At 44.5% G+C, this 144,179-nt stretch overlaps 1 protein-coding gene across 4 annotated transcripts; it reads left to right on the forward strand.

Annotated features, from left to right (window-relative positions):
* The first annotated feature begins 30,825 nt into the window (after positions 1-30,825).
* ZFP64 (ZFP64 zinc finger protein) lies at positions 30,826-115,096 on the forward strand. Of its 4 annotated transcripts, XM_045808451.2 has the most exons (9): positions 30,826-31,385; positions 34,798-35,037; positions 47,113-47,274; positions 48,459-48,521; positions 50,805-51,056; positions 101,041-101,190; positions 101,432-101,494; positions 110,172-110,423; positions 113,200-115,096. In XM_045808451.2, exons 1-9 carry the CDS (start codon positions 31,340-31,342, stop codon positions 113,907-113,909), a joined length of 1,938 nt encoding a protein of 645 aa, XP_045664407.1. In that variant the 5' UTR covers positions 30,826-31,339; the 3' UTR covers positions 113,910-115,096. The 4 variants fall into 4 exon arrangements, with proteins under 4 accessions (XP_045664407.1, XP_045664406.2, XP_045664405.2 ...); XM_045808450.2 differs by lacking the exons at positions 101,041-101,190; positions 101,432-101,494; positions 110,172-110,423; positions 113,200-115,096 and adding an exon at positions 56,851-58,692 and having other exon boundaries at positions 30,834-31,385; positions 34,804-35,037; XM_045808449.2 differs by lacking the exons at positions 101,041-101,190; positions 101,432-101,494; positions 110,172-110,423; positions 113,200-115,096 and adding an exon at positions 56,851-58,692 and having other exon boundaries at positions 30,835-31,385.
* The last annotated feature ends 29,083 nt before the right edge of the window (positions 115,097-144,179 follow it).

Genomic DNA, 144,179 nt, shown 5'->3' on the forward strand with positions numbered 1-144,179 from the left:
TCGGATGGTTTTCATTTGTCTCCTCCTCCTCAAGGTTACCTAGTCCCAAGGTCTTAGGACTAACGGAGCTGCAGCTGTCTCTAAAAAGATGGTGGCTTGAAGTTATGAGTGTGCCAGCTAGAGGATGACCAGTCATTCTGGTTTGCCCAGGACTGAGGGGATTCCCAGGAGGTGGTACTTGCAGTGAAAAGTCTTGAGTAAAGGGGGACCGGTTGGCCATCCAAGCCAGCCACCATCTTTCCTCTGGGGAGGGGGCCACACAGCTCTGAGCACAGAGACCCCGACCTCCCATGTGTAAAAAGGTACACTCTACAAGACATCACTTCAATACTGAGGCATCTGGAGTTCCCCGAATGGTGCTACGTGGTCAAGGGGCGCAAAGGACGATTCTCTACTCCACTAGTTATACATTTACTCTACTGTGTATTAGGGAAAATTCAGCACAACAAACCTGTGCTTTTATAGACGTTCAAGTCCAAGAGGATGCCAGGACATTTCGGTTTATTTTCTTAAATGAGTTCATTTAATAAAAATAAATAAATAATAGTACACATTTTACCTATCCGTGGCAATGTCTCATAACTTCGGGGAAACCGAGCTAGACGGACAACACTGGAAATCATATATTTCTAGTTTTTTAGGTAAATTAATGCAATGATTTAATCTTTTAAATAGATCTCTTTTAAATAGATCTCTAACCAACTGTTCTTCAGTAACTATTCTTCTTAACCTATTAAAGAGACAAATTCTTATTTGTCGGGACAGCAGACAAGTAGATCCAAGAATCTCCGTTAGGTGGCATATAACAAAAAGCACATTGCAACTACCCTATTTGGGAGGCCCTTAGGGATGAAAATATTAAATTCCCGTGTAACTGCTGGATGCGAGCCACTGAACAATCAGAGAATTGTGCCAAGTGCACTACCCGGGGCTTAATCCAACAGTGAGAAACGCAAACACAACCCCTGCCCTTGGGGGACTTATAGTCAAGAAGGTAAGATAGACAGGAATTGAATAATTACACAGATAAATATGCCTGAGTCTCAAAAATGAGGTCATACCCATATGTTGCAGGGTCACTAATGCAAACTCTCCCACTCGAAGTCAGCAGAGCGTGCTTGTTTTCTATAACTGCCTCATTTTTCCTCCAGAGCTTAGCTTTCCAATACAATAGCCATGAGCCACATGTGACTAATTCAGTTCAATTGTACTTAATCGAATTTAAGTAAAATTACAAATTCAGTTTCTCAGTCACACTTACTCACATTTCAAGCACCCAACAGCCCATGTGGCTAGTGGCCACCATATTGGACCCTGTCCATCCTCACAGATGGTTCCACTGGACAGCCCAGGTCTGGAGCCCACAGCAGGGAAAAGCAAATAAACTCGTCCATTAAGGTATCTTAATCTCTTCTAGTTTAAGATAATCTCTTGCCATTCGAAAGAATCTCTTGAGTGAACTTCATTTTTCAAGACTTCTCCTCACTCCTCGTCCAGCAGATGGTGTGTGGATCAAAGTCTCCCAGAGATTCACAAAAGTATTGAAGGGGAAGCTGGACACCCACACACCCCGGCACTAGAGGAAATTGTTGCTCAGAAGTTGAAGCTGCCGGCCTAAAGTCACAGAGCCAGTGAGGGGTGGACTCAGGATTCAAATCTGAGACCTCTGTCCACCCCATTGCATTGCCTCGTGTGCTTGGCAGGGCAATAAATCTCCCGGCATGACTCAACAAAGTCTTGCAAAAATCTTCAGGGAGGAACAGCTGCACCAATTTGTCCTTGGTCCCCACAGTAAGGAGGGAGAGATGTGTACACCCAGTGGCTCCCGAAGGGGTCAGGAGAAGCGGGCACCTGATACAGGAAAGGCCCAGAAAGATTGGGCCATGCATCCCGGTTAAACCCAGCTAGCGCCATTGTTACTGAGGATTCTTCTCCATCATACAAGCTTTCCTACTACTAAGGAACTTTATTTCTACTAGACTTGCCCATACAACATCTAGAGAGCCTGAACCTTAACGTTGTAACTACTCACTTGGGAATTATGGTTAATGAGCGTCTATTGCACGCCAAGCCCTCCACTACATGTTTCCCGAGATCATTATCTTACATGGTCCTCCCAATAGTCCTTTGGAGTAGATATTATTGTCCCCCATTCATGGGTATTATTGTCTCCCATTCATAGATATTATCATCCCCCATTCATAAAGCACAGAGTTTCAGTCATTGGCCAGGATGCCCACATGAGGCTGTTCGGTAGTGAAGTCATGCTTTCCACTGAAAGAAATCGAAATTACCTTTGCAGGTATACCTCCAAAGCGGAGGTAGAAACTGTGAGACCAGATCACGGCTCTGTCACTGACTCGCTGTGAGATTTAGGGCAAGTCATTCAGCCCCTCTGAACCCACAGATCCCAGTATATAAAATGGGGCTGGTGACAGCTGCTCACCACTCCCGTCTGGTGAATGAGAGACCCATGCTCTATCTCTTGGAGTTCTTTGGTGGCAAGAAACAGAAACTGGCCACTCTAGTTTGGCTAGCAAAGGCAAAACATAAATTCAGCAGAAGGCTATTTAGAAGCCTCCAGAATTTATGGGAAAACTGCAAAATCAGGCATGAACAAAGATCAGGAACAAGGCAGACCTAACGCAGCACACCCATCGGGGCCATTGCCCTCCGACCATCTTTCCATCTGTGAGTCACACTCACAATTCAAAGTCCTGGGAGAGAGATGCCAATTGGCTGGCCTTGAGCCACCTGTCCACCCTTGGCCGCACTGGAATAAGAAATTCCAAGAAGGGACCTCCTTGGCCTCTATAGTGGGAAGTCAAAACACTCTGACCATGCTGGTGGAGGAAAGATCATTTCAAAAAAGAAATTAGGAAAGAGTGAGAGGAGGGGGAAGGCAAGTGTTGAGGGGTAGAGAAGGGAGACAAATGTTGACTACGATATAAAGGGTCACACGAATGTAAGGTGGTGGTAATATTATCATTTTTCTCATCCTTTAGCAAGAAGCCCAGCTCTACACATTTCAAGGGAGCAGCCTTTGCTTCCCTGAAGGGCCTTTCCACACTCTTTTGGTTTCCAGAATTACAGCGAAAAAACCTAGGCTTTAAGTTCATCCTAAATCCGAAGTCTTCTTCCCAAAAGTATCAAGCACATACAGCGAAAAGATAAATAAGTAAGTGTGTGCTGAGTGTGAGGAAATCCGTGGGCTTCGTGACCTGTGTATGAAATTACTGATGATAAAAACATGATCAGACAATCATGCCTTTTTAAGGCAAAAATCGTCAATCATGCGGCTGGGATACATGTGAGGCATGGCCGTGCCATTGGGAAGGAAATGTTCTTGCTTAGGTTCAAAATAGAATGAATCGCGGCCTGAAGTTCTAAGAACATAAATTTTGCCATCGTCATGTACAAAATATGACTATTGAAGCCGAGGCCAGTATGCAAAAAAACCAAAACCAAAACAAACAAACAAACAACCCACATAGGGAGTCCTTCAAGGGGAAAGACTTCGAACATTAATGTAAATAATAATGTCTTAAAGTTTAAAGAAATGTAGCCAAGAAAGCAAGAGTTATGTACATTATACTTGACTTTTTTTTTTTAATGCCATTCCAGGAAAAATGTCTTCTCTTGCGCACAGATATAAAGGGTAAGAAATATTAGCAGATTTTATTTGTTTATGTTTCTTTAGTTTTTCTACCATCAAACAAGAAAAAAGTAGAGGACTAGTTAAAATTGTTTCAGGCCTCATTCTAATTCTACGTGGAAAATGTGTCCCAAAGAAAAGTTTAAAAATAAGCAGATAATGTAACTAATACGGAAGGCCTCCTACTTCCATGAATTTGCTGGAGGAAGAGGGGGAGGGGGAAGGGAGCAGGAGAAGAAGAAAAAACATGAAGACAAAGGAAAAAGAGCCCAAATTTGTAGCGCTAACATAACACATTTACAACTCAAAAATTCTAATATGGTTATGCTGTCAGTGGTAAAACCAAACTGTAGTAAGTCACCTCTGAGAAAATGTTTCCACGTTCATTTGACAATGTTGGAAGAATCCATTTAAATGCCAGTTGAATTTCAAAATGATTCCGCATTGCATGAGGCAAGCCTGTTAAGATCGCCCTTCTGTTTCAGATCACACGATATGTTTCTATCAACACAAGTGTACCCAACACATGCCTCGTTTCACCTAGAAAGTAATAGGTCACAAAGCTTTTAGGAAATACACATTTTTAAAAATGTATTTGACAGAGAGAGAGAGCACAAGCAGGGGGAGCAGCAGGCAAAGGGAGAGGGAGAAGCAGGCTCCCCCCCTGCATAGGGAGCCCGATGCGGGACTCGATCCCAGGACCCTAGAATCACAACCTGAGCTGGAGGCAGACGCTTAACCGACTGAGCCACCCAGGCGCCCCAGAAATACACTATTATATAAGCTACGTTTTCTTTTCTCATTATCTATGGATTATCTCATGTTCTAATATAATGGTTGTTTCGATGACACACATAACACAGAAACTCACTCTTTCCCCCGAACCTGGCCCGTCATTCAAATTCCAAAGTAAAGGGAAAGTTCCTCTAAATGAATTTTAGAACCTCCTCCCCTTCTGTTAATTGAGAAATAAGCCTTAGGCACCTAACCAGAGAAAAATACATTCTATCTCTTCGCCAGTGATTTGCAAGCATTCTGTTCATGGAGAAAGCCATACAGTACTGTTCTTTAAGTCTAGACCCATAAGCGTCACCCAGTGTGAAAACCCTCGTGCTTCATCTATGAGACTTTGATGAGGAACGAGCATAAGATTTGTCAAATCTCTGCAGAGTATCACTCTGGGTAAGATTTGGTGTGTATGAGTTCATAAATTTTTTGTCAGGTTGGCCCTTAGGATTACTCTCCTGTCTGAATTTTGGTTTTGTTTTCTCTCTGTCCCTCCCTCATGGAGTTGAGCCTGAAATGGCATCACTCCCGAGCTCGTTAGTTTGATAAACTGGCCTAAGTGTGCGGCGACAATGGGTACTTCCAGCACAGAAGCATTTGCGGGTCTCCAGGGGATTCTGAAAAACACCAGGAAGTGTTTAGGTGCTGAATCACAGCCAAGTATTCTGAATCTTTAATTTTTTTTTCTATGAGGATGTCAGCATTAAAATATAAAACATGCTTTTCCCACTTGGTTCCTATTACTTGTAAAGCATTCAAGAGCTTCTAGGCTAGAATTACCTGCTTCCCAAGCAAAAAAAAAAAAAAACAAAAAAAACAACCCTCCACAAGGCACATTAACAGTTCCTTTGCTGGCCCTCTTTTACATTTTTGACCCAACAATATAATAAAAATGACGAAATAGCAAACCTGAGCGCCAGGCTTCTAAATCCATCATAGTTTTTATCATATTTATCCATGCAGGGTTCTCATCTTTGGTGGTTCCGATAATGCATGTTGAAATAAATTTCACAAGATAACTAGTTTGTTTTCAGATATGACAGATCCATCATCCAAATAACCAGGCAGTTATGACATCGCAAACCTTTGGGATAAATGATTTGTTTTAAAGGTGGTTTAGGTTACAGTTAAAAATTAAAGTTCACGGCAAAGGCAGGAAAAAAACAACATAATTAATGTTTGTAAATAGGAATTTAAAACTGAAATCCGGCTTCTTTTGTTTGGTTAATTTTCATTTTTAATTAAGCACATTTATTATTGATGCTGGTTTGCCTCACACAACCACTGGGGGAAGAAGGGAGATTACGACTGTATTGTCTCAAATCTTAAGTTTATCTGTCTTTGTTTACCGACTGCGTTAGTATTTTTAAAAGAATCACCCTACCAAGTGAAGGCTGAGATATTTACCCACGTACAAGTAAGCACACATACAGGTAAGGTGTCAAATAAACCAAATTATAGTATTAACAAAGTGGAGGCAGTCGTCTATCGATGGGAATGGCTGATCATTTTGATTAGAGTCAGAGAAGCAGAATATAGAACGCTCTGCAGATATTTTGAAAAATTGAGCAGACCACGTATACGCGTGTGGACATATCCAGGACATGGCGATAAACGCAGAAAGCGCTCTGCGTTCAGTAAGAATCCTAAGATGTCATCTAGAAATAAGTACTCATAGATATATTGGAACATTGTTTGCATTTTTACAACAAGAATATATGAGTCACTGTATTATTATGTTTTTAAGGATTTTATTTATTTATTTGAGAGAGAGAGAACAAGCACAAGCAGGGGGAGCCGCTGACAGAGGGAGAAGCAGACTCCCCGCCGAGCAGGGAGCCCGGCGCAGGGCTCTGATCCCAGGAACCCGGGATCATGACCTGAGCCAAAGGCAGACGCTTAACCAAATGAGCCACCCAGGCACCCGTGTCACTGTATTATTTTTAAATGATTATTTGAAGGGTCCAGAAGAATACCAAACAACCTGTTAATGGTTATTGTAATGAGCAGGAGATGAGGGAAGGAACACTTACTCTTACCCGTGTCTACTTAAACAAAAGACGCTATCACTTTTAGCAATACTCACTTAGTCTATACACTGTTCAGCAATGAGTGAAAAAATGTCATTTGCTTGAGGTATAGGAGGACAATTCTGAAACAGGTGTGCATATCAGGGACTAGGAAAGGAGAAAGACAAATTATCTAGTGAAAGAAATGTAAAATAATAATAATAATAATAATAATACCTAACTGGGCAAAAAGGGTATAGAAAATATTCCAGCTGGCGGCAGGAACAGATCACTCCAGGGGGCACTTCTGTATTATCTATCACGGGCTTACAAATATCTGTGCTCTGTAGTCCGGATTTCCACTTCTGAGAACTTAGCCTAAGAAAAAGATAATGCTCACAGCACTACCTTAAAAAACAAAGAGTGGGAAACAACCTAAACATCTAGTTAGAGAGGATTAGGTAATTAATTATTTTTAAACCCTCATTGTTTGATTACGTGCAACATGCTAGGCGTTGTTCCAAGGGCTTAATGGACATTGGTTCAAGTACTTTTCTCAACAACCCATGAGGTATGTACTTTCTACCTTTAAGGGTAAGGAGACAGAGAGACGAGTCATTCCAATAACTTGTCCCAGATCCACAGCCAGTAAGGAGAAGAACAGGCAACAGACCCAGACAGTCAAGAAGATAAAAGTCCACAGGACGCCTGGGTGTCTCAGTCGGTGAAGTGTCTGCCTTTGGCTCGGGTCATGATCCCAGGGTTCTGGGATCAAGTCCCACATCAGGCTCCCGGCTCAGCATGGAGTCTGCTTCTCCCTCTGCCTGCCGTTCTCTCTCTCTGACAAATAAATAAATAAAGCCTTAAAAAATATTTTTTAAAAAGGAAGATAAAGCCCACAATCTTAACCAACACACTAATCTATATTAGTATGATGGCATATAAGACAGCCGTTAAAGATCATGGAATATTACTGAAATGGAAAAATACTTGTGATTTCTTGTTGCATAAAAATACATAATGCCACATAGTATGTATAGTATAATGATACTTTGGCAGTGCACGTTCATATAAAAACAGAATTTTCTAAAATTAACATATATTCCTTTTGTAATCAGAATTAGACGTAAAATGGGGCACCTGGGTGGCTCAGTTGGTTGAGCACCTGCCTTCGGCTCAGGTCATGATCCTGGGGTCCTGGGATCGAGCCCCACATCAGGTTCCTTACTCAGTGGGGAGCCTGTTTCTCCCTCTGTCTGCCGCTCCCCCTGCTTGTGCTCTCTCTGCGTCTGTCAAATTAATAAAGAAGATCTTTAAAAAAAAAGAACTAATTTTTAATCCTCTTATGAATGGCTGATGACCTAATACAGTAAGCAAGAGTGAAAGATGACAATTGCATATATTATAAAATAGTGATCTCAAATTTTGGAGTCCTAAATCACCATGCTAAAGGGCCTTTCCAACTGATGTCCTCCCCGGGCCCCGATTGATGTTGTCTCACAGACAGACACAAAGACACACAAAAGCAAAAGGTAAGACAGGGGGGCGCCTGGGTGGCACAGCGGTTAAGCGTCTGCCTTCGGCTCAGGGCATGATCCCGGCGTTCTGGGATCGAGCCCCACATCAGGCTCCTCCGCTATGAGCCTGCTTCTTCCTCTCCCACTCCCTCTGCTTGTGTTCCCTCTCTCGCTGGCTGTCTCTGTCTCTGTCAAATAAATAAATAAAATCTTTAAAAAAAAAAAAAGGTAAGACAGAGATATATAAAAATATTATCAATAATCCTTTGAATGTGGGATTTAAGAGTGACTTTAATCTTTTTCATTATACCTGGAAAAATGTTTTCCAAATTTTTACAATGTAAATGTGAAACTTTCAATAGAAGAAAAAAATGTTATTATTAATACTTACATTTACGCATAATATATAGGTAATGCAATACAACAAAGCTTTCTCTACTATATATAAATATATATATGTATTTGTATTGTATATGTAAAGTTGTATTTTTTATTGGAAAAATACAAACATACACAGACAGTATGACACCCCAGATACTCATTACCCAGATTCAGTAATTATCAAGGATTTTCGGGTGGCAAGTACCTCAGTTTCTCAGGAGAGAGTTCAGAGGCAGGGCAGGGGATGAAGGGGAGGCAAGTGAGACCCTCCCCTCGGTGGAAAATTAAGGTGGCACCAAAAAGCTCCAGCATCAAGATAAGTTATATTTTAATGCAATATTTTTAAATCAAAATTAATGCAAAAAATTCATAATGAACACCTACCAAAAACTTAAGGAAGGACAGGATCCCTCCCCTCCCCACTTGCAGGACTCACCCTAGTCCCAAGCCTGCCTTCTAAAAGGGGAATTGTGTGCCGAAGAAAAGAAGGGAGAAGGGAGGGAGAGAGGGAGAGCTCATGGCTCAGAGGCAAGTCCTAGCCTAGGAGACAGAGGAGTGGTTCGCCCCAAACACACCCAGAAGATTGGAGGTGAGCTGGCCCCGCAGGAGAGAGGCAGGCTGCCAGCTATCCGGGGATTAGTGAGGGGCCCTGAAAGCAGGCTTGGGTCTCTAGGCTCTGCCGACAGCCACATTTAACAGCTCTAATGGTCTCTCGTGTTTCCCAGGCCTTTAGGAAAATCATGCGGAACGCTGCACCCTATCATTTCTAGTAAGAAATGTTGCACTATGACCATATTACAGTAGAGAGGTGTTTGGGAGCTAAACCTCAACCCGCCAGAGCCCCAATTTATGTCCACAAACCCCGCAATATCCACAGTGCTTTTCCCCAAATCCATTTGCCGAGTACTGTGAGAATGCACACATGAAACAGTATTTGGGTAAAAGGTACAAGCTGAGGATAATTACAAAAATAAAAAACAGAGGGTCAGTTCATCTCTTTATACCATCTGAGACGAAGACAGAGGACACTACCAAAAACGTTACGCCTAAATTGGGAAGGATTCTCTAAGGATGTATATTTAAGACAATATTTAAAGAACAAAAAGAGTACATGCTTTCTATTTTTAGCTGCCCAGATATTCTGGCAAACAAAACTGGAAGTTGGTACAATCCTTATCCTGACAAGAAAAATCTGCTCCCCCTGCCAAAGAAAATCCACAAACTTTTCATGAACAGAAAGTTCTGGTAATCTGGCCATTAACACCTCCTAGCCACTGGTTTGAAAAGTAAAGCATAGTGCGGAATTTCCCTAAAACTTACTGACCACCAAGTCACAGATTCTGACAAAAAGGAAACTCCCAAATAATACATTTCAGAAGAAAAAATAAACATCACTTCAGAGATTGAACCTCAGCTCTGATAATATACTTAACATTTTCTGCACACTTCCCTCAAGTTAATAATTATATATATTTGAAGGGAAGCAGACAAATTACTATTTTAACATAATTAATTTGACATTTATTCGTGTTGTAAAATTATTATTGTCACATAGTCATACTTTAATGTGCACATGTCAATAAGGCAGGCCAACGATGAGGATTTTAAATAGTTTCAAGAAGGAAGACAATTAATTTTTATGATTGTTGCATAAACATTGCATTTAGTGTCAAAGTAACACATTGGAGGAGTTCAAATGGCTTCATAAAATCGAAAAGAAGGAAAGTCATAATTACACATATCAGAGAATGATTGACTATTCTTTTGAGAGAATTCCTTTGCTGAAGATTAACAAACATTGATTGTTGCCAGAATGTTCCAAAATGTGCACTATAGGTGGGTTAGGAGACAAATATGATTCTATTTTAATGGTTTTGTGTTTATTTTAATGTGTCTTAGAAACAAATATTACTAGTGTTCCAAGCCTGAGATGCCACAATATTATTGCTTACAATGAACTTTCATTTTTAAAGAAGCTTATACAGAAGTGACTGGCGGGGGGGGGGGGGGGGGCTCTATCAGTTAAGCATCGGACTCTTGATTTTGGGTCATGAGTTCAAGCCCTGCATTGGGCTCCATGCTGGCCGTGGAGCCTACTTAATAAATAAATAAACAAGCAAATAAACAAATAAACAAAGTTTTCATAAATGAGAATATAACTAACTCATAGGACAAGTATTACACGGATTATAGCAGAAGACATCAGTATACTTCTGTACCTTTGTGGATAACTTTCCCATTACCCCGCACACAGACTCCCAGGACGCTCCTACTCCCGACAGCCAAGCCCTTGGGTTCTTTGTCCACCTCAAGCTTCTGATGCCAGTTTTGCCTGGGGTCACATCTAGAAATGCTTTAACCGATGTCCTTAACTCATGAGTGCAAGGGTATAAACCAGTTCTGTCCAATCGAAATGGAATGCCATCCCGCTGTGTCATTTGAAGTTTTCTAGTAGCTACATTTCTATAAAAGCAAAAATAAACACATGAAATAATTTTGATTTACATTTTATTTAACTGGTTACAGTCAAAATATACCATTTTGATATGTAATCCATATTAAAAATTACTAGTGAGATCTTTCACATTCTTTTGTTTTGTTTTGTTTTGTTTTGTTTTGTTTTGTTTGTACTGAGTTTTCAAAACGTGCTGTGTATTTCCCTCTTCCCAGAATATCTCAGTTTGGACTAGCCACATTTCAAGGACTCAGTGGCCACACATGGCTAGGGGCTGCCATCTTAAACACAGCAGTTCTAGACAGCTGCTACGGACTGAATGTTTGTGTCTCCCCGCCGCCACCACCACCACCACCAAAACGTACATGTTGAAATCCTATTTCCCAGTATGATAGTGTTTGAAGATGGGGTCTTCGGGAGGTCATTAGTTTATGAGGAGGCACTCTCATGAATGGGATTAGTGCCCTTACAGGAAAAGACACAGGAGAAATTCTCTTTCTCTCTCTTTCAATCTCTCTTTCTCTCTCCCTCTGTCCTCTCTGCCTCTCTGTCTCTGGATGTCTCTAGTCCTGGGGCATTTTCTCTCTGTCTCTGTCTCTGTCTCTCTCTCTCTTTGCACCATGTGAAAATACAGCAAGAGGCAGCTGTTTGCAAACCAGGAAGAGGGCTCTCACCTGACTGACAGGCTAGGTCACGGAAATGACTTGACAGACTGCTGAGAGTCCAGTCCCTGGACGGAAGGAATTCTATCCTTGGTCTCCACCAGGACAGGGAGGAAGTGGGCATCTGATCAGTCCCTCGGCATGCGAGGGAAGGGTATCTTTGTTGATGATCGTACCAAGACTTCCTGCAACATGGGAGATTCAATTTCTCCAAAAGAAAAAATGAATGTTTATACCATTAAAATGGGTATATATTCTGGGCAGCAAGAAAATCATAAATACTCTCCACCAATATATGCCTTCTTCTCCAATATATCGATAAACCTTTTCCAAAAGTGCATACACACACGCACACACACACACACACACACACACACACACACACACACACAGAGTTAAAAATCCCTTTTTAAAAGGGTCCCTAAGGGACGCCTCGGTGGCTGGGTCAGTTACGCAACTGACTCTTGATTGTAGCTCTGGTCATGATCTCAGAGTCGTGAGATCCAGCCCTGTATTGAGCCCAGCATGGGGCTCCAAGCTCAGTGCGGAGTCTGCCTGAGATTCTCTCTCCTGCTTCCTCTCCCCCTCCCCCCGACTCCTGCACGCGCTCTCTCTCTAAAATGGATAAATCTTTAAAAATAAATAAATACAAGAAAATAATAAAAGGAACCCTAAGGTTCCTTTAAGCGTTATAATTACTCAGTGGTTTTTATATTTATGTCCTTAGTTACTGTGGCATTTTTAGGGTATTAGTTGGTATTAGTTGGTGGATTTTGTTTTGTTTTGCCTTGTTTCCGTCAGGCCTCCGTTTCCATCCTGTTCCAGCTCAGAACACAATGTTAGACACTATTGGAAGATGGAAAATAAATAGTAGATAACTCTTCACGAGCATAAAATCTAGACTTGTCCACAAATTTTTTTACCAAGAAGTTCAAAATTATTTCTTTGCTCTTACATCTTTTTTATCATGTATTTCACCAGAAACACTCCACGCGGGATTGGCTAGAGGAGCAAGTACCTTGGTGCCCATCTGTAATGGGAGCCCAGGCGTCACGGGAAATGTGAGGAGAGGAGAAGCCATGTTGTCTCCCAGAAGGGATGCTGTGGTTAGTGACCAGGAGGGAAGCAGAGACCTATGGTAGACTCGTTGGGTCACCTCCTAGTCTGTACCTTCCCTCTCCTCCACTGATCACCTCCCACTAAAGAGACTGGGAAAGCAAATCCTTCCCCCCACCTTCCCTCCAGCTAGTAGGGGCCAGCGGGCCCCATGCAGTAATGTCAGGAGGGGTCAGCTGAGAACTTTCTAAGAAAGGGCACCCCTCTGCCACATCAGAGCAGAGAGCCCCATTAGGACATTTCTCTGCTTCTCATCTGTGGATACAGTCCTACCAGCAAGTGAAGAGGGGAGCTCAAGCCATTTGGAAAAGAATGACACGTCAAACCTACCAACAATAGCCATGTGCTGAGCGAGCTGGGGCCAAAGGATGGGCCCAGCCCGGTCTCCGGGGACACAGGAAGCAGCAGATGCCTAAAACAGGATCCCTGCACCCAGACTTGTTTGTAATCAGCCACAGCTACCTTCACACTTCCGTCCACCATGGCTCACGTAGCCTGTGCGATCCAAGGGAGCATGCGGCTTTGAATCCTTTCAGAGGGACCGACTGCTCTCCTCAGCATTCCTCCCCTCCAGCCCTGAGCCTCCCTCGACATAAATCCTGACCAAATGTTTACACACAGTCTGTTTGAAGGGACTTTACAGTATAATTAGGACCCAGAAGCTCCTCTCTAATGTACCTAAGGGGCAGAAACAAGCACATTACAATTCATGGTGTTTTCTGTTTCTTACACCAGTAGTTCACGAACTTAGTCTAGCTCCCAGGGCACTCACCTGAGGATGCTGGTGAAAATACCCGTTCTGGGGTCCCACCCTCATGTATCCAGAGTCAATATTCTCTGCCCAGAAATCTGCATTTGTACCAAACTGTGCCCTCTGAGAGGGTGTGAGCCTGGCCGTCTGCTACCACGAGGAGCTGGGTGTTATTCTCAGCATTCAAGCGTGGCCCAGGGAGGGAAACACAGAAAACCCAAGTCCACCAACTGCCCAGAGAGGAGAAACACGCCAGGAGCGAGTGCAGAACTTGAGGGTGCTGTTTGGGAAAGAACATTCCACCAACAGTAGCCAGCCACTGGAAGTGATTTATTGGTCAAAAGAATGAACAGGGTTCATTATGATCAATGCTTCTGGTTACACCCCTCTAGTTGCAATGGACAGAAGATTCCTAAACTATAAACCAGTGGCTCTCAACCACAATCACAGGGGCGATTTGGTCCCCGGGGGACATTTGACAGTATCTGCAGATACTTTGGGTTGTCACAAGTGGGCAGGTCCTATTGGCATCTAGTGCATGGAGGCCAGGGATTCCGTTAAACATCCTACAATACACAGGGCAGCCCCCGTGACAGAATTATCCAGCCCCAGTTGTCAGTAGTGCCGTGATTAATAAGCTATACTCATTTTCTGTGGCTACTGTAACAAAACCCCACCAACTGGGTGGCTTTAAACAACAAAAATGTATGTCTCATGACTCTGGAGGCCAGAAGTCCAAAATCAAGATGGCAGCATGGCCATGTTCCCTCTGAAGACTGTAGGGGGAGCATCTGTCCCATGTCTTTTTCTTGGCCGCTGGTGCTGCTGGCCATCCTTGGCATGCCTTGGCTTATAACTGCTTCTCTCCAATCTCTGCCTCTGTCCTCACGTGGCATTCTCTTGTTTTGTCTGTCTGTCTGTCTGTCTGTCTGTCTGTGTCTCTTCCCTTCTTATGAGGACGCCAGTCCTATTGGATTAAGGGCCCACCCTCCTCCCGCAGGATCTCACCCTTATTTATATCCTCAAGGACCCTGTTTCCAAATACAACGGTTAGACTCACAAGTACCAGGGGTAAGGTCTTCAACGTATTTGGGGGGAGGGAATTCAATTCAACCCACAACAGAAGCCAGGGCCTAAACTAAGTTATTCATGGGTCTTTTAAGCAGTTCCCAGGTAGGAGGCCACTAAGAAAAAAACCAAGGATTAAATATGTGGAACTTACGCCAAAAATGAGCCTCTATGAAACCTGCCTGAATTTTCTGAGTCGATTCTGTTCATTTTTTTTCCTTCTTCGTTCTAGGCCTGGTCAGCCAAGTGCACAGACCAAAGCCGACCTTTTTTTCTTTTTCTTTTTAACTTGAGCCAAATATGCTAGGACACAGGACTAAAGAGTAATGACACTTTGAAGTGCTGAGTAAGTTTTTTCAGAACAAAATATGTCACCCATCTGCCAACAAAAAAGAAAAAAAAGTGAAGGGAACGGGGAAAGCTCTGGTAAAAATCAAAAAGGAAGTCAGTTGTGATGTTTCGACCATGAAGTCATCTTGGCGATGTGGGCAAGGAGATTAAAGTCAGTGACTATCACTGCACACCCTCCCTCTACCGTTGACACCTCCCGGACGCGCCTGTTAACACCGACTTTCTGTCCTAGGACGACGGGACGTCTCGGGAACCTTTCGTGTCCTGCGGGCAGACATTCATGCTGACCCAACAGGATCTCTGTTTCTCACACTTTTAGTTCAATTTCTGCTACTAGAATAGGAGTTTGGGAACTGGCACGCCTTTCAAACACCATGTAAGTGATTCTGATGCCACAGCAGCCAACTTTATTTTAGGCTGCAGGCTTCCTTTTAAGTGATTTATTAAGTCAGCGAGCTATTCAGGCCCTTCCGCACACCAACATTTCCATCTCGGGCACCGCTTCCAAGCAGCCCTCTGGGTGCCAGAGCTGAGGGAAGTGTCTCAGGGTCCTCTCGTGGCTCTACCACATTGCCGCAAACTTAGTGGCTGGAAACAATACCGATTCGTTATCTTACAGCCCAGGTGCCCAGAAGTCCAAACTCAGCCTTACTGGGCTAAATTCGAGGGGTTAGCAGGGCTGGTTCCCTTTTGGGGGTGTTAGAACCCATTCAAAGGAGAATCCAAAGAACAAACACATTTCCAGAATATTGAAATGTTGAATAGCGAATATTGCATGACTATTGAAATGAATGCAAATAGAAGTGTAGCAGTTTCCTGCAGCTACCGTAACAAATTACTGCACGTGGAGTGGCTTCAAACACTAAGTGGCTTGCTGTCTTACAGTTCTGGAGGTCAGAAGTCTGAAAACCAAAGTGTTGGCAGGACTGGCTCCTTCTGGAGGCTCTAGGGGAGAACCCATTTCCTAGCTACCCCAGCTTCTAGAAGTTGCCGCCCATATTCCTTGGCTCGCAGCCCCTTCCTCCATCTTCAAAGCCAGCCGTTTAACACCTCCAAATCTCTCCTTCTCTGACCTCTTCTTCCACTACCACGTCTTCCGTGACTCTGACCCTCCTGCCTCCCCTTTGTGAGGACACTTGTCATTGCGTTGGGCTCACCCAGACAATCCAGGATCTTCTCCCCAGTTCAAGATCCTTCATTTAATCACAGCTGCAAAGTGCCTTTTGATATGTAAGGTCTCTGGACAGAGAGCTTCAGACGCAGGAACTAAACTGAAAACAGAAAGGACAAGAGAAGGGTGAAACCCCGTGATCTTCCTTCCCCGCTGCACCCCCCTTCCAAGACCACAGGCAAGAAGGCTGATACCCTCCAGGCAGCTGAGTGGCAGGTATTCTCTGGGAAACTTGCCAGGTGTAGAAAAAGGAAACCCGCAGGCGTGGGCAATGACACAGCCCAGTCAGGCCACCCCACACTGATGCTCAGGCTTGACAAGCAGCCCACCCTGCCCCCGCCCTCAGAGCTGCCAATCGGCACTTCAGTGCCTCTTTCTAGAGAATGAGATTGGATAGCCAAGGAGCATAAGACCTTGGGGGAAACCCAAAAGACAAAGGCAAAAACAAGGAAGCAGAGAAGCGTCAGGCCACTTGGAGGAAACCACAAGTGTGAGGGAGGAAAAAGCCCCTCCCCAAAATATCCACACTGTCAGAGAGACAAGAGAAAATACCACACCCACAAAACAAGAATCAGGTGCCATTTTTTTTTTAATTCAGATAACAAGAAAAGAGTTCTGGGAAATTAAAAACATGAGAGCAAGAACAGGAAACTACATAGAAAGCCAGAGACCTACAGTAGAGAAAACGCCCCAGAAGACAGAGCAAAAAGACCAAGACATGAAATTAGAGAGAAATAATATGCGATGATAGGACTAGGGCAGGAGCTCCAGTTCCAAATCCAGGAGTTCTAGCAAAAGGACAGAGAAAATAGGGGAAGAAAAAAAATACTCGATACGATGTCCCAGAACTTACGACAGAGGACACTAGATATTAGATGACAGGGCTCCTCTGAGTACCCCCGTGCCAAGGGCGGAAATCGGCCCCACCGGTAAACATCGTCATGAAATTCCAGGTTACGAAGGGACAAGGAAATGCAGCTAAAAGCAAGCAAAAAAACAAGTTTTCATCTAAAATCACAACGATCAGGATGGCATCTGACGTAGGTCATCCGGGACTCAGGAAACACAGAAATAATGGAACAAAGCCTTCAAATTTCTCAGCGACAATTCCAGTTGATCCTCATTGTGCCCCGATTCAGTATTTGGAATTTACCAACTGGCTCAAATTTCTTTTAACACTGAAATCAATCGTGGAGATGTTTTCCTGGTTGTTCAGGGACATGTGCAGAGAGGGGCAAAAGGGACACCCAGCTGAGGTCAACCCAGGTGACGTTCTGCCTCCGCATGTCAACTGAGCCAGTGTCCTGTTCAGTCTGCTTGGTGCCACATTTTACACATTTTTTGTGGTTTTTGTTCATGATTTCAAACTGTTTAAAATGGCCCCAAGCAGGGCACCTGGCTGGCTCAGTCGGTGGAGCATGTGACTCTCGGTCTTGGGGTCATGAGTTCGAGCCCCTTGGTGAGCATAGAGATTACTTAATTAAATTAATAACAATAACAATAACAATAATAATAATAAAATGGCCCCAAGCATAGTGATGAAGTGCTGCCTGGTGCTCCTACATGCAGGAAGGCTGGGATGTGCTTACAGAAAATGTTAATGCGTTAGATCAGGTTTGTTCAGGCATAAGTAACAGCGCTACTGGCAGAATTCAGTCCTAATGAATCGACAGTATGTATTAAATAAATTGTCTTTAAACAGAAACATGCACAAGGCTATGCACTGATGCATTGATGAAAACGTCATGACCAGAGGCTCAAAGGGCCCCAACCCTGTATTTTGCCTGGGAACACTGTTCCCTAACTCAGCAGTCATGGTAACCGTAGGACACAATGAGAGCAAATAATAAAAAGCAACCATAATTTTAACATACAATGGGTTTTTTTTTTTAAAGACTTATTTTATTTATCTCAGAGACAAAGAGAGCAGGGGGAAGAGCAGAGGGAGAGGAAGAGAAGCAGATTTCTGCTGAGCAGGGAGTCCGACGTGGGGCTCAATCCCAGGACCCTGAGATTATCACCTGAGCCAAAATCCAGAGTCAGATACTTAACAGACTGAGCTGCCCAGGCGCCCCTAGAATCGGTTTTTTAATATTACAATATAAGGAGATTTGTTTTTCTTGCGGTGTATAGTTCCATGAATTTTAACACATGTATAGACTTGGGTGACCACCAGCACAATCAGGATACAGAACATTTCCAGCACCCTAAAATGACCCACCATGTGACCCCCATGTAGTCAAACCCTCCCCTCTCCTTTTAAATCCTGGTAAGCACTGATCTATTCTCTATCACTATCATTTTTTTCTTTTAAAGAATGCCACATAAATGGGATTACAGGATGTAACATTTTGACACTGACTTCCCTCACTCAACATGTCTTTGGGAGTCCTCTAAGTTTTTACGTCTATTAGTTTATTTCTTTTTATTGCCGAGTAATATTCTACCTAGCCTGGAATTTTCAATGCAAACCATCAATAAAGGGGGAGGACATATGTGTTAAATCTTAAAGTGTACCTCCCTGGGGCTTCATCGCGGGAATCTAGCACACCAAAAAAGGGAAAAACCAAGAAGGTGAAGATGGAAGTGATACAGAACAAGATGGTCCGCCAGGAGGAAGAAGCACAAGAAACCTCGGGAGGATGAGGAAGACCCCATCTTAAGACCATCGGTGCACAGCTGCTCTTCTCCAGATTGAAGAATCTTCTTCAAAAGGTGAAATCCATAGAAATTGGCATGTGTTTGAATACCTTGAGAAGAGATTTACACAACGGGTAGGGATTAATTCCGATGCGTTAATACACCAAAAAGTAAGCAGACAAACAGTAAAGGACATTTTTTTTTAACTCTAATGAAAACAAAACGTTGTGCAGAACAGGAAGTAATCAGAATATACTATGACTCGGTTGCAGCTAGTATTTACACAATGTAAACATTGAATATTTGTCTAAACATAATTACACTGTGATTCCTTTGGGGCCTGGGAAATAGTGGCAGGGAGATCACTCTTCTCCATAACGAGCCTTGGAGAATGATTTAACTCTTTAAACTGCATCCTGTATCACATAGATAAAAAGTAAAATAAAATTTTAAAACCTCACATGAAGAAATCTATTTTTTTTTTTTCTCAATCAGGGCCAAGAGAAAGAGAAAGTCAGCCGTGCCTGGTAATATCAGCCTTGAAGCTAGAGTCATAAATTCTCTTCTCTGTTTGAAGCCAATTCAAATTTGGATTTCTGTCATTAGCAACCAACAGAAAACTGACAACTACCAAAGCTGTGGCCCATCCACACCTGAAAGCACCATCAGTCTTCATTTAGGTCCTCCCTTGAACAGCGCTGATGGTCCTTGACGTGCTGAAGGTGGCCAGGAAGGTTGTCCAGGAGCTGGACATCCACTCCGGCAGCCAGCCAGGGTGCCATGGAGCTCCTGGAGGAGTTCGTGTTCCAGATGCCCAAGGAACAGGTTGGACGAGCCAACCCCCATGGAGTTGGTTAGCGGGGTGGGGGGTGGTCCGGGCAGAACGTCAGTTGGTCCATTTCCAGGTAGTGGTTCCGATTTCTATCTTTGTAGAACTTGGTTGCTGCTCTGCTTTCCCAAGCTGTTCCTTTTTGGTGAATTTAGGCGAGCCACGGGGGATTGCTCAAACCATGCCTGTCGGGTCTGCATGTGGAAGCTTCCCCACTATTGTGAAACATAGGTCTGATTGGACTGGAAGGCCATTTGCATTATCACAAGAAACACCAACATTTATCAATGACGGGAAAGAAGATGATTACTGTGAGAGCCTATGAAAAAACATATTAGTATTGGAAATTTCTGAAAGGATGTTTTAAAAAAAATAGTTTCATATTTTTATATAACTTCCTTGTACTAACAGCACTTTTCATTGACAGTACCGATCAAATATGTGACAAGATCATCATTAAAAATATTTGGGCAAGGGGGCGCCTGGGTGGCGCAGTCGTTAAGCGTCTGCCTTCGGCTCAGGGTGTGATCCCGGCATTCTGGGATCGAGCCCCACATCAGGCTCCTCTGCTAGGAGCCTGCTTCTTCCTCTCCCACTCCCCCTGCCTGTGTTCTCTCTCTCCCTGGCTGTCTGTCACTGTCAAATAAATAAATAAAATCTTTAAAAAAAATATTTGAGCAGGAATTGCATATACCCACTTGAATCCTAAAGTCTGACACACAAATGTCGCGTCTGTGGAACAAATTCAAGTTTCTTGTGTAAAAGTTGGACACTTGGGGCGCCTGGGTGGCTCAGTCAGCTGAGCATCTGCCTTCGGCTCAGGTCATGATCCTGGGGTCCTGGGATCGAGCCCCACATCGGGCTCCCTGCTCAGCAGGCAGTCTGCTTCTCCCTCTCCCTCTCCCTCTGCGTCTCCCCTGCTTGTGCTCTCTCTCTCTTTCTCTCTCTCTATCTCAAATAAATAAATAAAACCTTTAAAAACATAAAAAATAAAAATCTGACACTTTACAACAAGAACTTTGGTAAAATTATAATACTTAATTACTTCCGAAAACTTTCTGTTTTATTTTTTACATTATAAGGAAATAACATAAAGAAATATGATTCATTTTCAGGGGCGCCTGGGTGGCTCAGTTCGTTAAGCATCTGCCTTCAGCTCAGGTCATGACCCCAGGGTCCTAGGATCAAGGCCTCCATCAGGCTCCCTACTCAGTGGGGAGTCTATTTCTCCCTCTCCCTCTCCCTCTCCCTCTGCCCCTGCCCCCCCCCCCCGCTTGTGTCTGCTCTCTCTCTATCTCAAATAAATAAATAAATAAAATCTTTGAAAAAAAATATGACTCATTTTCCCCCAGCTTCCATATCAATGCCTCAAAATTTCCACCAGTTTACCCCAGCGTGCTAGATAATTATTAGCATTTCAGTCATGTGCTCCGATGTGAAAAAAAGTTGGTAAGAACTGGCTGAAGTCAGAAGGACATTTATTATTATATTAATGAAAAGTCAGAAAGCAGGCAGTGTCAAAGAAGTTTCAACGGCTCCGTAATATCAGCAAGAACCCAGGTTCCTTTTATTTTTGCTCTTAGCACCCTGGCTTCCACACCCAAGCTCGCCAGCTCAGGTCCACAAGGTGACTCTGCTAGCTCCAGAAACCAGTCCACTCCTGAACATACGGTGGGAAACAGAATTTCAAATGGGGAACAGAACAGAATGTACATGGTACAGAAATTTGGAGGCGCTGCAGGTAAGTTGGCACGGTAGAAGATATCGGCTGTGTCTGGGTCACAGGACGCCTTTGTGACCCCTGGGACTGGGGGCTGTGATTAACATTATATGGAGTAGGGGGAGCCTTTGCCGAAAGGAAGACATGGAAAGAAGTCATCCTGTTATCAGATGTGAGAAAGGGATACCAGGCCGACTCCAAAACGAAACCATCAAAGTCCACCAGAATTAGCTAAATAATAATAAACTGAAGTAAAGCCTAGGTTCATAGATCTCCTTGGTGATGTGTCATCTGAGCCAAAGTATAGAACTTTCTGTGGCAGACAGCTGTCTGTCCATCAAGATTTTCCCCACCTCCAGCCTAGGGTTATAGGTTACATGGGGCTGCCCATCCGGGGACTACACTTCCCAGGCTGGCCCCTCGCAGCCCCTCGAGGCCCTGTGACTAGGCTCTGACAATGGCACATAAGCCGGAAGCAGGTGTGTGTCTTTCAGACCAAAGGATTTTAGGACATGAGTGGACCTTCTCCGGGTGCAGCTGTGAGGGATGATGGAGCCACAAGATGGAGGGGGTCCGGCCCTTGAAGGAGACCTTCTGTCTCAGACTTGAGAATAAGCAGTCAGTTTCTATGGCTTTGAAGCTTTGTGTCTGGGGGATTATTGATTTCAGGACCCTAACTAAAATACTTTCCAGGACACTATAATGAAATCTGGATTATCAATACAATTGTGATATGACTACCTTTTGAATTGGCCGTAAATGTGGATGCGTAAAGAGCATTTAAAAGTAATCCACATTTCAAGATTTTTTGCAACTCAGAAAGAGTATATGTTATCTTTGGAAGGATCTGGGTGCAGGGTACATGAGAACTCTCTGTACTATTTTTGCAACTTCTTGTGGGTCAAACTATATCAAAATAAAAGGGTATAAAAAGATATCCAAAAAAGGTTTAAAAAATTTTTTTTTCAAACTTCTGCCAATAGCTCTGGATTCCCACAAGAAGGGAAGGACCTCAGTTTCCCCTTTTGTAAAAAAAGAACTAGATCAGTAGTGTTCAAAGCATAGTGTCACTAAGGGTGTTCCAACAGCTCAGCAAATATCTGATTCGAATTTCATCTTTAATATATAATTAACACCATTTGAAAATACACACCCAAAAGTGTTACATGCTAACCTTTAACACACTGAGGACCCCAGGAGGTTCACTTTCACGTTTCCTCTTTGACATTCAAGCTTTGGAACGAAGTGTCTCCTTCAGCATCTGTGCATTATATTTGATCCTCCTCTGAGTCAGGAATTACATAGATTGTAACTACATTATTTTGGTTTCTTGGACGTGGACATTAAGAATTTGCTTTACACTGGGTGTTATACGCAACTAATGAATCATCGAACTTTACATCGGAAACCGGGGGTGTACTGTATGGTGACTAACATAATATAATTAAAAAAAAAATTAAAAAAAAGAATTTGCTTTAGTTTGCTCAAATTTAGGCATGTATCATAATTAGAGAAATGCAAATTAAGTCCAAACCTTAACACTTATTTTACCCATCAGATTGACAACGATCGGAAGTGGGATAACACCATGGGAGTGAGGATGAAACCGGGGCTCTAACAAGTGACTAACGGAGGCTCTAAGTGGCACGACCCCATCGGAATGCATCAAAACGTACAATGCCTTCTGACCTAGCAGTGCTATTTTTGGAAATTACTCTACAGACACACTTTCTCCCTTACAGATATAAAAACAGACATCGATTTTTGTTACAACTCTGTATATAGTAACAAAAAACTGGAAACAAACTAAATGTCCATAAACAGGAATTGTTTAAGTACATTTTAGTATACGTGTGCGTACAATGGAAAACTGAACTCTTCCTAAAGCGAGGAGGCAGAGCTAGACCACCTCTAACCAGTATTTTCCAAGTATTTTGCATTGTTATGCAGGAAAAGTGGGGTAAGGACGTTGTTGGCATTACAGTGTAATTTGGACAAATGTCTGAGTGTACATATTCCTTTCGTTTTACAGATGTACGAAACTTCTGAAGAACGCCCAAGAAACTGGTAATCGCATGCTGCTTCCTAAAAAGGAAACTGGGGTGCCTGGGGGAAGTTGAAGGGTACCCACTTTTCCCTGTATACCCTTTTATACTATTGGAGTGTTTCCATGCTCATGCATTAACTATATAAAAGAGTGCAAAAAGCAAGGCCTGTGTCTGCTTGCCCCTATGAAATTATCTAAGTCAATGTAACTATTAAAACACAGGTGTGTCACCCTCGGTTAGGTGCCAGGCAAGACTCAAAGCCAACTCTCATCAAAATAATTGGTTGTGTAATCACCACTTAACGCACAACGGGTTGAGTCTTGATCATATCCAATTAGAGAGGGTTTTGCGCTTCTTTTAGCTTTCAGGTTTTTCTTTGTTGACTTTTATGTTTATGCAAGGACTGCAGGTAGTTGTTGAATATCGTTAGTGAATCAACTTTGGAATCAGTTTTTCTCCGGTCCCCTTCAAAGATTCTGGATCAGCTTTCACTGAGGAACTCAGCAGGTGCCCTCTAAAGTCACCCAAGGCAGGTCTCCATGCTGTGTGCTGGGACCACACGCCCTGAGATTCCGTTCCAGTGCATCTGGGTGGTGCCCGAGCATGTGTGTTCCCAGCAAGTGCCTGCGGCGAGTCCGAGGTGCTCTCCAGCTAAGAATCACCTGCAGTGTCCAGAAAAGCGAGGATACAACTGTAAGCCCCGAACACCTGTTACAACTATGTCAGCCAGGGCCCAATCAGAAAAAGAGAAGCAACTCTGAGGATTTAACCGTAAATTTAATGCAGGGAATTTGATACACGCCACATAATAGGGCTGAAAAGCCAAATGGGAGTGGCTAGGCAACCAAGAGATTAATAACAGCTGGAAGGCACTACCCCCTTCTCCCCAGGGGTGAAGCTGGGACCAAAGGGAGAAGGGGTGTTTTCAGAGACAAGGGACTGGTGTCATCTGGATGAAATGAGGCCACTGTGGTCCGGCTGGGATCTGGGGCCATAGAGCAGACATAGCCACAGCCACCGAGGGAGAGAGGGAGGGGAAGAAATGCTCTGGCTTTTCCCTTCCACCCGTTAACCAAACGTGGCAGGAAGCCAAAAGCTCCCAAAGCCTGGAAAACACAGGTGGGGGTCAGCTGCCCCTACAAGGAGAGCTGAACAGGGGAAGCAGAGAATGGATCAGAGACCAACAGGCTCAGGGCCCGGCCCCCCTGCTTTGGTTAAATATATAGTAGGAGCCTTGTGCTGCAATTTTCTGTGTAATTTTGACAAACTTTGAGTGGAGAGGTGGTTGATAGGAGTGCCTTTGAAAGTGCAAAGCTCTGGGGTGGCCTTCTTGTTAGCTTTTGTCTTGAAAACTAAGAGAGGTTTAAAAAATATTTGCATACGTTACCATACAATTTCAATGGAAGGTATAATTTTTCTGGATTCCGTCATCAAATCACACTCTTGTCTGTATGTTTAAGTAAAAACGGAGAAGTGCTTTCTTGGAATAGCCAAAGGTTTGCTTTAACGGTGATCTTCCAAAGGAACTTTGATACAATCTATCCATCCATCACTTTTTATATACCAGGCCTCCTTGTACATGCTGGTGTACAACAAGGGAGGCGGTAAACAAAAGTCTGGCCCTGAGAATTTCCTTTTTCGTGCACTGTGCATGACTGCTATAGGAAACTACATTTGTTAAAATGTTCAGCATGGAAGGGGTGTGTGGGTGGCTCAGTTGGTTAAGTGTTTGACTTCTGATTTTGGCTCAGGTCGTGATCTCAGGGTCGTGAGTTTGAGCCCCACATTGGGCTCCACCCTGGGCATGGAGCCTACTTTAAAAAAAATATTTACTATGGAAAAAAATCAATTACTTGAAATTATGAACCATCTCGTTAAGAGAAGGGCATCTTTGCACACACAACTTATGACACATAATCCAGTAATTATGACCTTGTGATTCTTGTTATGATTAATATTACCAGAATTTAAAAATATGTGTTCTCTTAATAATTTAAGAAAGTATCTGAAAATCTCCTTCCAGAAATTATTTAAGTAAGAAAATAATTCTGATAATCTAATCTTGAAGCACTATGTAAATCTCTGTTCTCCTACAGTTTACGCTACCTGCCCTCAAAGATGCTTACCTGAGGTCATCCTTCGTCTTCTAAGAATTAGAAGATTCTAAGGAATCTTAGTCTTCTAAGATGCCTTGGTCTTCTGACTGGAGGAAATCTCTTTAACCTTTATGAGACTCCGTTTCTACAGCTATAAAATAGTGATTCTAGTGCCTACCCTTCTGTTGTTCTGGGTTTGAATGGCAAGGTACAGGTAAGGCAGGTAATTCCTTGAGAGAAATTTTTAGTCAAAAGAAATATTTAAACCATAGGAAAGGACAAGTACCTTTTTCTATCAGAAAGATATTGGAAATTTTGGATAAATTCAAATACATGCAGCAAAAGGGCAATGATCTAAGGAACTGACTCAATCTTTTTTTTCCCCTAAGATTTTATTTCTTTATTTGAGAGAGCGGGGGAGTGGTAGGGGGAGAGGGAGAAGCAGACTCCCCACTGAGCAGGGAGCCCGACATGGGGCTTGATTCCAGGACCCTGGGATCATGACCTGAGCTCAAGGCAGATGCTTCCCCGACTGCGCCCCAAAACTTCACCCAGGCGCCCCAAAACTCAATCTTGATACCAAGAAGCAACAGGGAGGAGTGGGGACTGGGGTAAACTAGAGAGGCTGGGAGAAGATTCATCAGATCTGAAGGAGAAGTTTCTCAGATCCAAGTAAGTGCTACCATACACATATGATACTCCAGGCCTGGATTTGCCAGATTTTTCCATTAAAAAAAAAAAGGCTTAAATTCCAATTTTTATCAAATATAGAGATGCAGAAGTGAGTTACTCACTGAAATAGAGCTTTTTTGGAATAATGTCCCAACCCTGGTATAAAACTGTGCTGCCCAAGACAGTAGCAACTCATTCACATGTGACACCTCAGCCCCTAAAATGCAGCTGGTCTCAGGGATGATGTCTTATACCAGGTACACACCAGATCCGAAGACTTAGTTTGGGATTGTAAACTGTTAACAATAATATTAAAATATGATGATGTTTTATGAGAAATTTACCGTCTTTTAAGAATTGGCAACAGATTTAAATTTATTCTACATTCTAGATTTCTAACATGTAGCAGGATTATACCTATAACCTACAGGAAGTTGGCCTTTGCTAAATTGTATTCTATCTATTAAATGAGAAGTAGTCAAAACCTTAAGAACAGAAGGAACCACGAGCATTCTAGTCAGGCAAAGGCTTTTTAAGAAATGTAATTCTTGGGGCGCCTGGGTGGCACAGCGGTTAAGCGTCTGCCTTCGGCTCAGGGCGTGAACCCGGCGTTATGGGATCGAGCCCCACATCAGGCTCCTCCGCTATGAGCCTGCTTCTTCCTCTCCCACTCCCCCTGCTTGTGTTCCCCTCTCTCGCTGGCTGTCTCTATCTCTGTCAAATAAATAAATAAAATCTTTAAAAAAAAAAAAAAGAAGAAGAAGAAACGTAATTCTTACTGAGAACTTCATCTGGAAGGACCCATATTGAAAAAATGATCTGAATAGAAAAGGGGAGGAAAAGCCCTTCCAAATGGTGTTGAAATAAGTTATCCTAGCAGCTCTATTCAGGAGGGCTGGCATAGAGAGATAGTGGGTTCATATGGGCCAATTTAAAAAAGCCACTAAGTATATTACTTATGATATCAAAAAATAATTAACAACAGCCAGTCGCATATCAAATAAATTATGACGCAATCCTATAATAAAATATCATGCAACCATTAAAACTAACAGTGAGGAGCAGAAGCTTGCAAACCCCAAGAGCATCACAATCACCCAGGGAGCTTGTCAAATGTACAGATGCCCAGGCTTCATACCAGTGCACCTGAAACAGAGTGTCCACACGTGGGGTTGGGACAACATTGCAGGTGATTCTAGTGCATCAACCAAACTGGAAAAACTCTTCAAAATCAAAGCCAATTATCAAACAGGATGCATAGTATCGTGTTCGGATGAGGATCTGGCTCCACTGCGTGAAAGAAACACCACGACCCCCCCGCCCCATGCATGAACATACACACAAGTAACGCTCTAGCCGAAATGAAATAAAAGTGCATTTCTCATGTAAATGAATCCCAGAAGTAAGCAGTCCAGTTGACAGGTCCACAAAGAAGTTAGGGACCTGGGCTACTTCCAACTCACCACTCGACCACACCCTGAATATAATTTCATTCTCATAGTCCAAAATGGTAGCTAGAGCTCCACCCATCACATCTTCTTTCCAAGCAAGGAAGGGAGGGAGTGAAAAAGAAGAAGGGGCAAATGACTATGTCAACTGTTATGTTTAGGAGATTTCCCACAAGTTACATCACAACATTTCATCTACATCACGAGAATGTAGTCATACAGCCATGTCTAGCAACAAAGGAGGCTGGAAAAAGCCTTCTTCCAGGAGGCCAGGCACTCAGCTGCAAAACAGAAATTCTGCTACTAAGAGAATTTGAGATAACCAACGTTGGGTAGACAAACAGCAATCTCTACCAGAAGTATAATATTAATATGGTGAGTCATGTTGATTTGAACCATATGAAATTAACATTTCTAAGTTATAATAGATAAATATCAGAAATTCATTTGATTCATTCTGTTATATTTCTATGGAAAAATCTAAAAAGATATACAGTACATATGTGAATACTAGTTATCTCTGGATGGTGGGATCTCAGGTAGCCATGAATTATTTGTGTAATCTTTAAAAATAAGGATCATAATATATACACAAAAAGGGGGTTTAAAAACAGCATGTAAATTAAAATCATATTTTATAAAATATATGAATACAACTTGTGTGTTTATCTATGCATATATATATATATACATACACAGACACAAAGAAAAAAAAGAGTTTCAGTATATATATCAATCAAAATATTATTTCTGGGCGTCCCTGGCTGGCTCAGTGAGTAGAGCATGCAATTCTTGATCTTGTGTTGTAAGTTCAAGCCGCACGTTGGGGGTAGAGCTTACTTTTTTTAAAAATGTTCTTTCTCGGTAGGGGATTATAAATGGTCATATTTTCTTCCTTATATTTTTCTGTATTTTTTTCCAAATTTCTAACAGTGAACTTGTAATACTCATACAATAAGAAAAACAAATACAGGAAGAAAATAAAAACAAGAAAAGAGGAAATTTTAAGACCAGAAAAAACAAAACGAAACCCTGCAGCGATCTACACATACATGAGAAAGTATGGCTGGGCATCGTAGCAAATGGTTAAAATGGAGCTGATGAAAACATACAGAAATTCATTCAACAACAAAAACTGTATTGAGACCCCTGTGTACGAGACCCTGCCCTAGGCTCTGGGGATGCAGGATTAATAAAATCAGCCAGATCTATGCTCTCCCGGAGCTCACAGTCTGGTGGGAAGATAGATAGTAACCAAGGATAAATAAAAAATAAGAATAGCAGGGATTTGTTGCCCAGCTGTATGAGCTAAGCACGTTATACATATTGACGGCTTCCTCTGAAAAACAGTTTAATGAAGTAGGTACTGCCGTTATCTCGACTTACAGAAAATTGAGACACAGGGCAGTTGCCCAAGGTCACCCAACGAGTTACAGGGTAGTGGCGCCAGGATTTATATGGCGGTGGGATAGGCTGACTCCGGAACCTATAGACTTAACCACCAATTGGTAAGGTCCAGGCTTCTACCTCAATAAGAATTACCTGAGGCACTTGGGAAATAGACCTGCAGTAGGTCTAGATTGGGACTTGAGAATTTGGTCCTTCCCAAGCCTTCCAGATGTTTCTTCTCTTTAGGCTAATATGAAAAATTCTGCTCTCAACACAAGGAAGTCAGAGTGGGGCTTGCCTCTTTGGCCTTGGGGAGCTGGAGTAGCACTGACTGGGAAGGGTCGTGAGGCTGGAAACGTTCTGTACCTTGATCCAGGTGGGGCTTACCCAGGTGTGCACATATGTAAACATTTATGAAGCATTCAAAATAAACATGGTCCCAAAAGAAGCCAGGCCTGCAGAAGACCAGGGAAAAGCAATCAGGCAGAAGGAGGAGAAGATGCAGAGCCCCTGAGGCCACAGCAAGAAGGCAGGTCGCACTGGCCTGAGCGAAGCAAGAGGGGAACTGTAAGATGTGCCGTGGGACTGGTAGGTAACAGCCAGTTCACGTCTAGCTCATTCCTGCCCTACGGCTCTTGCTTCTGCCTATCCCTCAGGTTGGAATTGCCACCCCCACCCACCACCTGCCTGCTCTCTGGTTATTACCTACTCAAAGAGGCCTTCCTTGACCATTCCCGCAGTCTTTAACACAACATTGTTTTCTGTCTTCTGAGACCTTCTCACTACTAAGAAATCACACTGCGGGGCACCTGGGCCACTCAGTGAGTTAAGAGTCTGACTTCACTCAGGTCATGATCTCAGGGTCCTGGGATGGAGCCCCCCTTTAGGCTCCTGGCTCAGCAGGGAGTCTGCTTCTCTCTCTCCCTCTGTCCCTCCCCCTGCTTGTACACGCGTTCTCTCTCTCTCTCTCTCAAATAAACAAATAAAATCTTAAAAAAAAAAAAAAGAAGAAAGAGAATCACACTGCTGATTTGACTATTTCGTGTTAACTGACTCACTAGCTACTAGCCATGTTCTATTAGAGAAGGTACCAAGTCATTCGGATCACCCCTGAACCTCCAGGGGCGAGCACAGTGTCTGGCACTTTACAACACCGATATATAAATAACGGGTGGAGGACAATTCCATTAGTTATACAGTCATATTTAGTGAGATCCTACTTATGTGCCGGGCACGAGGCCAAATCGCTGGGGATGGATGGATCAATGAAGCAAAGAGATTTTAAAATCCCACTTTCTTGAGAACTTTTGAATGTGTAAGAGGAGACAGGTAATACACAAGCAAGTTATCTATCTCATAGATAGATTATTTGATCCACTGATCGATAGATATATTCCAGATACATAATGTTAAACGTCATAAGTTCTAAGAAGAAAGAAAAAGCAGACCAGAGAGAGACAGGAAGCGGTTGGGTGGGGTAAGAGGGAGCTTCAATATTAGAATGCGCTAGCCAAGACTGGCCTCTCCAAGAATGTGAGTTTGAATCCAGATCCGAAGATAGTAGGGAGGGCGGCAGGCGGATACAGAGGGAACCGTAGCGCAGGAAACCTGAGGCTGGCGAGTGCTTGGCGCGGAAGCCTGAGTAAAGGAGAGAGTTGTAGGAGATGCGGTCGGCCAAGCCGACACAGATCAGAGAGGACAGTGTCTTTCAACAGCTGGGTCTTCCAACAGCTGGAAACTTGGAAATGCTCGTTCTCGGGCCTCGACCCAGACTTAATGAGTGAGAAACTCTGGGGCGGACCCAGCGGTCTGTGTTCTGGCCAGCCCTCCAGGTGACAGTGCACGAGAAAGTGGGCAGAACCCTGGAGCAGGGGGCCTTTGGCGATAGATCCTAGTTGTTACTCTCAGGATCCACGTGATCACTGTCCTCTTTATTTCACTAGCTGGGCAGGGGACCCGCCCAGCGCTCTGCTGATTTGCCCGCCGCTGACGCTCAGCTGGGATTTCTCCCTAGCTTGCCGCGCCGGGCGCACCTCTCCCCCCACCCCCCCACCGCAGCTCGACGCGGTCCCCTCTGCAGAACATCCCGGCGACCCGGGAGCGACGCCTTGGGGACGAGACGGCCAGGGCGGCAGGTGCAAAGGCGCCGGAGCCGGGGAGGCCAAACGCGTGGGCCACGACCACAGGGGTGCGGGCCGGGCGCCGGCTGCCGCGGCCGGGGGTGGGGGCGCATCCCGAGCCGCCAGCGGTTGCCCAACCCGCCGGGACGTTTGTGCGCGGTCCAGATCCCGGGGGAGTCCGCGGTCCCGGGCGGCGCGGCCCGGGCATCGGGATTGGCCCGCAGCTTCCCCCGGGAGCCGCTGATGCAAAGCCAGGCTGGGGCGGCCGGGCCCGGGCAGCGCCCTCTAGGCAGCGGAAGTGGAGCTTGCTTTACATCCGTCCTCCCCGCCTGGTGGAGTTGGGAGAAGGAAGGCTGGGGGGTGTGGAAAAATAAAAGGAAAAGTCCTTGCACCATGTAGATCAGCGCCCCCCACCCTGGCACCCCGGCCGGCCGGGGACCTCCCAGTCTGTGGCCATGAACGCGAGCAGCGAGGGCGAGAGCTTCCCGGGCTCGGTGCAAAGTAAGTGCTTTTCCGGGCGCAGTGCGCGCTCCGGGGCCCAGTGCGCGCTCCGGGGCCCGGGCCCAAGCACGTCTGCGACGCAGCGAGCAGGCCCGGGGCCCCGAAATCGGGGTGACGGCCCCGAGCCGGCGTCTCGGGCACCACGGCGGGCGCGCTGTGCAGGGGGCGCCGGAGTAGGCTTAGGATGGGGGCACCCAACACAGTGCAAGGCGGGGGGCGCTCTCCAGCCTCGCAAGACCCCTTGTAAGGGAACGGTGGGGGAGGGCATGCCGTTCAGACAATCGCCACCCCCTCGGGGCATTCCCCGCCCCCCCGGCGGAGTTTGGGGGGATTTGGGGGTAACTGCGATTAAGCTGATGGGAAAACTTCTGCTCGGTGGCTCAAAATCCTTGAAGTCTGGGGATCCGAGGGCTGCATGAAGTCTGGCGCGCTGGGCTTGCCGGCGCACTGGAAAGCCCTTTACACATTAAAGGTGGACATCTGAATGGGGAATGGGGCGGTGGTCGCTTTCTTTGAGTTGGGGATGCATTTTAATTTTCCTGATGAGACAGCAGCCTTATTCAAGTACTTGATTTCGCCCGCTGCATTGTTTCCCAAAGTGTGGTCCAGAGACTGAGCGCAAACCAGCCACCTGGGAGCGTGAGCACTTATTTAAAAAAAAAAAAAAAAGCTCCCTGGGCCGCACCCATTAGATGGGGGACGTGGGGGAGGGGATCTGTGGCCAGACCCTGAGTGGTTCGGTTGCGCACAGTTTGAGAACGACCCCCTGGCACAGGGGTTTGAGGACATCTGGCACATAGTAAGCGCTTAGCTTGTTAGCTGTTGTGTAGACATTGCCTCCCAAACTTGGCTGGGTATTCCTTGCATAACTTGTGAAAAGCACAGATTTCTCGAAACACCAGCCCCTCCTGCACCCTACCTCCGTTAGCACTCAGTATCTTTGAAGTGGAGCTCAGATATGTCCATGTTTAACACACACACACACACACACACACACACACACACACAACCACACACCAATTGTTCTGATGCTGTTACAGGTTTGGAGAACATAGTGAAGATAAAGGAATTCTTTATTGTTGCTGTTGAGCTCATACCTGTACCCAGTGTTTTCTATTTGGTCTTTTAATTCTCACTACAAACACAGGAGGTTAGGTATCTTTTATCATTCCAAATTTTCAGAGGGGAATACTGTCGCATTCAAATAGGGTATCTCTGTCATAACCCCACCAGGCATCGTGCAGGGGCATGGGGACCCCTGTGCTGGCCCTTTACAAGCACCATGTTATTTAATCCTCTTAACCATCCTATGGAACAGGAATTTCTACCCATTTTACAGATGAGAGAGATCAAGCCCAAGTCACGGTTTGTAAATTGTAGTGTCAGGATTCTCAGGAAAGCCTAGGTCATTATTAGTGTGCTTGCCACATACTGGAGATATTGTCATTAAAACCCTTTCCTACTGGGTATCAATCTTGTTGGATCATTAAGGAATCCTCATCAATGTCAGTCACCTCCGGTTCCTTGTTTTCCTGTTAATCTCATGGGCGCCTCAGCTGCAGGGAGGTAGTGTTCCAGGGGAATGGAAACGCCTTCGTTCCTTCCATCCATTGATTTCGATGTACTTAAGTGCACGGGGCGCTCTGCAGAACGGCTTGTAAAACATTACAACACAGCCCAGACTAGCTCTCCTTAGCAAGTCAACCAAATTGTGTTTCCACACAGAGATTTTTTTGTCTTAGCTTGACTTGGAGAAAATTGAACATAAATATAAATATTTACAACTTTTCAGAAAGTTGTGATTCATGTATACCAACTGTATATGCACAAAGGTGGTTCTCATATGATTTAGATTTGAGGATAATTAGAAATAATATAAAGACCTTAGAAGTACTTAGATTATGATGCATAGATAACATAGAATAGTGTGTTATTAGATAATCATATATATTTTTAAAGATTGATTTATTTGAGAGAGAGAGTAGGGAGAGGGGCAGAAGGAGAGAATCTCAGGCAGACGCCCCCGTGCGCACAGAGCCCGCCACAGGGCTCCATCCCAACACCCATGACATCATGACCTGAGCTGAAACCAAGACTTGGGTGCTTAACCTACTGAGCCACCCTTTAAATAATTATAAAAATTTTAGTGATCTAGCCACAGTGCTTATGTGATACTATGTGGGGAAAAGACTAATTTTACAGTACATTATGATCTTAATTTTTAAGCATAAAGAAAATAAATGGAAGAAGATATTTTGTAAGGTTCATGATACACATAGGTGGAAAGATGGTGAGTGATTTTCCCCCTGCTTCTTCTCTTCCAAATTTTCTGTTATAAACATGAGTTTCCTTACAATAAGGCAAAGAAAATTTTAAAAATAAAGATGAAGGTAGTCATATTAGAGACTTATTAATTGATTGTATTTCTTCATTTAACCAACATTTACATAGCACTTTCTAATATAGTGCCAGATATTGTGGTGAGTTCTTTGTAAATGTTAACACAGTATTAACTCTTGGCATCATTACTCTTGAGAAACAATGCCCCTATCAGTTAGGAATGAATTTTGGCTACAAGTAACTGAACTATACCAGCCTAATGAGAAGTCTGGAATTAGTTGATTCAGGGGATCAGTAAGTAGGGATCAGCATCTGTAGCGATCTTAGCATTTTCCTCATAGTAACAACATGGTTGCAGAAACTCCTGGCATCACATCTGCATTCAAGGCCAAAAGAAGAGGGAACCTGTGCCAATCATGTCTGATCCCTTTTTATCATGAAAGCCAAACTTCCCAGAACTTCCCAAGCATGTAAGAGACCAAGATGATTGAGTAGTTCTCATGGCAGGGGCAGAGGAGGGGTGTAAAAGTGGAGGGATTGGCTTTCATAATGACTGGGGAGTAAAACTACCTTTCCTTAGGATAGGACACAACTACTGGTCCTTCAAAGTGCAAGCAGCCCTGCACATCAAAGAACTTTCTTTCTTTCTTTTTTTTTTTTTTTTTAAGATTTTATTTATTTATTTGTCAGAGAGAGAGAGAGAGAGCACAAGCAGGGGGAGCGGCAGGCAGAGGGAAAAGCAGGTTCCCTGCTGAGCAGGGATTTGATCCCAGGACCCCGGGATCATGACCGGAACCGAAGGCAGACATTTAACCGACTGAGCCACCCAGGCGCCCCTCAGTGAGCTTTCTTGCATAAAATGCCACTAGTCCCCCGGTGAGCAACAGTCACTTGGGTCTGGGAACATTGCTGCTGAGGGAGAAGAGGGGGGTAGAATGGACATCGGGCCAGCAGCTAGCCATCTCTGCCACTGTGCCCTTTTTCCTACTGTGAATCTGGTTTGTGTTGTGATTGCAAGCTGTTTGAAATTAATTAATTAATTAACCCATGGCTTTCCCTTTGTCCCATGGAGTTCCAGGTGGCACCACGGTGCTGGTTGAGCTCACCCCGGACATCCACATCTGTGGCATCTGCAAGCAGCAGTTTAACAACCTGGACGCCTTTGTAGCTCACAAGCAGAGTGGCTGCCAGCTGACCAGCACGCCCGGGGCGGCCCCCAGCACGGTCCAATTTGTATCTGAAGAAACAGTGCCCGCCACCCAAACACAGACCGCCACCAGAACGATCACCTCAGAGACCCAGACGATCACAGGTACGGCCGGGAGGGGGGGAGCGACTGTTAGAGTTGGCCTGGTTATATCCCAGACACCTCCGTGGAACTTATTAAAAATATAGATTCCCAGGGTCCACCCTGTAGGGCTGCTGATTCATTATTTTTAACAAGCTCCACTGGGAAGCCAGCTGCCCAGCCAGGTTTGGGAACTGCTGGATGGAGGCATTAACTGTTAGCAGTTAGAGATGTTGTCACATGTTCAAACGGACAAAAAGCAGATTTCTAAAACAAAAACCTATATGTACTAAGAAAAAAAAATACTTGTAGGAAATACATTGCATGGGGGAAAAAAGTAGTTATTTTGGGTGGTGGGAGTATGGGTATGATCCCAGAATTTGCATGATTTTTATAAAGAGACAGAAAACATGGGTGTTCTGTTTGGTTTTTTTAATTTACCAATAGGCATTAATGCCTCCCCACCGCCCCCCCCCACACACACCCCCACCTGCCCCGTGCTGCCAGCTGGGAAAATAGAAAAGTTCATCCTACTTCTTGGTTGTGTTCATTTACTCCACCAAAAATAAATTGCAGATAGATCCAAAATTTAAATGTACACAGGGAAACCATAAAAGTTTTAGAGTAAATAGTATACACATACACAGACACACGAACACACTCACTAACATGTACCTATACTTACACCTGTATGATCTGTCTCAAGGGACTAGACAACTTTAAAAATGTGAAGTCACCCATTTATGAACTAGATCGCGCAGACGCTGCTTGATCCTGTGGAGAAACAATGTATTCCTAGCTAAAGGCATTCAGATTTTTAAATTAAAATATATGGGGCTCCTGGCTGACTCAGTTGGTGGAACATGTGACTCTTGATCTTGGGGTTGTGAGTTCGAGCCCCACGTTGGGTGTAGAGATTACTTAAAAATAAAGTCTTTAAAAAATAATTATATAGGGGCGCCTGGGTAGCGCAGTCGTTAAGCATCTGCCTTTGGCTCGGGGCGTGATCCCAGCGTTCCGGGATCGAGTCCCACATCGGGCTCCTCCGCTGGGAGCCTGCTTCTTCCTCTCCCACTTCCCCTACTGTGTTCCCTCTTTCGCTGGCTGTCTCTCTGTCAAATAAATAAATAAAAATCTTAAAAAAATATATATATATATAATATATATATCATTATATATGTAATACTAATAATTATATATAGATAGATACGTACATATATCAATACTATGCCTACCAAAGAAGACAGGCTGGCCCCCTCTGGCAAAAGAAAAAGCATCCTGTATGCGGCTACAAATAAAGTTACAATTTTCCCAAAGTAAAAACAATGTACAAAACTGAAGACCAACACTGGGGGAAAAAAACTGCAGCACAGATGACTAAGGCTTAATGTCCTTCATATATAAAGAACTCCTAAAATCAATAAAAGTGGAGAAAAAGAACCAAATGAAAAAGTCAGCAGGGGACAGCAGATGATATATAATAGGCCACTGAACATAAACGGAAGCTTTGTCACCTTAGTAATTAAATTAATGCAAGTCAAAAGAAGGCCTGGGACAGGACACAGCTTTCATTTTCTGGGGATGTAAATTTATGTAACCTGGGCAATTCTGTGATATCTTTTAAATTTAAAATCTTTCAAATTTTAAAATGTACATAAACACATTTATCTAGTAAGTCCACTTATCCCTTTATCCCATAAAATTTTATAAACAGACGTATAAGAGTATTCATTTACAGTATATGCTATAAAGAAAGTGGAACCTTTGTTATACACATCAAGAGAGAATGAGATAAATAAACATCGGAGATTCGGACAATGAAATATGACTTAGCCTTGAAAAGGGGAGCTAGAGCTTTGTAGAGACTCAGAGATTCTCAGGGGAAGTGTGAAAACACACACACACACATATGCATGCATACATAGTATTATATTCAAGGCAAGCTTCTAGAACAGGAATGAGCCAGGCAATGTTAATGAAAGAAGTAAGCTGTGCGTAAGGTAATGGGGACTGGTGGGGACTGCGGTTAAGTAGAGTAAGTATACATGACTCGTCCAAAGGCATAGCTGCCCTTTGGATCCGGTCAGTGAGATATTTGGGTTTTTCAGAGAAGCAGAAAAATGTAAAATTGCCCAAATGCTAAAACCTTTTCAGCCAAATGAAATACATTGATTAGCCTTATTGAGCCCACAAGTTTTTTCTAGGCTTTTCTCCGACAGTGTTTATTGAGCGTTAATTTGGAGCTGAGGGGTGAAAAGAACATCTAAAGTAGGGGCACCAACTTTCACCCCTTGATTTTGTATTGGTGTGGTGTTTGAATTTTTTTAGCAATAAGCGAAGTTTTGGGGTTGTCTCCTTAATGCATCCAAAATAATGTTTCTGCTGAGTTTTTAAAACACTAATATATAATTACCTGATCACCTCACAAGCCTTAAGAAAGGCACACTGAGGTTCTCCTACTTTCTCCTGAGTTTATCTTAATTATCATCCCCGAGGAAGTCACCAAGAAAGTGTTAAAACTAAAAACCACCTTAGCAGGGGCCTGAGTACAACCTTCTTATTTTACCCTGGACAAAGGGAAGCTGCAAGTGGGGAGAAGACACGGCCAACAGGCCACCACAAGTTCAGCACAGTCCTGGGACTTAGGTTTGGCCTTTACCTGAGTGGTCTTCTCCCTGTTCACCATCTTCAAAATCAAACTCCCAGTAACCCCGCACACTGGGTGTGAAACCTATAACACGTCAGGGGCTTCAAGGCCCACAGTGTGGCCGTTATACCTTTCTGGGTTCTGAGGCTTTGCTTGTGCTGTTCCCTCTCCTGAAATACTTTTCCCGACAGGGGACCTTGTTTCATCTCAGGACACTCCCCTTCATTCTGTAAGATGAAGTCTTCTGTTTTCCAAACTGAGCCACGTTTCTTTGCCTCAGAGCCTGAGTGTGTCTTGTACCATCTGCCTGGCACTGGCCCTGATGCGTACGTCCGAGCTGAGCTTAAAGGCGTCTCCTCGGAGACCCCTTCCCTGACACCACACACACGCTGTTCCCCCGGACCAGGTCAGGTCCCCGTCATTAAACCATCACTGAGCCGTAAGCACTGTGAGGTCAGGAGCTGCACCCCTCATGTCCGCCACTGGACCCCCAGCACCGGTCTTTGTTGAGGGAACGAGCAGCTGCCCCAGTCTCCCATCCGTCAGTAAAGCTGACCCCGCAGCCACATACCTGCAGCTTCTTCTGTCCTAGTCTTTGCTCAAAGACGTTCCCCCTCCCCTCAGCATTTCCACTGCCCTGTGACCACTCACTGGGGGCATGCCTGGGTTTTGCCAGTCATCCTGTATGCTCAGGCAGGGCCTGGAGACCCAGCTCACGGTGGCACCCACCGCTCGGTGTTTCGGGGAGCCACCCATTCCAGGGACAGACTGCTGGGCCTGTCTGCCACCCACCAGCCCTAGACTGCGGGCAAGTCACCCTCTGCTCTCTCCTTAATAGTTCTCATCTGTAAAAAAGGGGTTCGAGTGGCACCTAATACTATTAGGTAATAGAATTAGGTGCCTATTACCTAGTAATCATTGTGTTATTGGAGGACTCTGTAATAATCCACATAAATGGTCTGGGATAGAATAATTGGGCTCAGTAAACAACTGCTTTTATTAACATAGAGATTAATGAACAGGTGGCGAGATTTGCAGTATGTTCCGTCTCTGGCTGACTCAGCGGCTCTTCCTCATCGTTCCTGCTTCTCTGCCACAAAACATGCAGTAGCCTGCTTTTCCCCCCTCCTTTCACACTTTCATTTGGTTTTCTGGGCCCAACTCTCCACCTGCACGGGCTTCGGTGTTCCACTTAGTGGCCGTTTCCCCACCCGCCTGTGGACCAGGATACCCAGGGAGCTTGTTAAAGATACTGGTGCCTGGGCTCCACCTCTGAATTTGAAGCTCTGGGGCTGAGGCATCCGTATTTCTAACAAGCCCCTGGGGGATTCCAGGTCTCAGCCAGCGTGGGGAGTCACTCACTGCTCAAGGCCAGAGTCTGACCCCCCGACCCTGGCAGATTTCTCCAGATATTCTCACCCAGACATTGCCCCAACTTGTTTGTGCCTCTCATGCTGTGATTAAAGCCAAACCCTTCCTCACTCAGCTCATCTCTGCCCCTTCTCTGTCTAATAATTGTTGGGTGTAAAGTAAAATGTATTCTCTGCCTGCTAGCTTTGAAAGCTGCCTCTTGTTTGGCATTTGGTTTAAGAACTTGCCTACAGGTGCGGTAACATGAGATATTGATGCCGGTGAAAACAATTAGCATCCCACGTGCATTTTCTAAGTTCTGAAAATCTTGGGGCTTAGAAGTTAGGCCCCTGAGTTGGCATCTTGGCCACATAGGAACATAGGGGCCTCCTGACCATGGTGAATTACAAGAGCTCCTGATGTCTCATTTTTCAGATGGGGACAAGAATAAATAGAAAGACCACAGGGCTTAATAGTTAAAGGGTCTGGACCAGATTGTCTGAGTTCGATTCCCAGTGGCAGCACTTGTTGACCTGGTAGCCTTGGGCATGTAACAGGATCTCATTGCCTGTTGCCCCAACTGTAACATGCCAGTACTCACCTCTGAGGGTTCTAGCCAGGGCTTCTAAATACAAGACACTTAGAGCTGTCAGGGTTAGCTCTCCTGACTTTACCAAATCGGGGGGCTGTGAAAACAAAAGGAAACAGCACAGGGAAAATGATAGTGCAGAACCTGGCTCATGATAAGCCCCCAGCCAATAGTAGTTGAATTGATTTCTTGACCTGGAAGGGTCTTTCCCCTTCTGGTGAATTCCTACTCTTTTGGTCCCAGGCTAAAAGTCACCTCCACCTAGAAGCTAGCCATGATTTCTCCCTCTCCCCCTCCCCCCCAGGTCAGGTGTTTCACGGCTTCCCCACCCAACACTTATTTATCTCAGTTGCAATTAACTAGTAATTGTGTGACACACAGTCTGTAGTTCACTAGAGAAGTGGATTCAGATGCTCCCAGAGGCCAGGCAGCAGCAGATATGCCACGATGGGGAGTGGGAGGGCCTGTGGACAACCCGCTGGGAAAGGAAAGCAGCCCGACAACCATCACCAGCTATGTCTTGGTGGGACTAGGAGCTGGGCTGGCTCTCACAGGTAGGCCGTGCTGTTCTCCTGGTGAACATAAACAGTTCACAGGACATCAGCATGAGCTGGGCCACTCTGGGACCGTGATGGAACAAGACCAAAACAGGACCCCTCCCACCTCCTGTCTGAGGCACAAGGTACCAAACATCCCCTCCCCTACTAATCTGAGTGACAGTTGCTTCTCTGTCTATGCCAGACGAGCCTTCTCTGCTCAGTATTATTAAGATACCAAATCCTAGGCTTCTCCCCACTTCCTGACAGCTCCCGGGCAGGCTTCCTCCAGCCTCCCCACACCTCACCTAACGTGAGCCCCCAACCAGGAATGAGTCCTTCGTAGCAGCCCTGTTACTGAGCTACCCCATGGCTCCCGTGGTATGAGATTTCCCTTGTCGCACTGAGCGACAGACTTCTTCTACCACAGCCATGTCCCTGGTGGTCTCTGACCAGAGGACGTTGACATGGGGAAGATCCAGCCCACCTAGTTGATTTTGAAAGCCTCGAAAGAGAATCTGAAGGCTTAGTTTGGCCTGTGGGCCCCAAATGAGTGGTTTACCTTCTAGTTTACTGGATTGTAAATCTCCCTGCCAGCAGGGACCTAATCCATCTTGTTTTCCTGCACCCCTCCCCCCACACCAGGCCTGGGACATCATAGGCACTCAATAAACCAGTTAACGGAATGAAGACAGGAAAGGGCAGCTGTGAGCCTTAAATGAGTGTGCATATGGCCTGGGGCACAGCGTCTGTCCCATTGGGAGGGTCCCGTGAGGGCAGCATTGGGACTGTTTTGTGCCAGATGCCGGAGCCAAGATAGTGGAGAAGCTTGCCGTTGGAGAATTCCAAGCCCATGGGGGAGAATTTAGTCATAAGACATACAAGCGCAGCCGTCTGTGACAAGCATAGCCTGTGCAGAGAGTTAATGGAGTAGATTGGTGCCAATGGGGAAAGCCGGAGGGAAAATCATGGGTGAGAGCAAAGGTATAATAGGCCTTGAAAGACTCACTCGCCTTTGGGAGGAAGATGGTGGGAAGGGGCATTTCCTGATGGTGGTTGAGAAGTGGGGATGCTCCAGGCAAGATCTGGTAGCCGTGGCTAGAGATGACAAAGAGCATATGCGGTAGGAGCCATGCTTCAGCTCTGGCTTTTATTCTGACAGAGCTGGGGAGCCATTGAAGGTTGTTGATCAGGTGAGCAGTTCAGTAAGATAAGCCATGTAATGATTTGCTGGGAGGATCTGACAATAATAACAGCGAATTCTAATGTAGTGCTTAGTTGCCGTCTCTTTTCTAAGCACTCCATATGAACCACAAATCAGTTGCGAAGAATTATTATCCCCATTTTAAAGACAGAAAGGGAGAAGCAGGCTCCCTGCCCAGCAAGGAGCTCCACGCGGGGCTCGATCCGAGGACCCCCGGATCATGACCCGATTGGAAGGCAGACACCCAACCGACTGAGCCACCCAGAACCCCCCAGAATCTGTGCTCTTGACCACCCCTTGGAAGAGTTCTCATGACAGTATTTCTCAAACTTGTTCGTGCCTCAGAACCCCCTGAAGCTCAGGTGAACCATGCAGATACCCAAACCCCCTTCCCCTTGGGGTAACATCTCTGTGGCTCTGAGTGGGGTCCTGGGAATTTAAATCAGCCAATGAGGGCTTGTTTTAAGAACTGAATCGAATCTGTGTTATAAAGAGATCCCCAGATGGATCCCAAGATCCCAAGAAGCTTGTCTGCCTTACTGCCCCCAAGCTTAATGCCGTCTTCCCCACCCCACCCCTCAAGGAAAGTTCACACGAAACCGAGGTATCTCGGTCCCAATCCCTACCTTCAGGGCAAGCGGGTCTGATTGGCTCGGTCCCTGTCAGGTATCTGCTGCTGGACCAATCAGCTGCGGCAGAGGGAGGGGGTGGAGTCAGGAATGGGAGCCTGGAGGAGGGCTCACCCGGGGGCTCTTGGCTGGTGGGGTCCCTGTGCATCACGTGTGTGAAAACCCTTTTCTCTCAGGAAACGAATTCTGAGTTTGCAATTGGATCCAAAAACCTAAATGTGAATCATTGGCCTGGTCAACGTAGGAAGAAAAAAGCAATCGATTCGAATATATGACAATGTAGTAATATCCTTCATCTGTAAAGCTCATGTACATGTCGATGAGAAAAAAAAGTGAAATTCAATAGGAAAAAAAAAAGCTAATAGCATAAACGGAGTTCGGTACAGAAGGTATGGGAATGGATAAAAAACGTTGAAAGGGTTTCATCCTCACCAATTACAAAAGAAATACACATGACACTAAACTGACTGTATTTTGTCCTAATAGCCAGCAAGCTAGGGAAAGTAAAGGGGAGAATGTAAATGGATTTAGATTTTTGGGAAGGATCTTATAATTATGTATCAGCAAGCAATTAAATGACCATACCATTCAGACCAGTTCTTCAACTTTTAGAGGAATGTATCCAAAGAAGCTAGAGGTCAGTTAAAAATTTGGGGTAGGTGTTATTTATAAAAAATAATACCTAGAAACCAACTCAGTGTCAAAGATGAGAATAGATCATTGAGCCATGCCACAACCAAAATGAAGTAATAGTATGTAGCCATTCGAAATTGTGTTTTGGATGAATGATAGGGTGGCATACATCTTCAAATGGCGAAATTTTTTAACAAAGAAGGAGACTAAATGATTTAAGCCACAATGCCAGTTTTATACTTTTGAAATCTTTATACAAAGAAATGTCTTAGCCATTAGGTGGATCCTTAATTCACAAATGTCCTTTAAGCCCCTGTCCTTTGTCAAGTTCTGCATTAGGTGAAGGGAGACAGTGATGGAGAGGACAGGTATGTTCTCAGGTGGTTTATCCAACCAAAGGAAGGAGGGTGGCCATTAAATAATTTCCCGAGTAATTATTTAATCACAGTAGAGATAAATGCCTTAGAGAAAACGTACAGTATATAATGAGCATATAATGAAGGGGTGTATATTGTCACGCAGGATATTGCCATGGCCACCTTGGGCAGTTTTGTTTTCTTCTCTACGCTTATTCTGTACTCCCTAGACTTTCTACAATTAGTGTTTACTTTTATTTAAAAAAATAAAAAACAATACAGGGGTGCCTGGAATACTCAATTGGTGGAACATGTGACTTTTGATCTCGGGGTTGTGAGTTCGAGCCCCACGTTGGATGTAGAGATGACTTAAAACTAAAATCTTTAAAGATATATATATATATATACACATATAGTTTTTAATTTAAAAAGAAAAGAAAACAAAGCGGAGTTTTTAAATTGAAAAAGAAAAGCAAGAAGCAAAATGGGTCGGAAGACTGCCAAAAGCTGAAGGACAGCTTTGTGGAAAAGGAGCTATTCCACGTGAGCCCAGCGGGTTCAGACGCTGATGGGTACGACCTCAGGGAGAAAGATTTTGGTTCATAGAACAGTCTTACATTTTAAGTAGCATCGTAACTACGTCACTGGATACCTGAGGGGCTCCCGCTACACACCAGGGCTAACTGCAACGAACAGGCTCTCGGGTGCACACCCGGACACACAGCACAGCAAGGGAAATCCCCGGGAGGCAGAAAAACAAAGCGAAAGCCCGCAGCAGGTGTGTGAGGCTGTGAGCTCCTGGAAGGTATGGGGGGCTGATCTCAGTAAACATGGGGCTTGACTTTGACAGCCACGCCAGAGAAGATGAGGCTCTGAGCTCTTGCAAAGAGTCGGCCTCCGGTCAATGGGACCCTACACATCTGGGAATGCGTGCGACTCCAACATCAGATCACACTCAAACACCTAAAGGGCCTGACGCAGCCCCCCAGTGACCAAGGCCACTTGAAGCCTTTCCCTGGGGTATCTGTAGGCCCTGCTCTTCCTGGGCATCCCGGAAAGAAGCCGGGTGTGGGGGATAGATGGGAAAGGGTGACCCTCTAGAAAGCCAGCTAAGAGGCTCCAGCAAGACTTGGTAACCAGATGCCCCAAGGCCCCTTGGTTGGCTGTTGATTTCCAGCCACCTGCAACAGAAACTGTTAATAATTTTGTGCTTCCACATTCCGAAGTGTCACCTTCTGTCTGAGGCCTTTGTGGATCACCCTACTTAAAACTGCATGCGCCCCAGCACTCCCTGGACCCCTTCGCTGCTGCATTTTTCTCCATAGCATTTAGCTCTGTGTCTGTATTCGCTAGATAGCATATGTTTACATTACTTATTGCCTGCACCACTCCCGTGTCAGCTCCATGAACGCAGGGATTCTTGTCCCTTTGGCTCACTGATGTGTTTCTAGTGCCTAGAACAGTGCATACAGTAGGTGTACACGTAGTAGGTCCTTCATCAATATTTGCTGGATAAATCTGCGAATAATGACAACAGCACTAACAGTTTTATGTGCCTGATTTACAGTCTTCACAGCAGCCCTAGGAGATAGGGATAGAAATTGTCCCCATTCCCCAGGTGAGGAAAGTGAGGCTCAGAGAGGTTACGTAGGGACACCTGGGTGGCTCAGTTGGTTAGGCATCTGACTCTTGGCTTTGGCTCAGGTCATGGTCTCAGGGTCGTGAGGTCAAGCCCCACGTTGGGCTCTGTGCTCAGTGCAGAGTCTGCTTGAGATTCTGTCTCTCTCTCTTTCTGTTCCCCCCCTTCCTCTGCCCCTCCCCCTGCTCACTCATACCTTCTTTCTTGCTCTTGCTCCAAAATAAATAAATCTTTTTTTTTTTTTAAGAGCGAGGTTATGTACCTGGCCTAAGGTCACACACAGAGTAAGTGGCTGGACCTGGACTCATATCAATTCAAAGATAGACTTTAACATATCTGAAATGGAGGTGCATGTCAGGGTCAACGAGATTGCTGTCAACCAAGACGCAGTCACCAAAAAAAAGAGAAAAGAAAAAAGTCTTTGGGAGCCTGTGAACGAGCTTGAACATCATCGGACGTGTTCTGTCGCTTCGGCAGGTGGTTTGCATTGTTTGGAACTCTCGTGTATTGAGCCTCATCGTCGAAACATCTTCCAAGACACTGGGCGATGATTCCGGTTACGGATGAGAAGTAACTGTGTACCTAGAAATACTTGCAGACAGTAGCGGGGGTCCACTTGATATGAACAAAGCGAATGGTTGTTTTTGGAGGAATAACAGCAGTTCTTGCAAAGCAACAACCAGGAAAGAGGGATTCCCTCCCTTAGACAAAGTTGGGTGAAGTTTCACTCATGACGTACATGGAAAAGGACGGTGTACGCCGGTGGTTCTCAAACTTGACAGGGTGGGTCCTGAGTGGCTTGTCAGAACACAGGTTGCCAGGCTGGGTCCACCCCAGAGGTTCCGATTCATTGCCCTGGGGCAGGGCCTGAGGACCTGCCTTCGTAGCAGGTTCCTCCCTAGGTCCCATGCTGCTGGCTGGGAACCCCACTTTGAGAACCGAGCAGAGCAGTGGAGGCAGGAGCAACAGCCAAACCCCACAGAGGAGATGAACCGTTTCAACAAGAGGCTGGTGTGGTTGATCCAGGCGTCTAAGGGACTTGGCGTGAAGACAGAACATCCGTTTGTCAGAATCTTCCAGCCAACTTTAAACAAAAGCCACTTAACATCCCCGTGTACATGGCAATCGAAACCCTGAAACCATTTACTCGAATAGCAAATGCTGGTAGAACCCAGGTGCTGTTGGATCGACATCAGTGATGCTGTCGTTGCCAGAGGTGCTCAGGAGGGGGAGATAAGGAACCTGGGTTTCCTGGCAGATGCTCAAAGAAATCGAAAATAATTCATTCAATAAATACACAATTTCTAAGGAATTTCATTAAACATAAGGAATATGAAAGCATTGCTTCCTAATAATCGGCAGCTTTTTAATTTATTGTACATATAATAACGGTGCATCTCACAATCTATGAGATCTGAGATTCAAAGAAAGATGATGTTTGTTTTACGAGAAAATATAACTAGCACCGCAGACCTGTGACGTGGATATTACTGCTCGAGGCAAAGCCGAAATAGGTAGTGACGTTAGGCCTGCGCCGATTTCAGTAAGGATCTGCTGTAAATACAGTGGCAGAAATGCCGAAAGTGGTGCCTCAGTGACTCAGATTATGACAGTGGCTCTCAGAGTCATCATTAGGGCCTCTCAGCCTGACAAACTCACCCAACGCACAGACCCCCACTGGTCATATCGACTCCTCCTGTGAAACCAGATCTGCGTGGGACAAATGACGTGTAATAAAGGAAGAAAATATTTCCAAACCCAAACCATAAATTTAGTCAACAAAGTAGTCACGAAAATTTTTATTAGCAGAAAGAGAAATTAGAGGCTGTCTACTTTATCTTTTGTAACGACGAATATAAAGCTAAAGGTGATAAAGTTGTTTGAGCTCTCCTTTTTTCCCCTCTGAAAACTTCAGTAAGAACGCAAGGATTTCTTTTAGGAAAACGTGTGTTTTTAGAGAGTACTTGTAGTTTGGGCCAGAATTCCTTTGATCAGTTTCTTTCCAGCTGTTTGGTAGGATTTTGTGATAAAGCTTATGAAAGTACCAAATGCATTTGGCTGGAGATAGTAGAAAGCTTGCCTGGTATAGACGACAGGGGCATTTCTTGTTTATTTAATAAGTCTAGATTTGGATAGTTCAGAGCTCTGGCTCAACATCAGATTTTCTTTCTCTCCCCTTATGGTTACACAGTGGCTGCCACAGATCCAGGCATCACGTCTTCACTCCAACAAAGACAGGAAATGGGCGACCAGGATGGCAAATGAGCTTTTCCTCAACTGCCTCTTTTTTTTTTTTTTTTTAAATCAGGGAGAAAATCTTTTCCCTGGAGAAGCCCCCCAACATATGTTGTCTAGTGTCTCACTGACTAGAATGGGGTCACAGGATTACCCTTAAGCAGCAAAAGAGACTGGGGAAGCAATTTAGCCTGTTTGTTCTCTAGAAAGGAAGGTAGGCAAAGGGAATAAAGCTTTTGGGTATTCATTTTATGAAATCTAATAATCATCCTGTCTTTTAGTTTCAGCTCCAGAATTTGTTTTTGAACATGGCTATCAAACTTATCTGCCCACGGAAAGCAATGAAAACCAGACAGCCACGGTCATCTCTCTCCCTGCCAAGTCCCGTGCCAAAAAGCCCACAGCACCACCTGCTCAGAAAAGGCTCAACTGTTGCTATCCAGGTAAAGGCGGCATTGTGTCCTGCTTGTGGAGAGGACGCGACGTGGAACAGATTCCAGGGCTGTAGGTCATGAATTCCTGAACTGGAATTAGATGTGCTCTAAACTGGCGGGCTTTAAAATCAGCATCCCCCCCCCCAGCATTTACATCATTACATGCAACCTGTCTCGCTGTCCCTGGTCACTGCGCAGGTGGACTCTAAGACTTTTACAGACACGGGCCTTTGAAATGAGCCTTGCAAAGATCCAGGTTACTGTGAATATTTCTTTCCCTGCTATGGCTTGGGAAGATATCCAGAAAGATTGCAGTTTCCTTTAAAAATAATAATAATAATAACTTTTTATTTGGAAATAATTTCAGACTCACAGAAAAGCTGCAAAAATAGCACAAAAATTTATGTATGCCCTTCATCCAGATTTCCCAAATGTTAACATATTGTATTTGCTTTATCATTCTTTCTGTATATACATACTTTTCCCCAAAAGCCATTTTAGAGTAAGTTGCAGACAGGATATCCCTTTACCCCTAAATACCTCGATGTATATTTCCTAGAACCAAGGAAGTTCTTTTATAAACCACAGCACAATTATCAAAATCAGGAAATTAATATTTAAGGGCATCTGGCTGGCTCAGTCAGAGGAGCATGTGACTCAGTCTTGGGGTTGTGAGTTCAAGCCCCACGTTGGGCAGAGTTTACTGTAAAAAAAAGGAAGTTGGCATTTATACGCACTCTTACCAAACCACTGACCTTATTAAGATTTTACTAACGTCTCACTCATGTTCTCTGTAGCAAAAGAAACACATTTTCCCTGGTTTGGGACCCAGTTCACAATCACACATTGCTTTGACTTTTCCTGTCTCTCTAGTTTCCTTGAATCCTAAACTTTGGTCTTTCATGACCTACAGACATTTTTGCAAAGTACGCCAGTTATTTTGTAAAAAGTTCCTTAGTGTGGGTTTGGCTGATGTTCCCCCAAGATGAGATTGAGGCTCGGCAGTTTGGGCAGGAAGCACAGACGGGGTGTGTGTCCTTCCGAGGGCATCGTATCAGGAGACACTTGAAACCTGTTTGTCCTGCTTACTGGGGTTTACTCTCATCACTTGGTTAAGGAAGTTTCTGCCAGGTTTCTCCATCCTTAGGTTACTATGTTTCCCTTTATAATTAATCTTTTCTTGGCTTTTTAAGGTTGCCAATTCAAGACTGCCTATGGCATGAAGGACATGGAGCGTCATTTAAAAATTCACACTGGTAAGTAACATTTCTGTGGCACATGATCCCAGAGCATGTGCTCTGTGCTAGGAGCCGGGCGTCCGGACAAGTCAGACATGTGATAGGACATGGAACCTCGCTGGTTGTCACGGGATTATAAACACAAATTCAGTAAAAATAAGGTGCTGTTTCTGTACGTGATTTTGGCAGAAAATGTGGAAAGCAATAAAATCCAGTGCTGGAACAGATATGAGCAAACTTAGCTAGTGGAAGTGTGAACGGCTCCAACCATTTTGACAATCTGCCAGAATTAATTAAAACTTAAGTGTACATATTCTTATTTTGAAGAGATGGTCCTATAAATGTGTGTATGTGTAATGATTGCTAAAGAAAGGAAGAAGGGGGAAGAATTGTCCATTTTTTTATGAATCTTTACTGCATCACTGGACACAGAGTGTGTGTGTGTTATTTTTGCCATTTTGAAAGTGAAATTTAATAAATACTTTTTTTTTTTAAAGGAGAGGGTAAGGGGCATCTGGGTGGCTCAGTCAGTTAAGCGTCTGCCTTCAGCTCAGGTCATGATCCCAGGGTCCTGGGATGGAGCCCCGCGTCGGGCTCCCTGCTCACCGGAAACCATCCTCCTTCTCCAGCATCTGGCGGCCGGCCGGTGTGGCAGATACACCGCCTGGCGACCACAGGAGCTAATGGGCCGCTGACAATCATGAGAAATTCCTGTTTGTGGACTTTTAAATTGTCAACATTAACTAACATTTTTATTAATAAAATTATAATCTTTCATACCCTTTTAGGTATATTCTTAAATCCCAGATGTTTACTCTAGAACAGCAGGGATCAGCGTTGGCTGACAACTGATTTTAGCACTTGGCTGTTTAGGATTTAGCCAAAAGATGTTTTTAATATATACAGTAAACAGGGGAAATCCTGACTCACAGCCCATTTCCGTATTCAGTATAAGCCCAAAATCACCAGTCTTCAAAGTCTACTGTGTCTCATTCTTAAATTTTAGCATGCCTATCCTGGACCTAAAAAACGTACAGAATCTACTTTTTCCATCTCTTATTAAGTTAATGGTATATATACTCTCACTGCATAGTGCTGTTTTCCGCTCAATATTGGTCATCTTTCCACCTCACTGGTACATACCTGCTTCATTCTTTTCAGTGGCCAAGTAGGAAACTGGTTCAATAATTTATGGTACGTCCATCCATACTTGAGCTTTTAAAAATCATGTTGTAGCGATGTAACGATGTGACAAGACGATCGAATTATTTTAAGTGCAAGAAAGCAGTCATTGGGGAGGCACTGTTGTGTTTGGCTCAGAAAGCAAGACTGTCATGGGGTCTAATCCCAGTTGTTGAGAGGACTGAGGAAAATCATTGAGAGGCACAGTGTCTTTCAGAAAGTATTTAAATTGATGTTAGCCAAGAAGTTTTTTGTACCCAATACACGCACACACACACACACACAAATAATCGGAGAGATACCCATCAAAAAATCAGCGGTCATTCACAGGTAGTAAGTACATTAGCGAGTACAGATGGAACTGCTGTGACAGAGACCCCACCCAGCTCACACACGTAGGGGTTTCTGACTGTCGGGAGGTGAGCAGGTGGTCTGGAGCAAGTAGGCGGCTCTGTCCTACAAGATCAGCTGGGGACTTAAGTTCCTTCTGGGTCATTAAAATGCATCATGTCACGAGATCCTCCGTCTGCAGGCAAGCTGCCCTCACCTGCCAGTTCACCCCATGTCTTGGAAAGGGCTGGCAGGAAGGGCGGAAAGAGGAGAGTAAAAGGCAAGCAATGTCCCTTTGCAAAAGGGACACATTGACCCTCTCCGCCCTTTCATTGGCAGGGACCCGCCGCAGAATGGTTCCTGGCTGCCGGGGGGCTGGGGAAGGTGGCCTTGAGCTGCTCAGTCTGGAGCTCTCCGAAAACTTAGAGCCTCTGAGCTTTAGGGTGTGTCTCTGAAAAAAAGGGAGAAGGACAGAACGGAACGAGACCATGAACAGTTCCTCATTTTACTTAGCTCTCCTTTAGACAGTGGAGTCGCCTTCTGTTTTTAATTAATAAGGAATCCATATTCGATGTAGGAAAAACTAGAAAATGGCAAGAGGCAAAAGAGAAGAAACTCCCCCCCTCTCCCAAGATGTTAGCCCTTGGCAAGCGTTCTATCTAGCTTTGGGGCTTTCCGGACTATTCTTCGGTGACCGCGTGTTCCTCTTATCCTAAGGCAGGAGGGGGGACGGAAGCCTTTTTCTTCTTCCCTGTTGTTTTCTGATGCCACCTGTGTGTGTGTTTGAAGGAGACAAGCCCCACAAGTGCGAAGTCTGCGGCAAGTGCTTCAGCCGGAAGGATAAGCTCAAGACGCACATGCGTTGCCACACGGGCGTGAAGCCGTACAAGTGCAAGACGTGTGACTACGCGGCGGCCGACAGCAGCAGCCTCAACAAGCACCTCCGCATCCACTCGGACGAGCGGCCCTTCAAGTGCCAGATCTGCCCCTACGCCAGCCGCAACTCCAGCCAGCTCACCGTGCACCTGCGCTCGCACACAGGTAGGTCCCTCCCGCTGCTCTCTCGCCGGGCTCCTCGCCGCCCGCGGCGGAAAAGCGCCTTAACGCACCGGCTCGCGGTCTAAGTCAACGAACGGGGACGTCTGCTCGTTGCGCTGTTTGCGGGGTCCCTTGGCGTCCACCCACGAGTGCCTTTCTCCATCGATGAGGGGAAAAAACATCGAGTTGGTAATCTCATCTGTCTTTACGCCACTTGGTAACTTACTCGCTAGGAAGTGTGGAAGGAGGAGGCGAGCTAAATGAAATCGAGATATAAATACAAACAATGCATTTTTAATGAATGTCCGCATAGTTTCTGCATTCCGGTCATTTTGGAAGTATACTCAGATGAATTGAGCATGGGACAGTGTCATGGAAAAACTCAGCAGCGTAGGTCACTTAACCAATCATGGACGTTTCCTTTTGGCGAGTGTATTAGTTAGCTGTGGATACAGTGATGCTGTGTGACAGTCACTATAAAACCTCGGTGGCAGATTGTAATAAGCAATTATTGCTCACATACTTCAGGTCGAGCCAGTTGGCTAGACACTCTTGATCTTGACTGGCTCAGTCACATGTTGGGGGAGAGGCTAGGTGTCCACTGACCTTGGCTGGAGATGGGCTGCCTGTGGGTTAGCTGGCTGTCCCCTTGCCTTAGCTGGGTGGTCCGGCTCTGCCCCACATGCCTCTCATCCTCCTTTTGGACCAGTGGGCCACCCCAGTCTTGTCCTTCTCATGACAGCGGCAGGGGTACAAGCCAACACGTCCCAGTGGGTAAGCCCATTTCCAGCCTCTGCTTGCCTCCCATTGGCTGAAGCAGGCTATGTGGTGGGGCCTGGCATCAGGGTTGGGGCTGGGCTCACCCACGATGGGAGGTCACCACGAGATGACAGGGCAAAGGCCAGAGGTAGGAGGAAGGGGAAAGAACTGGAACCATTTTTGCAAACTACCACAGTCCACCACGCTGTCACACTACAACTTGGACATGTGGAGGTAATCATGCCTTCCCAAGACCCACATAAGTCACACCCCATCACAGGATCAGGCTCAAACACCAGGATCCCATGATCTTTGCCGGGTCTGGATATGGCTTCTCTTGACTAGAGTTCCTTTGAAGTAAAAAAGACAAGTGGCCTGTTCCTACATTCCCCGTGTACAGTGGTGACACAGAGGCAGGGTAACTCCAGTAATCCTGCTATTGGAAAGGGGAAGAACGGCAGTCACAGCTCCACGGATTCCCAGAATCCCTCTGGGCACATGTCCCCAGGTCTCCTCACTCTGGGGACTGGGCGTGTTCCCTGATGGGGCCTCAGCTCAGCTCCCTGATTCCTGACTCCGCCCACTGCAGCATCCTTCCCTTCAGCTGCCCGAGCCACTTCCGAAACATAGTGGAAAAAGCAGCTTTGCGAAACTTTCTCAGCCTGCTTCCTGCCTACCAAAATTAGGGCTCTTTTCGGCTGATGATGGTGACAGGTTTGCTGGTAGAGCCATGTGCAAAATTTTGTGAGTTTCCTATGTGTCTGTGTGCCGAAAGTCACAATTCCTTCAGAGACTCTCCTTTCCTCTGAATCCAACTGTAGGCACTTTTGGCATATAACCTTCTGTGGCTGAACCCTTGACGTTCTTAGGAATCCTTGTCCAGCTGGAGAACGTACTTGGCACCAAGTTAATTCTTTTGGAGATTTTAACGAAGAACCTTACCTTCACACCCCTCATTTCTCGTTCGGTCTTCCCCTTGAGATCACATCCCTGGATATGACCTTTGTCCCCCAGCTTCTGTCTTTCTTTGAAAATCGTTTGCTGGTTGGAGATGAGAAATGTTATCTAACCCAGCACATCTTTGGTTTGCTCTATTCTCTCGAAATTCCATTTAGAAAATGGCCAGTTCTTGTGTGAGTCTGTCTCTTCCTTATAGGACCTCATCATATGCAGCTCGTGAGGCACTTTCACTGTTCTGCCCGAAATTAATCTCTTTGCTCAAGTCCCAGATTCAATAGGTGTATTATATTCTCTGTCTTCTAACTTACTACAGGTGACAGTTGGACCAAATGTTTGCCATTAAACAGTGTGCCCTGCCACTTCTCCAGTCTTTCCTTGCCGCCCGGTCCCAAAGCCAATGCTACATTATTTTAATCTTCTGTTATGACAGCACTCTTGTTTCTAGATGCCAATCTCTGTATTGGCTATCCATTGTCACACTAATGCAGCGTAACAAATACTCCCACAAAACCTCAGTGGACACCACGACATCCCTTTTCTGTTGGCATGCTGGGGATCAGCGGGGGATCACCTCGGCAGTTCTGATCTTGGCTGGACTCACTTACGTGTCTGGAATCTGCTGTCTGTGAGCAACCTGCCCACTGCTCTTGGCTGCGGGAATCCAGCGCTGCTTCACCTTTCTGTCCCCCTCCTCCTGGGACCAGCACGCGTAGCCAGCCTTGATCTTCTCATGGCGATGGCTGACAGGTGCAGGCAAGCAAAACCCAGTGTACAAGCCCGTTTCAAGGCATTACTCATATCAGGTCTACTGAAGATACCATCAGCCAAATCCAATCACATGGTTGTCGAGGGTCATGGCAGGTCATCCTGCCTCTGTCCGGAGACCACACATAATTGCACACATGGCAGAGGCCGTGGCTACGGGGAGGGAGGCGAGGTGGTGAGACTTTGTAATCTGCTAAAGCAAGTTAAGACATAGGTGTGACCGATGGCCAACTGATTTTCTTCAGAAACCTCCCCGGCCTGTGTTGGAGGAGCAGAAGGACTCACGAAAGTGGTTCTGAATCATTTTGACTCGTAAGGATAAACTTACCATTGATAGTAGCATCTTCAAGTTGGTCTAGAAAAGGTGAATTTTCTAAAAATTTAAATGTGTGCCGTTTATGCAATGTCTCCATAGACTGTTCGTTTCCCTTTTGTAAATCCGTGGCATTTAGACAATTTTACGAATCGTGACGTTAATAGGATTTTGTTTTTATCCTGTCATCGCTTAGATTGACTTCAGCGTCCGTGGTTTTCGTGGCAAGCTAAACTCAAGAAAGGTCTGCCAGCTTAAATATATCAGTTGCTTATTTATTCAACAACATTCATTAAGTCCTCTGAAGGTACTAGACACTGTGAGGGTCACACTGGGGGCAGGAACAAACGTAGTCATTGGCTCTGGAGAGCTCATGGTCCCATGGAACTCTGACTGACCAGCGTACCTCAGTTAAGAAATCTGTGGTTTAAAAAAAAAAAAAAAAAAAGATGACAAAGGGCTTTGAAACCTTTGCTTTCATATCAAAAAGTGTTATTCACTCGGCAACTCAGCTGTGAGATTTGCTTATCTGGTGTTTCTGGGTTTCACCTCTGCTGATGGCTTAAAAAAAACAAAGGCAAAAAAGCTGTCACTAATTTAGGCAGGGGTATAACAGGAAAACTTAGAATATTCTGGAGCAGGGATTCTTCCTCCGGACCCACAGATACCTCCATTCAGGGACCCATGGATAGAATTTAGATGGTCCATGAACTTGGATGGGGGAAAAAATTACATCTTCATTTTCACTAAACCTATATTAAAATTGGGTGTGCCCTTCAGTTAGGAAAATTGGCAACTGATCTTTGTTTTTTGTTTTTTTTTTTTTAGATTTTATTTATTTATTCGACAGAGGTAGAGACAGCCAGCGAGAGAGGGAACACAAGCAGGGGGAGTGGGAGAGGAAGAAGCAGGCTCATAGCGGAGGAGCCTGATGTGGGGCTCGATCCCATAACGCCGGGATCACGCCCTGAGCCGAAGGCAGAGGCTTAACCGCTGTGCCACCCAGGCGCCCCAGCAACTGATTTTTGAATAGTGCTTGTGAACTTGCCACCAGTGGAAATCACAGATCTTTTCATAACAGTTGTTGTAGATCAATCAATATATCATTTATGCTCCTCTCTACTGAGAAATTATTGTAGCTATAAATCCCCCACTAAATCTTCTTATTTAATGCATTAATAAGGCACACATGGGGCACCTGGCTGGCTCAGTTAGGGGGGCATACAACTCTTGATCTTGGGGTTGTGAGTTTGAGCCCCATGTTGGGTGTAAAGATTACTTAAAAAAAAAAAGATTTTAATAAAGCACACACAGTGTTATATCATGAATTTTTTCTTTTAATTTTCTATATAACAATTTCAATAGACTTGGTTTCTTTTGCATTCCTATTGATTTTTATTTTAGTTTACTTTGTGTATTTAAACTTTATTCTAAGAAAGGGTCCGTGGGTTTCACTAAATTGCCGAAAAGGCGTTGCTGGCATAAAAGAGGTTAAGAATAAGATTCCGAGGCAGGAGTCAGCAAACTTTCTGTAAAAGGCCAAATAGGAAATGCAAGCCATACAGTCTCTGTCACAATTACTCACCTCTTTTGTAGCATAAAGCAACCATAAGCAACACATGATCGAATGGGTGTGGCTAAATTCCAGTAAAACTTTATTTAGAAAAACAGGCTGTGGGCCACATTTGGCCCACAGGCTATAGCTTACCATTCCTCGTTGTAGAGTTTAGTGTGCATGGTCTTGGTGGTTTTTAGTCGTACAAAGCATTGTTGAGGTTTGAGCTTCTCAGTTTTCCAGAAGCTTGTTAAATTTGCTTCCTGCCCTCTTTACTTACTTGCATTTATTAAATGGTGATGTTTTAGGCCTTATACCAAAAAAGCCGGAACTCAAGCCCATCTTTGAGCTTATAGCCTAAGAAATAAGAAAGCGAACCTCAGTCATATGCCCAGATAATTACCCAGCACCTAAGAACACCAGCTTTGGAGCCAGCCTGGGTTGGAATCCAAGCCCTGCTACGTACTACTGGGTGACCGTGAACAAGTTAACATAGTCTCTCTAGGCCTCATTTGTACAGTAGTGTTAAGAAATAATACTGATAATAGTACCCACCTCGTGGGAATGTTGGGAGCTTGAAATGAGACCATTCTTGTGGAGTACTCAGCAGAGTGCCTGCCATCTTGGAAGCAACCGAAGACTGTTAGCTGCTACTTTGCTTGCTTCAACAATATTGAAATGGGCGGGGTCACCAATTTGCTTGAACTGTCAGTGCCTTAGATAATTCGGACTTGCCATTCATTGAGGAAACAAATTTGGAGTATCGCGTGCATTCAGATGTTTGCAATTTCACTTTCCCTGCTCATCTTTCAGCGACCGTGAATTAAAAAAAAAAAAAAATCAAGCAGCTGGATTTCGTAACTTCACAAGAACGCAGCTGGCAATGTGGGATAAATAAATTTTGTGCAATAAACACGTCTTTATTAATAAAAATCTGCATGAAGTGTAAGCTGGGCATTGCAATCGCTTTGTAAAGACTATTCTGATGAGTGAGCATGGAGCTGACTGATTCCAAAATGTGTCCTCGAATCTGTTACAACATGTAACTCAATCAAAATCAACGGATTATGCAAAATGTGCACAACTGTGAACCATTAACTAGCAGCGTGGGCACATTAGCAAAATGAACCATAGCTTGATCATTTTAAAGAACATAAGTATATTCACAAATACTTTAATTTGGGACAATTGAATAGCTCTTTTCCATCTCCCTTTTTTTTTCTTGTGGGTTTTTATAACGGTGCTGGTGGTTTAGGTTTGGGGAAAGAAAAGAAGTCCCCCCCCCCACACCCCTTTTTTTTTTCTCCCAGGGGCTACTAGCAGCTGCAGTAGGAAGGTCTCCACCCGCCTGCCTTGGTATAAGCGATTTTCTGGTGTGTGCTTCGGGGGGATCCGCTGTGGTTGTTGCCTGCCTGTTCTTATCGAAACTCACCTTGTGTTGACAGGGGACGCCCCCTTCCAGTGCTGGCTCTGTAGCGCCAAGTTCAAAATCAGCTCGGACTTGAAAAGGCACATGCGTGTGCACTCGGGGGAGAAGCCTTTCAAGTGCGAGTTCTGCAATGTCCGCTGCACCATGAAGGGCAACCTCAAGTCGCACATCCGCATCAAGCACAGCGGGAATAACTTCAAGTGTCCGCATTGCGACTTCCTGGGTGACAGCAAAGCCACCCTCCGTAAGCACAGCCGGGTGCACCAGTCCGAGCATCCGGAGAAGTGCTCCGAGTGCAGTTACTCGTGCTCCAGCAAGGCGGCGCTGCGCATCCACGAGCGCATCCACTGCACCGACCGCCCCTTCAAGTGTCACTACTGCAGCTTCGACACCAAGCAGCCCAGCAACCTCAGCAAGCACATGAAGAAGTTCCACGGGGACATGGTGAAGACCGAGGCCCTGGAGAGGAAAGACACGGGCCGGCAGAGCAGCCGGCAGGTGGCCAAGCTGGACGCCAAGAAGACTTTCCACTGTGATATATGCGACGCCTCATTCATGCGCGAGGACTCGCTCCGCAGCCACAAAAGGCAGCACAGTGAGTACAATGAGAATAAGAACTCGGATGTGACGGTCCTGCAGTTCCAGATAGACCCCAGCAAGCAGCCGGCCGCGCCCCTCACCGTGGGCCACCTGCAGGTGCCCCTGCAGCCCAGCCAAGTGCCCCAGTTCAGCGAGGGGCGAGTCAAAATCATCGTCGGGCACCAAGTGCCACAGGCCAACACCATCATCCAGGCGGCGGCCGCCGCGGTGAACATCGTTCCCCCCGCCTTGGTGGCGCAGAACCCGGAGGAACTGCCCGGGAACAGCCGGCTTCAGATTTTGCGCCAGGTCAATCTGATCGCCCCTCCTCAGCCCTCGGGGTGTCCCAGCGAGGCGGGCGCGATGACCCAGCCAGCTGTGCTGCTGACCACGCATGACCAGGCCGACGGGGCCACTCTGCACCAGACTCTTATACCCACAACCCCCGGCAGCCCCCAGGAAGGCTCCGGCAACCAGACTTTCATCACCAGTTCGGGTATTACATGCACTGACTTTGAAGGCCTTAATGCTTTGATTCAGGAGGGGACGGCTGAAGTGACAGTGGTGAGCGACAGAGGTCAGAACATCGCCATGGCCACCACGGCCCCGCCTATATTCTCCTCCTCCTCCCAACAAGAATTGCCCAAGCAGACTTACTCCATCATTCAGGGGGGAGCCCACCCAGCCTTGCTCTGTCCGGCAGATTCCATACCAGATTAGTACCTAAAAACCAGAAGAAAGGGGGGAAAGGAGTGACAAAAACAGGAAGTCCTAAATAGAATTCTGTAAGAGGTTTGCTCCTAATGTTTTTGAGGATTGCTGTGAAACCCCTCCCCTCGTAATAAATTGTAATTTTATACTGCTTACTATAATTTTTTTAGTGCTTGTGATAACATTGAGACCACCTTGGAATCGCCGCGTGCTAACTGTTGTAAATGTTGCCAAGATGATTCCAATTAGGGGCCGGAATTCAGTGTAGTGAATACATTTGTTTTGTCCAGCTTGATTCCCAATTCTGAGAAAGGTTTTTTCCAGTCTCATTAAATTTGTGTGGGAGATGGAGACTTCCCAACCTGTCTGAAGTCACCATTCTGAAATCCCCCCCCCCCCAAGCCTGGGCTATTACTGTTTTAGTACATGGATACAAATCTATTGGCATGAGGACCATTTTCTACATAATGTTACATGGATACTTGACCCCCCCCCCCAAAAAATGTTTAGTGATAATGAGAAAAAAAAGGAATGGTTTCCTAATAAATCGATATGTGAGTAAAATATACTGAATGTTAATGATTCTTTACAGTCAGTATGACTGGGGCATAATGGGGTGTGAATTATCCTATAACTAAAGAGAATTTGAAGAAGCAAAGGCTTTTAGTCCTCTAATTAATATTATACAAATGCCTTACCACCTTCACAGTCAACTTAAGTATGCCTGGTGCCTAAAGTGACCCCATGATACCATTTCCATTTTGAAACTTGAGATCGACGAACTGACATTTCTATTTAGATGCAAATATGATGTGAGTTCCTATAACATTTAGGATGGCTTTCAAGGATGCCATTGTTTTAAATGTCAGTATTGTGCAATCCCAGGGACCAGACGAGTGGGACTGGAAAAGCACCAAGGTTTTTCAGAAGCGTAGGCTCTACTGAGGAAAGGCAAATTCAGTTATTGTTTTAGAATTAAAATGCAGTTTGATCAGTAGGTGGCGCCAGAGAGCAAGCTAGAATTACCCACGCTTGTACCCCAAGCCTTGAACTTCGTTACCTCTGATTTCCAGCCTCTAGCATGATCTTCAGCTCATGGTGGGCTCTTAATACATATTGAATGACTGAAACATGCTCTCACAGAGTGTCAGCAAGGATTGGTGAGGAAAGCGTATTTAAAATGTTACGAGAACCTTTACTTTTTTTAAAAGATTTTATTTATTTGACACAAGGAGAGAGCACAAGCAGGGGGAGTGGAAGGCAGAGGGAGAGGGAATAGCAGACTCCCGGCTGAGCAAGGAGCCCCGTGTGGGGCTCGAACCCAGCACCCTAGGATCATGACCTGAGCCGAAGGCAGTCGTTTAACTGACTGAGCCGCCCAGGTACCCAGAGAACCCTTACATTTTTATCATAGCCCTCATCACTTTCACTTTCCTAGTACACAAACTTATTAAAATTCTCATGCAGATCAACTCACTTTTACATAAAATAGTACTCATCCCCCCCTCCCTTTTTCTTTAATAATAACAAACTAAGGAAATACACAAAACAGTGATGTGGAAACCTTCAGGGTTTGCCTGTTGGAATAGGAAAATCATCTTCCCTTAGGAAATAGTTATAAAGTTCGAGTTGTCTCTTTTCTTTCTTTGATCCTTAATATTTGAACACAATTCTGAGAATTCGGGGGGAAGGGTAGCCACAATTTATTTATTACCATTATAATGAGTCATTAACTATGGTTTGGCAAGAAAATGAAAAAGCTTGCAGTGTGCTATGTTAATATTTTCATAATTTCACAGCTTTAGAATTTGCTTACAGCTCTTTTTTTTTTTTTTTTTAACTGAGAGGGGGAGCACTAGGTGGCGGGGGGCATGGAGGGACAGAGGAGGAGAAAGAGAATCTCAGGCAGGCTCTACCACGCAGAGCCTGACACGAGGCTCTATCTCAGGACCCTGAGATCACGACCTGAGACGAAATCAAGAGTCAGATGCTTAACTGACTGTACAACCCAGGTGTCTCGCCTACAGCTCTTTAAGAAACTATTTATTCAGTTTTAGCCGGGAAACTTCTATCGTCATGAACCTGTTTCCTACATCTTTCTTTCCCAGAATGCCCCTTTCTTCAACTTTTAAAGGATTTTTCCCCCTGATTAGAAATGTAATGTGCATTCAAGGTAGAAAATATGCAAAACACATTATATTCTTTTTAAAGTTGAAGTTGGGGTACTTGGGTGGCTTAGTCGGTTAAGCATCTGACTCTTGGTTTCTGCTCAGGTCAGGATCTTGGGGTCATGGGATCAAGCCCACCTCGGGCTCTGCACTTAGCATCGAGTCTGCTTCAGATTCTCTCTCCCCTCGCCCTTTGTGCCAACCCCCCCTCTCGTGCACACTCTCTCTCAATAAATAAAATATTTTAAAAACAGAAATTAAAAAAATTTAAAATTATAGTTACTAGTAATCTCACTACCTAGACATAAAAATTGTGAGCATTTTGATGGACTTCCTTTTTTGATGGACTTTGTTTCTATGTTTATGTATGTATGGTTTCTACTCCAGTTATAGAGTTGGGTTTGAATCAAACATACTATTTTCTGTGTATATATTTCCTTTTATATATTTATATCTCCAGCTAGCTGCTGCCCTCCCTGCATATATATATACACACAAGCATATGTATATATATATATATATATACACACACATATATACATATATGTGTGTGTGTGTGTGTGTGTATATATACACATAATTGGATTTTTTTTAATAAGCCATAACGGCAAAACTTGTTCCTTGTAATAAACTATATACAGAATTGTACAAAAACCAAGCCAGTCATCTCCAGCACCATTCCTATTCTCCTCTTACCTAAGGTTAGTAATGTTAAGTTTTCTCCGTGTTCATACTGATATACACAGACTCAAAACAATAATGTAGAAAAGGTTTTTTCCTATTTTTCTAGTAATTGTATCATACTATGTATATTTCTCTGCATTTGCTCTTACTATTCCATGTCATAACAGGACTGTGGGTGAATACAAGCTATCTCTAATGTTTTTTTTTTTTTTAAGATTTTATTTATTTATTCGACAGAGAGAGAGACAGCCAGCGAGAGAGGGAACACAAGCAAGGGGAGTGGGAGAGGAAGAAGCAGGCTCATAGGGGAGGAGCCTGATGTGGGGCTCGATCCCATAATGCCGGGATCACGCCCTGAGCCGAAGGCAGACGCCTAACCACTGTGCCACCCAGGCGCCCCTCTAATGTTTTTTTAAGCAAAAAGTAGTGTGAACATACCGTGCACTATTCAACCATCTCTCTACTTGTGGATATTCAGGTTGTTTTGTTTTCATTTGCCATTAAAAATGGTAGCAGTCAATCTCCTGTGCAATTGCTCACATTCAGTTGTGCTTTTGGATTACAACGAGTGTCTGTAGTTTGTACTTGCATATAGATTCAGATTGCTTTTTTCAAAACGGTAGCCTCATCCGTGGTGTGGGCCCCAACTATATCACCAGTCCTGGCTGTTAGCAATCTTTCAAAGTTTTGTCAGTCTGATGAGTGAAATGAGCCATCTGGGCTCTGTGCATTTCCCCAACTGGTGCTTTGATCTGCATTTCTGTGACATCTCTATATAGACTTGTTGATCACTGGCATTTTTCTCGTCTGTGAACCTAAAACGCATTCTCCCTCATGTTTCTCCTTGGGTTGTTGGGCACTGGGGACATGAACCCCATGTCTGTCACATTTTCTCCCCTCCTGTCCTTTGTCTTCTGACTGTTCCTGTAGTGCAGTCACCTCCCAAAAAGAACTCTCTTTTCCTGTAGCCCTATTCACTTAGGGCTCCTGTTTAGTCATCTCTTCCCCTGAGATGAAAAAAGGGTTTTTTTTTCTTTAATATATTTGTTGTTTGTTTTTAGTTAGTAACTTACTACAGCAAAAATTCCTGTTTATACACATATGACATGGTAATTTGGTGGCTCACCTATGCCAGGACCATTTGTTAAATGAAATATTATTTTCCTTGCTACTGAAATCCTAATTTCACCTGTAAATGAAAGTTCTCGAATACACTTGGATCTGTTTCTGGAATCTCTGCTTTGTCTCACTGACAATTTATATCTTCTATTTATATTTACATCTTCTCTGGTTTGCCAGCCGCACACATTTTATTATATTAGCATTAAGGTGAGCCTTACAGTCTTATAGGATCACAAAACCTCCCGCTAGCTATTCTTTTCCAAAATTTCCTTAGCAATTCCTAGATATTCATTCTTCCAAATGAACTATCATTTTATCCAGTACTTCTCAGGCCCCCCCCCAAAAAATAACTTTTAAGAATTTTTATTAGAAATGGATCCATGTGATGTTGAACTTACACAAAGAATGACTTTTTAAATATGTTAAATCTTACACCCAAAAACCTTTATTCAAATCCTGGGGTAGACATTATTCTTATAGTTTTCTTTATATACAATCTGTTCTTATGATATGAGGCCTATATTTCCTTATTAGTGTACAATTTTATTATAATTATCAATAGGATTTTTCCTTGTTAAAATAATAGTTGCAAACATACAAAGAATAGCTGTATTTAGTATGTTTGTCTATATTGAGCTCCCTTAAAAAATTCTTATTAATTGGGCCACCTGGCTGGTTCAGTTGATAGAGCATGAAACTCTTCATTTTGGGGTTGTAAGTTCAAGCCCCATGTTGGATGGAGCGATTACTTAAAATCTTTAAAATAAATTCTTATTAGGGGCGCCTGGGTGGCACAGCGGTTAAGCGTCTGCCTTCGGCTCAGGGCGTGATCCCGGCGTTATAGGATCGAGCCCCACTTCAGGCTCCTCCGCTATGAGCCTGCTTCCTCCTCTCCCACTCCCCCTGCTTGTGTTCCCTCTCTCGCTGGCTGTCTCTATCTCTGTCAAATAAATAAATAAATAAATAAATTCTTATTAATTAACCATAAATATTTATTAGAAACTCTTGGTCTCTGATAAATATAATTTATGATGGTTATGAGACAGTCATCTCATTTCCAGGTTGTTTTATCTTGCAATATTTATACTACTTCGTTTCCTCGTCTCATTGTAATTAGCCCCAGCCTCCAAACAAAGCTGATGCAGCTGACATCCTTTTGTTGTCTCCAATTTTAATGAGAATGGCTTCAGAATTTCCCGGGTTAATATAATATACACTATTCCTTTAAGTGGTGGTTTTTCTAGCACGTGGGTCATTTTCTTCTGCTGCAGTTTTCACTGAGAGCTTGTATCAGGGTAGGTTGCTGAATTTTATCCAATATCTTTTCAGTATCTTTTGACATAACTCCTTGGGTTTTGCACTTAAGTCTGTTGATTTAGTGAATTCGTGTAGCCTGGTACTGAATCACCTTGCATTCCTGAACAAGCCCTCACGATCATGTTGGCTTATTCTTTTAACAAACACACTGCCGGGTTGCAATTAAGATATTTCGCTTAAAAGTTGCACAGCTCTATCCCTAAGTGCGGGTGATCTCCGGGGTTCTTTTTCACGGTCTGTCTGATCTTTGCTTGTTTGTTGTACGTGATGCTACTCTGCAAATAAATCGGGGCTCTTTCCTTCTTTTTCGGTGATTTGGCAATGGTTTTGCTATGTCGGGAATGACCGCTTATGATGTAGGCTGCTGCCCTTTCTCATGCCACATCCTTACGAAGTGTCCCTGCTTTTTCCACAATGACCAGTCTGGGTTTTACAGCCCGTGTGGCTCAATTTTGGTCACTTATTTTTTGCAAAATAAAAAAGTATTCAGTTTGCTCTGGATTTCACTTAACATCCTCTTAAAATGATTTTTAAATCTTTGGCATTTTGGGGGATCTGTCAGCTTTCTTATTGCTGTTGGGTTCGGAGCGGGGGAGGGTTTCTGGTTTTGTTTTTTTGTATTTTCAGTCTTCTTTGCTTGCCAAAGGGTTTATCTGTTTTTCATTTGTGTTAAAGTAAAATTAAAAATATTAGTGTGAAAGCTTTTGCTGTTACTTTCTTTGCCCTCCTCCATTTTATTCATTTTGGCTTTGCTCTTTTTATTAATTATTTTTCCTGCTTTTCTTTCCATTTGGTTTGTTTTGTTATTCTAATTTGCTGTAAATTCACTTATTTTCAGCCTTCCATAATGAAAGCATTTAAAGCTATGTATTTTCCATTGTAACCTCACCTCTGTTAAAAGATCATTTTTTAAAAAGTTAAAATCATGGGGCGCCTGGGTGGCACAGCGGTTAAGCGTCTGCCTTCAGCTCAGGGCGTGATCCCAGCCTTGTGGGATCGAGCCCCACATCGGGCTCCTCCGCTATGAGCCTGCTTCTTCCTCTCCCACTCCCCCTGCTGTGTTCCCTCTCTCGCTGGCTGTCTCTGTCTCTGTCAAATAAATAAAATCTTAAAAAAAAAAAAAAGTTAAAAGCATGACTGCCCTACAAATGTAAAATATTAATGGATGAATGATAATGAAAATATTAGTGAGGGGATTGGCTTCAACAGGCTCCAGCAGGCTCACGGGAGAATTCAGTGCGTGTACAGTTACACAGGCAGTCAGAAATGCTGCGCTGAGGGGCGCCTGGGTGGCTCAGTGGGTTCAGCAGCTGCCTGCCGCTCCAGTTGTGATCCCAGGGTCCTGGGATCAAGTCCCGCCGCAAGCTCCTTGCTCAGGGAGCCTGCTTCTCCCTCCTCTCTGCCTGCTGCTCCCCCTGCTTGTGCTCTCTCTCTCTCTGAAAAATAAATAAATAAAACCTTTTTTAAAACATGCTACCCTGAATTCACACACATGCAGAGTGGCGCAGTGTCTCCACAGCAACATCCCCCGCCAGATAAAGTGCGTTTGCGTTCCTGTGCATGAGTTTGTATTATTATATGTTTCTGTGCCTCACAAAGTTGTAAAATATCTCAAAGACAATGAAAGGCACGAACGTCCAGAGAATTGGATAACCCAGAGCAGAGAATAGACAGGACACCCAGTCTCATCTTTTTTGCCTATTTTGGGGTCTTTCAAAAATGTTCGGGAGGTCCATATCCCTGTAGATTTTTATATGAAGTATCCTTCTTTGATAAGTTTCTAGATGCTTTGTTATTTCAGTTTCAGGGTGGGTGGCTTGGTTCAGTGGGTGGTTAGGACAGATCCCAAGGGTTATAGAAAGGAACGTTTCTTATTTTTCAAGTAGTTGCCATTTGGGAAACTGTATTTGAGATTGTAGTTTCTGATATCCGTGGGCCTGAGGATGTGATCTGTGAAAATACGGGCTTTTGGTCATTTATGAGTTGTTTTTTTTTTTAAGACTTTATTTATTTGAGAGAAAGAGAACACATGGTGGGGAGGGGCAGAAGGAGAGGGAGAAGCAGACTCCCAGCTGAGCAGGGAGCCCCGTGCGGGGCTTGATCCCAGGACCCCGAGATCATGACCTGAGCCGAAGACAGACCCTTAACCAACTGAGCCACCCAGGCATCCCTATAATTTATTAGCTCTTTTTATGTCCATGCACCTGACCAATTTTTGCTATGATTGACAAGTATCTATGAAATAAGCACATTGAAAAAAAATTAACATTCTAAATAAAATCTTTAAGGGCACCTGGGTGGGTCAGTCGGTTAAACATCTGCCTTCAGCTCCCGTGGTGATCCCGGGGTCCTGGGATTGAGCCCCACGTTGGGCTTCCCTGCTCAGCAGAGAGTGGGCTTCTCCCTCTCCCTCTGCTCCTCCTCTGTTTGTTCTCTCGCTCTCTCCCTCTCTCTCAAATAAATAAATTAAATATTTAATAAATAAATAAATAAATAAATTTTTTAAAAGGCGGGGGGTGGGGGTGCCTGCATGGCTCAGTCTGTTAAGCACCTGCCTTCGGTTTAGGTCATGATCTCAGGGTCCTGGGATTGAGCCTGGCATCGGCATCATCCATCCAGCTCCCTGCTCAGGGGAGAGTCTGTTTCTCCTTCTCCCTCTGCCCTTCCCCCCCCCACCCAACTCATGTGCACACACTTACTCTCTCAAATAAATAAATAAAATCTTTTAAAAAAAGAGAGAGAGAGGAGCACATTGACTTAATTATTCAGTTCTTCTAATCCTCTCTCAGTTTTTGTCTATGTGATAAACTTTGAAAGAAGTATTTGTAAATCTCTCAGCATGGTTATTTTTCTTTTAACCAAGCTTTTCTTACGATGACTAGAGTGTTTTGTTTTATTTTTTATTTATTTATTTATTTATTTTATATATGTTGTTTGAGGCATACGAGTTCGTGGTTGTTGTATGTTCTTTGTCAATTTTACCTTTCTTCCTTTTTTCTATACCTGTTCTTTCCACTCAGTAGTTCAAAAGCCACCTTAAATTATGCTCTATCTCATAATAATATCCTAAGTCCTGCTTCATATTTATTGACGTGTGCCTGGCTCACCTTTGCCTACCCTGTTATTTAAGATCTTTCCTTTAACAGCTTCGCTTTGTCTTTGGTAGGAGAAGTCACACTGTTTGCATTTATCAGTCACATAAACTTTGTACGCTCACTTCTGTCTTACCGAATGTTTACTGTTCACTAAACTTTGTGATTTTTTTTCTCCCTTTTCCGTTCTAGCTTTTCCCTCTTCTCTTGAAAGTTCCTGCCTCTGTCTCCATTCTGCTAACAGTTACTTTCCAAGCTTTACCAATTATTTTTAAATTTACATTTCTCTATTGCTGTCTCGAATATCAATATTAACCATGCCCCCACCTGCCACTAGAAAGTCTCCTCCCCCATGACAGGAGGCCTTTGGACCTCATCTCTTCCTGCAACCCCCTCTCCCCAAGTCCTGAGTTTTGCTGAGACAGGGCTTATTTCATGAGCTTATTTCCAAGCTTTTGCTAAGTTTTGTCCTGTGGTTTGTCTCATAATTCCCGTGTTACCATCACCCACTTAGATTTGGCCAAAGATGACAATGGTCAATGTTTGCCATCATTTCTTATATAATCTTCCTCTGCCCTATTTCCCATCTTTACTCTGATCTTGCCTTTATGCCGTTAGTGTGTTCTTGAATATATTCCTTAGAATAGGCACCTCGGTTGGCATTTCTTTTGTCCTGGAAGATGAATGATAACCTTTGGACATAGGATTCTTTTCTCTTCAGTAATCTTCAAATTCTGTTCTAGTGCAGATGAAAGGTTTAATACCAATCTCACCCAGTTCTCTGATGCCTTAGATCAGTGACCAGCCAAGTTGAGACAAAATATCAGTGTTGCTAGAATAAGAAGTGGGGACTCACCTCACTCACCTCGGCCAGTCAGATTGAGACAACCAGACTCTGAAGCTTCCAGAAGAGGGGGAGGTCTTGAACGTGGGGTTTGAACGTTACAGTGTAGAAAATTTTTTGTTGCTCAGCTCCTCCTACTTCTCAGCAAAAAATTATGGCTCTAATTTGAAATGTACATTTTTTATTCCTTATGACCATTCAGCTCCAAGCTTTGTTTCTAATTAAAGTATAATTGACATAGAATATTATATTAGTAATGATTCATTATGTTTATATATTACAAAATGGTCACCACTATAAGTTTAATTACCATCTGTCACTATACAAAGTTTTTACAATACTATTGACTATATTCTCTCTGCTGTCCATTAGATCCCCGTGTCTTATTTATTTTATAACCGGAAGGGTGTACTTCTTAATCCCCTCCACCTAGTTTGTCCAGCCCCTCACCCCGCTCCCATCTGGCAACCATCAGTTAGTTCTCTGTATTTATGGGTCTACTTTGTTCGTTTGTTTCACTTTTCAGACTTCAGGTGTAAGTGAGATCAGATGATATTTGTCTTTCCCTCTCTGACTCATTTCATTTAGCATAATACCCTCTAGGTCCGTCCATGGTGTCACGAAAAGCAAGATTTCGTTTTTTGATGGCTGAGTAATATATATACATTACATATCTATTATACCAAATCTTTATCCATTCATCTATTGATGGACACTTAGTTGCGTCCACGTCTTGGCTGTTGTAAGTAGTGCTGCAGTGAACACAGGGATGCCAATGTCTTTTTGAACTAGTGTTTTCCTTCTCTTTGGGTAAATACCCAAAAGTGGAATTGCTAGATCACATGGTAGTTCTATTTTCAGTTTTTTTAAGGAAACTCTTCAGTGCTTTGCATAGCGGCTGCAAGAATTTATATAGAGCTCCAAGCTTTAAACGTTTTTTCCATACCAGTTCATCATTAAGAAACAACTTCTGGGGGCGCCTGGCTGGCTCAATCAGAGGACCGTGTGACTCTTCATCTTGGGGTCATGAGTTTGAGCCCCACCTTGGGTGTAGAGATTAGTTAAATAAATAAACTTTTAAAAAAAGAAGGAAACAATTTTTTGTTGGTATGCTGTAAATAACATAAATATATTATGCATTCTGATAATTATTAAATATATAAGGGAAATTTTATTGGCAGTATATGTCTTCATGAGATAGATAAGCCTACTTTTTAATCAGCTTATATATCCTTGATGAATATTATGTTTCTAAAAAATTTTTTTTACCAACTGCTGGAAAAAGATACAGGTAATTTTCAGTTATTTTCTTTTTTTATTGATGTAAACGTGGAGAAGTCTTTCATATAAATAAGGATATGGGAAGGGAAATTGTATTGTTATAGCGATCTCAATTATTTTAATTCCTTCTGAATTATATGCTAAAAGATCACATAATGATCAATCATAACTAAGTGGGTCAATTTTGTTAAAAGCAAAGAACTGAAAGCCGCCTGGGATTTCTCTCCCAGGCAGGGAACGCTTTGTCAACATTGACACCATGATTTCCAACATTTTGTCCTCTTTTTTTTTTTTTTTCTTTTGGTGTCCCAGAGATTTTACAGGTCCCTGCATTGATTCGGTGCAGATGATTCAAGGGGAGCCACCTTCTGGTGTGTTCGTAATGAAAAAGTACCCACAAAAATTGAGACTCTGAGAATTGATTTCTTTAATCATGCCCTTGAAAAATCTTTGTATGTGGCCAGAATCCAAGAACCTTCATTGAAGACCCTTGCTTCTTTAGCTTTGCGTGTCAAGTGCCAGATAGTAATACTTTCCGCTCTGTGGGCCACATGGTCTTTGCTGCAACCGTGCAAATCGCGATGGAGCATGGAAGCCGTAGACGGTATGTAAAGGAGTGAGTGTGGCTGTGTTCCAATAAAACTTTAGTTATGGGCATTGAAATCTGAATCTCCGAAGATTTTCACATGTCAGGAAATATTATTTTCTTTTGTTTTTTTCTTTTCAACCATTCAAAAAAAATGAGAAAACCATTCTTAGCTCACAGATCATACAAAAACAGATGCTGGGCCATAGTTTGCGGGCCCTTGATCTGGACCCTGCACACAGTAGGTGCACAGTAAATACTTATTAAATAAATGGCAGTAACGGTTTTCAGTGATAAAAGCTGGTATTTATTGACTCGCCATGTGCCAGCACAGTGCTGACTCATTAATGCTCCCAACAGCCTGTGAGGGAGGTACTGTTATCACTCCCATGGTGCCGAGAAGGGTGTGTTTCCCAACTTGCCTGGTGTAAGAAGCACGCGGAAACTGTGTTAAAACGCCCACAAGCCACAGCACCGCTCTGGGGATTCCAATACAGTGCATCTGGGTGGGGGCTGACCATCTGTATCTGAAATCTGGCACCTCTGGAGAGTTTTCTGATCCAGGCAGTTAAGAAGTATTAAAGTATAGAACCAGAGGCTCAGAGAAGGTGAGAGACCTGCCCAAAGCCACCCAGCTATTAGCTGTAAGAGGTTTATTTTTTTATAAAAATTTTTTACTATATTATGTCACCATACAGTACATCCCTAGTTTTTGATGTAAAGTTCCATGATTCATTACTTGCGTATAACACCCAGTGCACCATGCAATACGTGCTCTCCTTACTACCCATCTCCAGCCTATCCCATCCCCCACCCCCCCACACCCCCGCTGAAGCCCTCAGTTTGTTTCCCAGAGTCCATAGTCTCTCATGGTTCATTCCCCCTTCTTTTTACCCCCCCTTCATTCTTCCCTTCCTTCTCCTACCGATCTTCCTACTTATGTTCCATAAATGAGTGAAACCATATGATAATTGTCTTTCTCTGCTTGACCTATTTCGCTTAGCATAATCTCCTCCAGTCCCGTCCATGTTGCTGCAAATGTTGTGAGCTCGTTCTTTTTGATGGTTGAGTAATTTCCATTGTATATATGGACCACATCTTCTTAATCCTAGAGCCAGCGTCAAATGACCTGCCCTTGTTCTCACCAGCGTGTTTTTTTGAGTCATGACCTTTGGCCAACTTGCTAAACATTGTTTGCAGGAATTCGCTTCCCTTCTACCCATGGTTGTGAGATACTAAGTGGGACTGGGTAGCCTTTTCTGGGTAGCCTTCCTGGGCACCCCAAAATGCTTCTGCTTTGCGTTTACCATTATCCTGCCATCCTCGATCTGGCAGAGCTGGTGAGTACAAGCCGACTCGCATTTACTTTTACCTGGATTCTCTTGAGGAGACCAAGAACCCAAGGGTTGTGTCCTGAAACATGGTCACTGGCTGGATCCTAGCTACTTGCGCTTTTTTTTTTTAATTCATCCTTTTTTGTCTGGACTTCAGAAGAACTCTCCACTGAGCCATAACAATGAAATGCTTTCAACTGAAATGTCTCTTCGATTTATTAGCCAGCATTGGATCTTCTGGAAGGATCTCAGTAGAGGATAAAAACTACAGTCATTTTCTCCTCCACCACTCCTGGTTCCTTCACTGCTGTGCTGCTGGCCTTTCTCTAGGTCAGAGGCTCTCTGAGGCGGTTCATGGAGCCAAATTCAGCCCCCGGGGGCTTTCCGCCGTGGGACTCCCTGATCTTACCACGTGAGCTGCCGGCTCAAGGAGTGCAGGCTGCAGAGGGTGAACGCTTGTTTAAACCGACCCTTCACTCTTTAAAATGCTCTTTCACTACCTAGTTCTGTGCTTTCAGCAGGCTGGGGAGACAGAGGTCACGGACCTACGCAAGGTCACTCTGCCGGTGACTGGCCTGATGGCTCTTGAGCCCAGCTAGCACCGTCCGTACCTTGGTACTTCCTTCCCCAGCGTTGAGTATCTCACGAGGGGGTAACACACAGAGGCAACAGTACCTTTTGCACTCTGTTTGGTTTAGCTTTCTAATTTTGCTTGGTGCCCCTGACTTCATCCTGTTATGAGAGCAAAACAGGACCCCCCTCCCCCTCCTGCATAAGTCCCCAAACCAGAGAACACAAGCTTCACGGAAGGTTACAGTTTAGTATTAAATTATTAGGAGCCAACGGGGTCACATTGCTGTTGTCCTGGGCTGCGTAAGCCCCCTTCCTACACACACGTACAGGCACACACACATACACACACACGCATTTAAAACTGTATTTTAAAACCGTGTGGGTACAAAGATGGGTAAGCCAGACTGGATGATATTAAATTTTTTTTCTTTTGATTTCAAAAGAAATGAAAGCACTTTCATGGACTCTGAGCATGATGCCCACTGAGCCTAATGGAAAATGGGGCTGGGAGATTGTAATCAACACGAGGAATGCAAGAGAAGATTGGTTCTACAGGGAGAAGAGATAGGTTGGCAGACAGATATTTACTTATCTTTCTTTGCCCTAGTTTTTTTTTTTTTTTTACAAAAGCTTTCTTTTTTTACTTTTTTATTCTTTATTTAAATTCAATTTAGTTAACATATACTGTATTATTAGTTTCAGAGGTAGAGTTCAGTGATCCATCAGTTGCTTGTAACACCCAGTGCTCATTCCATCAAGTGTCTCCCTAATGCCCATCACCCAGTGACCCCATCCCCGTACCCACCTCCCCTCCAGGAACCCTCAGTTTGTTTCTTAGAGTTCAGAGTCTCTTACGGTTTGCCTCCCTCTCTGTTTTTATCTTATTTTTCCTTCCCTTCCCCTTGGTTCATCTGATTTGTTTCTTAAATTCCACGTAGGAGTGAGATCATATGGTATTTGTCTTTCTCTGACTGGACTGATTTCACTTAGCATAATGCACTCTAGTTCCATCCACATCGTTGCAAATGGCAAGATTTCATTCTTTCTGATGGCTGAGTAATACTCCAGTGTGTGTGTGTGTGTGTGTGTGTGTGTGTGTGTACCACTTCTTCTTTATCCCTTCATCTGTCAATGGACGTCTGGGCACTTTCCATACTTTGGCTATTGTGGACATTGCTGCTATAAACATTGGGGTGCACGTGCCCCTTCGAATCACTGTTTGAATCCTTTGGGTAAATACCTAGTAGTGCAGTTGCTGGGTCGTAGGGTAGCTCTATTTTTAGCTTTTTGAGGACCCTCCATACTGTTTTCCAGAGTGGCTGCACCAGCTTGCATTCCCACCGACAGTGTAGGAGGGTTCCCCTTTCTCCACATCCTTGCCAACATCTGTTGTTTCCTGAGTTGCTAATTTGAGCCGTTCTGACCGGTGTGAGGTGGTGTCTCGTGGTTTTGATGTGTATTTCCCTGATGCCAAGTGATATTGAGCATTTTTTCATGTGTCTGTTGGCCATTTGTATGTCTTCTTTGGAGAAATGTCTGTTCATGTCTTCTGCCCATTTCTTGACTGGATTTTTTTGTTTTTGGGGTGTTGAGTTTTATAAGATCTTTATAGATTTTGGATACTAGCCCTTTATCTGATAGGACACTGGCAAATAACTTCTCCCATTCTGTCGTCTGTCTTCTGGTTTTGTCGACTATAATCTTTGCTGTGCAAAAGGTTTTTATCTTGATGAAGTCCCAATAGTTCATTTTTGCCTTTGTTTCCCTTGCCTTTGGAGACGTGTCTAGCAGGAAGTAGCTGTGGCCGAAGTCAGAGAGGTTGCTGTCTATGTTCTCTAGGATTTTGATGGATCTCTATCTCACATTTAGGTCTTTCATCCATTTGAGGTCTATTTTTCTGTATGGTGTAAGAAAGTGGTCCAGTTTCATTCTTCTGCGTGTGGCTGTCCAATTTTGCCAACACCATTTGTTGAAGAGACTCTTTTTTTTCCATTGGATATTCTTTCCTGCTTTGTCAAAGATTAGTTGACCATAGAGTTGAGGGTCCATTTCTGGGTTCTCTATTCTGTTCCATTGATCTATGTGTCTGTTTTTGTGCCAGTACCATACTTTCTTGATGATTATAGCTTTGTAATAGAGCTTGAAGTCCAGAATTGTGATGCCACCAGTTTTGGTTTTCTTTTTCAACACTACTTTGGCTATTTGGGGTCTTTTCTGATTCCATACAAATTTTAGGATTGTTTGTTCCAGCTCTGTGAAAAATGTTGATGGTATTTTGATAGGGATTGCATTGAATGTGTAGATTGCTTTAGGTAGCATAGACTTTTTGACAAAATTTTTCTTCCAATCCATGAGCATAGAATGTTCTTCCATCTCTTTTTGTCTTCCTCAGTTCCTTTCATAAGCAGTCTATAGTTTTCAGAGTACAGATCTTTTACCTCTTTGGTTAGGTTTACTCCTAGGTATCTTATGGTTTTGGTGCAATTGTAAATGGGAGTGAGTCCTTGATTTCTCTTTCTTCTGCCTCATTGTTAGTGTATAGGAATGCAACTGACTTCTGTGCATTGGTTTCATATCCTGAGACTTTGCTGGATTCCTGTATCAGTTCTAACAATTTTTTGCTGTAGTCTTTTGGGTTTGGATACACTTTAGAGCATCATGTCGTCTGAGAAGAGTGAAAGTTTGACTTCTTTGCCAATTCAGATGCCTTTTCTTTCTTTTTGTTGTCTGATTGCTGAGGCTAGGACTTCCAGTTGCTATGTTAAACAACAGTGGTGAGAATGACATCCCTGTCGTGTTCCTGACCTTAGGGGAAAAGCTCCCATATTTGCTGTGGGTTTTTTGTATATGGTTTTTATGATATTGAGGTATGTTCCCTCTATCCCTATGTGGCAGAGAGTTTTTATCAAGAAAGGATGCTATATTTTGTCAAATGCTTTTTCTGCATCTGTTGAGAGGATCATATGGTTCTTGTCCTTTCTTTTATTAACGTGGTGTATCACATTGATTGATTTGAGGATGTTAAACCACCCTTGCAGCCCAGGAATAAATCCCACTTTGTCATGGTGAATAATCCTTTTAATGTACTGTTGGATCCTATTAGCTAATATCTTGGTTAGAATTTTTGCATCCATGTTCATAGGGGATATTGGTCTGTAATTCTCCTGTTTAAGTGATGTCTTTGTCTGGTTTGGGATCAAGGTAATGCTGGCCTCAGAATAGGTCTGGAAGTTTCCCTTCCATTTCTGTTTTTTGAAACAGTTTCAGAAGAATAAATATTTTTAAATATTTGGTTGAATTCCAATGGGAAGTCATCTGGCCCAGGACTCTTGTTTGTTAGGAGATACTCTTTTTAAAAGATTTTATTTATTTATTCATGAGAGACAGGGAGAGAGGCAAAGACAGAGGGAGAAGCAGGCTCCGCATAGAGCAGGGAGCCCGATGCGGGACTTGATCCCAGGACCCTGAAATCACGACCTGAGCTGAAGGTAGACACTTTACTGACTGAGCCACCCAGGCACCCAAGTTGGGAGTTTTTTGAATCCCGATTCAATTTCTTTGCTGGTTATGGGTCTGTTTACATTTTCTATTTCTTCTGTTTCAGTATTGGTAGTTTATATGTTTCTAGGAATGCATCCATTTCTTCTAGGTTGCCTAATTTGTTGGCATATACTTGCTCATAATATTCTCTTATAATTGTTTCTGTTTCCTTAGTGTTGGTTGTCATCTCTCCTCTTTCATTCTTGATTTTATTTATTTGGGTCCTTTTGCTTTTCTTTTTGATAAGTCTGGCTAGCGGCTTATCAATCTTGTTAATTCTTTCAAAGAACAAGCTCCTAGTTTTGTTGATCTGTTCTACTGGGTTTTTTTTATTTCTATATCATTCATTTCTGCTCTGATCTTTATTATTTCTCTTATCCTTCTGGATTTAGGTTTTATTTGCTGTTCTTTTTCCAGCTCCTTGAGGTGTAAGGATAGGTTGTATATTTGAGACTTTTCTTGCTTCTTGCGGAAGGCCTGTATTGCTATATACTTCCCTCTTAGGACTGCCTTTGCTGCATCCCAAAGGTTCTGAACTGTTGTGTTTTCATTTGCATTTGCTTTCATGTATTTTTTTAACTCTTCTTTAGTTTCCTGGTTTACCCATTCATTCTTTAGTAGGACACTCTTCAACCTCCATGAATTTGTGGTCCTTCCAAATTTTTTCTTGTAGTTGACTACAAGTTTTAAAGGATTGTGGTCTGAAAATATGCAGGGTATAATCTCAGTCTTTTTGTATCTGTTGAGACCTGATTTGTGACCCAGTATGTGATCTATTCTGGAGAACGTTCCATGTGCAGTCGAGAAAAATGTGTATTCTGCTGCTTTAGGATGAAATGCTCTGATTATATCTGTTAATTCCGTCTGGTCCAGTGTGTCAGTCAAAGCCCTTGCTTCCTTGTTGATCTTCTGCTTAGGTAATCTGTTTACAAAAGCTTTCATAAGGTATCATTCATATACCATAAAAATTCACCCTTTAAACTGTGTAATTCAATAACTTTTAGTACATTCTCTAGGTCGTGCAACCATTACCAGCATCTGATTGCAGAACATTGTTGACACCCCAGGAAGAAACCCTGTCCGGACTGGCAATCGCTCCCCATTTCTCCCTCTTCCCAGCCTCCGGCAACCACAAATCTGCTTTCTGTCTTTATGTTTTTGCCTCTTCTGAGCATTTCACATAATTGGAATCAAACCATATGGGATCTTTTTTGACTGATTCCTCTTACTGAACATGTTTTCAAGGGTCATCTACTTTGTAGCGTGTTATCAGTGCTTCGTTCCTTTTCATGGCTGTATAGTATTTCACTGTATGAACAGACCACATTTTATTTTTCTGTTCACGAGTTGGTGGGAATTTGGGTTGTTTTACTGTTTGCCCTAGTTTTTAAGATATTAATATATTACAATATAGTCCAATTTTTAGAATCATTTGGGAATTTTTATGATAATACCTGCTACATATTCAGCAGTTACTCTGTGTCAGTCACACTAACTCACTGAACATCCCCAGCAGCGCCCCCTAAAGGAGCTATTGTAACCACCACCATTTTAGAGCTGATGAGGCTGAGCAATGGAATGAGTAAGCAGCTGACCCTGGGTCACACAGCTCGTTGATTTGATTTGATTTGATTTGATTTGATTTGATTTGATTTGAATCATACAGTGATTAAGATCTTAGTCCAGAGCCAGAATCCCATGTTGGAAATCCGGTAAAGAGCAGGACACATCCATCCCTGTCTGCATGAACACAAAGATGAAGCAGTGAATTCTAGTCCAGTGGCCAACATGAAAATAGTAGGACAGGGCAGGGAAATGGCACATTTCTGTCTCAGGAGAGGAGGAAAGGTAGAGATGCCTGGCCAAAGAGCTACTCAATTCTTTTACTAAGCTACCGTCCTTTGAGCACTTACCATGGGCCGGGTACTTGCTAAGCATTTAACTGCTGCCTCCTACAACCAACTCCCGCAAAAAAACAAGAATGGACCAGAGGAAAGTCCTGACGTTTCTTCCAGCCAACACTGGCATCACTTAGCCCCCAGGAAATGCATCTGTCCGTGCCCGTATCCTATTTGCTTGTTTTAACAATAATCTGTGTATTTGTATCTTTAAAACATGGTTTCTTAGGAGAGTCAAGACTTTCTGGACAGAAAAATTATAAGCAAAATGGTACTTGTGATTCTTCTTCCTTAAATCAATCTCTTCTTTTAAAAACTAACTATAACATTGTAGAAGAATTGATTTAGGAAGTTGTTTTTGGTTTTTAAGGATTTGTTTATTTTAGAGAGAGAAAGAGAGTGTGGGGAGGGGCAGAGGGAGATGGAGGCAGACTCCGCACTGATCAGTGCAGGGCAGAGCCTGCCACGGGGCTCGATCTCATGACGCTGAGATCATGACCTGAGCCAAAACCAAGAGTCAGATGCTCAACCACCTGGGCCACCAGGCTCCCCAGTAGTTACGTTTTTAAAGCTGATTTTGTGGTTCTTGAGCAACGGTGATGGTCGTTTCCCCTGGGCTATATGTTTCCAGTACTATCCTTTCCCTGAGAGTTACTTCACCGATTTCTGAAGGTTGAACTGGGTGTTATTTAGTTATTAGGGAGACTATAGAGCAAATATTCTGGACACCATCAACTGTTGTGATACTGGCAGCTCGTTGGTAGAATCGTTCCGGGTACATGTATGGAACTAGTAACAGGACCAAGGGGCTATGAGGACACCAGATCATATGATCAAGCCCTGCCTTGAAGCAATTTATTGTCCAGTGTACCATTGTTTCCTGTACCAAAATTGTGGGTCTTGGAGGCTGAGACTGATTCTGACCACTCGAACCCCTGAGAAGAAAGTGCTCAGTAAATGTTCATTGAACTCATTCGCTCATTCAATAAGTGTTTTTTGAGCACCTGCTATGTGTCGGGTGCATTTCTGGAAACTTGGGGGTTATCACTGAGCAGAGAATGATCCTTACCCTTTTGGAGTCCACCTTCCAGGGTGGGGAAAGAGACAATACACAGTAAACAGAATACATAAGTGTGTTATATGGTGTCAGGAGGTCATGAGTGCTATGGGGGGTAGGGAGAATTTGGGATGGGGAGAGGGCTTGAGGTTTTAAATAGGGTGGTCAGGGAAGGCCTCCCTGAGAAGTTAAGATTGGAACAAAGACTGGAATGAGGGAGGGACCAAGGAAGGGAGCCACGTAGATATCAAGAGAAAGAGAATTCCAGAGGGAAACGCCAGTGGAAAAACCCTAAAAGAGAAACGTGCCTGTGGTCTTTGAGGTTGATGTGGCTGGAGAAGAGAGAGCAGGAAAGAGGAGCAGGTAGACCGTGAGGTTGATGAGAGATTATTCTCTGTTTTGTGCTTATCTGACATATATTTTCATGCTCATTAAAACAGTAATAGCAGTTGCATTCATTCAGCAAATACCAGGTGCCACGGAGGTGGCATAGAATGTTGGTGTCGCGAGGCAGGCAAGGTCCTTGCCCTCTGGGAGCTCACAGTCTAGCAAGGCAGACAGGCAAATACACATTTGCCACAGCACAGAAGTGCTCTAGCGGGGGACACAGAAGCGCAATGAGGAAGCCATGTGACCCAGATTTGGACCGCCCTGGGGAGGCTGCGTGTGGAAAGTCAAAGTGATGAATGGGAGTCACAGCTGAAATGCAGGAACCCGGAAATGGGGGATGAGCATTCTCAGGTGGCTGGGAACATATGAAGGTCTGGGGGGGAGAGAGGTCATTTGTAATTGGAGCATTTTTCCAGAAGGGAAAAGGGTGGGGGGAGGGGGAGAAGATTGGTGTTCCTCGTGGTGTGTTAGGCTCCTGGGAAGATTGTTTATTTCAGGAGAAAAAAAATGCCCTGTTTATACCATATATATAAGACAGTCACATAGTTCCTCATCCAAACCAGGACGCCTCTGGGAGTGAGGAGGCACTACTGATAATAATGCTGGGAGAGCAGGTGTGAATCAGCTGCCAACCTGCTGTTACTACTGATGGATGGAAGCCAGAAGCTGTAAATAACGAGTAGGGCTTCACCCTAGCGGTGGAATGCAGCATTACAACCCAAGGCAAAGATGAGAGTACCGCATCCCACGGGTTATTTTTCCAAGAAAAAGAACAAGTCCCATGCCACACAGCTTACCAAAGTTTGGGTGTTCAGCCTAATGCTTTAGATATGAGTAGTATTAATGTATCTGTCAATCTTTACCAATCTGTTTATACTACACCTTGTGACTGTATTCCTATCTTCAATGTTAACAGCTGTGCTAGATTGTTGCTTCCAACTCAACACTCCCTCCCTGGTCCGGAATTATAGGTATCCACCCTTGCCCGTTGGCATCATGGTGGGTGGAACTTGCTTCTCTGCCCCACTGATTCTGGGCAAAGCCATGTGATTTGCTTTGGCTAATGGAATACTCGTGGAAGAGGGGCTTTCAATGTGCCTGTACGGTGTGGCTTATCCTCTTGTTCTCAAGAGACCTGGCATGAGAAGAACGTGCCCCGTGTGGCTGATGGCCCAGGGAGAAATGAGCAGACCAATGGAACTGACCTCAAGCCAACCCTCAGCCTAGAGCCAAACCCAGCAGAGCCACAGTGATCTCACAGACCTATAAAAAAGAAAAGAAATATTTGTTGTAGAAAGCCACTGAGACTTTGAGGTTGCTTGTTACACAGCAAAAGCTGACTAACACAGGAGACTATGAGTGAAAACTTCAGCTTACGATTGACTGTGGAATTGCCATATCCATATTTGATATTTATTTGAAAGAATGAAATTATGTTTTCCCTACATTACTACTTAAAAATCACCTTCAACACAAGTGTGTTGAGAAAGTCCAATTCGGATGCAAATACAGCGGGTCTCTCCTCCCATCTCGTCTTGCCTCTTTTTCCTTCCTTCGTTCCTTTTTTTTTTTTTTTTTAAATTTCTGGTCAGTTTCCTTTCATGGGAAAGGACAGCCCATAGGACTCCCCACCCAATCTACATAGGACCTATTGGTCTCCATAGGACATCTTTTGTTAGAGGCAGCATTTTCCCAGGTGGGTCTGAGACTCAGCACCTCCGAGGAGAAGATACACGAAAGGAAGGAGTGCTGGAGCCGTCCCCACTTAGGAGACAGAGCATTTGTTCATTTTGAGCTGACTCTCAGTTACCAGTATCTTCAGAAAGACAGAGTTCAGATTAATGTAAAAGATGGGTATGTTGGAGACTCAATGAGATTTCAAATTTTTTTTAGTATTAAATGTCTTGCAAGGTAGCAAACCTGCAGTCTTCTCTACAGAGTGTCTTTCTACCTAATCCAGTGCTGACAGCATAGACACACCCACCTATGAGCAGGTGAGTAAGGAAGTCGTTCAAAGACCTCTCCTGCCTGGCTTGCACTGCAAGCCCATGGAGGACCAGAACAGTTGGCAGTAGAGGGTACTGGTTAAGAACAAGGGCCCTGGAGTCAGAAAGAATGGGGTTCAAATCCCAGTTTCACGTCTTCTCAGAGATAGGACCCAGCGAGTGACCTTACCTCTCTGAACCTGTTTCTTTTTCTGTATCGTGAGAACAATAGTACGTATCCTAGAGTCTTGTAAAGTAGGATTAGATAAAATAACACACGTGAAGTACCTGGCACATAGCAGGCAGTTAATCGATGCGGCCGTGTGCAATGGCAATGCGAGTGATCTGCTCTCTCAGTGCGTATGTGTCCTCGGTGAAGCCCTCAAGAGCTCGCGCTCATCATCAGTAAGGCTACTCGGGAGCCAACTCGTTCCTGTGCGGCGGACATGTCATTGTGCTCACCTGGGTGGAAGGCAGTGTCCTACCTGCCCTGTACAAGCTGGTGAACATCAGCTACTCCCACCACTTCCTTGCAGCCGGAGGACAAGCATGTGACCTAGGCTTGGCCAGTCAGATGCTCCGGCCCAACCTGAGCGAGCAGCCCAAAGCACAGGGATGGATCCGGTTCTTTCACAGGGATGGCATTGCAGCAGAGGCCTGAACAGTGTGTGATGGTGGCAGCAGGGGGGCTTGGGGCAGTGGGGTGCAGCTCAGGGGTTCCCAGCATCAGTACCAGGGTTGTCTCCCTGCAGCATCCAAAGCAGATAGTCTCTCACAGGGTATGTCCTTCATGGATACACCTGTCTGGCCGGCCTCCCTCTCTGTCCGTCCCCTGAGCCGGGCTCTCCGCACCCCTCGAGGCACTCAGCTGCCTCACATGCTGCCCATAAGTTCCTGTTCTGGTTCAAATGGCCAACAGTTTCTGTTACGTATCAACAAACCCCAGTTGATATGTTCTCTTTGGGATACGTTCTCTTTGACCAAAACTGAGGGCTCCATTGGACAGAAATTGAGGCCATACCAACATAGAAGTCCTTGCTGTAGACTCAACCCTTGCACTAAGCCAGTTCAGATGTTTTCACTTTAACAGTGTAAACCTTGGAACTTTTATGCAGAAAGAGCCCCCCCCCCCCACTGCCATGGGAACTCTCCTCCCTTCTGAGAGCTGCATGGGGACCAGCGTCAGGGCTGGCCTTTGATTTCATCATAGAAGGGGAGCTTTTTAAAATAAACACGTCCCAATAATTTTTTTTTTAAGTTTCAAACATACAGTGAGATTAAAAGAATGTTCTGGTGAACACCCATATCCTTTGCCTGAAGATTCAATCACCATGTTACTATATTTGCTTTATCAAAGTTCGTTCCATTATAGTAAATTTTTCATTGAAAAAGTAATACATGCACAGAGGGGAAAAATTCAAACATCTCAATGTGGTCTAATGGAAAACTATCCTCCTTCCCACACCAGATTCGCAACTCCCTTCCGCAAAAGCAATTATGTGCTTACACATGCTTGTATGGATAGGTTTTCTTTCTTTTCTTTCTTAAGAAGAAAGAAATACAGGGGTCAGATCTGCTCCCAGGGACCTGGGGACCTGGGAACCTGTACCAGGGAGGTGATCTTGTGTGTGTCTTCTTTCATGATCATGCCCATCACGGCAGGCCTTTGCTTGGCCTTATCCTTTCCTCCTGCAAAGGGCTTTCTGTACATGGCAGAAGGATATGGTCACAGGTAACTCCAGCTTAATGCCTTCCCAATTCAGCAAATGTGGAGGGCAGTCCCTCTCCCTCTTTGCTCTGGTATATAAATAGCCCAGGAATGGTTCTCCACTGAGGCACATGCCCAGTGCTAGGGCAGCTGTGTGGTCTGGGGGATACAGTGAGCTAGGACGAGCCCATCCTGCTCACTGGCCATCGGTAGCTTTCTAGAACGAGCTGTCAGGTCAAGACCTCTTGGGGAGCTTCCTGGGAGTAATCTGAAACTGGCTCCATACTGGAAAAAAGAGTCAGGCCACTCCAGATTGGTAGGTGGTAGGTTTAATAAGCAAGGGAACTTACACATGACGCTTGTCTTGGGCAGCTGCAAGACGAATAGATCTCCGCACCTTCCCGCCAAATCTTAAAGGCTTAATTTTTAAAAATTTTTTAAAGATTTATTTATCTGTTGTGTGAGGGGCAAAGGGAGAGGGAGAGACAGTCTTCAGCCAACTCTGCACTTAGCGAAGAGCCTGCCACAGGGCTTGATCTCCCGACCCTGAGATCACAACCTGAGATGAAACCAAGAGCCGGACACTTAGCCGACTGCACCACCCAGGCACCCCTTAAAAATCTACACAGAGGCCTTAACTGGTGCAGTCATGTCCCATCCAGATGTTCTAAGCACCACATCACTATCTCAAGGCTATGTCCTTGGGGCAGCTTCTGGGAGCCGGGAAGGCAAGCAGAACCCATATTTCAAGGATTGGGGAGGGAGTAAGGAGCCTCCAATTGCTGGGGTCCAGCTCACAGTTCAACCAGTGGTCATATCCTCTCGATGACCTCCCCCAGCACTGCCGGTCCCACCACAACTAGCTCCCCAACATAAGGAGGGTAGTATGGTTATACAAACCATATAGGTTCACTGCTGAGACCTTGAGCCTCTGCTCCCTCTGCTAACGACCTCCTTCCCTGAGCATTTCCTAGATGATCCTTGGGGATCTACTCCATCCCCACCTCCAGCCCATATGCTCCAAATGGGGTGACACACCCCCTGCATGAGGGGAGAGCATGGTCCCATGCTTGGCCAATCAAAGTACTCCATGACCTTGGTCAAAGATACTGGGCTAAAGCAAGGGTCAGCAAATTCTTTCTAAAGCAACAGAAATGGTTGCTGATTTCAACAGAAATCTTTGATAGTAAATATTTCGGATGTAGGGGGTCATTCAGTCTCTGTTACACTTCAGGCACAGAAACAGCCCTAGACAATAAACATCAACAAATGAGCCTGTGTTCCCACAAAACCTATTTATAGAAACAGGCAGTGGCCTGATTTGGCCCAGAGACCATAGTTTGTCATCTCCTGGTCTAAAGGACAGGCATATGACCCAAGACAAGCCCATCAAGCCTAACCAGGGCTGAATCCTGGGACTTTTGTTGGAATGATCAGGAAAAGGGCACTTTCTCTGCCTTTCTTTTCCTTGGAACTATGGGGATATAAGACTGGCACTGCCCCCAACCTCCAGGTAAAGATGTATTGTTAATCTATTGTTATGTAACAAATTACCCCAAAACTTAGTGGCTTAACACAAAATTTATTACTTCAGAGTTTCTGTTTGTCAGGGGTCTTAACTGGGTTTTCTGTGTCAAGTTTCTTCCTAAGGCTGTAATCAAGCTGTTGGCCAGGGATGGGGGTCTCATCTGAAGGCTCAATGTGGGGGACAGATCTGTTTCCAAGCTCATTCACATGGTTCTGGGCAGGATTCAGTTATTTGGGGGCCACTGGTTTGAAGGCCTCATTTCCTCACTGGCTGTTGGCCAGAGACGATCATCAGTGTCTTGCCACATGGGCCTCTCTATTGGGCAGCTCACAGCATGGCGGCTGGCTTCCATCAAAGGAGGCAAGCCAGAGAGAACAAGATAAGGTAAGCAAGAAGGAAGACAGTCTTTTTGTAATGTAATCTCAGAAGTGACATGTCATCCTTTTGCCAAATTCTGTTTGTTAGAAGTGAGTCTCTAGGTCCAGCCAAGAAGAGGGGATTAGCCAAGAGCAAGCACGTTGGGAGGTGGGGCTCTTTAGGACCCTGTCAGAAGCGACTTGCCCCATGAGAGAAGTGCCTAAGAGCAAACCACACACAGCAAAACTGTGCTGAGAGGAGCAGAGGAAGACCAAGCCCGCATGATATTTGAGCCCTTGGATGGAGCCAGAGCTGAAAAAAAATGTACTCCCAACCTTCAGTTCTTTGGCACAAATTATTGTTTTTTCCTAAGGAAAAAAAGGAAGGGTGTTTTGTTCCTTGCAAGCATACAGTCCTGATTAATAGACCATCCATTACAGAAACTGAGTCAAAGGAAGCCTTGGATATCTCTAGTAATGGGTAGAAAAAGTCATTTTTCATTGACTGCTCCCTCTGTGCCCAGTAATGCCCTGAGCACATTACAACTACTATCTTGTCAACCCTTACAGCAGCCCTAAACAGTAGACAATTGCAATAATGCTCTTTTTATAAATGAGAAAACCAAGGCCCAGAAATATTAAATCTTTTGGGGGCACCTGGTTGGCTCAATCGGTTAAGCATCTGACTTCGGCCCAGGTGGTGATCTTGGGGTCCTGGAATCAAGCCCTGTGTGGGGCTCCCCACTCAGCAGGGAGTCTGCTTGTCCCTCTCCCTCTGCCCCTCCCCTGACTCATGCACGTGCTCTCTCTCTCTCTCATATAAATTAAAAAATATATATATGTGTATATATATATTTATATATACATATATATTTATATATATAATTTAAAATATAAAATATAATATAAATAAAATATTTAAAAATATTTTAAAAATAAAATATAAAAAATATAAAAAACATATTTATATATATATATAAAACCATTTGTTCCAAGTTATAGAGCTATGACTTGACCAGTTCTGTCTTATATAAAAATTTATATTTTTTAATATTCTTCAGGCTACATTATTCTTCAATGAGCGTCCCTGGTGAAAATATCATACATTTTAGTTTTCTGTAGACTCTTTATAAGCCCAGCACCTCAAGTTAAATGCATTTACCATATTGATTGATCGACTGATTGATCGATTTAGCAGTCCATAAGCTTGTCAGGCATGCACACTTCTTGTGGGTGAACTTTACTAGATCCAGTATTTTCCTTACAACTTTGAGAGGAAAGTAGCATGGGTATTTATTGTGTCCACTTCTTAGGTGATAAAACTGAGGCCCAAAAGTCGTGGATTCACCACCAGTCCACAATGCACCTGCCGGAACAAGTGATGCCAGGATTCACCTTCACAGTCAACTTTCCCATTCCATTTGCAACCTGGGACTCATGCCCCCCACCTAACAGGGAGAGAGGAGTTGGGGGGACTCACACCTTTGCAATATGGCAAAGGGTTTGACATCAAGCAGAAGTGAGCCTAGCAGAAATAAGGCTTTGTCAAAAACTGTTCCTTGTAACCCTACAACCAATGTGTTCTTTTTAGGACTAGACTCACTAATGTTTTTATGAGCTCTTTCATGAATAATTCATATAGTCACAGTGTCCAAATAGCAAAACAAAACAATATAGGACGATGTACATTGAGATGTCTCTTTCCCAGCCTGTGTTCCCTTCCTGGTCTGTATGGATAACTGCTTTTCTTCATTTCCTTTTTCCTCCTCCTCTTCTTCTTCTTCTTCTTCTTCTTTTTTTTTTTTTTTTTTTTTTGGTCTTTTCAGGGTTTCCCCAGTAGCAGACCCTGAGACAAGGATTAGAGAGCAAGTAGTTTATTTGGGAAGTGATCCCAGGAAACACTGATAGTGGGATGGCTGGAGAAGTGCAAAAGAGGAGGGAAAGAGCTGCTATGGAGTGTGTTACCAGCATAGTTGCCACCGTGGGCATCTGGCACTTGCTCCTGCTGGGAACCCCTGGGAGGCAGGAAGGAGCTGAGGCCTCAGAGTTATCCATTTGTGGGGCAAGGGAGCTGAGGTATTTATCCATCAGCTCCCAGCATTTGCTGGTTGAGAGCCACTCCGGAGGTGGCAAGAAGAGATGAATAGCCCACATCTTTCAGGCTGCTGCACAGGTGGGCAAAGGGGACGCTGGCAAACAGAGAAAACCCTCAGGAAAATAATGCAGGTACTGACAGCTGGCAGTCCAGCAGGCACCAAGGTGACAAGGGCGAGGGGATATGGGTGGGCGCCAGCTGCAATTGCTACACTCTACAGCGTTCCAGTGTCTCTGTATACAAACATAAGCAAATAGGAATACATTCTTCCCCTTCCCTTTGCTTCCCTTGCTTTTTTCATTTAATATATTCAGAGAATCTTACAGGTGAGTACATAAACAGATTCCTTGTTCTTTTTTTTATGGCTACAAAGTATGCCATGGTGTGGCTTTACCTCAGTTTATTCAGCAAGTGACCCGTACTCACTTGGGTTGTATCCTGGCTTTTGCACTGTCAGTGCTGCAGTGAGTAGTCTTATAGACGGGTTGTTTTGTGAGTGTGTCTGTGTATCAGGAGGATCTTTTCCCAGAAGCCCTCCAAGTGTTAGTTGGGCAAATGGCCACCCTATTAGAAGCTACATTCCCAGCTACATTCCCTTGCAGCTACGTGTGACCATGTGACTAAATTCTAGCCAATGGGATACAACCAGGAAGTGATACACACGCTCTGGGTCACTCTATAAAAGGCAGCTGCTTGCCTTCCTCTTCTTCTCTGCTCCTTCCCATGGACTGGATCACAGGTGTGGATGTTCACCTTGAGAGATGCCATCCACGGACGGTACAGAAATAAGTAGGAGATGGGTCCCTGGGTGATCTCTTGGAGCCTCGTCCACCAGAGTTAATCTTCTGTTTTGTTTGTCACTTTTATTTGGTCTCTGTTAAAAAAACTCAAAGCACTAATTAAACACAGGATCACATTAGGGCCTGCCTTATAGTATAACTAAACACTGAGTGTTTCAGACACAGCCCCCTTCTGTCTCTTTCACCAATGTATCCCCAGCATGCCCGGCACAATGTAGGTATTAAAGTCGATTGCATTTACAATAATTGTTATTATATTTTGCAGTAGTTTTCAAAATTAGTATAGTGTCAAGGGAGTAGGTAGATGACTGTCAATCGTAATTGTAAGTAATATTCTTCATTATTTACTGTTTGTTGATCCCTTCATATACATTCCCTTTTATTTTTTTTATTTTTTTATTTTTTTTATTTTTTATTTTATTTTTTTTAGAGAGGAGGAGTTTGCGAGCAGGGGTTGGACGGGCAAAGGGAGAGGGAGAGAGAATCTTAAGCAGGCCCCACACTCAGCACGGAGCCCAACACAGGGCTCGGTCTCACAACCCTGAGATCAAGACCTCAGCAGAAACCAAGAGTTGGTCAGTCCCTTAACCCACTGAGCCACCCAGGTGCCCCACATTCCGTTTTAATACTCAGGAAAACCATTTGAGGTCAGTAGAATTATTATCCTCATTTTACAGAGGAGTCTGAGGCTCGAGAGGTTAAGAGACTTGCTCAAAGCACACATCTGTGAGAGCGGGATTCTGGTGAGGTACTCCATGCAGAATGTGTTCTAACCCAGCCCCAGCACGCGGTGAGCGTCTGTGAGTGTCCACTGTTTTCGTTGCCAGAGTCATTCACGCTGCCAGCATGGCCGTTTCTCAGGTGAGGAGAGGTGAAGTAACCTTCCCCTTTGTCAAACCAAGCCTGGACTCGGCCTCTGGATGTGTCTGAGGTTGAACGGGAAGAGAGGGGAAAGGAGAAGCAGAAAGGGTTGAATGTGCGCGGCTTGCCACACGAGGCCCTTGCATCTCCTTCCCACCCACCTCCTCTGCCCCCCAGCTGGCATTCCACCCACCTCCAGCCAGATGGAGGTTCCTCAAAAGGGCCATCTCTTTACCTCCTGGGCTGGGCACAGACTGTCCCTTCTGCCTGAAACCTCTTCACCTCCCTCCTCCACCTGCCCAAGACTTACTCATCCTATACATCCGGGGTTACGACCCCGCCTGTTGCAGGAAGCGTTCCCTGACCACCGTGTGGACCTTTCTCACACAGTGTCTTGTACCTGCCTGATGACTTGTGTTCCCTCCTCATGACTCTGTGACTTCCTTAAAGCCTTGCTGTTGCCTTCCTAGAGGTTAGCAACCTCACAACCAGATGGAACCCAATTAATGTTTGCTAGACAGCTGAATGGCTCCGGAGCAAAAGCGCTAGTAGACAGTGTCAGAGTCAGGGAGACTGTGCGGCCCAAGACACGGAAACAAAGAATCTGCAGGTGACCGCTGGTCCGGGTGATCCCAATGTTGCCCGAAAGGGATCGGAACTTGACGTTTCCCAGGACCAGGTAAGACAACTGACAAGCCCAGTTCTGCCCCACCCCGCCCCAGGTCTAGAAGCTTAGAATTCTTCTTCTGGAACTGCATTCCTTCAGAGTTCAGGAACTACCAAACCCACAGGCGCCCGCAGGCGGACTGGAGGCTGTTTGCTGTATAAGTAAAGGGCCCCGATCCACTGTGTCACGCACACAGTATCCTCCAGGAATTCATCTCATCGTTTCATTTTCTAATCCGTGAAGGGCAGGGGCTGGGGCGAGGGAGCAGAAAGGAAAGAAGAGGAAGTGAAGATCGGTGTAGTGGTTATGAACATTTTCAACAAAGACTGTGCCCTAGTGACTTTTTCACTAGTTCCCTTTTTTTTTTTTTTTTTCATTTTCATTTTAAAAGTTACATATGCTGGGAACCTAAAGTGGTACGGTCACGTTGGAAGACCGTTTGGCAGTTCGTAGGAAAGTAGAGGGTGAGCCTGTGTTATGCAGCTAGCCCTCCCGCACGCTGCACGTCTCACATTTAGCGCACACGAGAGTCGTGGAGGGGGGTAGGGGAGGATCTAGTTAAAATGCAGGGTCTGGGGGTAGAGCAGCTTACACAGCAGAGCCACGAAAGCTGTGTAAGAATGTTCACGGCGACGTTGCTCATAATGACCAAAGTGGAAACCACCCTTTGGCAGCGAAGGTGTAAAATGTGGTAAATTCGTGTGGAGCTTATGCAAGAGTGAAAATCCACTGCAGCTGCCTGCAACACCATGGCATGTCTCAGAGACTTAAAGAAGCAATGGAAGGAATATTAGCCATGCAGTTCCCAAAGCAGCAACACTAAGCAATATTATTTAGGTGACAAAACTACTGTTTTTTTTTTAACTGAAGTTTCATTGACATACCGTGACAAAACTATTTTTAGATAATGACACAAAATTAGAGCTGGTGGAAGGTGACAGAAGGCAGGAGAAGCTAATGGATGGGAACATGTTCTAGAATGTTCTAGACCTTAAGTTGTTGGTGGTTACAAGGGTGTTTGTTTTAGTCCATAAATTGCACACTTGTGTTTTATGCACTGTTGTGGGTGTGCCAAATTTTATGATTGAAAGTTTTTTAACTTAAGAGATTTTTAACTTCAGAGATTGCCAAAAAGTGTATATCAAGATGTCAGTCATTCAGACAACTGCTGTCCTGTCCCCAGGAATAATTCATGTTACCAGTTCCCCGTCCCCTCTGCATTCACGTGTGTCTGTGTCTTTGTGCCTGTGTGCCTGTTAAATTTAATAGAGAGATGCTATTATATATGTGTTTTTATTACGCTATTGTGTGTAAACATACATACATACACACAATAGCATAATTTGTATACTGTTCTGTCCTTCGAATATTTCACTTAACATATCTTGAAGAATATTCCATATCAGTGCACAAGGAAATACATTACTCTCTGCTATGGTCATACAGAATGTATTCCATTGTATGACAGAACCATAATTTAGTTAATTATTTTAATTATTGCTTTTTAGCTATTTAACTTTTTAACTGTCAAGCAGTATGGGAATCCATTTCTTATTTTTTTTAAAAATGATACTAAGGATCACATCTTCTTACACAGACACGGAACACTTGGCTTTCCAATCCGTCCTCTCTCAAGCTACTACCCGGCCGCCATCTTGTTTGACACATAGCCAGGGTGTACCCTTCCAGTACTTTTCACTTTCTGGATTTTCATATTTCCCCATTGAAAGCATATATGGATGTGACTAGGTGTTTAATTCTATCAGTGTGGAACTTGCTTTTTCTTCAGCGCAGTGCAGCTGGAGCTCTAGCCATGCGTGTGTACCTAAATCTGGATGATTACTTTTATTTGCTGCCTGGTAGTTCATGGTATGGCTAAACCTTAGTTTAACCTAGCCCGTCCCCTGTTGTTGGGCAGTTAGGGTATTTCTTAATGGCTTTTTCTTTTTTCTGCTATCACAGTGGTGTTGCCACAAACGTCCCTTGGACACGCTTCCCTTGTGCGCATGGGCAAACATTCCTCTGGAGAATAGATGGAAAGCAGAATTGACAGATCACTGGCAGGGCACATTTAAAAAGGTGTTGCCAAATTGCCCTCTGAAGTAGCTAGCTATAAACACTCACGCTCCCACCAGCAATGCATTAGAAGACCAAACTCCCTGAGCTCTTGCGAACGGTAGATGTTACCAGCATTCTTAATTTTTATTGATCTGATAGGGGGGAAAAAGAGAGGATTTTATGGTTATCTAATATTCGTTCCCTCATAATTAGTGAGGCTGAATACCTCTTCATAGGTTGGTTGCCCAGAATATGCTGTTAACAACATCACCAGGTCATTCTTCTGCACATTAAGGGCTGAGAAGCACTGAAACCACAATCTGCTCCTTAACAAGGTCCCCAGGTGATCTGCACTCGTGTTAAATTTTGAGACACACTGGAGTCAGAATCTGCATTTAACAAGGTCCCCAGGTGATTCTCAAGAGCAGTAAGTGTGAGAAGTGCAGTGTGGGGGAGGATAGCTGGATCACAGCATATGTGCACCTTTGCTAATACGTGTGTGTTTAATCTTCCCTGTTCAAGATAAAAATGGTATTTCAATTTTTTTTTAACTTGCATTTCTTTCATCATAAGTGAGCTCGGACTTTTTTTTTTTTTTTCAACTTTTTACGAGCCATATTTTTTTTTCTGGGAACCAAGTAGTCACTGATGCTTCTTACTTTCCTTCAAACACGCCAAAGCTGATCTTCTTAGAGCCTTTGCTTGTTATCTCCCTAACTCTGGTTCTTCCCGTGGCTGTCTATGACATCGGGTATTGTCTCAAAGGTCACTTCTAGCCAAACTCAGCCACCCTCCCCCATACCACCCACTCACTCTCGGTTCACACCACCCCATGTCCTCTTGATTGTGGCACCCATCCTTATCCGAAATGAACTCATGCACTCATTCATTCTTTCATTCTCTGGGTCTTGTTTGTCTTGCATTTCACTCCATACCTCACACCTGGAACAGAGCCAAGCAACCCTGTGAACTCAAAAAATTATCAGTTGAACGAATAAATTCCTGGCGGAGAAAGAAGTCAGATTTGCTCCTGTCTGCCTTTAGACCCTCTTTGGGAATCATTTGTACCTGGATAAACATTTATTCATTCACTCATTCCTATATCCATAGTGGGGAGAGGTAGCGGCAAGAACAGAAGTCAGATGAGCAATGCCTTTTTCTCTTAAAAAAGAAAGCAATTACTTGAGCAATATTAAATGAGTCACTTTGAATTCCTCATTTAACATACATATATTGGGGCGCCTGGGTGGCTCAGTTGGTTAAGCCTCCGACTCTTGATTTCTGCTCAAGTCATGATCTCAGGGTTGTGAGATCGAGCCCCGTGTCAGGCTCTGCGCTGGGTGTGGAGCCTGCTTAAGATTCTTTGTCTCCCTCTCCCTCCCCGCCCCATGCTCTATCTCAAAAAATAACAATACACATATACTGAAACCGGTATGAAAGCGTAGAAAATATGCAACTCAGAAGGGCTGGGTGAAGTCTACACAGGTTTGTTTGCTTCCAACTTATTGCCACAGACAACAATATCTGTGCCTAATTAATTGGAACCACCAATTCTGGATGAGTGAGAGCTATTATTATACATAACTATTATTTGTAAACTAATACATTTACTCTATTATTATAAATAGTCATGGTTAACATTAGGGAGTACGACCTTGGCACTAGACATTGTTCTTTGTCCTTTGCATAGAGAAATCTCTTTGTCCCCGTACCCGCCCTAGCTGTATTAGCACTGCCATTTTATTGATGAGAAAACTGGCGCACACAGCGGGTTTCCCAGGACCACACGGTCACAAAGCCAGGATTCCAACTCACACTGGCTCTAAGAGTATATGTTATTTACATTTTACTGCCTCTCAATCTTTGTAATGCTTTATAAAGAGATCCAGAGGGAGGAGGAGAATCTTGTATAATTCAGAGGGGCACCGTTTATCTCTTGGCAAAAGACTTAAGGTACCAAAATTACCGAGATTTTCCATTTTTACTTTAAAAAGTGACAAGCGTTGAAAATTTGACTTTCTCTTGAAGGGGACTACCCAACAAGCATTTAAAAAAAAAAAATAGGGGCGCCTGGGTGGCACAGCAGTTAAGCGTCTGCCTTCGGCTCAGGGCGTGATCCCGGCGTTATGGGATCGAGCCCCACATCAGGCTCCTCAGCTGGGAGCCTGCTTCTCCTTCTCCCACTCCCCCTGCTTGTGTTCCCTCTCTCACTGGCTGTCTCTCTCTGTCAAATAAATAAAATCTTTTTAAAAATTATATATATATATATATATATATATATATATATATATATATCAGGGTGAAGATGATATATAAAGAATGAGAAAGTAACTCATTTTCAAGAGAAACACCCTGTGGTGAAAATATTTTGGAAATGCATGTGTGGCCATGGTTTCCTTGTTCCGTGATTTTGTTGCTGAAGGACAATGAAAAGGTGTCACCTGGAAACACCTCATTCTGCGTGTTTAAACTTAGCAACAGAATTTTCTGATCTGTTTAAACATTGTCCAAACGCAGTGGGTTTGAAATTCAACTGTTAACGATGTAGTGATGCGCCCTCTTCAGTTTAATTGGCAAAAGCCCCAGGTTGATTATCAGGGAAGATGAGTATTTATGAGCTGGATTTCAAAAAACAAGGAGTCAACTTGTATAATTGGTGAAGGAGATTGGAGGAGAATCCAGTCTTACCATAGCCAATGAATGATACCCTGCTTTCACTTAGATCTCTAATCTATGAGTTTTATATATATATAAAAAATTTTTTTAGTAAGCTCCATGCCCAACGTGGGGCTTGAACTCACAGCCCCTAGATCAAGAGGCATATGCTCTACCGACTGAGCCTGCCAGGTGCCCCTATATTTGTTTTCAATTTTTCAGTTATGACCGACCCTTGAAGTCAAGCCATTAAAACCAAACATAGTAATGAATTGTGCAACCATAACTTTGAAGAGATGTATTAAAAAGTTTTACAATGCCTTCCAAAAAGAGGAAATTTAATCAGTTGCTATCCTTTTGTCAAAAACAATTTTTGCTTTGTTTTTTGTTGAAACCATACATGCAGGGAAAATGCAAATCAGGACCACAGCAAAATATCATTGTATATTAATTTGACATCTGTATATTAATTAAGACATCTGATAATACCGAGTATGGGAAAGAATGCGGCCCACAGTATTTCTTACTTTGGTGACAGAAATGTAAATTGGTGCCTCCACTTCGGCATAATCCCTTAAACAGTCACCTACAATCCAAAAATGTGTACATTCACTTAACCCCTGACGCTTTTTAGAAGGATCATAGATCATACCCACACGATTCAGAAAGACTGGGATACAACCCAAGTGCCCATTAACGGGAGGGAAGATGAATAAACTGCTATTTTCACACCATAGAATATTACACAGTCAGACGAATGACAGTGACAGCAATTTGGATGATTTTAGCAGTATTGTAAATGAGGGGAGATTCCTAGAAAGTTACATACCCTTTTTAAGTTCTTTAAAGATTAAAATTGTGTTGAAGATTACATGTAAGTGCAAAAGAGCTTGCTGAAAAGATAAAGCAAAGGCATGAGTAATGTAGGGTTTAGGTTGATGGCCATGAAATTGGAGAAGGGGGCCACTGAGAGAGATGCAGGTTATGGTTGTGCTCCCAGTTTTGGGTGGTGGGTTCCCTGGTATTTCCTATATCCTAAGAAGCCTGGGAACAAACAAGCAGCCAAACGTAAGCCAGCAATGGATCAGTAATGACCAAGTGCCATGTACCAAGCAAGGATTAATCCAATTGTGTGCACCTGAGCTGACAAAATGCTATCTAAATGTTATATATAAACTCATGTACACACCTCGGTCAGTATAAAGGGTATCAGATAACTCCCATCCTTCTGACTGGGTAGGCTTCCCCAGAGGCAACCACTGTCCCGCTTATCCAGTATCCTCCTGAGACGTTCCAAGAGATACGATGAACATAAGCACAGACATATGTTTTCAAATGGCTTTCTGTATATGTGTAGCTACACGCACATCCCAAAGAAAAGTTTAAAAGTTGCTTTGGGAAAAAAAAAAAAAAAGGACAGGCTCTAAAATTTAACCTTGAGGCACTTGGTTGGTTCAGGGGGTACAGCCAGCGACTCTTGATCTCCAGGCAGTGAGTTCAACCCCCAGGTTGGGGGCAGAGATTACTTTTCTAAAAAGTCGTAAGTAAACACATGAATACATAAATATATAGATAAATAATTTAACCTTGAGTGACATCACCTGGTATTACACAACCATCCCTAAAATCCATTCACCATGTGAAAATCAGCGGGAAGTTGGAGAAAAACAGCTCAGTTTTTGAGAAATGCAAAAATCGTCTTCTCGCAGGCCCTGCCCTAGGATTTGCTAACGGTAACCCCACAAAAGGCGAGTGACAGGCGGCTGGTGAACCCCAAGGGGCCGCCCCGGCCACAGCGCCAGCTGTCCCCAGGGGTGCTGTTAAATACACGGACTCCCAGGCCTCCGCCCCCACGGATTCAGAGCCGAACCTGGGTTTTTTCTAGCAAGGGCCCCCACGTGATTCGCAGGTTTGGGCAAGTTTAGGGCATAGCCCCGCCTTAAGCAACTCCCCAATTTGTAGAAAGTAAACACCTGAGGGATGTAGGTGGCTTCCTACCTGTAGGAACTAAACACCTGAGGGATGTAGGATGTCGTTCACCTGGTGCAAGGAGGGGTCCCCCTCGGGTCTTATCAAGGTTCCAGCCAGTCTGAGCATGAACGCCAATTAGCTCAACCCACCCCTCCCCCCACGCCTCAGTCACCTGCTGGGCGGGCCCACGCCCCTGTTGGCCCAGAGGCTTCCCGCGCGTGTGGTCTTAGACCTGGAGCTCCGGAGTCACCGCGCGAGGGATGGGGTGGGGTTTGGGGACGCCGTATAGAAACAGACTACTGGGCTCTGCCGCCTGAAGCCAAAACTTTCAGAATCTGCATTTTTAACGGGCTCCTCAATAAAGTGGTTCATCTGCAGATGGCGATTCTCTGGCCTCATTTAAATTTTAAATGCGAAGATGCTGGAGGTCGTTCTTCTCAACCTTGGCTGCACATCAGAATAACCTGGGGAGCTTAAAAAAAAATACCAAAGCCCAGGTTTCCGCCCAGACTAATTAAGTCAGAATCTAAAAACACGGCCTGTGCCCGGCCTCGGCAGTGGTATCACCTGGGAGCTCGTTAGAAATACCGAAGCTCAGGCCCCACCCCAGACCCACTGAGTCAGAATCTGCATTTTAACGAGATCCCCAGTGATTCGAGCGCACATGAAAGTTGGAGGAGAGCTGTGCTTCTGAAATTTTAATGGGCAAACGAATCACCCGGGGATCTCGTTAAAATGCAGACATGGTTTCTCAAACTTTAATGTGCATGCGAATCACCTGGGGAGCTTGTTAAAATGCAGATTCTGATTCAGCGGGTCTGGGGTGGAGCCCGAGAGTCTGCATTTCTAACGAGCTCTCAGGTGGTGCGGACTGCCGGGGCGCGGACCACGCTTACCCGGGACCCCCAAGGTCTTGGCTCCGAGCCAATCAGCCGTCAGGGTTCTTGATAAATCGCCCTGCTCGGCTGAGGAGCAGAATTGTCAGGACATGCGCGCTCCAGCCGGGGGAACGGGGGGGTAATTTCCGAACTCCGGGAAGCGGTTGTGGGAGGCAGGCCACTCGCAGCGACTCGCCGGGGGCCGCGCTCCTCTCGCCATGTCGCGGCGCAAGCAGGCCAAGCCTCAGCACCTCAACTCCAAGGAGCCGCAGCCCGAGCGCCGGGAGTTCGCCGAGGCTGGCCCCAGGGTGGCGGGGGTGCCGGGTGAGTAGTGCTGCGGATGCCCCGCCTCGGGGCTGCCGGCAGTTTCTCGGATGGTCCCGGGACCCGCGCGGGTGCGGGGCTCCGGGCGTGGAAGGGCGGGGGAAGCCTCCAGCCCGAGTGCTGGGGCTGGGACCTCGGCGCCCTGGCCCTGCGCCTTTGCAAGTTACACCTCCTTGTAAATTCTTCGGGTAAACTATGCCGCTCCCCCCAAGCGCTAGTAAATCGCGGTTCCTCTCCCAGATACGCTGGGAGGATGCTCCAAGACCCTTTCTAAGGGCCCTCTTCGGGGCGCGCCGGCGCCCGGGTCCCCGATCTCCTTGGTGCTGGCCTGGTGGGGCGTGCCTGGAAAGTGGGTGTTCTGAGACCCGCGTCCGGGGTTGGGGGGGATGTCTGAGTTTCTGCCCGGCCCTGGAGCTAGGCGCTGGGGAGGGCAATAGCGATGAATGTGCAGACAGAATTCTGGTCTTTCTCGAGTTTATGGTTGAGTGGGGTCGAGAAAGACAGCCCTCGAGACAGAACCCGGAGGCGTAAGGTGTGTTAGGTGTGAGCGGCGGAGGCAAACTCACGAAGCTGAGAAGGGAGAGATGTGGTGAGGGGGAGGGGTACTTCAAATGCGTTGTCCAGGGAGGGCCTCGCGGAGGTGGGCATCATCGAGTAAAAACCTTAAGGTTGTGAGGGAGAGGCTTGAAGGTGCCTGGGGGGGGGGGGTGTCACATGAGGTCCGACGGATGATGGGGCACCTAAGGGCTCCAGTAAGGACTTTCCCTTTTACTTGAAATAAGGCTATGGAGGGAGGGGTGTGTTGAGCAAAACAGTGCCATGATCGGACTTTGCGGGTTGACCTGGCCTACAAGTGGCTGGTGGAGGGGCTCCGGGTGACGCGCAGAGGCCCTCGACTACCCTAAGTCCTCAGGGCAGTATTTCTCACCCTGCGGTCAGTGGAGCCTCGGTTTCTGAAGAGACTGCAGGTGGGCAGCTTTGCGAACTCGCTGAATTCCTCAGTCTACCCTTAGGCACCGCCCCCATTGGAATCTCTGGGGCGAGGTGGGGTTGGAGAATCTGCATCTCTAAGGCACTTCCCTTCTGACTATCTTGCCCTCAGATTAAGATAACCTAAATTCCCACTCGATCTCCTCTCCACCACCCCCCATCCCCCCGCAGTTAACTGATAATCTCCTAGTTCTGAGTGAACTTTTTTCTCCTCCTCCCCTAAGTTCTTTCGGCCCAGAAAGAGTAAGCCTCAGACTTCCAGCAGTGCAGGTCGGTCCGGTGGGCTTTGATGACCACACACCCAAGGAGGTAGTGGAGGGGAGAAGTGTAATGAAACTACTTAGGAAATAATAGTACCTAAAACTAAAATTTGGCTGGATGGAACTACCATTAACCAAAAGACCATAACTACCTTTGTGCCTAAGGACTATAATGGACACAGGCTGCAACGGGAGGGGGGGGTGCGGCAGCGGGCAGGCCCCTGCTGATCCTCCATAAAAGAGGAACTGGAGAGTGTTATTGGGGGTGTTGAATCTTGGGGGGAAGCAGTTCTACAAGACAATAACCTGAGTGACCCCTGGCTGTTGCTCGGTGCCTTGGCTCCTTTTGTTCTTGCGTACACTGCTGTGAAGACGCCTCCTGGAGACGCCCTGTTTAGAAGGCTTAGGGTGTGCTGCATTGTGAGGTACTTGGGGTGCCCCCTGTGGGAGCAGGGCACAATCAGAATTAAGCACCAGCCACCCTGTAGAGAAAAAGCAACCTTCCAACTGATGTGGGTTTTCCCCCTGCATTTTAGGTCTGTCCAGCTGAACAAAGGCCCACCTCCTTTTTGAGGTTTGTTTAGGCTTCCCCCCCCACACACACCCCAAAGTGAGCAGGGGTGGGCCACCGTTAATTTGCAAATGGCTTTGCAACTGACGTAGGTTTTGGAAGAAATAAAATGGAGCAGGTCAACTCATAAACTTCAGTTTAAAAAAACAAAACAAAACAGGGTAACCTTAGAAAAGGAACAGTGGTTTTTCATAGGGTAAAAATGTCCACTGTACTAAACTGGATTCTATCATGTGGCCCACCCCCACTTTCATACTAGAAGGGTCTATGCCCTAGCTGTACAGTTTTCAGGAGAGCGTGGGCTTCCAGACTGGCCTGGTTTCCTGGGTGTTTAAAAGTAAGGAAGTCTCTCTTTGGGAGGCCCTTCATGCCACTCCGCATTCTACTTGGATGACCCTTTCTGGCATTGGATAGTTTTAAGATTTTTGAAAGTGAGAGCGAGCGCGAGCCGTGGGTAGTGGGAGAGGGAGAAGCAGACTCCCGGCTGAGCAGGGAGCCCGCCATGAGCCTGGATCCCAGGACCCTGAGATCATGACCTGAGCTGAAGGCAGACGCTTAACCGACTGAGCCACCCAGGCACCCCTGGATAGCTTTTTTTATGGCTTTAACCCATCAGTCTCTTCTGCCTGTTTCCAAGTTTTCATGGCACAATGCATTTCCCTCCATTGCAGAATCTGGTGGCTCACAGGTACCCATCAATGAACAAAATCAATGTTCATATAGTGTTGACTTATGTACCAGGTCCTCTTACATATACTAAAGGAATTAATCTTCACCAAAACCTAGGAGAGAAGGGCCATGATCCCCATTTTAGGTGTGGAAATTGAGGTACAGGGAAGTTGAGAAACTTCTCCGGGGTCACACATCTAATAAATGATAGAACTGAAATTTGAAACTTAGCAGCTGGCTTTCCAGTCCGTTCCCCAAGCCACTGTGCCTTAAAACCTCTCACTTAGATTTCACTTTTCAATCTTTCTTGGTTTCTCTGGGATTAAAAATCCTCAAGAGCTGAATGGTTTTCTTTAATACAGATTGCTAAGGTAATGCAAGGTTTGGGGTTTTCCTCTGAGGGGCACAGTGATGGGCTTCGTTCAGATCTGGCCAGTGTGGGTTCTGATCAGCTGAAAACTTCTAGCCCTGCAGCTTTCAGCATCTCTGCACCAGTTCCCCTTCCCACAGAGCAGTTTTCAAAAGTGTGGTTGCCAGATGAGCGTCAGTGGGCACTTGTTAGAAATGAAAAAATGACCAGCTCTACTCCACATCTGCTGAATCAGGAACTCTCTAAAGGAGGAGCCCAAGCCACCTGAGCCTTAACAAGCCCTCCATGTAGTCCTGATGTACCTGTTGGAGAAGCAGTGCCTTGGCAGTGGGCTACTCCTGTTTTTAATGTGCGTAGGAATCACCTGGGGATCTTGTTAAAGTGCTGATTGATTCTGTTGGCTGGGACCTAAGGTTCTGCATTTCTAACAAGCTTCCCCATTATGCTGATGTTAGAGCTCTGGGGACCACCCTTCAAGTAGAAAGGGCTTGGAGTATATGATGGAATCATGGGGCAGGGCTTCCGAAATGTAGGTTCCTGGGATCTACCCTTAACCACCCTCACCCCAAGTTATCTGGGGTGAGCACTGGGAAGCTACATTGAAAACCCACAATTGAAGTGACTCGGATACAGGTGTGGGGGCTCTCCTGTATGTTTAGCAACATCCCTGGCCTCTGCTTGCTAGATGCCCACATGGTCACCTATATACGTGTGTACGTATGACCATCAAAAATGTCCCCAAGCATTCCCAAATGTCCTCTGGGGGCAAAATGACCCTTAGTGGAGAGCCACAAGATTAGCTCACTTGTTCTAGACCCTGTTAAGGGGCTTTGAGCACCACCACTATTCAGATGGGACCTCTGCAATCCTTTATTCCTGAATCGTGTTTACAAGGCACAGGCTGGGTGATGTCCTGAGAATTTACATTGTTCTCTTAACCCTGCAGCTCTGCGGCAGGTCCGTGATCCCTTTTTCAAAGGAGTAAACTGAGGTTCAGAAAGGTTCCGTTTCAGTTAGCAAGTAACTAAGCAAGCCCTGTGCCTAAGAGCTGAAGCCCACACCAAGTTCACTAGCTTCTCATGGTAAGAGGTTTACCTTGACAAACCTCTCACTGAAAATGGAATCCACCTTCTCTACGTGGAGCAGAAAAGGTCCCAGCCTTTGGCTTCTAATTTATATACTAGTCAGTATCTTTATTTATTTTTAACTTCAGACATTGACAGCACCTCTTTATTCCCTGGATTTAAATCTGTTTGGAAAGAAATCACTTTATAATCTTGCAGGAACGCTTGGGTTTTTACAGAAATTTTTAAACCTCCATATTAGATTGAACCACATGAAACTATCTGACCATGTTGGCCCACAAAAACATCAATTGCACATGATTCTACCATAGTAAAGAACATGATGCCACGAACTCCCATGTACCTGGGGCTGGGCTTCAACAATTAATGACGCATGGCTGGGCTTGTTTCTTCTGTCCCGCTATTCCCCTGTCCTGGATTATCCCATATCTAAACAACTTGTAAATATCCATCCCTAAACTAGTAGAATGCTCTTTAAAAACTCTTAATTTCATCTTCACACACACACCCCAAAAAAAGAAAAAAAACACTTTAGTGTTCATGCTTGTCCTGGTCTTAAATGGCTCTTACAATATGTTTAAATCAGGATCCAAGTAACCTCCTGATACCACAAGTCCTCCTTTCAAGTCGTTGGTTTTTTCCCCCCTCCATCTTTAAGTGATTTGCTGAAACAGTGTTATTTTGTCCAGGAGATCAGTGGTGCTTGAAGTGTGGTCTGTCTCCTGAATGGAGACAAAACAAATTCAGAAATCGAGTAAGCTTTGAAAAATAGCTTGACATTGCTGGACCAGCCTTCTGCCATCCCTAATGTTGGGCCTTTTGTTGTTGTTGTTGTATTTCACTAGTAATTTGTGTTATATTTTATAAAAGTAGCAGCCTGTGATGGATCCGAAAATGTTTTACAAGCTAAGTTTTCACCAGGTCGTTCGAGAAGCCCGGTTGCAACGTTTTGCAGCCTGGATCTTGCCAGTTGTGTCTGTCCTGTTTCCATGTTCCTTGTCCTCTGTATTTTCTGGAAGTTGGTAGTTCAAGAAAGGACTTCTGTAAGGCTGGGGTGTACGCGGCTTTCCATTTTTAATGATTTTTTTTTTTTTTTTTTTTTTTTTTTGGAGAGGTGATGAAGGGAAGTAAAACAATCCTGCTTATAAGACTTACTGTGGTGGTTTTTGAGAAATTAACACTTTCTGTCTCCATTTCAGCTTCAGAATTAGAAGATAATGTTCCCAAACCAACGTGTCCCTCCACGGGCAGCAGTGACGACCAGAAAGCCCCCGCCTTGGCGCTTCCCTCAGAGTCCAAGGAACAAACGGTGACGCTTGGAGAAAGGACCTTCAACTGTTGCTATCCAGGTGAAACATGAACTTGAACGCGCGGAGCCCCTTCTCCGTGCGGGGCGCTGGCGGGCGAGCTCCGCCTCCTTCACCTGCTGAGTCCGTGCCCTGCTCCGCGCAGCCACCGCGCAGGCGCATTCGGTGCGTTCTAAGCCGCCGGTGGCGTCAGACTCGGCGCGACTTCCCAGAACCTCGGGTGTATAGTAGCTTCCTTCTTGAGGCTCTATTCTAAGAAAAGCTGGATTTTTTTTTCTACTAGGTTGCCACTTCAAAACTGTTCACGGCATGAAAGATTTGGACCGCCATCTGAGAATCCACACAGGTAGGTGTCCGTTTGTTCGCACCGTTAATGTTGAAGGAAGTGGGTAGGAGTTTAAGCGCTGGCATATAGTGGTAGGCAGGACAGAGACGGTCTCTGCCTCACGAAATGGTCTGGTGGGGTGGGCCGGGACCTAAACAGCGGCTAGGGGGGTGCGTCCTGGGAGAACTGGTTGTAGGAGATCGGACTATTCCTGAAAGGCTTTCTGCTTAAACTCTGAGATGGCTAAGTAACCAGACAAGACAAGGAACATTCCAGCAGAGGGAACAGCAGGTGCAAAGGCTTGGGAGGTGTGAGCTAGTTGGAGACGTTGGTGAGGACGGGCTACAAAGAGGCCTCATGGCCCTAGTAAACCTCAGATAAGGTCGTGGACGCCTGGGTGGCTCCGTCGTTTAAGCGCCTGCCTTCGGTTCAGGTCATGATCCCAGGGTCCTGGGATCGAGCCCCACGTCAGGCTCCCCGCTCAGCGGGGAGTCTGCTTCTCCCTTTCCCTTCGCCTTCTCTCCCCTCTGTGCGCACACACGCGCGTCTCCTTCAAATCTTTAAAAAGAGTAATAAGGTTGCTTCTTAACGGTTCCTTCTTGAGAGCAGCCAGCTACTGAGAATATGGAGAAATAAGAGATGCTGGAGCAAAGGAATTTCCATGATCTATACTCAGGGTCTGCACACTATGGCCTGTGAAGCTCATTTGTCATCTGTGGCTGCTTCGGCCCCTACAGTGGCATTAGTGAGTCGTTGCCAGAAAAACTGCACAAAGCTAAAGGCATTTACTATCTGGCTCTTCACAAAAACTTTGCCCACTTTTTGGTCTCTGGTGTAGACCCCGTAGGAGCCTGTGGAAGTTAAGATAGTGGTCTGTGGGGCGCCTGGCTGGCTTAGGAGAGCGTGCAACCATTGATCTGGGGGCTGTGAGTTTGGACCCTACACTGGGTGTAGAGAGGACTAAAACTTTAAAAAATTAAGGGATACCTGGGTAACTCGGTTAAGTGTCTGCCTTCAGCTCAGGTCGTGATCTCGGGGTCCTGGGATTGATCCCCGTGTGGAGCCCTGTACTCAGCGGGGAGTCTGCTTCTCCCTCTCCCTCTGCCCTTCCCCCTGCTCATGTGTGCTCACATGTGCACACTTTAAAAAAAAAAAAAAAAAAAATTTAGGACCGCCTGCATGGCTCAGTCGGTTAAGTGTCTGCCTTCGGTTCAGGTCATGATCCCCATGTTGGACTGTCTGCTCAGTGGGAGCCTGCAGCTTCCCCTGCTTGTATACTCTCTCTGTCAAATCTTTAAAAATTAAAAAGATATTGGTCTGTTGGCTCTTACAGAAACCAAACCAAGTGGCTTAAACATAATCAAGTTCCTCTCAAGTACAACTGAAGGAGTACTCTACAGCTGGTAGAATGGCTCTGTCATCCTTAAATTAAAGCTTCATCTCCAGGTACAAGGCAACTGCTCTGTTAACTAGTGGAAAGCAGAAGCACGGGAGGGGCTCACAACATCCCTCCCTTGGTCCATGCCCTGCTCCACCCCCCAGCAGCATCCCTGGTGACTAGTGGGATATGAGCCACCTCAGGCATCAGGCGGCACTGGGTAGTGGCTTCTAGAAACCACAAAACTCGGGAGCTCCATTAGGAGGACCACTTTCTGGGCAATTAGTAGTCTCTGCTAAAAATGGGCATCGTGCTGTGCAAATAAGAGAAGGGTCCTCTTTGCCAGGAAAGGTCATGAAAGGCCTCTTAGTGAAGGGATTGTTGATCCTGTCCTTGAAAGGACCGGGCTACCAGGATGAGGTCAGCAGGAGCATGCAGATTGCAGAAGCCATCTGAACAAAGGAAACCCCGCCAACCATGACTGGTTAAGGCAACTTCAAAGCTGGTTGGTCGCTTGAGCAGTCTCTCTGCCGGGGTGGTACTATTGCTACCTTGTGGGTGGGGCTAGAGGTGCCTCTAAATTCCTAGGATACACAGGTCAGTCCCTATGACAAAGAATTCCCAGACCCCCAAATGTGAACAGTGCCAAGGTGGACCTAGAAAGATAGGCAGGGGTTGGATTAATGTTCTATTGGAATAATAGAGAGCATGATGGGGATGCAGAGAGTAGGTAAGGCCCTGTCCCTGGTGGGGTTCAGACTTAGTGATACAGAAGGGCAGACAGATGGCTTCTCTAGCAGATATTTTGGCTATTTCTGTGTCCAAGGCGAATGCTGTAGTTCTCTGAATATCTTAACTGTTGTAAAAGAGAGGGGTCTGGGGGATTTACAGCATCTCTCCCTCAGGACATGACCCAGAAACAGGATCCCTTGTGATTAATAGTGAGACCCAACTGATGGTGGCTTAAAACCAAGATATTTCTGTGTTAAAATAGTCCAAGTTAGGTATGGTAGACAGCCCCGTGGTTTCGGGGACTCAGACTCCTATGTTGCTGCTTTGACATCCCAAGTGTGTAGACCATGTTGGTGTGGTCTGAGCTGGCTTACTGCCTCCACCCCCTGATTTAAGGTATATAGAAGAAGTTACCCATCACTTGGGTTCATGCCTGTTAGGCCAGAACATAGTCACATGGCCCTTCCAGGCTATGGAAATGAAGGCTGGGAGAAAAGTCTTGACTCTGGCCACGTTCCCAGCTTATAGAGCAAGGGTTCTACTTACAAGAAAAAGAACTGACGTGTGGGCTGAGGGGCATCCCTGAGCAAGCTGGGAGAGGCGGGGAGGGCGCTACGTGCAGGTGATCTTTTAAAGGGTAGGCTGGACCTTTGCCGAATGGATACAACCGTGGTTCTCAAAACACTGTTGTGATCCTTTTACATCTAAAAATTAAAGCTCTCCCCCACCCCCAAGTTTGTTTGATCTATAGTTACTGCAGTAAAATAAAACCAAATTTAAAATATGTATCCACTTAAAAATAACAGCCAGAGTGGCTGGCTAGCTCGGGGCAGGAGAACATGCAACTGTTAATCTCGGGATCGTGAGTTTGAGCCCCACATTGGGTGGAGAGATTACTCAGAATTTAAAAACAAAAACAAAAAAACCCTGTAAGCTCCTTATAGCAATACTTTTATGAGAAGTAACTGTTTTCCCCAAAAAATGTGACCAGTGGTATTATCTATACCTTTGTAAATCTCAAGTTGGCAGGATACTCACACCTGCATATAATACATTGCTGTGTTTTGAAGGATCTGAAGAAAAATCTGGTGCCTCACCTGTGGTCCGAAATGGAATATTCTGTTGATAGCGTTTTCAGATAATCTTTAATATTCTACCAAAACACAACAGAGGGAAGTTTCTTCAACTTTTTTCAAGATAGAGCACGCGAGTGGTGGGAGGGACAGAGGGAGAGAGAATCTTCACACAGAGCAGGACTCGATCCCGTGACTCATGAGAAAATGACCTGAGCTGAAACCAAGAATTGGATGCTTAATGGACTGAGCTACCCAGGTGCCCCAAGGGTAGTTTCTTAAGGATCAGTTGATGTATAGAATCTGGAGCCATATCCATAAACGTTTCAAACCAATAAAACCCATTGTTCTGTTTACTTTTTGAATGGCTCGTACCTGTGCTTGATTTTTCTTGACCTGTCCTACATTGGCCACTTGGAAAATACTGGTTTACCAACTTATATAATCCTTCCAAACATTGACCCATTTTATAATAGAAAAAAAAAATCAGTTGTTAATATTCGCAATCTCTCCAGAAAAATCTAAATACCAGGAAACTGCATGCCCAGGGTAGGGGATAGATGTTCCGAAATCCTAACTTTGGGGTTAGAGCTGGGATGTTAACCACTGCAACATTGTCGGTGATCATCCTTGGAATGACAGGCTCACGTAGTTCATTCTGAAGAAAATATTCACCAAATCCCAAATTTGAAAAAGCCACAGTGGGTCTGTTCTTTCAAGTGAAACTGACATCTGCCCCCTCGAAATGCTGCTTCCCGCCCCCCCCCACACACACACACAATGGCTTGTTCTCAAGACTCTGTACTTTGGTCTGCCTTCTTATTTCATTACACGGTGTTAAAAAGGCTTTGGGGGAGAGACTTAATATAGGTAATAGGTTTTGCTGCTGGAAAGCCTATTCCTAAGGGAAACTGGCTCTGGGTTCACTGGGAGGGCCCGGCCGGGAAGAATCCCGTTCTGCTGCGGGAGCTGGTGATCCGAGTCAGGCACCTGCAGCTCTGTCCAGGTGCCCCCACAGCAGGTGAATGGCAACAATGAAAAAGGACAAGTCCCATCTTCGTAGTAGGATGAAGATAACTTCCGACAGCAGACTCGACAGGAGGAGACTCCGGGACCCCCAGGCGCTCACAGACTGCGCTTTGAGACCGTGGAGGTGGAGTCTGACAGGCTAATGCAGGGAGTGAGGCGGGGCGGACGCAGGAGCAGCTCAGAGCGAGCCCCTGTGTGCGCAGAGTGGAGGCTTGCTGTGGGCTTATTTGGGGGAGAGTAGGTTAGAAAGCTGGGTGTGCTGACATTAGAGACCTCTTGGAAAACAAGGCCTTGATTTTGGGTTTTGGGTTTTTTTTTGTTTTTGTTGTTTTTTTACCTCTAAAGTTCCATTTCCTCTACCCCAAATGCCAGGATCCTGGATGAAAATTTTTAATCAAAAATAGTTGAATTGTAAATGTTTAAGATGCTCATGCAACATTTATTTAGCTTAGTAAAGGAGGTTGACTTATAGTATTGCTATTTTTTTTATCCTATTTCCTCACGTAGCACTGGAATCCGGGTTAATTGGTCATGAAGTAAGTGGGGATGGGGTGTGTTTTTTCTTTCCCTGTGCTGTAGACAGTAAAGTGAATGTGGAAACCCTGTTCCTGGAAGACTTGATAGAGCATACCCGCAATGCTCTCTGCTTCCGACTTTTTCAGCGGATGGAGAGAGTGTAGATTAGGCTGTGAGGACAGTGTCCATCTCTGGGACAAATAAACACAGCTCAGTTCCTCCCAGTGTCCCCCAGAGTCAGTCACCACTCTGCACCTTGGGCAGCCTTCTGTCTGGACCTGGCTGGTGGAACGGCCTCTGGCTGGAACATGCCAGAAAAGGCGGTCTTGACTTTTTTTTTTTCCTGCCGTGGACTCCTGGCAATTTTGTGAACCTTATGGACCCTTCCCAGAATGTTTTTAAATTAAATCCCATTAAACTATATTTCAGTACAAGTTCTATCAGTGTTAAACGTGTGGTATTTTAATACATACACCCCTGCTACCTTCAGTATGGTAAACACCAGCTGTGTCAGCCTCACCTGGGAGCTTGAGAAACCCCGAATCTGGGGTGCCTGGGTAGCCCTGTTGTTAAGCATCTGCCTTCGGCTCAGGTCATGATCCCAGGGTCCTAGGATCGAGCCCCGCATCGGGCTCCCTGCTCAGCGGGGAGCCTGCTTCTTCCTCTCCCACTCCCCCTGCTTGTGTTCCCTCTCTCACTGTCTCAAATAAAATCTTTAAAAAACAAAAAAACAAAACCCCGAATCTCCGGGCCAACCCAGATGCATGGACACAAACTACACTTTACTCTCTCTGTAAGTTTGACTTGAGAAATGGGAAATGTTGGTCAAAGGGTCCAGTTCTAAGATAAGTGAGTTCTAGGAAGCTGATGTACAGTGTGGCGATTGTTAGCAACTTTCAAGTCTGTACTACTAACAGTAGATCTTCAATGTTCTCACCACAAAGACAGTAAATATCGAAGGTGAAGGAGGTGTTAACTAACCTTATGGTGGTAATCCTTTCTCAGCATATACTTGTATGAAATCATCACACACCTTAATGTCACATCCATTATATCCCAAAGCTGGGGGGAAACCCCACTTTAATGAGCCCTTCCTCAGCCCCCAGATGATTGGTAGGTGCAGGAACACTAAGAAAACCCGGAGTTGAGCGTTAGCAGACCAGCTACTACCTCTTAATTGTGAAGTAGTGATGAGTGTCAGTAATCCCTCAGAGCTGCGGCAAGTGTGACATGGTATGAACACTGCTCCTGTCTCTTGGCCAGGATCTCCGTTACCATTATTGGGTTTGTTGATTACATAATGGGTAGAAATGCTAAATTCCAGTTAGAGGTAGTAGAAATAAAAACCTAATTGTTATATGAGGTCTTGTACCCCCTAAATCTTATCCACAAGCCCTAAATTAACCCTCTGATTTGGGGGGAGGGGGGCTGCGTGTGTGCATGCCTGGGTGGCTCAGCTAGTTAAGCGTCTGCCTTGAGCTCAGGTGATGATCCCAGGCTCCTGGGATCGAGCCCCACATGGGGCTCCCTGCTCAGTGGGGAGCCTGCTTCTCCCTCTCCTTCTGCCTGCCGCTTCCCCTGCTTTTGTGCCCGCACGCTCACTCTTTCAAATAAAAAAATTTGAAAAACTCTGATCTGGAATGTTACAGGTCATCTGGGCAAGAGAAACGTGGTAAACCACACAGTGGCTCTTTAAAGCATCTGCCTGAGAGTGATCCCTTCGTTTCTATCCCATGTCATTGGGCAGAAAAAGGCACGTGCCCAAGCCTGTGGTCTGTGGGACTAGGAGGCAGAATTTTCCTGGGAAAGGGACCACTAGTGAATAATTGAACCGTGCATAGTTCACCTTGGGGTTCATCTCTGACTTAGGGGTTTTCTCCTGGTTCAGACTTTGTAATGTGGTATCTTCCTAGACCATTATCCGTGTTATCAAGTCTTATTTGGTTGGGGGTAAGGTTCTACTTAAGCCATGATGGACTTAATCTGAGGTCCCCTTTTTCTTTTCCAGTGTCTGTTGGAATGGTTCTCAACCAGGTAGTCTCGTCGTCGTGTCCGTCCCCCCCCCCCCCCCGTCCTCCAGCCCTGGGGACATTTGGCAATAATCAGAAGACCTTTTTGACTCTTAAAACTAGGAACGAAGGTGCTGCTGGCATCTAGTGGGAAGTGGTGAGGGATGCTGCTACAGGACAGCCTCCAGCAAAGGATTACTTGGCCAAAAAGGCAATGACGCTGAGCTCCAGAACCCTGGGGTATTGGTATCTTGAGCAAACCTCCCTTCTTGACCATATTTTGTTTATATGGATTAACTGCTGTGTATCTTGATTTTTCTAGTTCGTTGAATCGCATAGTTCACTTCCAGCCGTTTGTTAGAAATTAAGTCTACAAACATCCTTTTGAAAGCAGGGTGAGGCTATAGGTTTTGACACACAGAGCTTTCCCTGTCCATCTCTAGGGAGTTTGTAATCTGATTTTGGTTCTTAAACAAAAATTGTCTTAAAATATCCCCTGACTTTTGAAAAACCTTTTGGGAAACCGTGTCAGATTCGTAAGTTTAAGTCACATCTATTTGGTTTTATCTTTTCGGTATGAATTTTTTTAGTGGCTTTCACCAGGATTTCTGTTTTGCCCCATATTTGATACTCCTAGCATTTTCCTGAAATATTTATGTACCTTAGGGGCTTTAAGCTGATTTTTAAAATGTGTTAAAACTTAACAGGGAAACTTAATCTGTTTTTACTTATACATAGTTTGACTTTTACTTGTGTTCTATTGTCTTTCTGTATGGTTCTCTTGTGGTTTGGAAGCAATACTTCCCATTTTACTATATCCCACAGCTTATCCACTTCCTTTTTTGTGATGTACACAGTTCAAGTGTGATGCTCTGAGTCATCAGCTGGCTTTATTTTCTCTAACCACTGCATGCTATTAAGTATAGAACTCGATTTAAATAGTTTCTATAGAACTTTGCAGACACCACTCCCCTTGTCTGAGGAATTACACACTGATCTGAGCATTTCTTTCTGAAAGTTGTAAGAGCTCCTTCTTGGGCTTCTGAAACTGTATCACCCTGCCTCCAGATAAGCCATTTAAGACCTGGAGCTGTTGGTAGTGTTGAGAAATAACTATTTTCTCCGCTCTGTCCTGGACCATCTAGACCTGGCTTTCATGTCTTGTCCTTTCCCTCTTGTCCTTTCAGACAGCCTTCTGGGGGATTCTTCAACTCCATATTCAAAGTCCTCTTCTGACATCCTTTCTGCTTGTCACCTTGGAGTCTGGAGAGTCCCCAGGAGAATTGGAATTATGGCAATTGTTTGCTTTTAGAACCTCAACTTCTTGAGTTGGGTGTGTCTTCCTGGGTCTAGCTTTCCCCCAAGCATTTGGTTATTGGGTAGATTTTTTTATTTGTAAGCGATCAGTCTGGAGTGGTTGTAGGGGAGGAAATGGAGCACTAGAGGAAATGCTCTGGCCTTGGGGTTCTGTTCTCTAGAGTTCTCTAGAGTATCTCTAACTACGTGAGGTTTTATGCACTGTTTCTGTGGTGTAAGACCCTCATTTTCTGACAGCCCGGGGTAGACACCATTGCTGCTATAGTTTGGTACAAGTAAGGGAGGAGTCAACCTGGCCATTCTCTGTGAGCCGTGAAGGCTGTTCCCAGATCTCTACACTTGATCTTGAATGCTTCTGTAACCACTCCCTTTTCCCGAAACAGGGTTTGGCCTCTGATTTTCTCCTTCAACCTAATCTTACCTGTTCCTTAGGATTCTTTAAAATTTGTGAGCCATGCATGACTAGCACACCTTCTCATTTCCCAACGTGCTGAACCATGTACGTCAGTATCTTCCTGTCGGGACATCTGGACAGAAGGACGAGGCAGACCCCCATGCCCAGGCTCCCATCTGGGTCAGCTCTCTTTGCAGTCACCTTCACAGAGAAACCCTTAAAACCTTGAATCTTCCTTATGTGTTTGAAGGAGACAAGCCCCACAAGTGTGAGTTCTGTGATAAGTGCTTCAGCCGGAAGGACAACCTGACCATGCACATGCGTTGTCACACCAGCGTGAAGCCCCACAAGTGTCACTTGTGTGACTACGCCGCCGTGGACAGCAGCAGCCTCAAGAAGCACCTCCGCATCCACTCGGACGAGCGGCCCTACAAGTGCCAGCTCTGCCCCTACGCCAGCCGCAACTCCAGCCAGCTCACCGTGCACCTGCGCTCGCACACAGGTAGGTCCCTGGCCTGGGAACCCGTGCCTGCCTTGTTGTCCAGTTTCGTAACCTTCATCGCGCGCGAACACAAGCGACCAAGATGACTTGGTGGCTGAAAGGAAAGGAATTTCTGTGTTTTCCACCAAGATGGCAATTTTCAGTAAAACCTGAAAGTCTGACAGCTGGGTTTTCCGACTTGGCGACATAGGCCGCAGCTGGGGATGAGTTCCCCATACAGCAGTGAAGCAAAGGATGTCTCTCGAAAGTCTTGACGGATAAACTAGGTGTTTCAGTCACTTCACATAAACCGATCACATGGCTGAATTCAGAAACGTAGCAAAATTAGTTGACCAGAACTGCAAATCATAGACTTCTAGTGCTAGAAATTAGACTTTGCAGAGAGCTTTATCTTCCCTTTGTGAGACCCCACTGAATAGCAATAGATAGAATCAACCAATTCATCATGGCACAGAAAAATGGGAATTGGGGGGCTCACAAGGAGGCTCAGAAAATGAGGCTTTTCAATGAATTCATAGAAGATGGTAAGCGGATGGAATATGCTGACATCTGAAACTGTTTAAAAAAAAAAAAAAAAACTCTTCCAGCAGACAAATGGCTCCCAACTCTGTGGCTGCCTCTCAGTCTTTCTAACCAATGTCTTACTGCCCTGAGAGCTCTGGACTTGGAACTGGCATGTAGACAGCCGAGGCCACAGAGCTCAGAGGAGAAGCTAAAGCCTATTGGCAACATGGCCCACACTGCCCAATTGCAGGTAAAAACCCATGGCCACCTATATCTAATCCTTAAACCAGTCTGTTCTTCCTAAATCTAAATGTCAACTATGGATTATGAGTCATTGGCAGGAAATGAGTGATCTAAAATGCCCCAAGTCTAACAAATCCTGGAGTTAACAGAGTACTTGGGTCATAGGCAAGAATTCTTCAATTCTAATTGGTATCTCCCCACTAGCAGAAATGTTTCCTCCAAGAAGAATTCTGTGAAAAGGTAGAACAAAGTATGAATTAAGACTGGAGTTGCTGGCTACAAAGGCAAAGAAATTTTCCAGAGATTAGAAGGAAAAAAAAAAAAACTGATTTGGATAACTGAGAAAGAATAAGAAGCCGGAAGTTTGGTTACTAGGTAGGTCTAGGGGAAAAAAAGAAAATAGAAATGAGAAAATCAAATGAGAAAAAATTTCTCAATTCTAAGGAGCCATGAGAGTGGAAAGGATTCCCGAGATGCCAAGTGGGACAGACGGAGTGGATAGGCAGAGTCAAACCTAGAAAACCTTTTCAGTAGTATTAGCTTCTAGGGTGATAGTGGAATAATGCCCTCAAAATTGGGAAATGATTTTAAATGAATTCTATACCCAGCTAAACTCTGTGAAGTATACAAGTAGAAAGTAGACAAAATCTGGCAAGAAATCAAACTTCCAGCCATCATGCTAGTGGAAGTTACTGGAAGATAACCTCTTCTCCAGGGAGAAAACAAAACATGGCATATTTGATGTATATCTGAATATAGCTAACAGAGGTTGCAGTAAAGGGAAGTATCAGGATGATTCCTGTGTTGAAGGTTTAAAAGAAAATTCAATAAATCAGAAGCTCAAAATCCACAAGAAATTTCATCTAAAATGTTCCATAATTAAAAGACTGGGGGACTTTTGAGATTATGGCAAGATTCTTTTTTCCTCAATGCACAGTCCAGTCAAGAATTAAGCTAAACTGTGACCCCAAATGAGCGTGTAAGAAAAGAGAATCAATTTGACCTTGATGCTAACAACTATCAAATGGCCCAGGTGTGACAATGACCCTCTAAGGAGGTGGGCAGAATTCTGGTGCAGGATCTGGCTCTGGTGAATGACACAGACCCGGTCATACATTACAGTTTGATTCTAACCCTGAAAACGACTAGTTAAAGCACGGGAATTCACTGGTCAGAAGGCAAATGTTCTTGAACTTCAATGTGAACACCCTGAGAACTAGGAAGAGGTAGTATGGTGAAGACGAGGGAACCCTCAAGAACCCTCTCAAGCTGATGGGCTGAAAGTTAGGAGACTGTTACCCCAATGTAGAAGGTAATGCCCGAGGAGTGTGATACACACCCCACAATGGAGGTGGCGGCTGGGGGAAAGGGTGGACGTGTAGAATAAGTGAGATCCTCATCTTCGCTTATGTTCAGCTGATGAGAATCATTAAAGTAGCAACCTCCAAAAGCACTAAAAATCCTTAGTGCCTCCAGAGTACAGAGCAGGCTATGGATCTTCAGGAATTTGTCCCCTGCCGCCATATTCCTGTATTAATCTTATAAATAAAATTCAGCCTCGTTGTGTAACTGAGACTTTAGTAATACAAGCCAACCAATTGATGTAATATAGCTTAAACGCTAGAGTCAGCGATAAGTCATGGTTTGATTTGGAACAGTTGTAACATAAGTTGTGCCTCTTCCATGTCTGGTGTGGGGTCTTAGATTAAACGAGCTAGATTCTAGTAAAGTGGCTTCGTGAAGAGTGTGGACTTGGATGCCATGGTGCCTGAGTTCAAATCCCTGCTATTTGACCTCGAAGTCTCCGTTACCCCATCTGTTCAATGGGGGTAATAATACCCACTCATGAGATTGTCGTGAGGATAAAAGAAGTTAACATACATGGTAAGTGGTGGTGGTAGGGAGCTCCCTGTCGTTGGAGCTCAAAGACCCAACTGTCTCTGCACCAGGTGTTCTGATGCATGTTTGGCGGGGAGGGGGGAGTTCATTTGCCTGCCTGCTCTAATGGAAACACACCTTCCGTTGTTAGGGGACACCCCCTTCCAGTGCTGGCTCTGTAGCGCCAAGTTCAAAATCAGCTCGGACTTGAAAAGGCACATGATCGTGCACTCGGGGGAGAAGCCTTTCAAGTGCGAGTTCTGCGACGTCCGCTGCACCATGAAGGCAAACCTCAAGTCGCACATCCGCATCAAGCACACGTTCAAGTGCCTGCACTGCTCCTTCCAGGGCCGGGACCGGGCCGACCTCCTGGAGCACAGCCGGCTGCACCAGGCTGACCACCCCGAGAAGTGCCCCGAGTGCAGCTACTCGTGCTCTAGCGCGGCGGCCCTGCGCGTGCACAGCCGGGTGCACTGCAAGGACCGCCCGTTCAAGTGCGACTTCTGCAGCTTCGACACCAAGCGGCCCAGCAGCCTGGCCAAGCACATTGACAAGGTGCACAGGGATGAGACCAAAACGGAGAACCAGGCCCCGCAGGGCAAGGAAGGGCCCCGAGGGAGCAGCTCCCAGCACGTGGCCAAAATAGTGACCCAGCGGGCCTTCCGCTGTGAGACCTGCGGAGCCTCCTTCGTCAGGGACGACTCCCTGAGATGCCATAAGAAACAGCACAATGACCAGAGTGAGAACAAGAACTCAGACTTGGTCACCTTCCCGCCCGAAAGCAGTGGCTCAGGGCAGCTGGGCACCCTGGTCTCCGCAGGCCAGCTGGAGACGTCCCCAGAGCCCAGCCAGTTCCTCTAGTTCACCCAAAGAGGGTGGTTGGCTGTCCGAATTCCAGACATGCTGTGGTCCAGCCCTCCGCGTGCAGGCCATCAAGCCAGACTTGAGTCTCCAGCTCTGGGGACTGATGCTCCAACTTTATAGGCCCTCGGGGCCGTGGCTGCCGTCGCTGGCATGAGAACTGACACCAGAGCAACACCGTGGAGACACCTCTCCACGTTGCTGTCTTCCCTCCAAACATCGGCTCCGCAAGTTGACCCAGTCCTTCCAAAGTGGGGGGGTCCGTTGCGCTCTGCTCTATCCGATAGGAATAGTTTCTCGATGGATTCCAGTCCTAAAATTGATCCATCTCCAATGGAATTATGAAACTGTTTATACCACGTGGGAAACTAAACTGATGTGTATAGTGGGGAAGGTTAAGACGGCGACGGGGGTGCATTCCGTGGAGGACCTGGGGGCATCTGGGAAAGTTCTATTTCTTAACCTAGGTGGTGGTTATGAGTGTTTGCCTTATGCGTTCGTGTGGTTCCTTTTATCATTGTCTTATAATAAAAAGGCAGACTCCGCTGTAGAATGATGTAAGAGGAACGCTCCATTTTTCTTTACACTCTCCCATCAGACTGGTTATGGTGTGGGGTTCGCCATCCCCACCCCATTCAGTAGTGCTTTCTAGGGAGACACAGGATTTCTCCAGGTTTAGTGCTGCAGTGAAGCGAAATGCAGCTTGACCTGTAGGTGGCGCCAAAGATCAAGCTAACACTAGGTGAGCCCTCACGTGTGCGTTGTGAAACTGCATTTACATGCTTCCTACGGAAAACGCTCGGGGCGCATTGGGCCCCGGCTTGGTTCTGGGACATGTGATGCACGAGACAGCCTGAGCTTAGGGTCTTTCATCGCAATAAGTACTTGGTGTTTGCTGAACCAACAAATGGAAATCCAGACTTTTTGTAGATGGACGTTTTACTTCGGCCAAAACTTAGAAGGCTCTGGAATGCCAGTGGATATACAACTTATCCACAGTTGTGTCGTTGCTTGGCATCTTTTCTTCAGGTGCAGTCTTTAATACAAATTATGTGCCCTCATCAAGTTAAACATCTGTGCTTTTAAAACCGATTAAATAGATCCATTGTTTTTGGTAAACTAGGAGAAAAAGGACGGGAACACTTTTATAGATTGTACACAAGGGAATAAACAGTTTACTTATGGAAGGCATGTAGCTTATTTTGTTATGAATTCTGTTGTTTGCACATACCTGATTTAAGTGTGGCAGCAGGTGAATGACGATACACAGTCGGATCTCTTTGTTGTGAGGAGAGAATGATGTCTGAGACCCACCATAGAATTAATCTTTGCTTTGGAACTGTTTTGATTGTCCAGAAGAGTGTCTGGTGACTGAATGCCCGTGCGTTGTACAGATTCTGTGTCACCTCTGTTTGTCACGAGCCTTATCTGTGTTTCTGTTCTAGTAGCAAGAGGGCTGTTGACCTTTCAAGTGGGAACCCATAGATCGAAATCATATAAACGTTCCTCGAACTTTTCGTATCTCAGCTCTTCAGATAAACAGGAAAGCCTTTTTAAGATTTTATTTCTTTGACAGATACAACGAGAGAGGGAGCACAAGCAGAGGGAGTGGGAGAGGGAGAAGCAGGCTTCCCACCGAGCAGGGGGCCCGATGCGGGACTCGATCCCAGGACCCTGGAATCATGATCTGAGCGGAAGGCAGACGCTTAATGACTGAGCTACCAAGGCACCCCAACAGGAAAGCCTTTTTAGAAGTTTTTTTTTTCCCCCAGTTGTATGGACTTCAGAGGTCTGAGGTCCACCCTAGGTATCACCCAGCAAATTTGGGTTCCCCATAGAGCAGAGGTCCACGCAGAGTTCCAGACCAGATAGATTGGAGGCATTGTGGGGCCATAAGGTCTCTCTTGTGAGGAAACTCTGGCTTTAGCACAAAAGCAGCCGTTGGCTATAAGAGAAAGAATGAACGTGTCTGCGTTCCAGTAAAACTTTATAGAACAACTCAGGAAGTGGAAGAGTAAACTCTTCTAGGATGAGACTTCAAATACATAGATAATGACAGAACTGTGAAAAACAGCCATGATGGCTAAGGGGCTGCTGACCTGGTACAGACCGGAAAGGCCAAGTTTCTGTGTCTCCCTTTGCAAGGTCAATATGTGTCTGAAAGGGGAAATTGAGTATGTTTGCAGTTTGATTCACCCAAAACAGGAGTAGGTGGACTTTTTCAGTCAAGGGCCAGATTGTAAATATTTTGGACTTTGCTTGCCTTTGTCTCTGATGAAGCTATTCAGCTCTGCTCATCTCTTCTGTTGCAGCACAGTTTCTCAATTCTGTCATTGTAACTAGCTGGAAATAATAGGTAAGCAAATGGGCATAGTCGTGTGCTTTGGGGCGCCTGGGTGGCTCAGTCAGTTAAGCGTCTGCCTTCGGCTCAGGTCATGATCCCAGGATCCTGGGATCAAGCCCCACGTGGGGCTCCCTGCTCTGCAGGGAGTCTGCTTCTCCCTCTCCCTCTGCCCTTCCTCTGCTCGTTCTCTTTCTCTCTCTCTCAAATAAATAAAAATATCTTAAAAAGGTGACCTGGGAATTAGGGCCAGCTGTGCAGGGGCAGAGTTGAATCCTAGCTTCACGTAAAATTTCATTAAAATATTGACCTTGATCAGTGAGATTTGGGGCACCACTTTCTGTTGGCACCTGAGGGGACTGCCTTACCCACCTCACCCTGATCCCTGCCTCTTGTCCAAATGAAAAAACTGGAAGCATAAAGGTGAAGAAACTTCTAGAACAGACTTGGGTTTCAGCCCCTGGCAGGGTAGCTCCGGAGTCCATGTTAACAAAATGCTAGGCTGGGTCTCAGAAAATTTTTTTAAAGTAATAAATTGAGCAGGGTGATGTGGACAATCCCAAAGAAGCCTTTTGACATAAGTTAATGGGGTTGAGGAGGAAGGATGTGAGGAAGCCCCAGCCTCTGGCAGTAGTGTCTGGCTGATATCCAGCTGGAGACTCAGATTCTCCATTTGCTTCTCTAAATGTGCCACTTCAGGCATTTGACTTAATGATTAAATCAGCTGGTGTAAAACAAAACCAAGGTTGGTGTACCTGCTTGCCTGTTTCTCTTGTTTGGGGGAAGGCAGATTGGAAAATAACCGAGAACTAGTACTGTGACCTTCTGGTGTTGGGGAACGTGGCTTCTGTCTTCTCCCCACTCTGGATCTTCCACACGTGGTCCAAGATGGCACCACCTTAAGCTCCAACCAGGTGGAAAAGGCCATGCCCCTTCCCCTTAACACTGCCAGGAAGTTTTACATGAACTTTTGCACACCTCCCCTGGTTACCTGGCTGGTCCTACAGCGTTGCTATTGTGAAGGGGGCTGAGAGATGGTGTCGCTGGAGTAGACTGTGCCAAGTTAAAACCTGGAAAGAGTTGCTAGGCCATGAGTGTTCTCTGCCCCTGAGCAGTCATGTAGCCTCCTGAAAGTTGGAGAGGACTTTCCTAGGAAACACCTGGCTCACATCCCTGAACACCCAGGGTGTTCTGTACATGAACACTTCTCTTTTGTCTGGACTTTACTGGGTCTGTCTTTGCCTGCTCTTGATGGATGTTGGTCCATGGTATTTGTCTAAGTCCAGTGGGTCTCAACAGTGGCCACAGTCCCCTGGGAAGCTCTTAGGTATATGGAATCTATCTTGGAGGCAGGGGTGCGGGACAGGGGTATTTTCTGGAATTCAAGTGATTCTAATGTGCAGCGGGGGCACAGCTGCTCCCGTTGAAGGAGCAGGGCTATCCTCATAGAACTGCCCCCTGTGCTGTCACAAAGGGCCCTACACTCGATTGCGTGCTCTGCTCTTGCCATCCTGAAATTCTTAATTTTTAAACAAAGAGTCCTGTGTTTTCATCTGGCATCAGACCCTGCAGATTATGTAGCTGGTCCTGTGAAGGAAGAAAAAAATTTGCCTAAGAAGGAAACCTGTCTGCGTCGCTGGTACAGAAACTGTCGTAACCGTGGTTGGCCAGCCAGCCATCCTCCTCTGCGTAGAAGGAACGAGCACGGGGAACCATGGTGTTCCTCTGCACGATTCCATTCAGACCTCACGATGAATGGCATTTGCATTTGTCCTGAAAGGGAACCTATCTTCGGAAAAGTTAATACAGCCAGTGCAGGATAGACAAACCCAGGTGTGCCAGGCTCACATCCCTGCCTGGTATTTGCAGTCTGGTTCTCCTCTAGCGGATAGGGCGTCTTCCCCTAACAGAGGTGGGGGAATCAGAGATGAAACCATTTGAGTTCCGAGTGTTAAGACAGAAAAAGGATAAGCTCTTGCTGCAAGAATGATGAGGTCTATGGTGGGATTGGAAAAAAAAAAATCTTGAGCTATGGGTATCGTTGGATGATTGCAGAAACGTCCTCAGGCTGTCCGACCACATGCTGGGACAAGTATTGCAGGAATGACCGACATGACTTTCTTCCAACACAGACAGGTTACCTAATTGTAGTGTCTGACTAAAGTCAAGAGTGTTAGGATTTGAACCCATGTCTGAGGCCTGCAGGTGGAAGTCCTTCTAATACCCAGTACTGCCTGCTTGGGAGACCTGTCTTAAGGCCTGAGTTCGCTTTGAGGCCTGGACCTCTTTCAGTTCAGTGAAGTCTATGAGTCCCTTCTGAGTGATGTTTAAAGATTTTATTTATTTGAGAGGAGGGGAAAGAGCAAGCAAGAGCACAAAAGCAGGAGGAGGGAGAAGCAGACTCCCCACTGAGCAGGGAGCCTGAAGTGGGGCTCCATCCCAGGAAGCTGGGATCATGACCTAAGCCGAAGGCAGCCACTTACCTGACCGAGCCACCCAGGCGCCCCCTGAATGATGTTTACAAGAAGAAAACAATGCATATGTTTGTAAGGGGAACAATTATATTGAAAAAGTTATCAAAATATGTTTTGAACTATGTATAGTTATCAGTGCATTAAATAAGCTCTAGCAGCCGATCTAATAACTACTCTTACTCTGAAGTGGTGATGGTATTTCAAGATAACTAGAGCCTGAAAAGTGATGTATTTCCCACGTTCTATGAATGTACCTGATTTGCTTTGACTTGCTAATGCCACTGTGGTTTGGTACCTATAGCCAGAATTGATGAAATGCTCGATTTCAGTTGAAGGCTAGTGCAGGAAGTTCCTCTCCTTTCCTGTCCGAGACCCTGGACTCTCTCAATTCCATCCATGGTCTCCTTGACCCTATATGAAGACCTTCAGTGCTAATGCAGTTTCTGGGATCTGGTGTCCGTGGTAAAATTTGAATTTGCACTTGCTTCCATCATAACCAGGTCTAGTAGCACCAGCATTTGAAAACATACCCCCCGGGGCACCTAGGTGGTGCAGTTGGTTGGGCGTCCGACTCTTGGTTTCAGCACAGGTCATGGTCTCGGGGTCCTGGGATGAAGCCCCACGTCGTCAGGCTCTGCGAGGAATCTGCTTGAGATTCTCTCTCTCCCTTTGCCCCCTCCCGCTCATGCTGTCTCTAAAACAAATCTTAAAAACAAAAAACAAAACTTTCCCCTACCACCCCTGCCCAAAACACTTACTGTAGGAGGGCTTCACCAAATGGGCTCTTTGTGGTACAGTATAGTCTTTTTCTGATAAGCTGCTCTTTAAGATGCAATCCTCACATGTTAGTTTAATGGACTTTGACCCATAGAAAACAGACATTGTATGTTTGTCAAACAATTCTGAAGTTCTCAAGCCATGGCACCCACTCACATTGTACTATATATTTCTTGAAAGGTTACAAAAGACTGGCTTCAGCCTCTCGCTAAGGGTAGGCTTTTTGCCCAAAGCTGGGCAGGTAACAGGTGAGTAATAGCAGTTAATGCCAGTGCTCAGCCTAGTGTCCTTTGTACTTAGTTACAAGTGTCCCGGGAGGGGGATGGTGTTTCATTTGTATTGGTGGTTACTTTTGGATTTGAAACATTCATTCATACCTTCATTTCTTTTAGTTTTGATAAATGATCCCTTTATGGGTAAGAGAGATTGATTCCCTGTGTAGAGTTCTTTTAAAACGGACATCTCTGGGGGGGGGGCCTGGGTGGCTTGGTCAGTTAAGTGTCTACCTTCCAACTCAGGCCATGATTCTGGAGTCCCGGGATTGAGTCCCGCATCTGCTCCCTCTGCCCCTTACCCTGCTGTTGTGCTCTCTTTCAAATCATCCCTGGATTTTGAGAAAAATTAGATTCATTTGCCTCTTCAATTGTCCGTCCATCCCCAGTTGAGGAAGACCTTTCTAATACTAGTATCTGAGGGCATCCATGGTGCAAATTCCCTTTAGAAATGGGACTCATTCCTTCTCTGATCCTAGCCCAGTCTCGAGCCCAGGGGTCGGCAAACTTTTTTGTAAAGCAGGTAGTAAATATCTTAGGCTTTGTGAGCCATTCTGTCTCCGTTGCAACAACTCAACTCTGACCTCGTAGCAGAAAGGCAGCCGTAGACAGTACGTAGAGGCATGCGTAGTGGTGTTCCAGTTAATCTTTATGGACAGCGAATTGAGTTTCATGTAATTTTTCACAGCACGAAATACTTCGATATTTTTTTCAAGCATTTAAAAAATCTGAAAGCCACTCTTCGCTCATGGGTTGTGCAAAAACGGGCAGTGGTTTCCATGGGAAAGACTGAGCAGAGTATACAAGGAATCTCTCTATTACTTTGTACAACTGCATATGGACCTACAGTTCTCAATAGAAAGGTCGTTTTTTTTTGTTTTTTTTTTTTAATGAAGTAACGGGTAGTTGGCTGAATTTGGTCCCTGAGCTGTAGTTTACAACCCCCGCCAGTCAGAAAAGCTTATGAAAATATGGTATTTGATTTTAAAGTGCTCTCATCTCTTAGATTGTTTTTGACACGAAGACCACACTTGAATATGATTTCTTCTGACGTGTGCTGTTCCCAAACATTGCCTTTCTGTTACAGTTCAGATACAAAAGCCTTTGCCGTGTAGGGGTCCATGTAATTAAAGACTCTAGTGCTTCTCGAGCATCTAAGGGATAGATGAAATGCGTTTATGTTTGTCAGATGTTCACTTATTTGGGAGGGATGATGCGTCGACCTTTCTAATTATGAAAGTCATTTATAAAAAGTCTTGCATTCTTAGTGTCTTGTTTGTATTTTAAAATAGTAATACGTACACATGGTTTAGGGGGAAAAAAATAGTATCAGCATGTGCTGTGACAAGTCTCTCATCTAGGTCCCTCTTGGTCCCTTCCAAGAGGCAGTCATCATAGCAGTGTCTTTGTATCCATGAAAGTTTTGATTTCAAATTTGTCATCTTGGCTATTTTTGTGTTGGGTTAGCTGCCAAAGGTAATTATAGTAGCTACCAGTGCCGACTGGAGCTCAAAGACCTCTACTCCATACAGCAACTTTCCAGCACCAGTGATGCTGGCCCCACTTGACAGATGGAACTCCTGGAAAAGTCCTCAGTCACTAGCAGGTAGTCCCACACACATTTTCCTTGTGATTCTGCCTATTGCCTGCACAGGAAGTGCCTGGGCATGTTACCGAAGGCCCTCTGCCTACCCTCACACACCGAGCCGTGGTGATCCTTGCCTCCCACCCTGTGAATGACCTCTCTCCATTCTTTCTATTCTGCTTCTCCCGTCTATGTGGGGGCCTCATCCGCGACAGATATGCACTGCAAAGGGTTACTAGGCTACTGCAAAAGGCCCTAGGCTACTGCAAAGGGCCATCTGGTCACCTTGGAGATGCATTCCCTCCAAGTCATGGCACATTACCTGTGACCATTCCAATAAGGATCTAGGGACCAAACGTCAGCTCCTTTTCTCCACAAGTATGCAAGTTTTAAAAAATTATTATTGAATAGGCAAAGACTAACAGGACACACATCCCCTGACCTTTCTTGTGTTTTTATGTCCAGTGGGCATGGTCAACCATTAAAATAAGTCCACATGTGTTTAGTCAGACTAATAAACTACAAATCCATAGTCTTTCATCCGGAAAACGGAGACTACAGTGCAGCACACAAAACCTACACCCTGACAAGGGCCACTCAAACCAGAAAGCAATGCCCTGATGCTTGGCTCAGAGAGTTAGATGGTGTATTAATCAACCATTGCTGAGATAATGTTGCATAGCAAACCACCACCAGCCCCAAAACACAGGGGCTTTCAGCAGGCACTTACCTTCTCACCTATGGTTGTCTTGGCAGCTCGGTTTTAGGTTCCCTGGACCGGGCTCTGGGTTTCAGGCTGGGTTCTGGTCTATTCCATGAATCTCCACATTCTCCTTGAGTCAGTGATGGTCCTGAGCTTCTCATGGCCGATCACAGGAACAAGGCACAAGGCAAAGCAAAAGTGGCAAAACTGGATAAAGCCTCTGCTCTCATCACATCGGCTGATACCCCATTGGCTGTAGCAAGCCCCATACCTGAGGGGAGGGGAAATACATTTCCCATGCACTGGGAGGACCGCAGCGTTCTCCAGCCGAAGATGTGGGCGTATCATCCTGTTAGAGAAGAGTAGGGGACCTAGAAGCTAATCCAGGGATCCGCATTCTCCAGTCCAGGGGCTAAATCTGGACCGCCACCTATTTTTGTAAATAGTTTTACTGGAATCTCAACGTATGGGTGAGATCGTTATAGAGTCACCTGCAATCGTGAGAAAATATAGAGCAAGCCCTTGGACAGCTCACCCCATTTCCCCCAAAGGTGACCCACCACCTGTTTTTGTACAACCCTTGAGCTAAGAATGGTTTTCAGATTTTTTTTTTTAATGGTTGAAAGAAAAAAAAAAATTGTGACGTGGGAAACCTACGTGAAATTCAAATGTGTGTCCATAAAGAACACCGCATTCGAGCATAGCACCTCGATTCGTTTATCTTGTCTGTGACTGCTTGTGAGCTACAGTGGCCCAGGAGAGGCAGGGACCAGGTGTCCTCCAAAGCCTAAACTATCTGAGACCGTGGTCTTTACTGAAGGGGCTTGCCCACCCTGCCCCAGCCCACAAGAGTCGGCATTCACTGTACAGGCAACAGCTTGCCTTTGTTTTGGGATTCCTGTGTGCCGGGGGGTTCTCATACATGCCTAACCTACCTGAAGTCATGGAATCATCACAAGAACTGTATGGGGTGGGGGGGGGGACTTTTATCCCCCTTTTACACGTGAATTAACAGGAGCCGAGAGACCCTGCCTGAGGACACAGAGGTTATGAGTGTTGGAGCCATCATTCCACCCCAGACCGCCCAACCTGAGGTCCCGCAGTGTTAACCACCAAGCTGTCCCCAGTCTTTCTGCTCCATCCCAGTGGCAGTGGGGACAGTGGATTTTAGTGCTCTGTACTGCTGAGCAGATGAATGAAAACAAAAAAGCATCAGAGGAGAGTTTGAACAAGCCCTGAGCAGCACTTAGCAGGGTCTTCACGTTCTCTATTAGAATTCTTTCCATCCCTTGAAGCCTGTTTCAAATGCCACCTCCTAATCCTGCCCGACCAGAAGGACTTTCTGTTCCTTTTTCCTTCCCAAAGCAGACAATAGCTCTCGTCAGGTTCTGCTTTTAGGGTTTGTGTGAATGGTTGTTTTGCCCACGTCATACTCCTCCACCGGGGACACACACACTACGGCGCTCCAGTCAATTCTAAATTCTGTGGCTCTGCAGCATCTCCCAGGTTTGTATGCGAAGTACGTGAAACACCAATATGACCTGTTATTGTCAGGAATTTTAAAACTCTGCCTCTGGTGTCTATGAGGTTTTGTGGTTTGGGGTCGTGAAACCCTCCTGATGCCGCATGGCTGTTGGTAGGACGGGTGGGTGAGGCGTTAGAAAGATGAGCCACTTTCTGATACAGAAAGTGTTCTGTCCTCAAGAACTGTCGATATTCTTAAGCAACTTTGTTTTCTTCTGACCAAAGTAATATGTGGTCATCAGAGAAAATATTGAAAAGCAAAATAAAAATTAAAAGCCTATAATCCAGCCATTGCTATATCTTGATATTGGGGCACCTGCAACCCAAAGGCAGGTAAGGAACTTTCCCTGTTGGAAGTGTTATGATGAAAAGTTTTGTAGAGAACTGTAAAGTGCGTCCTTGTTTCTTAAACGTGAACTTCAAATACAGCATGGTGGTTAAGAGCCCAGAGGCAGCAGTCAGGATGCCTGCTTTGAATTCTGGCTCTGTCATTGTATTAGCTGCATGACCTTGGTCATATCACTTGAGACCTCTGTGCCTCCTTTTTTTAATCTATGAAATGAAGGTAATCATAGTGCCGACCTCACGGAATTGTCACAAAGATTGAATAAATCTGTGTAAAGAGCTAGAATAGTGTCTGGCATATAATAAGCCCCAGATCAAGAGCTAGCTAATTATAATTTGTATTTGTAAATGAGTCGTTAATAACTGCAGATTGCTCTTTATCCAGCCTACTAGGCTGTGCACGAATTTCCTTAAGTCATTTACGTGTGCCTTTGAAATTAATTCTATAACATTTGTATTGGATTTATTTTGTTAATAGTAATTTCCAATGCTCATACTTGAACAAAACTACTTGCCCTTTATCATCTTCTCTTTGGCCAAATAAAAAAATGCCTGTACCTTGCAAATATGTGGACACAATAGAATAGAAATCATCTATTTATTGCAAACAAAACTTAATTCTGCAGCCAAAGATGGGGGAGAGAGATTCTTTTGCCTTGTGAGAGAGAGACTCACCAGAAGAGGAATTTAGCCATATTTACCAAAATATAAAATATCGACTATCCTTGACCCAGCAATGCTCCTTGTAGGAGTTCTCCCATGGAACGAATTTGATTACGTAGGCAAGAGAATGTGTATAAAGGTGTTCAGAGCAGCGTTCTCCATGGGCCCCGTTAGCAGGATACAGCCAAAATTTCCAGAAACGCAGGCAGAATTATAATACAGCCATACAGTGGATGACCACACAAACCTTTGTGGGTTTTTTCCCTTTTTAAAAGGTGTGGTTACCCCATGCGTGTTGATGTGGATAATGGTTGAAGGTCAATTACTAAGTGAACAAAAAGCAAGTTGGAGAGCTCTCTGTGCAGTATAGTCCCACCGGCATTCAAAAAAGAAGTTATGTGTGTGCCTATTGTCTTGAAGGATACGAAATAACTTTAATGGTGGTTGTCCCGTAAGTGAAGCAGGTGTGAGGAGAGGGGAGCTTTTATTGCTTTAATAGCCTTCTGTTGGGCTTTTTACAACAAGCAAGGACTACATAAATAATAAAAATAGCTTTTAAGTTTATCTCTCACATTCTCACTTATTCACTTTGATGTCCACATTGTAAATATATACGATACATTAATTTAAGCACGTAAAATCCTTTGGAATTTAAAAGTTCTATGAACATCTCCCTTCTCGTATTTTGCTTCTGTGCTCTGCCTCTGCACCTGTGTTCCCCACCCCTCGCCACCCACTTGCAGACATTTTTAACCTCCTTTCCTGCCAGTCTCAGGAAAAATCTTGGACAACAAAGGGAAAAAGTTCTTTATAAGGCAGTTTGTGAATTGCACAGAATTTCCTCTTTCCAAATATGAGCCTGGAAGAATCAATCAGCTTTGTGGATTTCTTTGTTATTCTCTGAGATTCCAGTTTCAGGATAAAATAGGAGTTAACTCGGTACAGTGGTCATTTCAGCAGCTGCTGGCCTTGATTCTGTCCAAAAAGGAAAAAAGAAAGAAAAGGAAGATTTTCGGTCGCACAGTGGATCTATTCACTAATTCTGTCTATAACTTCCCTCCCACTCTTGTGCTTTCCTCTAATTAAATATATCTCAAGAATGTTACCTATCTCTTAAGAACAGGGAATATTGTGCTAGGGGACAACATGATTTATTATTGATATTTCACACCAGAAGGAAATGCTAAAATTTAATTATTTAAATGTTAAATTTTAAATATTTAAATTTTAAAATGTTCATTTTTCATTAAGTTAATTTCATGCTCATAGAAAATTCAGAAAATGCAGAATAATACAGAAAAGTAGAATTACCTTTACTCTAGTCCTAAATTCACAGGCAACAGTTCCTTTTTTTTTTTTTTTAATGTTCGGTTAGCCACTAATAGTACATCACTAGTTTTTGATGTAGCGTTCAGTGATTCATTAGTTACATATAACACCCAGTGCTCATCACAACACACAGGCAACAGTTCTAACATTTTTGCTCTATTTTCGTAGTCTTTCGCTGTGCTTGGTGTGTTTTTACATCCTTGTCTAACATATTACCATATGCACAATTTGAAATGTTTCTTTTCCCTTCTTTAAAACGTAACAAGAAATTTTCCCATGTTATCATATACTGCTTATAAATATAAGTTACTTTCCATTACTTCCTTAGTGAACATTCAGGCTTCTTCCAGTTTTTTATAATTGAAAATAATGCCATATTTATCATCTTAACGCATAAAGCTCTTTCCGATATAGGATTATTTTCTTCAGATAGATTCCCAGAAATTGAATTACTGGGTCAAAGGTTATTAGCATTTTAAAGCACTTGCTAAATGTTGCCAAATTGCTTTCCCCAAAGGTTGGTCTGGTTTATACTCATCAACAATACTGAGAGGCCAAGTTTACTTCCCCTGCTCCAAAGTTGGGTATTTGCTAAGTAACATACTAATTTAGATAAGCCGATTATCATTATTGCATTAGTAACTTTTAATGGCATTAGTAGAGGAGTTTTTAAAAATCCATACATGGTCATATTTTTGCGTAGTTTAAGTGATATATAGTATAGTAAATAAAAGAATGGCCCCCCCAAAAAAAAAAAATCAAGGATCGTGAGTATCCTGATGACCGGGTATCAATACACAAATAGAAAATTTTCCAATCCCTTAATCCAACAGCAGAATAAGCACCGTAGAGACATAAAATCATTTGCAATTTCACCACCTTATTTAGCACGTAATGATTCTAGCCACCAGCAAAAAGGGGAAATTACTAAGAATATAGACTTCTTGCCTCCATGTTGGGAATTTATCCCATGTGTCTTGATTTGCTTAATCAATATGAAATATTGCATGTATCTAAGTCATAGGACTATAACCTCTAATTGGACAGTGATGTTCATGATGGCCACAAGCTGCAAGCACAGTGGGTTTTTGGTGATGACTCCGCTTGAAAATTGTCCAGCAGGGAGTCATCTCCAATTGATTATCTCATTGCTCATAGCCCCAAAGACGGTTTCTGCTGCTGTATTTAAATGTGACTCTTGATAGCTGAACAAAGCACTGACCAAGGAAAGAGTATGGGGGTGGGGGCCACAATAAAATAAATGTACAGCTTTGCCTGATTTTCAGTAACTCTGAGGGCAACCTAAAAATCAGAAATGTGCAGCAGTTGACAAAGCTCCTTACGTCAGAAAATGAATGGGAACCTTGGGGGGGGACTCTCCCTCCAAGCGAGTCCTCGAAGTTGACATCTTTAAAAAGAAGGAAGGAGAAACACTTCTCTAGTAGCTCTTAGGGGCTACTCATGCAGTCATTTCTATAACTTCATTGAATTATTTGGGTAGAGAGTCAAGACCACTACGAAGTAGCTTAGTTTCAGGAGAGCTGAAAACGTGTGATATGAATAATCCATCAACGAAAAAGGACGTGAGAGGACATGAAGATTATATATGGTTTGTTGATGTCATTTTTAAAATAGAGACTCCTGGCACCCAACAGTACTGGTTTTATATCCGTAGAATGGGGTTCTGTATAACCTCACGGAAAAACTAAGAAAACAAAACCTTCAAGACTCTGGTCGTACCCCAAAATGCCTATGACGGTGCCATAGCTAACATGAAGATTGTACCACTCGTAGCAATGGTAAGTATAAAACAGAAGTTGATGCCTTCGGTTCAGCAGTATTTATTAAGCACCTACTGTGTGCCCAGCACTTTGTGAGGCGGACACACGAGAGAGAGAGAGAGAGAGAGAGAGAAATAGAGACCTCAATATAGGATTTTATTCCTTTCAAGTAATTGTATTTTATTACTATATGCTATATACTATTACTATATACTATATACAAATTACTATATAATTTGTAGAAGATCTAAATCTTACATATAAATTGAAAAAGATGGGGGACCGTTCAATAAATGAGGCTGGGAAAATTGACTGTTGAGTGAGGAAAAAAGTAAAGTTGGATTCTCTACTTTAGTGACAAAAATAAATCCCCACTGATTAAATAACAAAGCCTGGGGGCGCCTGAGTGGCTCAGTCAGTTAACGTCTGACTCTTGGTTTCAGCTCAGGTCATGATCTCAGGGTTGTGAGATCGAGTCCCTCTTCCCCCGTTGGGCTCCGTGCTGAGCATGGAGCCTGCTTAAGATTCTTGCTCTCCCTCTTCCTCTGCCCCTCCCCTCTCCTAAAAAAAAATTACCTTACAAAGCCTAAAAAATATATTTATATTTAAAAGACAAAAGCCTTCGAAGCCATTGGACATCTCCAGATTTGAAATACCAAGTAGTAGTAGTAATAAGGCACGTAGCAAAGTTAAAAGACAAGCAGGATACCAGGTGAAATATTTTCCAACTGTATTAGGCAAATGACAGAGCCAGAATTCACAAAGAACTCTTTCAAATCCGTAAGAAAAAGGCAATAGGGAAAAAGGTGACAAAGGCTGTGGACAGATGGCCAACAGGAACAGACACGTGGTCAGTACTGTAGGCAAGAGGCTGAACTGAGCCTGACTCAGGAAAACGGGATGGTGAGACCATTTCCAACCATCAGACTGGCAAACCTTTCACAGTTGGTGATACCACGTGTTGACAAGGGCTAAAATATATGAGATTTGAGGATCCAGTCTTCATAATCTACAAACTTGCTACATTGCAGTCTCAAGGCTATGACCGTAGGGTTTGTCCACTCTAAGGTTACCTCCTTCCCCTTTGTCCTTAATAAGTACCTTGTGGGGAGATTCTTTGATACCATCCAGTTGATGCTCCATGGCCGCCATGATTATTCCTATGTTATTTGCCAAATGACAGTTTTTCAAATTCTGTCATTACTTTCACATTTATCATATGGAATTTCTGTAAGGAAGCACTGTCCTTTTTCCCCCCATTTATTTATTCAGTTGTTGACTTGAATCATTTATGACTTTCATTACTTATTTGGTTGCTCATTTGGTCTAGATTTGGCCATTGGGAGATCTTCATGTTGGCTCCTGTGTACTTTCAAAACGCCCCATCATTTTTTAAGCGCTTTCTTCCTGGCCTCACAAGATGTTCCAGGCTCATCTTGTACCTTTCCTGCCCCAGCCATGGAATCAGCCATTTCTCAAAGGAACGCAGGTTTCTTTTATTGGAGAAGAGTATTTGAAATCAGTCTGGGCCCTAGGTGTACCTATTGCTGTTCGGTGTCTCCAAACTGTATCCTGCATCTTCCCTCCATCCCTCCCCTCCCCGCTCCCCCCACCCTATGGCCATCTCCCTGGTAAGCCATCACATTTCATCTGGATAATCCCCTCTTTCTGGGTCTCCTATTTCCAGCCTTGCTTTTCTCCCATTCACCCTCCATAGGCAACAAGAATAATCTTAGAATATTATTTGGACCATATTATTCCTTTGCATAAAACCTTGATGGGTGTCAAGGTCAGGTTGAGATAACAGAAATCACTACATATTTGAGCATGGGGAACTGAAGCCTTGCTCATGGCCAGCCACCAACAATATTGACCTGCCACATCTTGGTGCAGGGTTGACAAACTTTTTTTGTAAAGGACCAGACAGTCAATATTTTTGATTTTGTAGACCATTCAATCCTACCATTATAGCACAAAAGCAGACATAAACACAATACAAAAAAAAAAAAAATGAATGTGGCTGTGTTCCCATAAAACTTTATTAACAAAATGGGCAATGAGGATGACTTGGCCTGCCTCAGCAGGTAGTTTCAAAACCTTGTCCAAAGGCACTATGAACTCTTAGAAAGCTCTCCGTAGGGAGCTCCACAGTTAATACAAAGTTCACCAGGAAGCTGCGTCAACCTCCCCACCCCACCCTCACCCCAACCCCATGACTGCAGCTGCCTCCAGCTAGCCTGTCTTCCTTGAAGGCCAGATTACTTACAATGCCTCCCATTGGCCGTCTCCAACCTGGAACCCACAGGGAAGAGGATTCTGGAAAGTGTCCAAAGGGCAACAGACAATTTAGCCTAGTGGCTTCCGATATCCTATGGGCTAAAATTCACTCCATACCATGGCTGCCTTCTCCTCTCCTTGCTCACTATACACTCTACCTTGTTCCTCTCAGTTCTTCAAATCTGCTGACCTCTTTTCTACTTTGGGATGTTTGCACATGCTGCCCCATTTGCATGGAATGCCCTTTCTTCCCTTTGCCCGAGTCTAGCTCTTGCTATCTATTAGATCTCAGAGTAAAGGGCACTCTCTCGGAGACACCTTCCCCAACCCCTTTATTTAAAGTCCCCTCCCCTTTTGTTAGAATCTGTCTTTTCAAAGCTATAGGGCTATTTTGCTCCCTGTCACGTCTTCAGGATTTAGAACTCTGCCTATCACACAAAGATGCTCAAATACCTACGAAATGAGTGTAGCACTTAGCACAGTTGGCTAACATTTCACTTGCCTATTGACTGTTGTTTCATTATTGATCTGCTTCCTATATCCACATATGTGCTTTCAGGGAAGGGGTTAGGACTCCATCATTTATTGCTTATACCTAACCCCTAAAATAGTGCCTAGAACATAGTGGGTATTCAGGAAACATTTATTAAACAAATGAATGAACCCCACACATTTAAAAAACCTTATTATGGATAGTTAAGTACTAGATAATCCTGGGAATCAGGTAAAATTACATAGCGATTTTTTTTCTTTATTAAGTATATTCAAAAATCCATTTAATGTCTCGATTCCTCATATTTCCACGTGGCAAACTATCCATGGAGGAGATCTCTGGATTTGGAGGGTCGCCTCTGAGTTTAAGGACAGCACACGCTGTCAGTTCTTGGCCTCACCTTAAGATGTCACTAAGTGACTGGGCACGTGGGGGCTGGTGCTGAAAGTGCCAGGAGGTCAGAAGGGAAGGGAGGAAATGACCTGGTGTTATGAACAAATCTCCCACTTCCGCCAGCGCCTGGCAGACAAGGTGACAAGGTGCTGATGTGCTCCCAGGCTTTAGAGGACGTTCATTAGCACACCTGATATCCCAGAGCCCTGGAAACTTCTGTTTTCTTCTACAGCCAGAACCTTCATAAATCATTCCAAACCCGATAAATCATGTCACGTCGTGATTGACTCCGTGTTGCGAGTCGAGCACTGTCCCTAGGGCGCTGGGATGGACTTAAATGTCCAGCAGTATTTCTCCTCTCAAGAAATAGTGGGGGAGCTGAGACATGCAAGAAAGAAAGAACTATGAGTAACAGAAAATCCTACAGGCAATGCGGTATTCTAGATCCCAAAACAAAAAAGGGGATATTAGTAGGCACGCTGGTAAGATACAAATAAAATGTCTAGTTCAGTTAGTAGTGTTGTAGCAATGTTAATTTCTTGGCTTGTTAATTAGGAGAAGCTGGGTGAAGCACACATACAGCTCTGTACTATCTTTGCAATTTCCCATAAATCCAAAGGCAGTTTTAAAAGTGTGTAAGACAATTAAAATTAGTACACACCTCCAGTTATAAGACACAGAGGTGCAACGTACAACATAGGGAATATACTTAATAATATTGTAGGGGCGTCTGGGGGGGTTCAGTTGGTTAAGCATTTGCCTTCAGCTTGGGGTTATGATCCCGGGGTCCTGGGGTGGAGCCCCACGTGGGGCTCCCTGCTCAGCGGGGAGTCTGCTGCTCCCTCTCCCTCTGATCCTCCCCCCTACCACTGCTCAAGATCTCTCTCTCTCTCTCTCTCTCAAATAAATAAAAATTTTTAAAAAATAAATAATAATGTAGTAACTTTGTGTGGCAACACATGGTAGCTGGATTTATCGTGGAGATCACCTCGTAATGTCTATAAGCATTGAATCACTGTGTTGTACCCTGGAAACTAATATAATATTGTATCCCAACTACACTTCAAAAAAAAGTGTAAGTGTTGGCTAGGATGGCATGTGTATACACTGTAGGACTCCAGAGGCAGTGGAAGAATTCCTGAAATCAAACAGACCTGGGACAAATCTCTTTCTCCCTCCCACTCCCCCCACCAGTTTACCAGCTGTGTGACCTTGGGTAAGTGGCTTAACCTCTCAGAGCCTCAGTTTTATTTTCTTTTTCCTTTCCTTTCCTTTCTTTTTCTTTCTTTCTTTTCTTTTTTTTTTTTTTTTTTTTTGAGAGAGAGAGAGCCCGTCCCTGGGAGGTGGGGTGGGCAGGAGGCAGAGGGAGAGAGTGAATCTTAAGCAGACTCCCTGCTGAGCACAGAGCCCTGGATGGACTTGGAGCTCTATCACATGACCCTGAGACTGTGACCTGAGCGGAAACCAAGAGTCAGAGGCTTAACCGACTGAGCTGCGAGGCACCCCAGTTTTCTTATATTTGAACAGGGTCTACATAGTGGGGTTGTTGTATCTCATGTAACACAGCTCCTAGCATGGTACCCGCACATCATAAAGTCTCAATAAAGGCTATCTTCCCTTTGTCATTTCAGAAAAAGGAGCAGTCAGCTGTGCTTGTGTATTTAACAATAAATAATGAGACGTGAGATTTGCATTAGGTCATTGAAGTTGGCTCACTTGAATTAGAAAAGCAGGAAGGGGGAATAATGATCTCACCTGAAAGCCAAGAGAATCACTTTTGATCCGTTTTTAAATCTACGAAAGGTATTTTGCAGCTATCGAAAGGAGGCACTTTTCCTTTTTTTTCTTTTTTTTTTAAGATTTTATTTATTTATTTGACAGAGAGAGAGTCAGCAAGAGAGGGAACACAAGCAGGGGGAGTGGGAGAGGAAGAAGCAGGCTTCCCAGCAGAGCAGGGAGCCCAACGTGGGACTCGATCCCAGGACTCTGGGATCATGACCTGAGCCGAAGGCAGACTCTTAACAGCTGAGCCACCCAGGCACCCCAAGAGACATTTTTCTATTAAGACTGTCTTATGGGGCGCCTGGGTGGCACAGCGGTTGGGCGTCTGCCTTCGGCTCAGGGCGTGATCCCGGCGTTATGGGATCGAGCCCCATGTCAGGCTCCTCCGCTATGAGCCTGCTGCTTCCTCTCCCACTCCCCCTGCTCGTGTTCCCTCTCTCACTCGCTGTCCCTATCTCTGTCGAATAAATAAATAAAATCAAAAAAAAAAAAAAAAAAGACTGTCTTAAAAACTTGTGTTTTGGTTTTTTTTTTTTTCCTAAGATAAACTCAGAGATGAGCAGAACAACATTTTGTGGAGGTTATTCATGGCAGCACGGATTGTAAAGGCAAGAGGTTGGAAACCAGTTCAATGCCCCCACGTAGGGAGTCTGGCTAAGTAACTATGGTTCATCTGTGCTGTGGAATTCTCTGAAGACAGTTAAAAATATAGAGCAAGAATGTGTGTATATACATATATGTTGATGTGACATGGTCACATGCAAAGATACATAAGCAAAAAAATAGGGTGTAGAATGTGCCTACACTATGCTCCCATTTTCATATCAAAGGAGTATATATGAGTATTTACTCATGTGTTCATCCAATGTCACTGCAAAGACAAACAAGAACCTGGTAATAGTGGAGGCTACTTGACCGGTACCAGCAAGACCATTCAAGCGCTAGCCATCCTGTTAAAATATTATTGCCAATAAAATGTAAGAATTTATGACATACTTATTCTCCAACATGTTTTTAAGCATTTTATTATGAAAAATTTCAAACACATACTGAGCAGTGGGGATCATAATGCTCCTCTCTTTACCCATGACCCAGCTTCCACAATTAGCAACCTTCTGTCATTCTGATTTTCTAATACCATCACCTTCCTTGTTTTTATCAATTGCATAAAAATAATCAGTTTATCAATTACGTTAAGATAATCATTATAATCGTAACTCAGATCTGATCAAAGGAAGTTAAAAAGCTTTTTTAAATTTATGTACAAATTTCCTTGCTAAGAAGTTTGATGGGGTGATCAATACAAGACTTCTAAGCCAAAAAATAATTATTGCATGACTATAAAATTCCATGGGGAAGTAGAATTGAAATACAAGTTTTAGGAGAAAAACTCCTTCAGTAATGACATAAAATCTCAATTTTTAAAGAACAGCTTATTCATATATTATTTAAATGGATAGACTGTGGAGATCCAGGATACATGGTATTCAGACTACTTGCAATGTATTTAAGTAAATCATGTAACAAATAATTACATTGCCCCAGAATGCTTTTAAGCTATTTAAATATGTGAAGACATTTTAGATATCAACTTTACAAAATTTACAGAAGTGTATACTTTTAAAAAATTATTTTAGATGGGGTAAGAGAAAAACAGTTTGAAGGTCACGGCTCCAGAAGACAAGAGCTGGTATTTATTTCCAAGTTTTAGGGAGCTGTTGGGTTGGTTGGCTAAAAGGTCATGTGTGCCTGAAGTCTGGAGAGAGGAAAGGGAGCGTGGAACCTGAGACTGAGGTCTGATCAATGTGTCTCTTTCCCACTATCCCTTATGACCAAGCTGGATCATTACAGGAATGCAAGGCTGGTTTAATACGTGAAGATCAACCAATTTAATTCACCCATGACAACCCAGGGCCACAGACGTTCAAGTCCCCTTGACCATTATACATATATGGAAGAAATAAACACTGCCAGCCACCATCCCTTCCTTTACTCACCAAGCAACCCATTTTTCCTTGGAGATTGTACTTTGTTCAATGCACGGGTGGAGGAGGGTGAGACACACGTATGCCCTAACTAACTGCCTCGAAAGGATGTTGGCCACTCTGCTCCTCTCCCTGGCTGCACATTCAGTCTTCATGCAGTGTCCTTCCAGGTATGGCTAGTCACCTGTCTGCATCTGGAATCCCTGTAGCTCCCTGGGCCCCAGCCCAGAACTACTGAGCCAGTCTTTCTGAGAATCCGCATTCAAAACTTCTCCCCTCTCCCAGGTGATTCTTAGGCAACTCAAAGCTCATGAAGTTTTCTAACCCAACTGTATTCTCACTCAGCACTGATGTGAAATAAGGTCTCTAGTTTATTTTCACACAGGGGCCTGCCCTTAACCCTGTCTTGGCCTTGGTCCTACCTGACTATTCCTTCTTTGACCCCTCTGAGGGCTCCACATCCTTCCTCTACTCCCCCAAATATGCTCCGCAAGTATGTATGCCCTGTCTCTTCCAAGGTGTCCTCTCCAGATGTCAACCATCCACCTTCCTGCAGCTGACTCCCAAATTCTTATTGCTAACCCTGCCCACTCTCCTACGAACAACAGCCAGCATGTACTGAGTACTGCCGTGGAACGTGTGCTAGACCTTGACTTTGATTCGCTCGTTTATTGCCCAGAGCAGCCCTTTGAGGTAGGCCATCATTATCACCCTCTTACCAAAAATGAAACAGAAGCTCTGAGGGAAAAACCACTTTTCCAGCTTGTAAATACTAAAGCCTGGGTTTGAACTTAGGACAGTCTGACCTCTTAATCACTGTGCTAGGCATCTCACCTGTGCTCCAAAATGCCTGAAACATAACTTGCTACCTTCCCCTTTCTGCTCTCCCTCCCCAACTCCCATGCCGGATGTCTTCTGTTTGCCCTTCCAGAGCCCCAGGATGTAACCCTACATCCTGAATCTTCACACCTCCTGAAAATACTCTTCTCAGCTCTCTGACCTCATTCTTCCACACTCCAGGCTCACATTTGGCACCACTCTCCCGTTACTGAAAAGAAGTTGGAAGTACAATGAAGCTCTCTTTAAAAAGTTCTCTGAACTTAGTGGCAGAGCCAAAAACAGATGAACTCTTTGGGCTGTGGTGGCTTCTCTGCTTAGAAGCAGGTATTGCTGGGTCCATATTCTGCCCAGTCTAGTGGCAGCATACATACGACCCCATGTGTCCATCACTTTCCTTCCTGACCTCATCCTGTACCTCCTTCTCCTCCACACTTTTGAGTCTGTCATTGCTTCAGTATTTATCCAAAATGAGGAATTAATGGTCATAAATGCTTCAAAAATAAGCACAAACCATAGTACAATAGACTAGAGGGCTGGTCACAGCGGCTTCAGGAACAAGCCTAGCTTAAAGATGATCCCCCCCCAAATATGCTTTTTTGGTGGGGTTTTTTTTTCCCCATTTTGGATTACATATCAGTATCAGTTCTTTCACATGAAAACCCTAGATTTGGCATTCTCTTGAGAAATCGGACAGCCCAGCAATCCCGGGTCCCCTTTCCTCCAGGTCAGTAACTGGTAAGGGCAGAATGTCGGCAGTTCTCTTGAGACAGGGCGTGGGCTTCCCAGATGCCCACAGTCCACTTCCTGTCATCTCCTGGATTCCACCACCAAGTGTCAGCAGCCCTGTGTCTTCCCACTTGAGTTGTTTGTTGAATCCAGCCTTCGGTCTCCCATTAGACTTGAGCAAGAGGGGCCCCTGCCCTGAGTGCCTCACCGTGGTGGCTCTGACTATAAAATACACACACGAAACATTTGTTAAACATCATGGGCCAATCTGCCTCTCAGCGTGGTTCCCCAAGGGTGGCACCGTGCCATCTGTGGCACCACACATCCGCTCTTGTGGCTAACACCATTCAGACCTCAGGGAAGCACTTCTGCACATCTCTGGCCCCATGTCTACAAAACAAAAGGCACTTGCAGGGGTGCCTGGGTCGCTCAGCCGTTAAGCGTCTGCCTTCTGCTCAGGGCGTGATCCCAGAGTCCTGGGATTGAGTCCCACATCAGGCTCCTCCGCTGGGAGCCTGCTTCTTCCTCTCCCACTCCCCCTGCCTGTGTTCTCTCTCTCGCTGGCTGTCTCTCTCCATCAAATAAATAAAATCTTTAAAAAAAAAAAAAAAAAAAAAAGCACTTGCTTCCGAATGCTTGAAGACGCATCCTTATGTGACTGCCAACGTAAGACAGACCTTTCCCTGCAGTACAGGGAGGACCTGAGCACTAAGAGCAGCCAGGAAAGAAAAAAGGCACAGAACCTACTATGGTGCCTCCTGTAGCATAAACACCGCGGAGACAGGTGCAGCCGCTCTCCCCAGCAGCGCCAGGGCATCCCTTTCTCATTGTCTCAAGACGTCGTGCCATGTGCTCACCCAGGGCACGGGACTGGGTAAGGAGCATTCCACGATATTAAACAATTCATATCACTCTTCAGTTTGCTTAGATATTGGTCTTGATGAACATGCTTAGATTCTTTTTTTTTTTTTAAGATTTATTTATTTATTTGACAGAGAGAGCACGAGCAGGGGGAGTGGCAGGCAGAGGGAGAGGGAGAAGCAGGCTCCCAGCTGAGCATGGAGCTGGATGTGGGGCTCTGTCCCAGGACTCTGGGATCATGACCTGAGCCAAAGGCAGATGCTTAACTGACTGAGACACCAGGCACCCCTTAGATTCTTGATATTGGCATCTAGATGAAAACTGAATGCTGGACTTGAAAGTAGTTTTATTTTTATAACATATTTAGGGGGATTTAGCTAAAACTTTTATATATATATACATATATATATACACATTCCAGTTTTGTTTAAATAATTTTGACGTGAAGCTTGATACCAGTTGTCATTTATATTTTGCCTTTCCATCTTCAATAATTTTGAATATTTTAGGAGAAAAGTATGTTTAAATATTTATGAAGTATTTATTTTTTAACATTTACTGTTTCAGTGAACATATGCTCAAATTTTTTATCCTTTAAATATAGTTGTATTTGATTTCTTTTCATCTTTTAGATCATTATTGTCAATAGCAGGAGTCAACAAATGACAGGATTTTATTTCTTTTTTTTTTTTTTAAGATTTTATTTATTTATTCGACAGAGATAGAGACAGCCAGCGAGAGAGGGAACACAAGCAGGGGGAGTGGGAGAGGAAGAAGCAGGCTCATAGCGGAGGAGCCTGATGTGGGGCTCGATCCCACAACGCCGGAATCACGCCCTGAGCCGAAGGCAGACCCCTAACCGCTGTGCCACTCAGGCGCCCCAGGATTTTATTTCTAAAAGCCTAACAGCTCTATTTAGCTATATTTAGTCCATAATCGCTAAAAACAATATGTTAAAGATTTGCAAAACAAAAATGAATATATGATACCATTTGCAAGGACATGGTTGGAACTAGAGGGTATTATGCTAAGCAAAGTAAGTTGATCAGAGAAAGACAATTGTATGATTTCACTCTTCTGGAATTTAGGAAACAAAACAGAGGATCATAGGGGAAGGGAGGGAAAAATAAAGTAAGACAAAATCAGAGAGGGAGAAAAACCATAAGAGACTCTTAACTAGGAAACAAATTGAGGGTTGCTGGAGGGGATGTGGGGATGGGGATGGGGTCACTGGGTGATAGGCATTAAGGAGAGCACTTGATGGAATGAGCACTGGGTGTTGTATGCAACTGATGAATCACTGAACTCTACTTCTGAAACTAATAATACACTGTATGTTAATTAATTGAATCTAAATAAAACTTAAAAAAATATATGAGGCAGAATTTATATACACCACAAAGCCTAAAACACTCTCTGGGGTGCCTGAGTGGCTCAGTTAGTTACACGTCTGCCTTCGGCTCTGGTCATGGTCTCAGGGTCCTGGGATCAAGCCCCACGTGGGGCTCCCTGCTCAGCAGGGAGCCTGCTTCTCCCTCTCCCTCTGCCGCTCTCCCTGCTTGTGCTCTCACTCTCACTCGCTCTCTCTCAGATAAATAAGATCTTTATAAATAAATAAAACACAACACAGCACTCTCTGGCTCTTTACAAACATATTTTGCCAAACTTTGGTCAACAGAATATAAATTATGTAAAACCTTGACTATAGGGGCACCTGGCTGGCTCAGTCAGAAGAGCATGTGACTCTTGATCTGGGGGTTGTGAGGTCAAGTCCCACATTGGGTGGAGAGATTACTTAAACTTTTTTTAAAGGGGGTGCATGGGTGGCTCAGTCAGTTAAGCGCTTAAGCATCCAATTTTTGGTTTCAGCTCAGGTCGTGATCTCAGGGTCCTGAGCTCTGCACTCAACAGGGAGTCGGCTTGAGATTCTCTCTCCCACTCATGCTCTTTCTCTCTCTCAAATAAATAAATATTTTAAAAAAAAATTTTTTATAAAAGGAACCCTTGGCTGTAACTGCATATTTCATAATTTTACCAAAATGAAGTGGCATATATAATAATTATTAGATACTAATATAACCAAGGATAAATAATTATGAGTTATGTTTGTTTCTCGTTTGAATACTATTGCAGGCCCAACCACAGAACACCCAGACATGTGCAGCCATAAGGAGATTCTCATCTTTGATAGTTTTCTGACTCTCAGTAGCTTTACACAGGCTTTGGCTTTGTCGTTAGGGATGTACTTATCAACGTGGGAGGATTTGATGATTTATTTAAAATTTGTATAGGTTGATTTATGACGCGGTGGGCCATGGCTGAGATCTGCCGGTCTGTGGGCCTCTAATCCTTGAGTGCATTTGAGGCTCAGTGTTGCCTTCCACCTAAAAATTTTCCCCAGACTCAAGAGACAGAGCCCGTATGTATCGCCCTCTGTTGGCATCGGGTAGAGTTTGTCACACTTTTGCGTCGGCTTTGAAGTTTGTTCAAGTCAAGGAAAGGTCTGAACTGGACCTTCATAACTAGCAGAGTTTCTGTGCTGTGTTTTAATACTCTGATTACATAATCATTTAAAAATACGTAAAGCAACAAAGGTGCTTTCGGAGGCAAACTTTTTTTTTTTATCCCCACCCATCCAAAAAAAAAAAAGCCATCTGGTCAGATCTTTCTTTTTACCAATCACCATCCTGTGTTGCAAAGGTTTGGGACCAAGGTTTCCATTCAGTCCTTTGGACCTTTTTAATGATAATTGTGATAACATTTCGCCACCAGGAATGAGACCTAGCTTCCAGTGACTTAGTGGGGAAAAGAACACAAAGGCAAAGAGTGGGAAGGCACTGATACTCCCAAGGAAGAAACACTCAATCCCCTTGCTACTGGAAACAAAATGAGGGACAAGGGGGAGCAGGGGATGGGGAAGAGGGGGAGAGGGAGCAAGGAAGCTGAGAAAGCAGGAGGAAAGGAGGACGGGAAGGAAGGAATGCCTCTGGGGCTCCCACCCCCACTGAGTTCTTATCAGCCTTCTCCACCTTAACGCCTTCCTCCCGCTCGGCTTTCACCTGTGACACCAGTTACTTTCTGGGTGCAAACAAGAGTTGCTGCTTGGAAGGGTCAGCCTTGGCGCCTTGCCGCTTTCGGGCTCCTGCTCCGGAAGCCCAGCTGACGGGCCCCAGTGCTCAGGGGAGCCACGCTGGTCCCATCCCCCTCCTGAGAGCAGACGGACCACGCTTCCCCAGAGACTCACCTGGAAAGGACTGCGATCTGTTGTGCGTAGTCTGATTGCGGTTCTGAGACGTTCCTGAACCGGCAGCAAGTTCTAAGCCAGGCAAGGTTGAGAAGTTGCAAGGCATGTGCAGACTATCCGGAATCCTATTCCTTAGGGAGTGCGCTGGATGGTTTCTAGAATATCCAGTGCATTTGCCTAGGTACAGCCTTGCCTGTGCCTTTCAGTTTCATGCCTTTTGTGAATCTCCACTGTAATCAGGGAATGAATTTATGTAGTTCCAGGTTATCGTATTTCTGCACGTTCCTTTAAAGGTGCAGTCTACAAAAGCCAGAAGGGGGTGGGGGGAGAACGGCCGCATACATTCAGAAAGATTTCCATTTTTGTTGGGGAATAAATTTAATTCTCTAAATCACTTCTATAAAACACATTCGGGAAGGATCTGAGCACGCTTTCTCCATGGTTAACAATCCTCAAATTGTCCGCAGTACTTTTAACACGAATCACATTTTACACTGACTCTCATTTTATCACTCTGAATTGGGGTAAAAAGGTCTCAAGAGCTTTTCTGTTTTGTTTTTGAAAATATCGATTGCAAAAGGAGGGTCAAGGGGCCTTCCCCCGCTCCCCCCCCCCACAACACAACACACATACACACACACAGGATTTTATTTTTAAATTCAGATCCACTATCCTGACATGCCAAGACAACTGTTTTTTCCAGCCTATGAATTTCTTTGCCCTAATTCCATCATTGATATATTTTGATGTCTATAAACCTACTAGAAGGAAGCCTCCCACGTAACCAAACATAAGTCGGTCCAGAAAGGAGCTATGGAGTCTGGGGGACACTGACCTTCTTCACAAGCTCCTTAAAGAGAGACTGGCCATTGACAACTTAAATCTTCAATGCTTTATCTCTTTGTTTGAGTCTTGGAATGCCATTGATACCTTCTTTGTATTTATAATTGTTTTAATTAGCCACCCAGCAGGAGCCTGTCTTCCAGCTGGATTATAAGCAGCACAGTGGGACCCAACAACCCAGTTAAAATAAAGCACAGACTTTATGGCTCCCGTAATTTCTTTTATCTGTATCAAGTTTTTTCTTCTCTTTCATTTTCACTCTTTTCTCCCTCCCCCCCCCCTTGTGTTTGTGGAGGGCAGGGGCAAAACTGCGACTCCTCGAATGGTTTGGCTTTTGAAAAATCAAAAAATTATGGGGAAAAAAATACAACTGTGGATACTTATCAGCAGTTCACATCTCTTAAGAGGAAAAATCACACAGATGTGCTTGTCCACTGCTCTTCGTAACATTTCGTAAACCTCAAGGTGATTGTATCTTGAGCGATTACGCTGAAATTGATGTCAGTTGCTAAACTCCTGTGGGCGGAGCAGGGGAAAGTTTGCAAAAAGGCTTCTCTGTTGCCCCTGGTGTTGTTTGTTCTTAATGACCACATCCTTCTTTTGCGGATGGAAATCTGGAGGATCAATTATGATGTAGATCTGACACCATTTCCATTTGTGGGAGCACGGTGGCCAAGGATGTTTGGACTTTTGGAAATTCTTGCATTGTTAAAATGGTTTTTCCCCCACTTTGAACTGGATGCTGCTTTTGGTGTGACCACAAGCAAACTGCCTGACCCAGAACATATCATAAGAACCAACAGAGAGGCAGGGCTTGTTTGTGGCTTCAGAGAGAAAGCCAGGGTCTCTCTTTATGTGTGAATCTATAAAACTACCTGTCTAGAATTAAAACAGGACTGGTCCCTTTGGAAACAGGCATTATTTCTAAAAGTAATCCTGCCCCGTGCTGCAAGTAATCTAGTTTAATTTTTTTCCCTAATACTCAGAAGACCTTATTTGCATTTAAAAAGAAATGTTAGCTCCAGTAATCAGATATGGAAAAGACTTCGAGCTGGCTTCCGCATTTCGGGGCATTTTGAAGTCGTAAATGTTGTTGAGCCTTTTATTTTTAGAAATTTCCAACAGTAAACATTGAGTCAGTCCTAAACCAAGCAACCTGACAAAGCGGGGGGAGGGGAGAGTTCAGTTTGCATACAAATATGAAGTATTTGAGTGCCTTTAAAGCCAAGTACGGTTATAATTAAAATTTCCTCTTGTCATCCTGGATTAATTTTGGCTTTGTAGCCAATCAGAGACCCAGACATTCACTTGCTTTGTAAAACAGCCACACACCACAAATACCCATAGCAATTTGTTGGGTGCAGTTGTAAGGCTTTGAAATTCAATGAGAAGATTGAGAAGTGGCAGGAATCCCTGTGTGAGCTAGAGTCCTAAGGGCTGAAGATTCTTGCAGGAGCCTAGTGTCCTTGAAGGGCACTAAATTACTAAAGGATATAATAACGAAGCCTCTTGTGCCCAGAGTCGTCTCATGCAATATATATATGTTCATCAAGATAATATACTTGGGTGGTTGCCCGACATCATGAATGCACTAAGAGCCTCTTAATGGTACACTTCAAAACGGCTAAGTCTGTGTTATATGAATTTCACTTTTAAAAAATGAAACAATCTTAAAATAATAAGATAATATAAACACCCGTAAGACAGTAAGATAATTTTACATTTTAAAATTTACAGGGGCACCTGGCTGGCTCAGTCAGTGGAGCATGCAACTGTTGATGTTGGGGTTGTGGGTTCGAGCCCCACATTGGCTATAGAAATTACTTAAAAGCCTTAAAATAAGTAAAATTTACAGACCTTTTTTTGGACATACACTGTATGACTTAATCCTCATAAAATAGGACCCCTTTGGGGTCCATATTTTGAATATTCATTTCATTTTTGCAGTGCAAAGACGGCCCTGATTCACCCACCCATCACCCTCTAGTGACAATGTAGGTCTAGAGACTTAGAAATCCTGATCTTGACCACTTTTCTCTAGTGGCACTTGCCCCATCAAATAAATACGGCAGCAGACAAATGACACCTAGCTTTCTATGCATAGCTTTACAGCTTTTGTGAATGCTTTTCTTTGCTTAAACGGTCTTATAGTGGAACGCGCTGTACTTGGGAGCCAAGCAGATCTGTAATGGGAGCTGCTCTGAGCCTCCCTTGCTTTCTCCGCTGGGGTGGGGGGGTGGGGGGACACCGTCCCACCCCCAGGGTTGCTGTGTGATTTCACAAGCCAGCCTAAGTAACACGCTTTGTAGGTTATCTTTCAGACAGTCAGACCTCAGCAATGGAGCATTTTTGTTTCTGTGATTATTGTCATTGCTGCCATTTTTATTTACACAAATGTGCCAGCATTTGACCCATGATCAAAGCCAGAAGATTCTTTTAAATATAGAATATGGTTCAAAGTCGCAGCAATTTTAAAGACAATTCTGTGAAGATTGAAGATAAACAGAAATATTTTTTTTAAATATTTTTTACATCACTTGAGAGATTCCCAGTCCCCTCACAGATGTTACCTATAATACCTATGTATCCGTGGAAGTGTGTGCATATACACACAAGAAATCCCCGTTTTTGTAAAGTATGATATGTTAGCATGTGCATCAAAGGAAGAACGTTGGAGAAATCCATCATCCCTGGAGTGAGTGGACCCACAGTCTCTCCTTCTTGCAGACTATATTCTGTAACACTCGACTTTTTAGGTTCATTTTTGCCTTCTTTGTCCTCTACCGCCAGTCCCAGAAGCAATACCAGGCACAAAGTAGACCCTCCATAAATATTTGTTGAATTATTGTGCATGGTAAATGTGTAATCAGAAAAGCAATAAAGGGAATTGCATAAAGGAAGTTTTACTAAATGGCTATCCTTATTGGCATAAGGAAGCTACCCTGGGACAATATGCTGGTGAAATTTCCAACAGAAGACAGATTTCCAACTTTATTATTTACTTTCTTTTTTCTTAATCACGAGCTGACACA

This window comes from Ursus americanus, chromosome 22 (genome assembly GCF_024610735.1).
Source record: "Ursus americanus isolate L20-20 chromosome 22, mUrsAme1.1.p, whole genome shotgun sequence".
Lineage (NCBI taxonomy): Eukaryota > Metazoa > Chordata > Mammalia > Carnivora > Ursidae > Ursus > Ursus americanus.

Excerpts from the sequence above, each read along its gene's own strand:
- ZFP64 (XM_045808449.2), top strand. The coding sequence starts at position 31,340 with ATGAACGCGAGCAGCGAGGGCGAGAGCTTCCCGGGCTCGGTGCAAA. Across the intron at positions 47,275-48,458 it reads GCTCAACTGTTGCTATCCAG|GTTGCCAATTCAAGACTGCC; the intron begins GTAAAGGCGGCA and ends TGGCTTTTTAAG. Across the intron at positions 48,522-50,804 it reads TCATTTAAAAATTCACACTG|GAGACAAGCCCCACAAGTGC; the intron begins GTAAGTAACATT and ends GTGTGTTTGAAG.